Source organism: Hordeum vulgare, chromosome 6H, assembly GCF_904849725.1.
Source record: "Hordeum vulgare subsp. vulgare chromosome 6H, MorexV3_pseudomolecules_assembly, whole genome shotgun sequence".
NCBI lineage: Eukaryota > Viridiplantae > Streptophyta > Magnoliopsida > Poales > Poaceae > Hordeum > Hordeum vulgare.
The window spans coordinates 552,077,351-552,201,299 of record NC_058523.1 but is presented as its reverse complement, the minus strand read 5'-3'; the positions used below and the strand labels follow the sequence as shown (position 1 = coordinate 552,201,299).

General features: G+C 44.5%; 4 protein-coding genes across 4 annotated transcripts; 3 read left to right on the top strand and 1 right to left on the bottom strand.

Moving 5' to 3' along the window:
* The first annotated feature begins 5,318 nt into the window (after positions 1-5,318).
* Positions 5,319-9,729, top strand: LOC123404439 (disease resistance protein RGA5-like). The gene is made up of 3 exons (XM_045098367.1): positions 5,319-6,399; positions 7,323-9,375; positions 9,453-9,729. The coding sequence occupies exons 1-2, from the start codon at positions 5,573-5,575 to the stop codon at positions 9,310-9,312; spliced, it is 2,817 nt and encodes a 938-aa protein (XP_044954302.1). The 5' UTR covers positions 5,319-5,572; the 3' UTR covers positions 9,313-9,375; positions 9,453-9,729.
* Positions 9,730-16,420: 6,691 nt separating this feature from the next.
* LOC123403474 (disease resistance protein RGA5-like) lies at positions 16,421-20,310 on the top strand. The gene is made up of 3 exons (XM_045097412.1): positions 16,421-17,319; positions 18,026-20,070; positions 20,161-20,310. The coding sequence occupies exons 1-2, from the start codon at positions 16,499-16,501 to the stop codon at positions 20,055-20,057; spliced, it is 2,853 nt and encodes a 950-aa protein (XP_044953347.1). The 5' UTR covers positions 16,421-16,498; the 3' UTR covers positions 20,058-20,070; positions 20,161-20,310.
* An 11,440-nt stretch (positions 20,311-31,750) lies between these two features.
* On the top strand, positions 31,751-48,358 carry LOC123405857 (disease resistance protein RGA5-like). Its single transcript, XM_045099387.1, has 7 exons — positions 31,751-31,770; positions 32,312-32,419; positions 32,592-32,666; positions 32,898-33,051; positions 33,104-33,195; positions 47,071-48,165; positions 48,271-48,358. The coding sequence occupies exons 1-7, from the start codon at positions 31,751-31,753 to the stop codon at positions 48,356-48,358; spliced, it is 1,632 nt and encodes a 543-aa protein (XP_044955322.1).
* Positions 48,359-53,040: 4,682 nt separating this feature from the next.
* LOC123404672 (CLIP-associated protein-like) lies at positions 53,041-63,105 on the bottom strand. The gene is made up of 18 exons (XM_045098611.1): positions 62,795-63,105; positions 62,314-62,479; positions 61,030-61,191; positions 60,822-60,919; positions 60,496-60,570; positions 60,335-60,403; positions 60,176-60,261; positions 59,985-60,102; positions 57,152-57,250; positions 56,755-57,070; positions 55,110-56,665; positions 54,904-54,951; positions 54,690-54,794; positions 54,491-54,565; positions 54,337-54,405; positions 54,020-54,088; positions 53,452-53,553; positions 53,041-53,324 (listed from the first exon to the last, which is right to left on the bottom strand). The coding sequence occupies exons 1-18, from the start codon at positions 63,077-63,079 to the stop codon at positions 53,184-53,186; spliced, it is 3,639 nt and encodes a 1,212-aa protein (XP_044954546.1). The 5' UTR covers positions 63,080-63,105; the 3' UTR covers positions 53,041-53,183.
* Positions 63,106-123,949: the final 60,844 nt, after the last annotated feature.

Genomic DNA, 123,949 nt, shown 5'->3' with positions numbered 1-123,949 from the left:
CAGTTTCCATTAGCGCAATAAAATCTAACTTATATTCTACCGTAGCCTCCGCAAGAAATCTAATTTTAGCCAAGTCTCTAAGACCTCTGCTATTCCAAAAGATCCCTTTCATCTTTCATCATAGAATTTTTTAGCAGTCTTAAAACGTGCACTCCTACGCACGGCCAAAACCGGATACACCTTCCGCTTCCAAGCGCGTTTAGGCTTTTCATTACCAATCTCCAGGTCCATATAACCCGGTTGACAGTCTTCATTTTGTTTAGGAATGCAGTCGATAGCACAGTCATCTACGAGGTGATCCTCTCCCTCCTCAGAACCCTCTGCTGGAGCTAGATCCTCACATAGAGAATTCAACTCCCCTAACGCAGAAATTTCAGAATTGTTCAAAGGTTTTGTGGCCGCTAAATTTCTAACTATGTCCAAGGCCCTATCTACTTCTAAATCAAGTAGATCATTAATTGATTTGGCGACGTGTTTACCCGTGCTCCCGAGCGACACCCCAACCGACGTAGCATTATCGATAATCTCTTGAGGCGTAAAATGTAAAATAGAATGGGCCTTGTCAATGGACATACCTGTGGAAGCTTCGGCTTCTCTCATCTTTGCCACACGCTTAGCCCGCCCCATCTGCAAGTCATCCGCGTCCGGTTGCTCCTGAATCCTCTGACTAGACCTCATGTCCGACGTCATCGGATTAGCTATCCCGCCATACGCTATAACTTTTTCCGCAGAAAATGAGTCAATGGTGCCTCGTTCCGAAGAATGCCGAGCAGGTGTCTCCAACCCGAGTTCCGCTGGAGAAGGGCTGCGCTGCACTGGCTCGGCCTGCGCCTGCTGTCCTGGCTTGGCCTGCGCCTGCAGTCCCATGAGTGCCGCAGGGGAAGAGATGATGCCTTGCTGTACATGTCCCTGCGTACCGAACTCTGCTAGATTAGAGCTGTGCTGCCCCTGCGCCTGCACTCCCAATAGTTCCGCAGAAAACGAGAGACTGCCTTGATCTACAGAAAGCTGAACAGGACCCTCCAACCCGAGCTCCACTGGAGACGAGCTGCGGTGCGGCAGCTGTTCCTGCGCCTGTCCTCCCACAAGCAGCCTGGAAACCTCCTGGGAACGAACGCCGTCAGCAGCAGCAACGTTCTGCACCATCAGACCGTCAGGTCCATGCACAACCGGGGATTCATCAACCCACAAATTGTCGCCCAGCTCCAACCCAACGGACCCAACGTTGAGACCTGATAGATCCTCCCCAGCACTTTGTTGCATAACGCCAGTGTGCACCTCTTGCGCCTGTTCTACAACATCCATCTCCGTTTCCAGATGTTGTACCCCGAGCTGCCCCGAATTACCATCCTGCCTCTTGGCAGTATGAAGATATGCCGAAAGCGAGACGGCTGATAACATACCTATCGCTTCAGGTAGTGCACCCGGCGTGTGTTCTTTCCCTAAGTCCTGCACGACGTGATTGCAAGCCGGTGATGACCGAGACACACCCATCTTAGCCATAGCCGACGAAGGCTCAAAAGATCCAAACTTCAGTTGAGACGTCGGAGGTAGTGACGAAGGCGTACCCCCTACAGCCTTACTCGCCTTGTTGACAGACGACTGCTGCTTAGAAGAATCGAAAAGGTCATCCTTCTTCTCAGATTCCCTAGCTCCCATATCATCGTCTTTATCCGTCATATCGACATCTCCATTAGCCACCGAATCTTTAAAAAGGTCCGGGCTTTCTATCTCCAAAAACAAAGTGTATCTCGCCCCCTCAAAGGTCCACATAACCTCATCCGGCACTAGCTGAATATCGACGACGTTGACTAGCATCATCGGCACTCCTTTAGCTCTAGGGAAAATCATATCTACCTTCTCTGTCTTGCCAATAAGAGAACCGAGACTCCAAGTAATGAGATAATCATTTAAAACCTTCGATGGAACTCCCGCAAAACGGACCCAAATCTGAGGAAGCGGAATACCTTTTGGCTCCTCGGTCTTCCATGCGTCAAACTCCAGTACACAGCTTGTGCTTGGAACTTGACACATACCAAATTTGAGCAGACGAGCGAGGTCCTCCTTGGTAGGAAAAACCACTTTCAATACATTATCTGCTATCAACAAAGGTTCCCACCTAAAAGTTGCTGACACAAGCTCTCGAAGCTGTTGTACCATCTGATCAGTTGTCATAGATCCTCTCACAACAGTAACTGTCCCTACATATGTTGTATCTGCCATGTGCGCCTTAGACGCCTCCGTTGGAGACTCGAAAAACATAAGTTCTGGACAACACACTCCGTAAATCCTTACCACCGGCATCGGACCAACCGAAAGTGGGCAAGCAGTTGTCCCGTGTTTAGGCTTAAGACATAAATCACATAAATCTGCCTTACACTCTGACACAAAATGCCCTGCCTCACTGCATCTATAGCAGGTCATCTTCTCCTTCTTTCGCGCCCACTTTGTCGGACGCTCTCCCCCATTGGCCTTACCGACAGTTTCAGCTTCCTCCACCACAGGTTTCTCCGCCGTCAAGACTGGAGCAGCCCCCTGATCCTTAGCTTCCAGGGGAGCGCTGTCCGGTGCAGCCACAGTAGGAAGCAGAGGAGGTCTAGGGCGCCTCCCGCCCCCTCTCGCAGTCCAGTTGGGACGAAAAGCTCCCCTCCTAGTATTGGGTCCTGCCACCCCCTGGACAAAGTTTCCAGGAGGGCCGGAGTACCCACGCCCAGCAGCAGCATTGTCTGGCCAAAACTGACCACGACCACCCCCCGCCGACGAGGACCCCCTAAAATTGCCATCAGCATCCGCACCATCATCACCCCAGCGCCCTCGAGCCTGGCCTTTGTGCCCCTCAGGCTTGCCATGCGGTTGCGCCCCCGGCCCAGGCAGCGGCGCGGCGATGCCAGGTTGCGCCGGTCGAGTATTTGTCCGTGAGGACTTGGCCGGTTGCTGCAGAGGATTCGACGGCTGTCCTCTACCCGCCATGCAGTCGGAAGACTCCGGAAGAGGCGGGATTCTCATCGCCCGACCGGACCGTAACCGCGGGAACCCTGGCAGCGATGATCTCTTATAGCGTGGCGGCGGCTCGACAGCACCCACCGTCGCTATCAAGGTCTCCTCGACAGGGTGAATTACCAAAGGAACGTCTGGGCTTTCTGCCGTTCGGGCCTCATACCCGAACATCGGCAGGCCCAGGTCTATCGAAAGGTCTGCTGGCCCACTGGCCATCTTCAAACCAGATGCAGCCCTTCCCGAAGAACAATGCACTGACGACGGCGCCTGCTTATCCCGAACATCAAGCGACCGCGATTTCCTCATGTTCCTCGTTTTGACGAGAATCCAATCCGGAGCAAAGAAATCCGCTAGGTTAAACTGATGCGAAGGTACCTTTGGAACAGGACCAATCCATGGTCGCATCCCCTCCTTCGGCTTTGGAGCTTTCCTCGACGGGCGCATGTCAAGAACATGGCGTCTATAGCCAGGCAAGCAGCAATCCGCCAGCGCTTCTACCTCCCGCCTATCTACATGATGATCTGGTCGGACAGGGATTACGCTATCCTCTTCCTCGACGACCTCATCTTCATCCCCCTGGTCAGCCAGCGCCCAGAACCGGCCACCACAGCGCACCGGAGAAGCCGTTAAATCACAAACCTTGGGGTGTCCATTGTCCACGCGCTGCTCCTCCCAAACGTTCCCAACCAGCACCTGTATACCATCGATCTCCAAGATGTCTCCCACCTTAGGTACTTGATTAACCTGCAAGTAAGTGCCAGCTAAAAAATCATCATCTTCATCGCGAATCGTAACCCAGCGAGAAGGGAAATGCAATACTATTGATCCGAAATACTGCCGACGAGATTCAGAGGAGACATCCTCGAACGCCGCCGCCCACTTTCGATGCGCTGAGGTCCCGTCGAGATGCGACTTGGCATCGCAACAGGTAGATCGGATCCGGCTATTGGAGTGGTTGGCGTCCCCAACCCTCCTGATCGCCGGCCCGATCTCTCCTCCGCAGTCAGCAACGGCGAGATTGTGGGAATCTTGATCGGCCGGAAGCCAAGCCCCCGCGGGAGACGGGGTGGCCACTGGCGAGCGAACGCCCATCTTGGTCTCACATGTGGAATGCCGCGCCGCCAGTGAATTCCCGTCGACGGGGAGGTGGTGGCTGATCCCATCACCGCACCCATGAACGGCGTTAGACCCCCCGCCCTTCTCGCAGAGATCTGCATCCACCGGGGCGGAAGTCGCCTGCGGTGTCGCCGCAGCAGCCTCCCCCCGCATCCCACGGGCATCTGTTTCACAATCTGTTTGCTGAGAAGACGGGCATGGAAGATGCAGAGTCAGGTCAGGGTTCATGATATGCACAGGTGGTGCAGTACAGTCTTGAGCAGACACAAGTGTTGTCAAACTTTCCGTGACACAATTCAGAGTTTCGGGCAGGTTTAAATTCTTGCAGACCAGCAGAATGTATACATGATCTGATTCGTGCGAGCAAGGCCTGGACTGTTGCAAGACGACCTGCGTTATCGTGTTACTAAGTTTTCAGCTTCGGATGGTTCCACGAATTTCAGGGAAGATCAAAGCAAAGAGCGGTCATTGCCAGAAAAATACAGGTTGATCTAAACACGATCCACAAAAGTAAGTGTGAATGAGAGAACCTTCCAAACATGTGGGCTCTGATTTTCAAAGGCGTCTAAGACCACGGGAGACGAGTCATGAGGTCGTCGTGTGACAGTCGCATCACAAGCTGCAAAAATCAGCGTAAGAAAGGAAGAAGTGCACAGTAAGAAAAACAGAAGTTAATTGCATGGCTCACTTGACTAATGGAGAGATGAAAAAAAAGAAGTAACAAGTAAAAAAGTGTGCTGCTAGTGAAATTGGCTAGATTAAGCACGAGCTTATGCACAACATTGTCTCGGTCTGCGGACGCCCGAACCCTATAAATCTGCTTTTGCGGCTTAATGAAATATTCAGGTGGTCTGTAAAAGCACCCCGATGGCCTTCATAAAAACAAACATTGGGTTGGAAGCTCCCTTGGTCAATGTTCGTTTTTTTTTTCTTGGCCTCAAGTGATAGATCATCAGACAGTAGCCCAATTCACTTAATTACTCCACTTGCATTTCTCTGCTCCTAATAAAGTTATGATATGATAAGAGGTGAGATAATGTTTGAGTGGAGCATATTTATTTCTGAGAACATTTCCGTTCATTTTTTTTTTGAAAAGTCGCTTGCATGTTGGCCACGGTGCTCTAATCGTTTCCCTGTTTACCGGAGAAGGCTTCCAGAGCTGTGAAGCAGACATGACGCTGTCCATTGTCCGCAGCTACTACAGCCATGGATAGAGCGTGAGCACCGTGGCGATAGGCTAAGAAAATATCTACACTCGAGTCCGAGGAAATTAGATGTGCGCCGACTTGGGGCCTCAGTGCTCAGAATTTTCTTCCTCGTATCTCATCTCCTGGCCAGTGGATCCATATCTCATCACGCGTCCAAAAAATCCATATCTCATCATCTGCACTTCTTTTCACTCTGAGCACACCAAGCACAAACTAGAGGAATCGATTGAGAGCTAGAGGCCTAGAGCTCAATGGAGGGGGTAAGTGCTTCGCACGGTGTGTTGGGTCCCCTGTTGGTGAAGCTCACCGGTTTGCTTGCCGGTGAGTGTTCCCGGCTGAAAGGCGTCCGCCGAGAGATCCGCTCGCTCAAAGCTGAGCTGACAGGCATGCATGCCGCGGTCCACAAGTACACAATGCTGGAAGATCCCGATGTCCAGATGAAGGCGTGGATATCGCTGCTGAGGGAGCTGACCTATGATATCGAGGATGTCATCGACAAGTTCATCCACCAGCTCGGTAATGGCGGCCAGCACCAGGGTGGCTTCAAGGAGTTCTTCCGCAAGACCGCTCGCCGTCTCAAGACTCTGGGGTCTCGTCGCGGTGTCGCGAACAAAATCGATGATTTGAAGATTCGTCTCAAGCAGGTAAAAGATTTGAAGACTAGTTACAAGCTGGATGATATTAACTGCAGCAACTTTGAACATTCAGTTGTGGACCCCCGCTTGTCTGCTCTGTTTGTTGATGAAGCACAGCTTGTGGGAATTGATGGTCCAAGAGATGAGCTTGCCAAGTGGATGTTGCAAGATGAAAATGGCTCGACCAGGCATCGCAAGGTGTTGTCCATTGTTGGCTTTGGTGGGTTGGGAAAAACAACACTGGCCAAGGAGGTCTACCGTAAGATCCAGGGGCAATTTCATTGTCATGCTTTTGTCTCAGTCTCGCAAAAGCCAAACGTAAAGAAAATTATGAAGGATTTGATATCCCAGGTGCCTTGCAAGAAAGATTTTACAGAATGTATCAACACTTGGGATGAAACAAAGTGTATTGCAAAGCTCAAAGAACTCTTGCAGGATATGCGGTAATTTCACCCCCATCCCCTCCTCTTTAAAAAAAGAGGTGTGCTTCGGTACAACCCCCCTCCCCCACAAAACGTATAAAGGAGAATGTATACCCACCTCGTATTGTACACTATAGGCCGTCATACGTATACTATATGAGGTGGATATACGTATAACGGACTATAGTGTACAATACGAGGTGGGTATACATTCTCCTTTATACGTTTTGTGGGGGAGGGGGTTGTACCGAATCAAAAGTGTTAAAAAATATATCTAGGATTATTTCTTGCTACTAGTTTGACTATACTGTAATGAAAAAGAATCGAACTGTAAACGATATTTATAGGAGTTAAAGATTAGTGGTGTACTCAAAATATTTCTGGTGAACCTTTAAACTGTAAACAAGTTCATTGGTTGTCGAAACATGAGTACTTTGAGTCCTTTGACTTAAAATAGACTTCAAAGTATGCTCCGATCACACACGCTGGATATTCAAACAAGTGTTGTAGACGATTTATTTACTCACAAGTGTTGTGAAACGAACCTTCTATAACCATTTTTTTTTTGGAAAAGGAGGAACGAAGCCCCCGGCCGTGAAACAAACATTGTTAAAGTGAGATCTTTTTTGAACTTAAGTTGGTTAGCTTTGTGTTCCACTATGACTAATGTCTTTTTAAGTAAGAAAACTACAGGTGGGTAACATAAGCAATAAGCACATGGTAGACATTAATTAACTTGTCGAGTACTCACAGCTTATATGATGCTTAAGGTATCATGGTTTACTTCTTATTTCCTTTTTGAGTTTTTAGTACCATCCTCTTGGTTCCTAGTGTATTTTTGTGTGTATGGTTGAATAGCTTACTAATGGCATTTTCGTACCTTCAGGTTTTTTACATGAACTCTTTTTCATAGTTTGTTGACATTATCTACTTATATCTATCAGGTATCTCATTATCATTGATGATATATGGTCCATATCAACATGGAACACTATTAAGTATGCTTTCCCAGAGAATAATTTTTCTAGCAGAATTATTGCTACTACACGCATTGTTGATGTAGCAAGATCATGTTGTCTATACAGTAATGGCCTCATGTATGAAATGGAAGCCCTTAGTGATCTCCACTCCAAAAGATTGTTTTTCAAAAGAATATTTGGTTCCCAGGACTGCTGCCCTGATGTGCTAAAACAAGTTTCAAACAAAATACTGAAGAAATGTGGAGGCCTTCCATTGGCAATTATTAGCATATCAAGTTTATTGGCAACGAAACCGATGGTGAAAGATGAGTGGGAGAGGGTCAGAAGGTCTATTGGTTCCGCATTGGAGAAAGACCGAAGTTTAGATGGAATAAATAGCATACTATCACTTAGCTACAATGATCTTTCACCTAATCTTAAGACCTGTTTGTTATATTTAAGTCTATATCCTGAGGATTGTGTGATTGAAAGAGATATTTTAGTGAGGCGATGGATAGCAGAAGCCTTTATCTCTGAAGAGCGTGGGCAAAGCAAACATGAGGTTGCAGAGAACCACTTCTATGAGCTAATTAACAAAAACATGGTCCAACCTGTAGAAATTGGCTGTGATGGAAAAGCTCGTGCTTGTCAAGTTCACGATATGATGCTTGAGCTCATTATTTCAAAATCGGTAGAAGATAATTTCATTTCTTTGGCAGGCCACGGTCAAACTGATTTGGTAAATTCTCATGGTCTTATTCGGCGACTATCAGTCCAGCATATCGACCAAGAGCTTGCATCTATATTGGCGAATGAAGATCTGAGTCATGTGCGATCTCTAACAGTGACCGAATCAACTTGCATCAAACACTTGCCTATGCTTGTTCGGTTTGAAGCTTTGCGTGTACTAGAATTTCAAAATTGTGCGAGTGTGAACAAGTATGATATGGAAGGTATAGATAAACTATTCCAGCTGAAGTACCTGAGCTTTAGGGGCACTGACATGTCAAAGCTACCATCAGGAATTGTGAAGCTATATGGTCTGGAGACGCTAGATATTAGAAATACACAGATAGAAGAATTGCCCACTGGAATTATTCGGCTTGTTAAGCTACAACATCTACTCACTGCAAGATATCCCGGTCCTCATGGTGAAATAAAGTTACCAAATGGGATTGGAAATATGAGGAACTTACAGGCGATCTCGGGATTTAATATTATCAAGAGTCCATTACGTGCAGTCGAGGAATTAGGGAATCTGAATCATTTGAAAGAACTCCATCTACAGTTGGACGGTGGGGGATCGCAGGAATACAAGAGCCACGAAGAGATGTTACTCTCCTCACTCTGCAAGCTTGTCACTTGCAAACTCCAGTCTTTATGGATATACTCTCCGGATTCAACACCCATCCAGTTCTTAGATTCTTGGTCCCCTCTTCCATATAACCTCCAAACATTTTGGATGACCACGAGCTACTATTTACCAAAGATGCCAAAGTGGATTGTATCAGCACTCACCAGTCTTGCATACCTGAACATTAATTTGATTGAAGCAACAGAGGAGGATCTGCGGATGCTGGGAGAGATGCCGGCCTTACTTTGTCTGAGTATAACATTCAATACTTTCCAAAAAGAAAGGCTTGCGGTACAAGGCATTGCGTTTCCGTGTTTGAAGGAATTATACCTAATCTGCTGGGAAAATGCAATTTACTTGACGTTTGAAGAAGGGGCACTGCCAAAGTTGGAGAAGCTTGTGGTGCCGTTTTTTGTTTCAATGGCAGAAGAGTATGGGTTCTACTTGGGACTTGGCCACTTCCCGTGTCTGAGAGATGCCATATTTACTCTTTGCAATTATGTAGGCACATCTTCCGTAAGCTGCTCTGCTGCAGCTGATTGTATAAGGAGCGAGGCAAATAGCCATCCCAATCATCCCAGGTTATCTATCCGGGACCGAGTTGGAAGAAAGCTACACTGACGAGGAAGAGAGCTAGCTGTCAGGGAACTGTTATATCATGACATTTGACTACCAATGCAAGAGGTATTAATCATAATTATCAATTCCGTATAACACTTCCTGACGCCCATACGTGACATGTTCTTCATTCGTCTATTCAGGGAATCTTCTGTTAAACGCAAGGGCATCACAGAGGAAGTGGTGTTAGTTGCTCTGCTACATGGTACTATTTGCTTTACAGGGAATACTGTAATTTAAGAATTTGTTGCGTTGCTTACTATTTTTAAGAATTAGTGTGTGTGTACTTGTGTAACTTAATTTGATCTCAGGTCTCATAAGAGTTGAAACGATGTCTTGTCACTCCAATACTCTGAACTCTTCTACTGTTGCTTGAACTGTTGTGCTGTAAACTGCTTCACCTGGTTTCAGTCTCAGAGATGTAAGGGTGGCGTGGGAGATTTGGGATGTACAGTAGGTAAATGATTCAGTAGAAAGTACCTAGCATTGAACTTCTGGCTAACTGCATCAACTGGGCACTTGGCAACAGCAATCATTCACGTGCTCTGCTGCCGATTGCTCTGTTTCCTTACGGTATTAAGGAAACTGACTATTATTTATAATCAAGTTCGTTGCAGTTTGATTATAACAAAGTTGAGGGTGCAGAGGTATACAAGAAGATGCAGGCAGGGTCGGGTCAGGTGCAGAAGCTGTACGTATCGATGGCCGGGTACAGCGCTTTGGTGCCCTGTGGATCATGGAGTGACACCCCAAGTGTACGTATTGATGAAATGCTGCTGAACGTGTTTTTTTTTTTTTGCTGAAACGTGTTCTTGGACATGTCGAGTTGTGCTACTCGGAGATGCTCAACATATAAATCTTAAGCAAAAAATGTTCACATAGAGATCTTAGGCAGCATAGCACAACGGGAGCCTCACCCGCTATTTTTTTTTTTTGAAAGCGAGCCAAAAGATTTGCTTCATTCATTAATGAAAAATTCTATTTAGAAGCGCAGCATGGCGGACATCCCGTGCGCGGCGGCTTGCATGTTCTTTTTTCATGCATGCATTCAATGATGTCATCAGATTAGTTCTAAATGATCGAAATTCAAAAACTTTTATCTCTTAAACCGTTAATTCGATCGATTATTCGTTTTCGCCGTTGACTTTGTTTCGATGAAATCTTCAAAACTAGATCCCATGTCGACATGTTTCGATAACTTTTTTTTGCTCGTACTTACCACATTTGTTGCACTTACTTATCATATTAATAAGTACTTACTTGTCTGATAAAAAATAACTTAATCGTCAAATTTTTGGAAATTGCGTATAAATATGACATCTCGACATAATTAAAATGGCAAGCAGAAACAACTTTTTTTAGGCGATTATGCGCAAAAATATGACAACTCGAATATTTAAAACCGGTGACCACAAAAGATCTTTTTTGTCATCGTTTATAAATATGATAACTCGGCATAGTTAAACTAATAAGCACATAAAATAGTTTTTTTTGGCAAAGTTGTATGTAAATACGACAAGTTTGCATATTTAAATTGACAAACACAACCTATGACATGCTTTTATATCATGTATAATGAAAACTGCTACAAGGTTTTGTACGAAACAACATTAAAAAGTGTCAATTAAGTTATTTTTTCAGACAAATAAGTGGTTAATAATATGGCAAGTGGGGTAAAAAATATGGCAAATATGAATGAAAAAAAGTTGACAGAACATGTCGACATGAGATCTAGTTTCGAAGAACTCGTCACAAGAAAGTCAATGGTGAAAGCGGATCATCGATTGCATTAATGATTTTGTAGATAAAACTTTTTAAATTTCAAACATCAAAAGGAATCTTGATGACAACATTGCATGCATGTAGTAGTTTTCAATAGACATGATGATATCATTGCATGCATGCATGCATAAAAGAGATACGTAGTGGATGATTAATAGTGTGTTAATTTTTGCATTGAAAGGTGATTAACTGAGCCGCCGCACGGCAAGACGCAGGTGCGGCGCTGCTCCCTAGCGTTGTCCTTCATTAATTAAGAAAGAAGTGCATTACATCGGCTTCACAACATAGCCCGTTAGAAAAGATACAACACCATCAAATAAAAGTAGGAGGGAGGCGTTGACTCTCGCTGCATGATGACACTCAGATGCTCCCGACAGTGATCCATAGTTTGGCCTTGTCCTTTATGAGCTTGAGAATGTAGAAGCAAGGCGTTGACTTTATTTCACTCATTCCAAACAACCCAACAAACAAGCATAGTGAGGGAAGCCAGGGTCTTCGAGGGCGCGTTAGTGGGCTTCGACATATTGATCCATCAACTCTTTGTGCTCCAGTCCGCCCCCACCTATTGGTCTCGAGTGCTCATAATCCCACCCACTCCGTCATCATTCGTCAAACCCGCATCGTGTATCAACATTTGTAAAACAGGTGGGCAGATGTTTTGTTCGCACACTTGTAAATGGTGCAAAGGCCATAATTTTCCCAAGCTCTTCTCGCCAACCTGTCGGCCGTCCAAATCCTGTTTTGCATCGCCAACCAAGAGAAAAACTTGACCTTTGGGGGTGACCAAGCCTTTCAGGTGGTCTTATTCACGGAAGTCGTCATTGAGCCCAAGAATTAGACCTTGTACGCGGAAGCAGCTGAGTATTCTTCATTTGCCTCAAATTTGCAAGAGATGTTGTCATCAATGTCCTCAACAAGGAGGACCTGCTCGAGCTTGATCCAAAGATCCACAAACTCGATAATGTGGTTGACCATGAGGTTGATGGACGTGTTGACCTTGTGCACCCATGCATGGTCTCGCAATGCATCGCGCACCACCCATCTCTTCCACTTGGAGGCTGCAAAAATAAGTGGGGTCATATGCTTCGCCTTTTTCCCTTGCAACCATGGAGCATCGCGAACGACGTCTTGCCACCATTGCCAATGGAAATAACAGTCGAGGCATAAAAGAGGTCCATGTCAACATCATTGCACGTGTTCCCGAGGCCCACCCACAACTTGGTGGGATCCTTCCATTCCCACCATGACCATCTCAGTCGAAGAGCTCTCGCAAATTTTCCCAACTGAAAAATGCCAAGCCCACCAATGTGAGTGGGTCGGTAAACAGTTTCCCAATTAACTTTATATTTTGCACCGATGGATTTCTCACTAGCAGACAACAGGAAGGCGCTCTCAATACCGTTGACACTTTTTAGAACACTTTGAGGAATCACAAGCGGTGTGATGTAGTACACAACTTGTAAAGTGAGGACCGATTTGACTAGAGCCCATCGTAGTAATGTTCCTTCCTTGCCAAGGAGGCAGTCCTGCGGCAACCTTGTCCTCAAAATATTGAAAGTCCACCCTCTTCTGTTTCCACATGGATAGTGGGAGCCCAATATACTTAAGAGGAAAATCGACCTAACGCTTTTGATGATGGCAGACATGTCGGCGATGGACGAACAGGTGAACGTGTGGTACCTCGCGCATCGTGGCCTCATCGTAAACCATATGCCCATGTCGTCGGCGACCGCGGCGGCAACACCAATGACGACGCCCAGCCCGAGCGCAGAAACCACGGCGACAATGAGCCCGACTACGCTGACGCCGAGCCCGACCCCGGCAGCCAGTCCTGCGGCAGAGGAGCCGAACTACGCAGAGCCGTCGGCCGTTTGATTCGTTTCACGTCTACGATATCTTCCTTTTGATCGTCGAACTATTGGGTGTGGTTGATCGCCGAGCTATGACATGCTGATCGCCGACTTATGGCATGATGACCGCCGAACTAGTGACGTCTTTTGGCAGCGGAAAGTTATTATGTGGGGGCCAAAACCTAAGAGCGCAACTGAAAACTCACTTGCCCGAAGGCAAAAGGCATTCGCCGAATGCGTTTGGGGGGGGGGGGGGGGGGGGGGATGGCTGGAGTTGCTCTTACTCTTCACTATGAAGATAATAACACTTACTACTATGAGTAGTCTAATAAGGTGGCTTCACGTGCCTCCACATCGAGACCAACGTTTTTATGCTTGGACTGAACGTGCCCCAACAGATTCCATCTTGAAGGGATAGGTGAGACACGATAGATATTACAACAATTTGAAAATGCTTATAGCTACAGAATACACACGAATATAAAATGAAGCTGATGAGACGATACATGTGATACATTAGCGTCGTTTCAAACTTGTGGTTACATCGAGAACAGGGAAATAAAGAGGGACAAGTTGGCTCATCAATCCAAGTAATCCAAGTGCTCCGTCGCCTGCGTGCATGCTTTTGCTTCATAGGGCCGCGCACGCGCATGTGAGACCGTGTGTGGGGGTATAGGTAGTTTCTTTGTTAGTTCGTTCAAATGGGGTTGCTGGGACAATTACATATACGAGTAATCACCCTAGCTAATTCTTCTAGCAAGCTTGTCGTCGACCTGTGTGCATCAGCGTCCATCACTATAAGTCATGCGCGCAAGCGCATTACTATTTTGTTTTTCATATTATGTACTTTCTTCATTTCCTTATATAAAGCTACTATAAAAAATATATTTTGCATATATATAAGGTCTTCAACATTAATCGAGCGAAAAATTAATGATATTTATTCGTTTTATCAACTTATATGTAGTACTTGCATGCATATATTGATAATGACACGTAGCTACTTTTTTTATTCATATCTTACATGCATGTAGTGTATTAATGATTCCGGTTAATAAAAAGAAAATTCATCTTGCAAAGTAATCATTAAATTTTATCGTGATATCTGTAATTCGACTTTTGTGGAACCTTTCATTTTCCTTCCCTCGGTCCCCAATAGAAACCCATTTTTTAGCCCCTCAAGAAAAAAATGATTCGCTCGCGTCACCTCCAGGGGGGCGACTCGGGCGCCCTAGCCGCCGCCGCCCTCGACCTCCCTCCTCCCCTGCTTCCCCGCCACCGCCGGAGGAGGCCGGCGACCGAAGCTCGCCCGGCGGACGGCGGACGGCGGGCCTTCTTCCCTTCTTTATGAGGGGATCCTCTGGCTGAGATTCGACGGCGACTCTGGGCATACGGCATGGAGGCGGAGTTGGTGCGCTCGGGCGGCGGCCCTATGGGATCCCGGTGGCGCTGCGGGGCCTCGCGGCGGCGGATCTGGGGTTCCCCACCCCAGATCGGTTCTCCTCCGGGTAGCAGGCTCGGGCGCCGTCCGGTGGCTCTAAGCGGTGGTGGGCGCGTGTCTTGACCGTCCTCCTTCACGGATGGGATTGAGGGTGGCAGGAGGCGTTGGCGTGTTGTTGGATCTGAACAAGGTTGTGGCGCCATCCCCTTCGTCAGGGATGACGGCCAGGTGGTGGGTCCTTGTGGCGTCGCCGGTGGCGGCGGATCTTGGGATCCTGCTCGTGGGGACGTCGCAGGATGTGGTGGCCCGTGCAGCAGAGATGGGTTTTTCGAACAGATCTGGATGAAAACTTGCTTTCGGCTATTGCCAACGCCAGCGATGGCGGCACTATCTACGTCATTCCCTTCCTGAAGGCATCACCGAGGAGAAGTTCAAGGCCACTCTCTGCTACCTTCGGGGGAAACCGTAGATCAGTAGATCAGATGACGGTGACGCTCTGGTGTCGTTTCCCCCTTGGGGGCATCATTCATGGAGGTACACACGGGTTCGAGGGACCATTGGTCGGCATCTACGGTGGAGCGGCGTTCCCTGTGACACATCGACGTCGTGGAGTCTTGGCGGAGAGACGCAACAAAGTCTCGATGATGGATGCGTGATGATGAGCGTGTGTAGGGAGGAGGCGTTGTTTGTCGCCGTGGGGGCATCGACGACAGGCCTTGCAAGTTCGATGCGTCAGTAACTGTTCTGAAGATGGATTGATGGAAGGCGGCGGCGACGACCTATGGGCTTACGTCGGACCGGTTTGTGCCCCTGACCCGGTATGTGGCTCGATCGGGGCCTCCGACTTTAGATGTTAGGCTAGGTGAGAGGTCTGGGTATGTGGCTCACACTTTTTGCACCCCTTCATCATTGGATAGGAGTAGCGACATATGTTGCCAAGAGGGCGACTTCACACATATTGATGTATTGTTTTGTAAGATCTTTATAAATAATTAATAAAATGGCTGCATGCATCTTCCAGATGCAGGGGTCATCCTCCTTTTCTAAAAAAATCGAGTTTGTGGTCCTGTATAAGGAAATGGAGGGATAATGAGATAGATGTTAACCAAGTGTTCTTTTGGGGAAAAAAAAAGGAGGAACGAAGCCCCCGGCCTCTGCATCAATCGATGCATACAGCCATATCTTTCATACTCATAAAGATTGAAGTTGATGGTGACTTCACACGTGGAACCAACAACCTTCATCATCAATAAACAAATGCACCCCTATCCACATGTATGGACTAACAACCTTCAAGAGACATAAATAAATGGGTGTAATTTTACTAATATGTGAAATCTAACAAATACAAACAAGTACTCTACTAATTTCAGGTGGGACCAACACATATAGAAGATACAAATAAAAAATGGAGATATGTGAATCCAACTCAAAAATATGTTCTTATTTTGAGTCTCTCTTCCTAACCAAGTGCTTTCCAGTTCTATATCACAGAACAAGTGAGTGAACAAACTGTGATTCCAAAGCGACGATAGACCTTGTCTTCCAACCCGATCCATGATCTTGTGCAGACAACATACAAATGTCTATTCTCATATGTTTAAACATTCGAAACGTTATTATGTCTTGCAAAGGACCTCCTGTGACCACTTAAGATTATCCAATTCATGTCGCATGATCTTTCCTTGTATTTTCACTCTTTTTAACCATGAACCGCACACAAAGGCTTTTGAAGACTATCTAAGCCAGTGCCCTAACTTATATTTTTTCGTTTCGTAGCAATGCACGGACTGTACTAGTTATTAAAAAAACATATATCTAGATGTAGCTGACTAAAATGTTGTTTGGCTGGCATAGATATTAAAATGCGGTAGGACACTTCCGGTAAACGCGGGCTTGGCACGCTGTATGCGCACCACTTCCCTGGATGGCCTAGGGAGCTGTAAACCACACTTGTCCATTCTTTACACTCACATGCTCATGGTTCGGCCACTGAACTAAAACAAAACGCCATAAGAATCTTGCAGTTAGAGTCCTCTTTCTGCACCACTCTCCACTCTGAGCACACACCAATCACAAACCGAGAGATGGGTTCGAGAGAGGAATAGAGAGATCAATGGCGGTGGTGAGTTCTTCGCTGGGCGTGCTGGGTCCCCTGCTGGCGAAGCTCACTGGTTTGCTTGCCGATGAGTGTGCCCGCCTGAAAGGTGTTCGCCGCGAGATCCGCTCGCTCAGATCTGAGCTTACTTGCATGCATGCTGCAGTCCAAAAGTACACCATGCTGCAAGATCCCGATGTTCAGGTGAAGGCGTGGATATCGTTGCTGAGGGAGCTGGCCTATGACATCGAGGATGTCATCGACAAGTTCATCTACCAGCTCGGTAACAGTGGCGAGCACCAGGGTGGCTTCAAGGAGTTCTTCCGCAAGACTGCTCGTCGGCTCAAGACGCTGGGCTCTCGTCGTGGAATCGCCAAACAGATTGAAGATCTGAAAATTCGTCTCAACGAGGTAAAAGAGTTGAAATGTAGTTACAAGCTGGATGATATTGTTCCCTTTGAACATTCAGCAATCGATCCCCGCCTGTCTGCTCTTTTTGTTGAGGAAGCACACCTTGTGGGCATTGATGGTCCAAGGGATGATCTTGCCAATTGGATGCTGGATGATGAAAATAGCTCAACCAAGCACCGCAAGGTGCTCTCCATTGTTGGCTTCGGTGGGTTGGGAAAAACGACACTAGCGAAGGAGGTCCACCGCAAGATCCAAGGACATTTTGACTGCCATGCTTTTGTCTCAGTCTCACAAAAGCCTAATGTCAAAAAAACTATGAAGGATTTGATCTCTCAGCTGCCTTGCAAGAAAGATTTTAAAGAAGGTATCGACACTTGGGATGAAACGATATGTATTGCGAAGCTTAAAAAGCTCTTACAAGATAAGAGGTAATTTCAGCCCCCTTTTATTTAACAAATATATTTAGGATAACTTCTTAATACTAGCCTGACTATACTGCAATGAAAAAGAATCAAACTATAACAAATATGTATAGAGGCTAGAGATCAGTGTTGTACTCAAAGGACTCATAATATTTCTCATGATCCTTTAAAGCACGAATAACATGCGCATATGTCGTCGAAATATGAGTATATATATTGTATTAAAATATACTTCTAAGTATGCAAACAAGTGTTCTAGACAATTTTCTTTTACTCACAGAAGTATAGTAAAATGATGCTTGTATGATCATTTTTTTTAGAAAAGGAGGCGAAGCCCCGGCCTCTGCATCGATGGATGCATACGGCCATATTGCTTGTATGATCATGAGGCAAACATTGTGAAACTGAGATCAATTTTAAACATCGTTCCAACTATGGCTAAAGTTTTTGTTAAGTAAGCAAACTACAGACGGAACTTAAGCAATAGGCACACATCAGACCTTAACTTGTTGAGTACTTGAACCTTATATGATGCTTAGGTTATCATGGTTTACTTGCTGTTTCTTTTTGAGTATTTTTACTCTTGGAGTTCGTAGTTTTTTTTTTTTTTTTTGTATATGGTTGAATTCTTTTGACATGACATTGGTATCTTCAGGTTCTGTAGATGAACTCTTTTTCATAGTTGACTAACAGTATCTATCATATCTATTAGGTATCTCATTGTTATTGATGATATATGGTCGATATCAGCATGGAACGCCATTAAGAATGCTTTCCCAGAGAATGATTTTTCTAGCAGAATTATAGCTACTACACGCATTGTTGATGTAGCAAGATCATGTTGTCTAGATGGTAATGGCCGCATGTATGAAATGGAAGCCCTAAGTGATCTCCACTCCAAAAGATTGTTTTTCAAAAGAATATTCGGTTCCATGGACCGTTGCCCTGATGTGCTAAAACAAGTTTCGAACAAAATACTGAAGAAATGTGGAGGCCTCCCATTGGCAATTATCAGTATATCAAGTTTGTTGGCAACAAAACCGGTGGTCAAAGATGAGTGGGAGAGGGTCAGAAGGTCTATTGGTTCTGCACTGGACAAAGACCGAAGCTTGGATGGAATGAATAGCATACTATCCCTTAGCTACAATGATCTTTCACCTAACCTGAAGACATGCCTGTTATATTTATGTATATATCCTGAGGATTATGTGATTCAGAGAGATATTTTAGTGAGGCGATGGATAGCAGAAGGCTTTATCTCTGAAGAGCGTGGACAAAGCAAACAAGAGGTTGCCGAGAACCATTTCTATGAGCTAATAAACAAAAGTATGGTCCAACCAGTGGAAGTTAGCTATGATGGAAAAGCTCGTGCTTGTCAAGTCCATGACATGATGCTTGAGCTCATTATTTCAAAATCAGTCGAAGATAATTTCATCTCTTTGGCAGGCCACGGGCAAACTGATTTTGTAAATGGTCATGGTCTTATTCGGCGGCTATCTGTCCAGCATAGTTACCAAGAGCTTGCATCTAGATTGGAAAATGAAGATCTAAGCCATGTACGATCTCTGACAGTGATAGCATCAACTTGCATCAAACACTTGCCTAGACTTGTTGGGTTTGAAGCTTTGCGTGTACTAGAATTTGAAGATTGTGAGAATCTGCATGAGTATGATATGAGTGGTATAGATAATCTAGTCCAGCTGAAGTACCTGAGCTTTAGGGGCACTGGCATGTTGAAGCTACCATCAGGAGTAGTGAGGCTATATGGTCTAGAGACACTAGATATTAGCAATACATGTATAGAAGAATTGCCCACTGGAGTTATTCAGCTCGTTAAGCTACAACATCTACTCATGGCAAGATATTCCAGCAATGATTCATACGGTGAGATGAAAATACCAAGTGGGATTGGAAATATGAGTAGTTTGCAGGTGATCTTGGGCTTAAATATTATCAAGAGTTCATTATGTGCGGTCGAGGAACTAGGGAATCTGATTGGTTTAAAAGAACTCCATGTACAGTTGGACGGTGGAGGATCTCAGCAATATAAGAGGCATGAAGATATGTTCATCTCCTCACTATGCAAGCTTAGCACCTGCAAACTTCAGTCTTTACAGATACACTCTTCTTCTTCAACACCCCTCCAATTCTTAAATTCCTGGTACCCTCTTCCATATAACCTCCAAATATTTTGGATGACCACTAACTACTTCCTACCAATGATGCCAAACTGGATTGTACCGGTACTCACCAGTCTTGCAAACCTGAATATTAATTTAAATAAAGTAACCGAGGAGGATCTGCAGATACTTGGAGAGATGCCTGCCTTACTTTGTCTAAGTATAACATTCAACACTGTCCAAAAAGATAGGGTTACCGTACAGGGCGTTGCGTTCCCATGTTTGAAGGAATTCTCCCTTATTTGCAGTCCCTTGTGTGCAAGTGCAATTTACTTGACGTTTGGAGAAGGGGCACTGCCAACGCTGGAGAAGCTTGAGCTGCCGTTCTTTATTTTAGTGGCAGAAGCATATGGGTTCTACTTGGGTCTTGGCCACCTCCCATGTCTGAGAGATGCCCATGTTACTCTCCGCAATGATGATGACAGATATTACAAATACAACTCTGCTGCAGCTGCCGCTATAAGGAACGAGGCAAATAGCCATCCCAATCATCCCAGGCTATCTTTCCGGGGTGAAATGAAAAAGAGCTCCACCGACGATAAAGAGGGCTGTGTTATATCATGACCACTCACAAGAGGTATTAATCATAATCACTGTTTTGTACAACACTTTCTGTACGCAAGGTTTCGCACGCTTATATGTGTCATGTTCTTCCTTCATCTATCAGGGATTCTTCTGTTAAACGCAAGTGCGTGATTGGAATGTTGTGCTGATGCGTGAACCCTGAACCTGAAGACGTCCAAGAAGAAGTGGTGTTTAGTTGCTTTGCTACATGGTATTGTTCGGTTCTCAGGGAATCTTGTACTACCAAAATTTGTTGCATTGATTACTATTGCTGTTAAGAATTATTAATCTCACTACTAGGTGAAGTTTCCCTATTTTGTGTGTACTTGTGTGTACTTGTGTGTAACTTGGTCTGATGGACCGTTCATTAAGTTACCTTTATATGCACTTTCTATGACCTGCTTGCAGATAACGTTCCCATGCAGGTTTTCAGTCAGCATAGCTCAACAGGGGCCTCACCCGCTAGGCCGCCCTACTGAACTTGCCGCGAGCACATAGATGAGGTTTGAGACCAAATTCCGAGTTCCAGACTGCTTTAAATCATAACCTTTTTTAGACACTTTAATTAAATCATTACTTCGCACCAGCAGCAGAGGAACTAGGACCGGCGGCACGAAGCCATGAACGGGAGTCACGTAAGAAGGTGCTTGATACGTTTTAGTCTCATGACTAAAACTAGTGAAATTAAAACTTGCTAGCCTCATTCATGCTTGAATTCAAATACTAAAGAGACTAAAATCAAGTTAGTGAGCATTTATTATCCTTCAAATCCTTCAATCCAGAGCTCTCGCCTGTGTTAAAGGAGAAGAGTTAAATGAGGAGAGAGAGGACTAATCCACGTTTTAGTAGGGATACCCCTGACTAATTTTTTTTAATCTTAAGATTAGTTTTAACCCCTCTTTAGTAAGGGGTGCTTGGAACTTTAACCTTTTACAAAGACTATTTTTAATCAGACTAAAATAAGTCCGTTAGATCCAAGCATCTTTAAGTGAATGGGCTGGGCTCAAAATATGGCTGAACTGGAAAATTTGAGCGGTACAATAAACGCTCGGGGCGCACCAGAAATTTTGTCAAAACGGAAGGGGAAGCGCTGAACTAGTGCACCTAATACAGTAGCTGGTTTCAGTCTCAGGGATGAAAGCGGGGCGCGAGATTGACGGCGTACAGTAGGGAAAATGATTCAGCAGCAAGTATGAAGAACCAACACTGCATCTACTCGGCCACCGCTTGCCATTGGTGTATATATGCACTTACATACCCTGACGTCGCCTGATGGAAGTGGCTGATGAGAATGAGGAACCTTGCAACGGCCGGTCATTCGGGGCCAATAGCTCCTGTGCGACGTCTTTCCTGGGAATTGGATGGAATGAGACGTTGTTCGACAGAATGGCTCGACAGCGACACTTTTGAGCGAGTAAATAGCTCCTGTGCGACATGGTCTTTAAGCTGAACTGATATCCTCATTAGCTGTTATGGGTTGGACCCACAACGTATCCACGTAAGCGCGGGACCCACCACTTGTCCAGTAAGCGCGGGACCTACCTCGTCGCGGCTAGAAGCGATTCCGCCCGTGCCCGTCCGTCCGCCGCCGCCCATTGCTTTCCCCTTTCCCCATTCTTCTTCTTCCTCGGGTCTCCGGCGACCTAGTGCAGATGTCCACCTCCTCGGCCACGCAATCAAACTGGCGTCAATATGGTCCAGTGATGCTCACAAGGTGCCCTAACTGCCCACACCCACAGCCTCTCAAACGGTTGGTGACTAAGACGGATGAGAATGGCAATCTTGGGCGGGAGTTTGTGAAATGCTTGAGCAAACCAATGGCAGGAAGGGATGGCAAGGTTAGATCTCGGTTCTAAGCCCGTTCTTTCGCTGTTGTTTGCTTTGATTTCTCCATATTTTGTTTTTTCTCCTCGAATTTGAGATTTAGGGTTCATTTTGTGGTTTGCAGATCCTGAAGAAATGCACACATTTCGAGTGGATTGATGAATATGTTCACATGATTAAATCTGAGGGCTACATTGATTCTAGCGTGGCCGCAACCTGGGAGCTCAATTTGGGCGGGGTGCCGCAGATGGAGAATTGGGGGAGCTCGGACAGAGGGGCGGGCAGAGTTGTGCCAATGGCGAGGTACTTGGAGTCTGAACTAACCGATGAACTGAAGAAGATAAAGAAAAATCAAAGGGAGATGATCGATTTGCAGAAGCAAGCAAATATCATGGCAGTGTTTTTTTATTGCTGTGTCATTGCTCTGTTTATGTTTCACTTGCTATTCATCGTCATTAGAGGGGGCATTTAGGTCTGTCCAGTGTAGATGATGTGATCTGTGCGCCATGACAAGTTCATGTACCTTAAATGAATCAGCAGTTTGGAACACAAATTATTCAGTTTTCATGTTGTGTTTCCTCTGTTTTTTGTTCTTCAGTTAACAAAGTACACACCCAAATTCAGTTTGCAGTAAAAAAACAAAATTGGGCTGCCGAGTGCGAGACCAAAGAAAGTTCAGCTTCAGTACAAAAAAATTATTCGTGGGCTGGCGAATAGATGTTGGGCCCAAAATAAAAACGACGGATTATAACCAGGCCCAAAGGTGTAATTTACAAAAGGTGCTACTGATTTCAATAGGAATAACCAGGCCCAAAATTATTTGACTGGTCATGTATGATTTTCAATAGGAAATAAAAACGACGAGTTATATACAACAATCTAAGTTCATTTATCTTAACATGGTTGAACATCTAATCTGATTTGTATGATTTACAAACATGGCCTAAGCGGCCTGCAAGATACAAGTGTAAAATCTACAGAGCAAGTACTACACGGGGCAACTACACGTGAGGAACGTCGGGCACGTCTTCTGACTGCTCCTTTTGTGGGGCTTACTCGCTTGAGAATGCTTGTGATGCGTGGAACAGTGGTTGGAACAGGTTCTGGCTGCTTCTTTTCTGGCCCTTACTCGCTGTTCTTTTCTGCAGAATCGCCTGTTCTGGCTGGAACGGGCCCGGCTGGAACAGGTTCTGGCTGCCAAACCGGAGCCCCTTGGTCGCTGCGGCTGCGCTCCATTGTCCCCTCCTCCATTGCTGCCTTGCTGCTCCGGGCCCTGCTGCTCCTGGGTCAACCAAACGAGAGATTAGTTCCTGATGAATGGTGACAAGATAAACACAGAACCATGAATGGTGCCCTGAATGGTGAGAAGAAAGGATCAGCCCAATACCTGGTGCACTGCGTCATGGTCACTGATAAATATATAAACTGACAGATAGCCCCAGATAAACACATAGATGTGCACAACATAGATAAGATATAAACGGGCCCGATATAAACACGGGCATCACATAAACTGGCACAACAGTACGTAGGGCACAATAGTACGGGCGATTACAATGAACTTACAGATAAGATAGTGTTTAACATTACATATACGATAGATAAGAAAGATTAAACTACGATAAACCCGGCATGGAGGGGCGACGGGCTCGCGTCTTCACTCCTCGTCGTCGGCCGGCGGGAGGTTGTAGGGGAGGGTGTGCATGGCGTGCTCGTTGGGCCAGATGCTATCGAGGTCGGTGAAGATGTTGTAGGTGGTGAAGCAGATGAACTCGCACCCGCCAAACCAGACACGGCCGAGGAGGTGATACGCGTCGTAGGGGTTGCGGAAGCGCACGATCATGCCCGTTCATCCCATGCGAGACTCGTCGATGGTGAACATCTACGGAGTTCCCACATGGAGGTGGCGATAGAGGGCGCGAAGGAAGAGCCCCGTGAACTCCCGTCCACCCCGCCAGCGCGACATTGCCCAGACCCGGAGCTGGTTCTCCACGACGACCCCAGCGGGGTACATCCTTTCCGGCCTGGTGCCGGGCGCTTGGAACATCGGGCCGTGGAACTCCATGCCGGGGCTTGCGGTTGCTTGGATGTGAGGAGGGCAAGGAGGAAGATGAAGATGTGCACGGGGCAGAGGAGGGTTAAATAGCAGGTTTTGAGCTGCATCGGTTGCGGTTCGTCGATTTAGTTGCAGCAATTAATGGATGCCGCCCATTTGCGTTTGCCTATTGGATCAAAGGGTGCGTCGCCGATTCACACACTGCGTCGAGGACTGTGTCGAGCACGCCCGCCGTTCAGACTTTCGTCGGTGCACCGCGTCGAGCATGCCCCCCTCATATTCAGAGCCCATTCAGACAGCGGTCCTCGATGCGCTGCTAATGGCTCTGATGCGACACGTGCATGCATGCAGAAAAATCGACATATGTCATGCAACAAAGAAGCACACGAAGTCAGAGGCGCGTACGCCACATCCATGCACCGATTCATTTCCAATCGTCGGATCTTCACCGAACTAACTAGATCCAACGGACAGGCCCTCACTCGGGCCCTCGATCCAAACCCCCGCTCGCCAGCCAATCAGCACACGCGGATCACGGGCGGATCACAAACATGGCGGGGTCAGATCCAACCGCTGACTCAGCAATGATCGACGGCTATAAACATGGCGGGGTTTCGGATGGGGTTTCCGGGGTTATGGGGTTTAGGGTTGCAGTGAGCTAGGGTTGAGCACAAAAAATTCAAAAAAAATCAAAAAAATATGAAACTTTCTCCCACTGTCTACTGATGCAACTACGTTGCTATAAAAAATTGATTCATGTTATATCCATGTTTAAATGAAAAAGATTCACACAATTCATGTTATTGATGGAATGATCTAGGGTAGAGCATAAGTAATTAAAAAAATTCAAAGAATACAAAACCAGCGCACATTGTGTACTTATTCAACTGAGTTGCTATAAAAAAATGGAAACTTGTTATATGCAAAGTTTAAAACCAAAATTCACACGTTCACGATATCGACGAAATGAGATAGGGTTGAACATAATTAATTCAAAAAAAATCAAAAAAATATAAAACCAGCACACATTGTCATTTTACATCACATACTTAGCAAACAAAAATATAAACTTTGATTTTGAGTCGGTCAACGTTTTTTGAAAAAGTTGACTATTTTTCAAATGAGCACAAATAATTCAAAAAAATCAAAAAAATCAAAACTTGTGCCCATAGTCCTATTATGTTGCATAGTAATAAAAAAAATATAAACATGGTATATATACAATTGCAGGAAAATGCCTTCAAGAAGATGGGATTTTGTTACAATGTATAATGTACTATGGAGGGGTTTAGGATGGGGTTTTCGGGATTTAGGGTTGCAGTGGGCTAAGGTTGAGCACAAAAAATTCAAAAAAATATGAAACTTTGTCCCACTGTCTACTGATGCAACTACGTTGCTATAAAAAAATGATTCATGTTATATCCATGTTTAAATGAAAAAAGATTCACACAATTCATGTTATTGATGGAATGATCTAGGGTAGAGCATAAGTAATTCAAAAAAAATTCAAAAAATACAAAACCAGCGCACATTGTGTACTTATTCAACTGAGTTGCTATAAAAAATAGAAACTTGTTATATGCAAAGTTTAAAACCAAAATTCACATGTTTACGATATCGACGAAATGAGCTAGGGTTGAACATAATTAATTCAAAAAAAATTAAAAAATTATAAAACTAGCACACATTGTCATTTTACATCACATACTTAGCAAAAAAAATATAAACTTTGATTTTGAGTCGGTCAACGTTTTTGTGAAAAAGTTGACTATTTTTCAAATGAGCACAAATAATTCAAAAAAAATCAAAACTTGTGCCCATAGTCCTATTATGTTGCATAGCAACCAAAAATATATATAAACATGGTTTATATACATTTGCAGGAAAATGCCTTTAAAAAGATGACGTTTACCCTACCTTATGAGGTCATTTGTCACACATTTTTCATGACTATGGCTCTAACTTAACAAAAGAGCTCAGAATGATGACATAACAACCATATTTGAGTTGTTGTGGTAGCATTAAAACATCATACCCGAGTCAAAAGTTCAACTTACTCCAAATTTGAATTTAAACCGAAATTTTTATTTTTCATCAAATTTGAAATTCAGTTTGAAAACAATAATAATCAAACAAGTTTTGATGGAAACATGTGGGTACATGGGCACATAGTGCCCAACAAATTTTATTACATGCCATAAATTTCAAATGATCAACAGTTCTATCTCTTCCGACCACGCCGTGTACCCTTCTTCGCCTTGGCATTTCTTTTTTTGGTTGTACTGCACACACAAGTTCACTGATCATCTTGGTTTTCTTCACTGGACTCGATGCTATCGCCTCATGAAACTCGATATCAGCCTCGGTTTCGATAGTTTCGACAGTGTGCACAGCTTCAGTTTCAGTTTCGACAGTGTGCACAACTTCAGTTTCGACAGTGTGCACAGCTTCAGTTTCAGTTTCGACAGTGTGCACAACTTCAGTTTCGACAGTGTGCACAGCTTCAGTTTCGACAGTTTCGACAGTGTGCACAGCTTCAATTTCGTCACTTGCAGCACCAAACTGTTCCATCCACTGACTTGTTTGCCTTCTGCTGCCACTCACTCTTCCTCTTTTTGTTGGCCAACACTGTTCAACAACAATAGGCTGACTTGGAAGCTTCCTCCTGAAAACAACAAAGCATGCCACATATTTATAATTTAAACAAAATCAGAATATGAACAAACAAAATAAACAAGCACATACTTTCTCGGATTAGGAGGAGAGAAAATGCATAGTCTGGATCCCTCTCCGTGCCCAAGTATTTGGCATCTTTTGCATTTGTTTTTGTTACCCTTTTGAGCCCTTTTTGACTTTGCATCTTTCTTGTCCTTCTTGCCCTTCTTACTACTCCCACCTTTTTCAAACCATGCTTTGAATCTACTCTGTTTAGGTCTGCCTGCCTTTCTTTTTGTTAGAGGATGACACATGGAATATTCAAGAGGCACTTTTGGCCACTGTTCCTGATCTGTAAGAGGTGGAATTGGAGTTGCATATGCAGCTCTGAATTTTGCTACCGAATAATACTCATGCAGATATGGATGCATATTTATCTTTGGTTGGCCGGCTAAGAATAGAATAGCATGATCACATGGTTTACCAGTCGCCTGTCATTCGAGGCAACTGCAATCATGCAATTCAGTGTTAACAACATGCCTCCTTCCAGTCTTGTTATCTCTAACTTCAGCACCCCACAGTGATGATTTTTCAACAGACAAATGTGTAAGACCTCTGCTTCTGTTGACCACCTGTTGCACCACTGCTGGAAGTTTATCACCTTGCAGACAATCAGCAATCTTTTTTCTCAATTCTCACAGCCGCATGAGCATGATCCTGATTTGATCAACCATGTCATGCACAGGCAAATCTTTTAGCTGCTTCACCTTGTTGTTGAAACTTTCTGCCAAATTGTTGTTGATATGGTCACACTTGATGGCAGTGTTGTATCCTCACCTGCACCATAATAAGGAATGGTAGGTGTTCAACCATGTACCAAACTCCTCACATGTTGCCATTACCTTACTAAGATGATATGAATGTGTCTGTTTAGTGTAAGATCTTGTTGCTGGCCACATTCTCCCAAATTCATCTCCTCTGAATTTTTTAATCAAATTCATCCACAAATGGCCAAAGCACTCCCTTTTCTCAGCATGTGGGAACACATTTTTAACTGCATTTTCTAGACCTTTGCATGCATCTGTGTGTATTGCCAAAGGTGACACTGGCCCTAAGCATCTTTTCAACTGCATCATGAACCATGGCCATGAAGCCTCTGTCTCTGACTGAAACAAGCCAATAGCAACTGGAAACATCCAGTTATGTCCATCTAGAGCATTACATACTGCCAACTGACCATTCCACTTGCCTGTCAAAAATGATGAGTCTATGCTCAAATATGGACGACATCCTGCTTTGAAGCCATTGATGCAAGGCTTTAAAGCCATAAATTTTTTGGAGAAATAAACCTTGCCATCCTCTGATACCTCAGTATCTATCTCGACAACACTGCCAGGTGACCTTTTCTCCACCTCTGCTTTGAAATTGAAAAGCAGCCTAAATGTGTTTGCCCAATCACCATACAAATTCTTCATTGCCCTTTGTTTAGCCTTCCACACTGTGGTATAATGCAGTTTAATGGGGTACAACTTTTCCAAGTCTACTTGAAGTCTTTTTGCAGTAGTGTTGGGTGTTTTGGCCAAAATTGGAGTTATCTTTTCTACAACCCAAATCTGTGATGTCATGCTTGATTTTTTCTGTGAACTTGTGAGACAAGTATGTTTATTAGGGATTTGGTTAACCCTGACAGTACTTCCATCAGGCTGCAGTCTAGCAAATATGTACCACTTGCAAGCCCTCCTACCACTACCATCAAAACCTCTGCACTTAGCATAAAACTTCTTTCTATCAGTCCAAACTGTCTTGGCATCAAACTGATGTCTGACTGCATAAGTCTTGAAAGACAACCTGAACTCATCCATGTTTGGCCACAACTTCCCCACTCGAATGACAGGGTTTTCCTTGTCATACACATGCACTAGCTCTTCATCATGTGCATCATCTACATCATCTGTAGTATCTTTCATCAACTGTTCATCTACATCACTCAATTCTCTGTCATCATTATCACTTGTATTAGCTTCATCCCTCTCCTCCTCATCTTTGTCATCGACTGGAATGCCAAATAGTTTGGCCATCTCAGTGTCAGCAATTGGTGCAATGACCAAATCAGTAGGCTCCTCCAACTCAACTGCATTCCAATCAACAACATTAACATTTCCCTCTTCTGCATGTGCATTAGCCCCATCGGCTATTACTGTTAGATCCGTAATAATGGGAACGATATGCCTCTGCAAAGCCCAATCATCATCTGCCTTCTGCATAGCCAAGTGTGACGGCACATAACCTACCTTCGAGTCAATATTCAGATCAACGAGCTCAGCAAAAAATTCAGCCCTGAGGCTTGCCTAGCCCTCTTGCCTATCGATTTCAACAACAATATCTTCACCATCTTTAATTCTGACATACTCTCCTTTGAAATCATCATACCGCAATAGTGAAACCTCTTGCTCTGGACCCCAAAGCACAGTTTCCTCAATTTTCTCCACCAATTTCCTCACTGCCTTCTCTTCCATCGACTGTATCTCATTGGGATCAATTTCTGCACAATCAACCTCCCATTTCACAATTGTGTCTCTCTGGATGTTCTCAATGCTACCATCAACTAATTTTGCCGTCGATGGAAATAAATTGATTGCAAATTCAAATGTTTCAGCAGCATTCCCTCTGTTATAGGCGGGCGGGCAGCGTCAGACAGAGCAAAGATTGCCTTCAATCGCACTCACAAAATGGGCGGAAGGGAGGCACATTACCTGTTCGAAGCTGAATCTGGTGGCTCTTTCTCGACCTGACCACGTGCTCCTCTCACCGTGCCGCCCCCTCTCACCTTCTATCGATTTCACCAAGCAAAACAAAGAGCTCAGATCTACAAGGCGGAGGGGATTGGGACTAGAGTATCGAATTCACTCACCACCATGGCCGCCGCCGCCGCCGAAAGGGGGCTACGCCGAGAAAGAGGGCTCCTCCGCCGTAGCCGCCGCCGGAGCTGAAGATGTCGGGCAGTTTCGGACAGCTCTAGTCGGGCAGTTTTACGAGATGCGGTGCTAATTAATTTGGTCCCAAATTAGGTAAGACATGACTTAACGCAAATTGAACTAGTTGACTAAGGTTTTATCGCATGTGTGGTCGTGAGCTATTTTTTCCCTGCAAACCGTCGCACGAGAGCTATTTCATTGAAAGATGTCACACTGCTTCCAATTCCTAGAAAAGACGTCGCACAGTAGCTATTGGCCCGGTCATTCGCGTGTTCTGTTAGCTGCTGCTTCTGTTTTTTCTCTGTTTCCTAGAAAAGGGAAAACGAAGCAAACCCTGATACAAAATCAACCTCCTCTGTTAGAGCAAGACAACTGCACAAGCTGTTGAACAAGATAGACGCAACAGCTCACCCGGCTCTGTTAGAAAACACTAAAACCACAGCGTGTCCCAGTCTTGATTTTCGTGCAAAAAAGGAAAGAAACAAGACGATGCCAAGTCTTGTCCGGAAACCAAAGGGATAGAAAACGGAGTAAAAGATTGCTGGTGATCGGTTTAACTAGTATTGGGTCGGTTTGTCTTACTCTCTGTCGACCGCGTGCTGCTCTTCGACGGGGTATACAGTATGGCACATGTATCTACTCGGTCTACCCAGCGCGCGCGGATGGATGTGGACGTTTTTGAATTAGTATTGCATTGGAGGGAAATGCATTTCTCTATCTCCGCTCATTTTGTAATCATTCCGGTAGCCCTAGAGCATGTACACCGGATATGGCAAATCCGGTCCTTCAAACGTCCGTAAATGCGTCCGAATGTGTTCGCAAGCATTAACCGGTTAGTTCTCAAATCTCTTCGTCCACGTTCACGTATCTCTATTAGTTGTTGCTCAGTTTTCTAGAAAAAGGGAAAAAACAAGCTAACCCTGCTAACAAATCCACCTCCTCTGTTAGAGCGCGACAACTGTATATAGGGCGTGTTTGGTTCCTTTCATCTATTGCATTGCATAACCTTTTCAACTCAGCCTGGTTGAGCAAAAATAGACTCAAATGCATCATCTGCAAGTTGTTTGGTTACTTGCATGCCCTCTTGGCTGCATGGGCTGAACCACATTGTGTGGTGTTTGGTTGCCTGCATGTTAGTGGACAAACCCAAGGCATGGTAATACCGCGACCATGGATCTTAATCTGATCAGAGTTACTACCCTAGAATGACAGTTCACGAGCAATTACCACATCTCATTTATTCATGATGTTACAAGAACTACACGGAAGATAGTAGATCTAACCTAATATAGTTTTGGCTCCAACCTTACTTGGTTGGAGAAAAAATCATCTCATCTCATTTATTCATGATGTTGACAATCATGCTAAAAATTACATGACTCACAACATTTATCATGAATATTTGCCACTAGTGCACCAGTTGAGCCCTCATAACATCACTTCAGATAACTTTGTAAGATTTTTTATATCATTGCGTCACTAATCCATCTTTTTTATACATTGTTCTTAAGAAAAACTAGTTTGCTAACTGTATTATTATTACTAACAGGTACTTCTACGAGAGACCATGCCTAAATGGATGTTTACCACCGCTGATTTGGAAATGGTTAGCTTACGGCCAACCCCGATTAATTACCGTGGTAAATACAGGATATCTCAATGTGAAGAGACTCTAAAAATCAAAGGATTGAGAAGCGCAATACAAGCATCCATGATACCATTTGGAGAGGAATCTTTGCACATCCCACAAGTTGGAGATAGGTTGATCTGTGTTCTTCAATAGGGAGATGTCGGAGTTCGCCTTTATTTTGTTTTTTTTACCTAGGAGAGAGTAGTAGTTAGTGTTTCAACCTTGTGATAGCTTGGTCATTTGCTACTATGATAACAAATAGAATGATGAGGAGTTTATCTTTTTTATGCTATTTTACCTAGAATGATGAAGAGCTTTTTAACTAGTATGTACAATAATGAGGAGTAATATACGATGTCGTGTAATGCTTTATGTACGTACTCCAAATTGCGTCTAGTTGACACCCACCGAAAACACCAACAAGTATAATGAAACAAAGATGATGGACGCAAAAAATGAAAGGGGGAAACACAATATGAACCCCTAATAAAACCCTCCAAAACCCCTAACCCTCCCCCCCTTAAAAAACCGCGGCACCTGGAGCTACTGACGCATGGCTGCCTTTGGGTCCCGGTTGGTGTTACCAACCGGGACTAAAGGTCCTCCTACCTGGGCGCCCCACAACGGTCACGTGAAGCTCATTTGGGCCCGGTTCGTAAACCAACCGGGACTAAAGGTTTGGGCCTTTAGTTCCGATGGTTTTGTCCCTGTTGAAGAACCGGGACTAAAGGCCCTCTAGAACCGGGACTAATGACCCTTTTCCTACTAGTGCATCGAGTCCGAGCTCCAAAAGGTATTTTCTTGTATGAGTGCATTTAAAAATCCGAATCTTTTAGTTTTTGTAAAGGCTTTTTTGCAAATAGACAACTTTTAATTACAATCACATCATTTTTCTATCTAATTTGTTCTCTCCACCGGCACCTCGTTCTGTTGTGTTACCTCGTCGACGGCGGGTTTCGTCTTCGCCAAGTTGTAAGGCCGCCAGATTGCATTGCGGAGCACCGCATTGTCATCCTCGACAGGCGATGACGACTCCAACGCATAGCACTAGCACCCAGCGACTCCCAGCAGGGCCAACTCTTGGCTGTGATGGGAACCGTTGATGATGTTACAGCCTCGCCAAGGATGGCGGAGAGCAAGCAGGGTGGCGTCGGGCCACCGTGGAGGATAAGTTGCCGACCCCGAAGCTTGGGGAAACCGCCAAGGAGGAGCTCCCACCCAGGTCCATCTACGAGTGTCGCAGCTGATCTCGTTTGATCCGGAGCCCACCCTGGCAGAGGGAAAAACTAGGGAAGCGGAGATTGGATGGGAGGAAAGGGGGAGCAAAGAGGGCGAGAGGAGGAAAGAAGCGAAGTGGGGTTTGACCTAAGAATTCTTCCGAATGTGCTTTTTAGGGGCAGGGCGTGGGCCATAGCGGACCGGTGGGACGTGGCGACGGTGTCCGGGCGCATCCAGGCCCAGGGCCGATCGTGAGATTTTGGAGGCCCAAGGCGAAACAAGAAACTTATTTTTTTCTAATAATTTACTAGATGCAAAGTCGCTGCTAATGACATCAATACCAATCTTATTCAACAACTTTTTTTTCTCAATGTGAGAAACTTCCAAACCTAACCTCCTGTTGGCATATTTATAAACCTCACATTGTTTTCGTTAATACATACTAATAGCTATTTAAATGATGCACATACTTCTTACAATAGGACAAAAGTAATCACAACAACACTACTCCAGGAATGCCTAGCAGTGGTGGGTGAGAAAAGCCCGACAGTGGCGGGCAAGGCTGTCAGGGCCGGCTGCCACTGGCTTCACGACAATGCTATAAACCCATCAGTGGCGGACGCTGGCCTGCCACTGGTACGTAGCTTTCAGTGTTAGGCCCTAAGTCCGGCCCGCTATTGGTACGTAGTTTTCAGTGTCGGGCCTTCTCACCTGCCCGCCACAACTTGTTTCTATTGCCCGCCACAACTGCCACATTAGCTCTTGCAGTTCAGATGTTCTGTACGTCACTACATCCAAAGGGATGAGCACGGATGATTCTCAATAAAACAACATAATGAATTCATTTTCAAAACAAACCCTCAAATAATTCAACATCACTTGAAAGTTGTTCGACAAAAGAAACAAACATCAATGTATCACATTCATCTTAACATACTAATTAATTAACTAATAGTTCTCTGGCTGATATATTCATGACTTAGTGCTAAACATGGTCAACAACAACCATCAACCGACAGTCGTTGCGGTTGCTCTTTCTTATAGTGATTACCACAAGGGTGTCCATCCTTAGTTCTCTTTTCCCCTTGATGAACTCCTGCAAGCTGCACTAGTGGAATGATATGCGCCTATCGAATTCCGTCTTGTATTGTACGTTCGTGACGGGCCCTCTTAGTCCATGGATTACTGGCACGGGTGCCGACGACGAAGATGTCTACTCTGGAAAACATCTTCAAAGGTAACTTCTGAACTTCCCATCATTAAGAGAAATAGAGAGCACAAAATGTTAGACATCTCAGATACTTGGTTATGACCAAAAAGAGATGAAAGAATACAAAACATCTCACCTTAACTTTTTGACCATGTTGGTTTTTGTTAGATGTTGCATAAAGGGCTTCCCCAAGAAGGCCAAAGAGGATGGTCCTCTTCTTCATCTTGGTTGTCCTCATCTTCATCTTGGATGTCCTCATCTTCATATTGGATTTCGATGTCATCTTGGTCATCTTGGTTGTAGATGTCATCTTGATCATCGTCATCATCATCGTTGTTAACATATAATGTCCTTAACCTATTCACCTCTCCTTTTAAGGAAAAGGCTACGAGTTCTCCTCCTCTAAAATTGTTCACTGCAATGTATAGTTCCCATCCACAACCATATATAATGATTTTTTTCTTTCCTTTGCGCAGATCCAATTCGAATTCGCGCTCCTCATCATCCTCAAAGTACAACACGTTACCATATGAATTGTTGAAGTCCTCCCTTATGTTGCATGGAACACACTACGCAATAGTTAATAATCAACAATAAAGTCAGTACAATAATTAAACAAATGCTCAGAATTCAATACAAATTCAAATTAAAGATCATTACCACTGATTTTTGAAATCACTTTCTCAAAAAAAAAAACTAAACGACACTGCAGTTTCGAGACAGTCCGTACATGAATTTGGCAGACCCTACAGATCTTACGCCTCATGGTCCCTAATAAGCCCAAACAATTTTCAAACGTAAGAAAATGCAGTAAACACTTTATAAATTAGCTTACCGACACAATTAAGGTATTACATTTTGTTCTATTACATACAAAATATCACATTTTTGTTCTGTTATCCATGGGAGTTCCTACTTTTGATTTTTGGTCTATAAATTTCTCTATCAAATAAAGAAGGTAACACAGAAGAACACGAAGATTGCATGACCTTTGCTTAATATTCAATATATTGAGTACCAGAAATTTGATGAAACGGAATTTAATAAACGTTTCACCAAAACGTTGGCACCCGTTTTTATTTCTATAATAAGCCCAAGCAGTTATCAAATTTGACACTTGTCATATTTAGGGTCTAACCGATCCTAAGGCACTCTCATTATATATTTCATCTACCGACACAATTAAGGTACTACATTTTGTTCTATTACATACAAAATGTCGTATTTTGTTCTATTATCCATTGGGTTCCCACTTTTGATTCTAGGTCTATAAATTTCTCACCAAATAAAGAACGTAAAATTAAGGTATTATATTTTGTTCTTAAGGTATTATATTTTAAAGTCTAACCGATCCTTAATCACGTTGATTATAGTTTTCATCTTTACCTACACAATTAAGGTATTATATTTTGTTCTATTACATACAAAATATCGCATTTTTTGTTTTATTGTCCATTGGGTTCCCACTTTTGATCCCGGGTCTATAAATTTCTCTATGAAATAAATAAGATAAACGGAAGAACACGAAAATATTACACGGTCGACGGTGACGTCGGTCGGGGCGGATGACAACGGTGGTCGTCGAGGCGGTCAAAGCGGATGATGGTGGTGGTCGGTCGAGTCGGACGTCGGCAGCGGCGATCGAAGCGGATGATAGTGGTGGTCGGTCGAGTTGGACGTCGACAACGGCGGTCGAGGCGGATGACAACGAGCAAATCCTGTGGCGTCACGGGTCACAGGCGAATGAAGAACCGATCCAGCGGCGGCCGCAGAGAAGGACCAACTGGCTAGCAGATCTAGCAATGGTGTGGGCCAGAGGCACGACGGACGTGGCGTGCGAGGCGCACAACGACTCGGAAGAGGGAGAGGGGGAGAGAAACTGACTGAGTGAGTGAGGGGGAGAGGAACCGGAAATAGATGCGGACCTGACGATTCACCAGGCGCAAAGCATAACAAAAATGTGGCGGGCGAGCTACCACCGCAAATTTTAATAAATTTTGAATGTGTTGGCACGGTTTGCCAATCTATTATTATGGCGGGCGACTCTAGCCACCCGCCACGAGTAAGGGAGAACCAATGGCGGGCGGCACTCACCTGCCCGCCACTTCACTGTCGAGCGAGTGAGCTATTTTGGAAGAGCCTACCCGTGATGGGAACGTACTACCACCCGCCACCGGTATGACCTTGGTTGTGGCGAGTGGACTCTCGCACACGCCACAACTCTTTTTGAATAATAGAAGTGGCGGGTGCTCCATCGCCACTTACTAGAATTCACCTATAAGCCATTTTCTAGTAATGCGAGGTAGCATATACCTCAGCCATTATAATTACATCCTGTGGCTCCTTGTACATGTCATTTTTTATAAGATTTTTTGCTCTTTTTTAAAGCATTAGAACCATCTTCTAAGCCCTAGAAATAACATGGATAATGGGCAAAATGTTATAAGCAATATGATGAACCCCTTGACCCATAGATTTAGTGTATTACTTTATATAATGTGCAGATATAAAAACATCATTTTCTTTCGACTTTGATCTTGGAAATTAGAATTTTCTACAAGGAACGGACTACATTTTTAATTAGATTTTTTTGTTGCTTTCTTAATTATTTTTCTTTGATTAATATCTTTTTTGGGCTATGCTAAGAGCATCTCCAATAGATGGTGTAAATTTGAAGATGTAAAATTAGGTGACGTAAAATTTACATCATCAAAAAGTATAGTTTACATCTCCAAAGAATAGACAACTCCAACACATGACGTATATTGAAGATGTAAAATTGCAACTCTAATAGATGATGCAAAGTAGAGATGGAAAAACTAGAAATTACAACTACTAGTTTCATTTAAACCATAACTTAAGCATAATTCTAATTAAAACATAAATTAATTGACTACTGGAACTAATTCAAACTACTACATCCATCAAACTAGTCACCCTCCTTCGAGGGCATCTAGTACTCCTTGTCGTCCTCACCTGAGGGCCCCTAGAACTCCTCGTCGTCCTCTTCTAAGGACTCGATGGGGATCACCGTCGAGGGACCCACTTTGTCCTCCTTCTTTTTCTGCCCCGGCCTCGCTCTTTTAGAAGTACTCCTGCTCGGCCTAAACAGACTCTGGATGCTCCTACGTGAACCTCTCCATCGTCGCCTTGTCACTATCGCCGGGATCAAGGAGAATGGTCGGCCTCTTCTTCGTTATCTCCTCATCTGAATACCCTCCGGCGTGAGGAACTACACATCCTTCTTGGTCTCAATCTCCTGAAAGTTGAGGTTCGTCTTCGGCCTCCCGACATGCCAGACTGCCACGTCGTAGGCACGCGTGGCCTTGTCGGCGATGGTGTAGGGTGATGTCTACGACGCAACTTTATTCTTGTAGACTTTGTTGGGCCTCCAAGCGCAGTGTTTTGTAGTGTTGGAATTATGCCCTAGAGGCAATAATAAATGTATAGTTATTATTATAATTCCTGTATCAAGATAATAGTTTATTATCCATGCTATAATTGTATTGAATGAAGACTCATTTACATGTGTGGATACATAGACAAAGCACCATCCCTAGCATGCCTCTAGTTGGCTAGCCAGTTGATCAATGATAGTCAGTGTCTTCTGATTATGAACAAGGTGTTGTTGCTTGATAACTGGATCACGTCATTGGGAGAATCACGTGATGGACTAGACCCAAACTAATAGACGTAGCATGTTGATCGTGTCATTTTGTTGCTACTGTTTTCTGCGTGTCAAGTATTTATTCCTATGACCATGAGATCATATAACTCACTGACACCGGAGGAATGCTTTGTGTGTATCAGACGTCGCAACGTAACTGGGTGACTATAAAGATGCTCTACAGGTATCTCCGAAGGTGTTAGTTGAGTTAGTATGGATCAAGACTGGGATTTGTCACTCCGTGTGACGGAGAGGTATCTCGGGGCCCACTCGGTAATACAACATCACACATAAGCCTTGCAAGCAATGTAACTTAGTGTAAGTTGCGGGATCTTGTATTACGGAACGAGTAAAGAGACTTGCCGGTAAACGAGATTGAAATAGGTATGCGGATACTGACGATTGAATCTCGGGCAAGTAACATACCGAAGGACAAAGGGAATAACATACGGGATTATACGAATCCTTGGCACTGAGGTTCAAACGATAAGATCTTCGTAGAATATGTAGGATCCAATATGGGCATCCAGGTCCCGCTATTGGATATTGACCGAGGAGTCTCTCGGGTCATGTCTACATAGTTCTCGAACCCGCAGGGTCTGCACACTTAAGGTTCGACGTTGTTTTATGCGTATTTAAGTTATATGGTTGGTTACCGAATGTTGTTCGGAGTCCCGGATGAGATCACGGACGTCACGAGGGTTTCCGGAATAGTCCGGAAACGAAGATTGATATATAGGATGACCTCATTTGATTACCGGGAGGTTTTCGGAGTTACCGGGAATGTACCGGGAATGACGAATGGGTTCCGGGAGTTCACCGGAGGGGGGCAATCCACTCCGGGGAAGCCCATAGGCATTTGGGGGTTCACACCAGCCCTTAGTGGGCTGGTGGGACAGCCCACCAATCCCCTATGCGCCAAGAGAGAAAAAATCAAAGAAAAGAAAAAAAAAAGGGGGAAGTGGGAAAGGGGAAGGACTCCCTCCCACCAAACCAAGTAGGACTCGGTTTGGGGGGGGAGAGTCCTCCCCCCTGGCTCGGCCGACCCCTTGGGGATCCCTTGGACCCCAAGGCAAGGTCCCCCTCCCTCCTCCTATATATATGGGGCTTTTAGGGCAGATTTGAGACGACTTTCTCACGGCTGCCCGACCACATACCTCCATAGTTTTTCCTCTAGATCGTGTTTCTGCGGAGCTCGGGCGGAGCCCTGCTGAGACAAGATCATCACCAACCTCCGGAGCGCCGTCACGCTGCCGGAGAACTCTTCTACCTCTCCGTCTCTCTTGCTGGATCAAGAAGGCCGAGATCATCGTCGAGTTGTACGTGTGCTGAACGCGGAGGTGCCGTCCGTTCGGTACTAGATCGTGGGACTGATCGCGGGATTGTTCGCGGGGCGGATCGAGGGACGTGAGGACGTTCCACTACATCAACCGCGTTCTCTAACGCTTCTGCTGTACGATCTACAAGGGTACGTAGATCACTCATCCCCTCTCGTAGATGGACATCACCATGATAGGTCTTCGTGCGCGTAGGAAAATTTTTGTTTCCCATGCGACGTTCCCCAACAGTGGCATCATGAGCTAGGTTCATGCGTAGATGTCTTCTCGAGTAGAACACAAAAGGTTTTGTGGGCGGTGATGTGCGTTTTGCTGCCCTCCTTAGTCTTTTCTTGATTCCGCGGTATTGTTGGATCGAAGCGGCTTGGACCGACATTACTCGTACGCTTACGAGAGACTGGTTTCATCGTTACGAGTAACCCCCTTTGCTCAAAGATGACTGGCAAGTGACGGTTTCTCCAACTTTAGTTGAATCGGATTTGACCGAGGAGGTCCTTGGATGAGGTTAAATAGCAACTCATATATCTCCGTTGTGGTGTTTGCATAAGTAAGATGCGATCCTACTAGATACCCTTGGTCACCACGTAAAACATGCAACAACAAAATTAGAGGACGTCTAACTTGTTTTTGCAGGGTATGATTGTGATGTGATATGGCCAATGATGTGATGTGATATATTGGATGTATGAGATGATCATGTTGTAATAGAAATATCGACTTGCACGTCGATGGTACGGCAACCGGCAGGAGCCATAGGGTTGTCTTTATACTAACATATGTGCTTGCAGATGCGTTTACTATTTTGCTAGGATGTAGCTTTAGTAGTGATAGCATAAGTAGCACGACAACCCCGATGGCGACACGTTGATGGAGATCATGATGATGGAGATCATGGTGTGGCGCCGGTGACAAGAAGATCGTGCCGGTGTTTTGGTGATGGAGATCAAGAAGCACGTGATGATGGCCATATCATGTCACTTATGAATTGCATGTGATGTTAATCCTTTTATGCACCTTATTTTGCTTAGAACGACGGTAGCATTATGAGGTGATCTCTCACTAAAATTTCAAGACGAAATTGTGTTCTCCCCGACTGTGCATCGTTGCTACAGTTCGTCGTTTCGAGACACCACGTGATGATCGGGTGTGATAGACTCAACGTTCACATACAACGGGTGCAAAACAGTTGCGCACGCGGAACACTCGGGTTAAGCTTGACGAGCCTAGCATGTGCAGACATGGCCTCGGAACACATGAGACCGAAAGGTCGATCATGAATCATATAGATGATATGATTAGCATAGGGATGCTTACCACTGAAACTACTCCCGACTCACGTGATGATCGGACTTGGGATAGTGTAGGTGGATCATGAACCACTCAAATGACTAGAGAGATGTACTTTTTGAGTGGGAGTTTAGCATATAATTTGATTAAGTTGAACTCTAATTATCTTGAACATAGTCTAAAGTCCACTTTGAAAATATTTGTGTTGTAGATCATGGCTCACGCAAGTGTCATCCTGAATTTTAATACGTTCCTAGAGAAAGCTAAGTTGAAAGATGATGGAAGCAACTTTGTAGACTGGGCTCGTAATCTTAAGCTAATCTTACAAGCTGGAAAGAAGGATTATGTCCTTAATGCTGCGCTAGGAGATGAACCACCCGCTACGGCTGATCAGGATGTTAAGAACGCTTGGTTAGCACGTAAGGAGGACTACTCAATAGTTCAATGTGCAGTCTTGTATGGCTTAGAACCGGGACTTCAACGTCGCTTTGAGCGTCATGGAGCATTTGAGATGTTCCAGGAATTGAAGTTTATCTTGCAGAAGAACGCCGGATCGAGAGGTATGAGACCTCCGATAAATTCTATGCTTGCAAGATGGAGGAAAACTCGTCTGTCAGTGAACATGTGCTCAAAATGTCTGGGTACTCAAACCGTCTAGCTGAACTGGGGATTGAACTCCCGCAAGAAGCTATCACTGACAGAATCCTCCAATCACTGCCGCCAAGCTATAAAGGCTTTGTGTTGAACTACAACATGCAAGGGATGAACAAGTCTCCCGGCGAGTTGTTTGCGATGCTGAAAGTCGCAGAGTCTGAACTCCGAAAAGAGCATCAAGTGTTGATGGTGAGCAAGACCACTAGTTTCAAGAGAAACGGCAAAGGCAAGAAGGGCAATTCGAAGAAGAGCGGCAAGCCTGTTGCCAATCCGCCGAAGAAACCCAAGGCTGGACCTAAGCCTGAAACAGAGTGCTTCTATTGCAAGGGTATGGGTCACTGGAAGCGCAATTGCCCCAAGTATCTGGCAGATAAGAAGGCGGGCAAAGAAAAATCAGGTATATTTGATATACATGTTATTGATGTGTACTTAACCAGCTCTCGTAGTAGTGCCTGGGTATTCGATACCGGTTCTGTTGCTCACATTTGCAACTCGAAGCAGGAACTGCGGAATAGACGAAGGCTGGCGAAAGACGAAGTGACGATGCGCGTAGGAAACGGTTCCAAGGTTGATGCAATCGCCGTCGGCACAGTGTCACTTCAACTACCATCGGGATTAGTGATGAACTTAAATCATTGTTATTTAGTGCCTGCGTTGAGCATGAACATTATATCTGGATCTTGTTTATTGCGAGACGGTTACTCTTTTAAGTCTGAGAATAATGGTTGTTCTATTTCTATGAGTAACATCTTTTATGGTCATCCACCGAATGTGAGAGGATTGTTCATATTGAATCTTGATAGAGATACGCATATACATAACACTGAGACCAAAAGAGTTAGAGTAAACAATGATAGCGCCATATTTTTGTGGCACTGCCGCTTGGGTCATATTGGTGTAAAGCGCATGAAGAAACTCCATGCTGATGGACTTTTGGAGTCACTTGACTTTGATTCACTTGACACGTGCGAACCATGCCTCATGGGCAAGATGACTAAGACTTCGTTCTCCGGAACAATGGAGCGTGCAAGTGACTTGTTGGAAATCATACATACCGATGTGTGTGGTCCAATGAGCGTGGAGGCACGCGGCGGATATCGTTATTTTCTCACCTTCACTGACGATCTAAGTAGATATGGTTATGTCTACTTGATGAAGCACAAGTCTGAAACATTTGAAAAGTTCAAGCAATTTCAAAGTGAAGTGGAAAATCATCGTAACAAGAAGATCAAGTTCCTACGGTCTGATCGTGGGGGTGAGTATCTGAGTTTCGAGTTTGGTACTCACTTAAGACAATGTGGAATTGTTTCGCAGTTAACACCGCCTGGAACACCACAGCGTAATGGTGTGTCCGAACGTCGTAATCGTACTTTATTAGAAATGGTGCGATCTATGATGTCTCTTACTGATTTGCCATTATCGTTTTGGGGTTATGCATTAGAAACAGCTGCATTCACTTTAAATAGGGCACCATCAAAATCCGTTGAGACGACACCATACGAACTGTGGTATGGCAAAAGGCCAAAGTTGTCGTTTCTTAAAGTTTGGGGATGTGATGCTTATGTCAAAAGGCTTCAGCCTGAAAAGCTGGAACCCAAAGCGGAAAAGTGCGTCTTCATAGGTTACCCAAAAGAGACAGTTGGGTACACCTTCTATCTCAAATCCGAGGGCAAAGTGTTTGTTGCTAAAAACGGAACTTTTCTCGAGAAGGAGTTTCTCTCGAGGGAATTGAGTGGGAGGAAGATAGAACTTGACGAGGTTGTCGAACCTCTCATCCCTCTGGATGGTGGCGCAGGGCAAGGGGAAACCTCTGTGATTGCGACGCCGCTTGAGGAGGAAGTTAATGATGATGATCATGAAACTCCAGTTCAAGTTTCTGTTGAACCACGCAGGTCGACGAGATCACGCGCTGCTCCAGAGTGGTACGGTAATCCCGTCTTATCAATCATGTTGTTAGACAACAATGAACCTGCAAATTATGAAGAAGCAATGGTGGGCCCAGATACCAACAAATGGCTAGAAGCCGTGAAATCCGAGATAGGATCCATGTATGAGAACAAAGTGTGGACTTTGGAGATGCTGCCTGAGGGCCGCAAGGCTATTCAGAACAAATGGATCTTTAAGAAGAAGACGGACGCTGACGGTAATGTGACCGTTTATAAAGCTCGACTTGTGGCAAAGGGTTTTTCACAAGTTCCAGGAATTGACTACGATGAGACTTTCTCTCCCGTAGCGATGCTTAAGTCCGTCAGAATCATGTTGGCAATAGCTGCATTTTTCGATTATGAAATTTGGCAGATGGATGTCAAAACGGCGTTCCTTAACGGTTTCCTTAAGGAAGAGTTGTATATGATGCAACCCGAAGGTTTTGTCGATCCGAAAAATGCTGACAAGGTGTGCAAGCTCCAGCGATCCATTTATGGACTGGTGCAAGCATCTCGGAGTTGGAACAAACGCTTTGATGAGGTGATCAAAGCATTTGGGTTTATACAAGTGGTTGGAGAATCTTGTATTTACAAGAAAGTGAGTGGGAGCTCTGTGGCGTTTCTAATATTATATGTGGATGACATATTACTGATTGGAAACAACGTAGAGCTTTTGGAGAGCATAAAAGGTTACTTAAATAAAAGTTTCTCTATGAAGGACCTAGGAGAAGCTGCTTACATTCTAGGCATTAAGATCTATAGGGATAGATCAAAACGCCTGATAGGACTTTCACAAAGCACATACCTTGATAAAGTTTTGAAGAGGTTCAAAATGGAACAGTCCAAGAAAGGGTTCTTGCCAGTGTTACAAGGTACGAGATTGAGTAAGACTCAGTGCCCAGCAACTGATGAAGATAGAGAGCATATGCGCTCCGTCCCCTATGCTTCAGCCATAGGCTCTATCATGTATGCAATGCTGTGCACTAGACCGGATGTTAGCCTAGCCATAAGTATGGCAGGCAGGTTCCAGAGTAATCCAGGAGTGGATCACTGGACAGCGGTCAAGAATATCCTAAAGTACCTGAAAAGGACTAAGGAGATGTTTCTCGTGTATGGAGGTGACGAAGAGCTCGCCGTAAAAGGTTACGTCGATGCAAGCTTTGACACAGATCCGGACGACTCTAAGTCACAAACCGGATACGTATTTATTCTTAACGGGGGTGCAGTAAGCTGGTGCAGTTCCAAGCAAAGCGTCGTAGCAGATTCTACATGTGAAGCGGAATACATGGCTGCCTCAGAGGCGGCTAAGGAGGGTGTCTGGATGAAGCAGTTCATGACGGATCTTGGAGTGGTGCCAAGTGCACTGGATCCAATAACCTTGTTCTATGACAACACTGGTGCCATTGCCTTAGCAAAGGAACCAAGGTTTCACAAGAAGACCAGACACATCAAACGACGCTTCAACCTCATCCGCGACTACGTCGAGGAGGAGGACGTAAATATATGCAAAGTGCACACGGATCTGAATGTAGCAGACCCGCTGACTAAGCCTCTTCCACGGCCAAAACATGATCGACACCAGAACTGTATGGGTGTTAGATTTATTACAATGTAATTCACATGGTGATGTGAGGGCTAGATTATTGACTCTAGTGCAAGTGGGAGACTGTTGGAATTATGCCCTAGAGGCAATAATAAATGTATAGTTATTATTATAATTCCTGTATCAAGATAATAGTTTATTATCCATGCTATAATTGTATTGAATGAAGACTCATTTACATGTGTGGATACATAGACAAAGCACCATCCCTAGCATGCCTCTAGTTGGCTAGCCAGTTGATCAATGATAGTCAGTGTCTTCTGATTATGAACAAGGTGTTGTTGCTTGATAACTGGATCACGTCATTGGGAGAATCACGTGATGGACTAGACCCAAACTAATAGACGTAGCATGTTGATCGTGTCATTTTGTTGCTACTGTTTTCTGCGTGTCAAGTATTTATTCCTATGACCATGAGATCATATAACTCACTGACACCGGAGGAATGCTTTGTGTGTATCAAACGTCGCAACGTAACTGGGTGACTATAAAGATGCTCTACAGGTATCTCCGAAGGTGTTAGTTGAGTTAGTATGGATCAAGACTGGGATTTGTCACTCCGTGTGACGGAGAGGTATCTCGGGGCCCACTCGGTAATACAACATCACACATAAGCCTTGCAAGCAATGTAACTTAGTGTAAGTTGCGGGATCTTGTATTACGGAACGAGTAAAGAGACTTGCCGGTAAACGAGATTGAAATAGGTATGCGGATACTGACGATCGAATCTCGGGCAAGTAACATACCGAAGGACAAAGGGAATAACATACGGGATTATACGAATCCTTGGCACTGAGGTTCAAACGATAAGATCTTCGTAGAATATGTAGGATCCAATATGGGCATCCAGGTCCCGCTATTGGATATTGACCGAGGAGTCTCTCGGGTCATGTCTACATAGTTCTCGAACCCGCAGGGTCTGCACACTTAAGGTTCGACGTTGTTTTATGCGTATTTGAGTTATATGGTTGGTTACCGAATGTTGTTCGGAGTCCCGGATGAGATCACGGACGTCACGAGGGTTTCCGGAATAGTCCGGAAACGAAGATTGATATATAGGATGACCTCATTTGATTACCGGGAGGTTTTCGGAGTTACCGGGAATGTACCGGGAATGACGAATGGGTTCCGGGAGTTCACCGGAGGGGGGCAACCCACTCCGGGGAAGCCCATAGGCATTTGGGGGTTCACACCAGCCCTTAGTGGGCTGGTGGGACAGCCCACCAATCCCCTATGCGCCAAGAGAGAAAAAATCAAAGAAAAGAAAAAAAAAAGGGGGAAGTGGGAAAGGGGAAGGACTCCCTCCCACCAAACCAAGTAGGACTCGGTTTGGGGGGGAGAGTCCTCCCCCCTGGCTCGGCCGACCCCTTGGGGATCCCTTGGACCCCAAGGCAAGGTCCCCCTCCCTCCTCCTATATATATGGGGCTTTTAGGGCAGATTTGAGACGACTTTCTCACGGCTGCCCGACCACATACCTCCATAGTTTTTCCTCTAGATCGTGTTTCTGCGGAGCTCGGGCGGAGCCCTGCTGAGACAAGATCATCACCAACCTCCGGAGCGCCGTCACGCTGCCGGAGAACTCTTCTACCTCTCCGTCTCTCTTGCTGGATCAAGAAGGCCGAGATCATCGTCGAGCTGTACGTGTGCTGAACGCGGAGGTGCCGTCCGTTCGGTACTAGATCGTGGGACTGATCGCGGGATTGTTCGCGGGGCGGATCGAGGGACGTGAGGACGTTCCACTACATCAACCGCGTTCTCTAACGCTTCTGCTGTACGATCTACAAGGGTACGTAGATCACTCATCCCCTCTCGTAGATGGACATCACCATGATAGGTCTTCGTGCGCGTAGGAAAATTTTTGTTTCCCATGCGACGTTCCCCAACATGTAGGACAGTAGCTATTTTTCCTCAAGTGGATGACCTAAAGTTTATCAATCCATGTGAGTTGTAGGATGAAGATGGTCTCTCTCAAACAACACTGCAATCAAATACAAGAAATCTCTTGTGTCCCCAACACACCCAATACAATGGCAAATTCTATAGGTGCACTAGTTCGGCGAAGAGATGGTGATACAACTGTAGTATGGATAGTAGATATAGGTTTCTGTAATCTGAAAATATAAAAACAGCAAGGTAGCAAGTATAAATTGGGGAGCAAAACGGTGTATAAATGCTTGGTAATAAGGCCTAGGGTTCATACTTTTACTAGTGCAATCTCTCAGCAATGCTAACATACTAGAATCATATGATCATCCCTCAACGTGCAACAAAGAATCCCTCCAAAGTTTCTATCTAGCGGAGAACAATAAGATAAAATTGATGTAGGTAGTAGAACCACCTCAATGAGAGAGAGAGAGAGAGAGAGAGAGAGAGAGAGAGGGAGAGAGAGAGAGGGAGGGAGGGAGAGAGAGAGAGAGGGAGAGAGAGAGGGAGAGAGAGAGAGGGAGAGGGAGAGAGAGAGGGAGAGGGAGGGAGAGAGGGAGGGAGAGGGAGGGAGAGAGAGAGGGGGAGAGAGAGAGGGAGAGAGGGAGAGAGAGAGAGAGAGAGAGACTGAACACATAACTACTGCTACATACCCTCAGCCCCGAGGTGAACTAGTCCCTCCTCGTCATGGCTTCCGCCGGGATGATGAAGATGGCCACTGGAGATGATTTTCCCTCTCAGTCAGGGTACTGGAAAGGCTCCAGATGGGTTTTTCGTCGATATAGAGAGTTGCGGCGGCAGAGCGGAAGTTCTCTCTTTATTTCTGATATTTCTGTTATATATAAGATTTTTCATCGTTGGAATCACGCCAAAGGAAACCACGTGGGCCTCACAAGCCATCAGGTGGGTTTTCAATATATTTTGGATCTACATCATCTGTTCGAGGTGGGTTTTCAATAGATCATTTGCTCAAAGAAGATGCAAAAGTTAGTTATTTTGCATCTACATCATCTATTGAAAATGGTCTAGTACTATACCTGCATACCAGATCTACATCATCTATTGAAAATTGTGCGAGTGTGAACAAGTATGATATGGATGGTATAGATAAACTATTCCAGCTGAAGTACCTGAGCCTTAGGGGCACTTACATATCGAAGCTACCACCAGGAATTGTGAGGCTATATGGTCTAGAGACCCTAGATCTTAGAGATACATATATAAAAGAATTACCCATTGGAATTATTGAGCTCGTTAGGCTACATCATCTGCTCATTGAAAGATCTTATGGGAACTCTTACGGTCAAACAAGTATACCAAATGGGATTGGAAATATGAGAAATTTACAGGTGATCTCGGGCTTGAATATTATCAAGAGTTCGTTATGTGCAGTTAAGGAACTAGGGAATCTGACTGGTTTGGAAGAACTCCATCTACAATTGGACGGTCAAGGATCTCAGGAATACAAGAAGCATGAAGAGATGTTACTCTCCTCACTATGCAAGCTTGGCACCTGCAAACTTCAGTCTTTACGGATACGCTCAACTGGTTCAACACCCCTCCAGTTCTTAGATTCTTGGTCCCCTCTGCCATGCAACCTCCAACTATTTGAGATGATCACCGAGTATGATCTACCAGAGATGCCAAAGTGGATTTTACCAGCACTCACCAATCTTGCATACCTGCACATTAATTTTTTTGAAGCAACAGAGGAGCATCTGGAGATACTTGGAGAACTGCCTGCCTTACTTCGCCTTGGTATATCATTCAGAACTATCCAAAAAGAAAGGCTTACAGTAAATGGCGCTGGATTCCCGTGTTTGAAGGAATTGTATATTATTCGTGCTACTGCTAACCATTGGGAAAGTGCAATTTACTTGACATTTGAAGAAGGAGCACTGCCAAAGCTGGAGAAGCTTGAGTTGCCGTTCTCAGTTTCAGCGGCAGAAGCCTATGGATTCTACTTGGGTCTTGGCCACCTCCCATGTCTGAGAGAGGCCAAAGTTACTCTTTGCAATCATGTTGAAATATCATACAAAAGCAACTGTGATGCAGCTGTCGCTATAAGGAACGAGGCAAAAAGCCATCCCAATCATCCCAGGTTATCTATCATGGGCGAACAGAAGCGAGCTACACCGAAGAAGTATAAACCGACAAGGAAGAGAGCTACCAATGCAAGAGGTATTAATCATAATAAAAAAATTAACTTCATACAGCGCTTTTTGCACGCAACGTTTTTCACGCTCAGATGTGACATGCTCTCCCTTCATATATTTAGGGGTAGGGAATCTTCTACTGAATGCAAGCGCGTGATGGTGTGCTGCTGGCTTGTTTAGAATGCTATGGTGATGCCTGATGCGTATGCCTGGTCCCTGAGGCTGCCATTCCATTCGCCTTCCAGACGGGAACACTTGTGTGGAAGCTCAAAGAAAGGTATCCCAGAAGAAGTGGTGTTAGTTTCTCTGCTACATATTTGGTTTTCAGTGAATCTTGTATCAGAATTTGTTGGATCGATTACTATTGTTAAGAATTATTAAGTTCACCTCTAGTCGAAATTCTGCTGCTGTGTTTGTACTCAAATACTTGTGTGTATAACTTAATTTGATGAATCATGCATTGTTTAGTTGAGATATATGATGGCAGGTTTCAAAGTTGTAACGGTTTATCACTCCTATACTATGAACTATTGTACTCCTATTCTCTGAACTGCCGCACCTGCTTTCACTCTCAGAAATGTAAGCAGGGCGTGATATTTGAACTTCTGGCGAATAACCACCACTGTATATACTGGGCAGTTTCCAGTCATTCGCATGCTCTGCTACTGCCGGGGGCTCTGTTTCCTTCCTCTGCTGCATTTGTACTGGAAACGATCGACCGCCTAACATGGATCTCATCACTCAGATTAAGTACCTAGTGGGTAAGCTGATTATGTTAAATAAGGAGGAAATTTTGTAATCAAGTTCGTTGCAGTTTGATTATAACAAGTACAAAGTTGATGGTGCAGAGGCACAAAAGAAAATGCAGGGTCGGGTCAGGAGTTGGGGTGGAGTACAATATAGACAAGGCGTTTGTACTTACTAGCAAAAGGCCCGTGCGTTGCAACGGGAGAAAAAAAATTATAATCTTCAATGATGATGACCACATTACGTTCAGGCATCATCGCTTGATTTTGAAATTTTGTACACAAATGCAAGAAAATGTTTCTTCTTTTAAATTTATTCACAGGTTCAAGCAATCTTCACATTTTCAAAAAACAAATCATGGTTGTAAAAAATCTTGGTAATTCAAAGAATTATTCTGAATTTCAAGAATTTTTTTAAAAAAATTCCAATAATAATCTTATCCACCCGACAGTTAATTCTTCAAAATTCACACGGGTATATTGTCACAAAGACTTAGAAGCATTACTATTTAACTATATACTTTAGATCATTCGTGAACATTTTTACAAATATGAGAACAATTTTAAAATCAACAATGTTTTTTTATAATTTACAAACATTTATTAAAAATTGTGAACATTTTTTTATACAGAACGCGTTTTAAGTATTTTCTTTTGATTTGGCGAACAATTCTAGAATAGACGAGCATATTTTCTGAAGTTGGCGGATTTATTTAAAATTCACGAACAATTTTTGAAACGCATGAAAATTTTCTGAATAAACAAACAGTTTTATAAATAATTTATCTATTTTTTTAATTCAAGGACATTGTTTTGGAATATGCAAAAAAAATTACAAAAATCTCGAGCTTTTTTTGAATTCACAAACATTTTATGTTTTCGTCAACATTTTTGAATTCCTAGTTTTATTAAATTGCAGAAGTTTTTTGTAATTCTAAATTATTTAAAGTAGAAAAAATGTAACAGGAAAATTAAAATAAAAACTTAAACTATAAAAACATGCATTATTTCTTTTTAAAATCATAGGTCATTTTATAAATGCATTAAAATATTTTGAATTTGAAAACATTTTGTTAAATGTCTACAATAATTTTTAATACATGGAATTTGATTTTAAATCATGGACATTTTTATTTTACAAACATTGTTTAAAAATTGCAAAAAATTTGTTGTATACGTAAACATTTTTTTACAAAAAACCCGAGCAGTTTTTGAATTTACAATTTTTTTTTGTTTTTTTGAATATGTTGATTTAAAACTTTGATTTTTTTAAATTTGAAAATTTATTTGAAGTTCTAAATTATTTAAAATAGAAAAGTAAAACGGAATTGAAAATAAAAATAAAAATGGAACTAAAAAAACGGGTGCCTGCGCATGGGCAGGGCCAAATGGGTGTGCTGCATGTTCTTTCAGCGTGCAGAGCATAATATAGGAGGTTTTTACATGGGCCGGCCCAGTCCGAGATTTTTCGCTGTGAAACGTTTTTTATTACTTACCGGTGGCATGGTGGGTAATTTATGTCAACTTCAGGGGCAATTTTCATGACGTACGGTCAGAAACACTCCGTCCTTTAATAGTAGGTATAGATATAGATTGAACGGCCAGAGACGAGATGCGGAGGATGGATCACGCCATGGACACCCCCAAGTGTATGTATCAACGAAATACTTCTGAACGAGTTCCTGGACATGTCGAGTTGTGCTACTCAGAGATGCTCAACATAAATCCTAGCTATTCCCTCCGTTCCTGAATAAGATAAGTCATTTTAAAGATTCTAATATGGACTACATACGAAGCAAAATAAGTGAATCTACATTTTAAAATACGTCTATATTCATCTGTATGTAGTCCCTAATCAAATCTTCAAAAAGACTTATATTTAGAAACGGAGGGAGTAGTTTACATGCACTTTAAGCTACTGAACTTGCCATGAACAGATGATGTTTCGGACCAAACTTCGAGTTTCAGTCTGCTTTAGAATTCTACAAAGATGTTTTGATGTTATGTATATGGTTCATGCTTGCAAAGTCCTAGACGGTTGCAGGACCAACTAGGAGATATGATGGCTTTTCAGGAATCTTGTATCCGATTTTGTTGTGTCGATTACTATTTTTAAGACGAAGAATCAATTAAGTTCACCTCTAGGTGAAGTTTCGCTGTTGTGTGTGCAACTTCATTTGATGGACCATGCATTCACTTAAGTTGAACCAGCTGGGTTGTAATATATGTGATGTCAGGTTTCAGAGTTGTAATGTTTTGTCACTCCTATACTCTGAACTCTATTCAGCGTGACCTGCTATACTCTGAACCAGGGAAAATAATTCGTGATGCGGAAAATTTCATGACACACGAAATTTCAAACATTTCGTGACATATTTCGTTAATTCCACACCGAAACAGAATCCCCAAATTCAAAAGAATTTTCACCGAAATTTTGCTTGCAGCAGAGGATAGTGATTTCATTAATCTACTGAACATATCTCGCAATTCATTGCATAAAGCAGAGGACAGTTGTTACTGATGCTTCGGCTACTACAGAGGTTCAGACCAGCAATGTCATTCATCACCTCATGGACAACTTGCTGCAAGAAACTACTAGTACTAGCCCTGTAAATCTGTAACTATGCCAGTATTTGAATAGATTGTGTGCTAGTGGCGGCAAGGTTGCTCACCTTCTCCAGAAGGAGCAGGCGAAGACTTTGCACCTTTCCGACGGCGCTCAACCGACTGGCCTTAGCAGCGTCACCGCGCCCGGCAGCAGCTGCCGTCCCATAAGGCAACAAGTATCCACCGCTGGACTTCTGCCCAACAACCACTGTGGGATTCCATGCGAAATCTTAGCCAACATAGCGCATCAGGGGCCTCACCATCGACAGAAGCTTTTTTGTAACATGCGTCCGCTACTGAACCTGCAGTCAAAACGCGGGGTTCAGGCCAGATTCGGAGTTTCAGTCTAGAGTTCAAAATCCTACCACAAAATGTTTTGGATGCTATGGTTCTTTCATGCTTGCGAGTCCTGGGCGGTTGCAAGACAGAAGTGGAAGGAATATCTTGTGAGATTTTAAGGTTTTAGCTGGTTGTCCCATGAGCTATTGCTTTTGGGATTCAGGAATTCAATCTTAAATACTGGCATAAATTGAAAGATGGTTAGTTAGTCTTAAACATAATCTACCAAAGTAAGTGGGAATGAATGAAAGCTCCCAAACAAATCGACTGTGGTTTTCAAAGGCGTCCAAGGGCCCAAGAAAAAATGTCAGACATATGAGTCATCAGGTCGTGCGGTTACAGCTGATCGTATCTCGAGATGCAAGATCAAACAGAGAGAGAAAAAAATGAAAGTGAACTTTTGTTTTCTGAGAAACAGTAAATTTCTTCTTAATTTGTGGGGGAAGAAACGGTTTAATGTAGGACTGAGGCTGTGTTTGGTTGAGCTGCAGATTCTGAAAAACTGTTGTGCAAAAGCTGGAAATCTAGTAAAACTGTACAAGTGTCCGTAATGCCTCTGAGGTCTGAGTGAATATGCGTATGTGCTAATTGACCGTAAAGCCGTAATCTATACATTGTTAGACGATGAAACCATAATTTTGCAAAAGATATGGACCATACAAAATTCAAAGACGAATTGGCATAGGATTGTCTTCCCAGTGTTAGCAATAGCACATTTTGTTCATCTGAATCGAATCATTTTTGACTTGGGAGTAGCATTGGTGGTTAAATACCACCGAACTTCAAGGGGACAGCTAAAAGTGGTCGGTTTGAAAGCTGAAGAAGCTGGGATAGGCCTGCTGCGAGTTTTTACACTATGAAAAAGTTGTGGCTTCTATAATTTCAGCTTTCGGAAAACGCTCTTTGGTTGGCTTTTAGTTTTTTGGCAGCACAAGTTGGCCCAAACACAGCCTCTACCATGTACGGGCTGTACAAGAGAGGCAGGAAGTCCTGAGTCCTTCTCCCTTTCCTAAAAGAAAATTATGGCCCAAGTGGCCTCTGTTTGGTTTCGTTATGAAGAAGGAAACAGAGTTGCTCTCCTTCCATGGCAGTGAGAAACAGGGGATCCACTGATTAAAAAAAAAAAAACAGGGGATCCAACAAGTAACAAAGAACAGAGTGATCTCTTACTTTCTCGTGGACATTTCCGCTCATTTCTTTTTCTGAAACCGTTCAGGCAGCATTGCATTATTGATGTTACATTGAGTGAATCACAAGGGATGTAGCTGCACGTACATGCCTACGAGATGCCCCTTCCGTCATGCATTCAATATTCAGACTTTCGCCCTGGACAGTCTGCTCGCCGACGTGGCTACGACGAGCTGCAGCAGCTGCGAGCCGCCTAGCCGCTCCAGGTACGGGGCCACCGCCGGCCCCAGCTTCAGGTACGTGTCCACCAGACACAGCAAAATAGCCTGCAATATATGCAACACAGGTTTATTCAAGATTGATATGATTCAAGAAGAACAGGTTGTGTTTGCCAGAAAATAGAAGATGATCTAAACACAATCTGCAAAAGTAAGTGAGAATGAATGAATGAACCTTGCGAACATATGGGCTGTGGTTTTCGAAGGCGTCCAAGACCACGGGTAGAAATGTCGACAAATTGTCCATCAAGTCGTCGTGTGACAGCCGCATCACAAGCTGCAAAACCACAGAGGAAGGGAAAAGTCCGCAGTAAGGAAAAATCAGTAACAAGTCAGAAATATATATATGCTGCTGCTGCTAGTGAAATGGGCTAGATTAAGCACGAGATTAACCACAATGTAATGAATCTGATGGGGTAAGACGCTATAGCTATTGATGCTAACACTTGGCCGTGTACATCCTAACATTCAGAGTTTCAGAGGCTGGGAGATGTACTCACACCGAATACATCAACTGTTGATGCTGACCTGGAAAACCTGAATGCATCCTAACATTCAGACTTTGATTTTGCATTCAAAACTAAAAAATTGGACTTTCAACTGTATAACGTGTGATGCAAATTTTCAGTTGAATACATTAAGGTTTATCCAAATTTTCAGTTTTGATGCCAGCACCGAGATCAGACCACGTGACCACACACTATTACATAGTACATCAACTGTATAACAAGGGAGGGATTTACCTTGCTCAAACTGTTGATGCTGACAATAAGGATTTTCTCATCATGGGAGACCAACTGAGAAACAATTGCCTGTTTATTTAAATGAGAAAGATAAGATGCCAACAACCGTGAAAAAGGAACATCGACAGTTTCTCCAATTCATCTACATCAATTGAAATCCTAAGAGTATTCATAAACGCACAAACATAATATACTCCCTCTGTTCATTTTTATAAGGCGTTGTGGACATTTGCATTTCAGACAGAGTGCAAAACAGCTCAATTTCAGTTGTCTGAAACGACTTATAAAAGTGAACGGAGGGAGTAAAAGAAACTTACCAGAAGGCATCTCAGCGGATCAAATTGAGTAACCACTGTTGTCAGACAAATATGCGCCAGATTTACTACCTGTAATGACAATGACACAAAAGGCCTCAGAGAGCCACTTTATGGTTGAGACAAATCCTAGAAGAGCGCCTTGGTGTACTAGTACCTTCAAGGCAGAATCTTTGGTTGCATGCAACAATTTAACTACAAGAGTCTCGATACAGTTCTCCAATGCCTTTTCCTAGAACACATGGCCATAGCAGATGTCATTTCCATGGAAGTTACATCAATGGCACAAATACTCACTATTTAGTAGTTCAAGAAAAGTATGTTCCCACCAAAAAAAAAGAAAAAGAAACTCTTACTTGTTTTTCAAGAGTTCCAGCCAATAGAGAAAGGGCAAGCTCTCTGGTGGATTCAGTTGGGTCATCAAGCATCTCAAGGAGAGAGGAGGACATCTGATGTAAATTCTGAAAGAGGAAAAAGTATGAGGTGACATTAGAACCAACAAACCTAGGAGTGGAATACCCCTTATTACGATAAAAAATAAATAAGGCGATACAAATAGATCAGCCAAACCTTGATTGGCGCTGAATGACTGTTCGTCTCAGCAACACTCCTCATGTCCTGTTTATCGAAAAACCATATCTGTTACACAGGTAACTACCTAAAAGAATCCTTAGACGCCACCACATGTGTGCGCTATAACTGTAGTCGAAATGGAAAGATGCTTGAAAATAATGATAAGAAATAGCACCAAGCAGGTCAATCAAGTAGTTACAAACCTGATGATGCATCTTGGAAACGCTTGGCTCGTGACTCTGACTACCATTCATCATCATATCCTTGCTTCGCCTTGCAGGACTAAAAATTTTACCCATCGTTTCAGGTCTGTGACCATAAGATTCACCACCCAATTCAGATTCAACCTTCGCAGTACGACGCCCATATACTTCCAAGTGAGTGCTTGGGAGATACTGAAATGCGGAGCTAAATACTTCATTGACTCTAACATCACTAGATTGATATGCGTCATGCTGCTGGGATTTATGTTGCCTTCCAACATAACTTCTGGGATGAGGATCTGTAGCAGCAAAGCGCTCAAAAGATGGCACTTTCTGTTTATGTCTCCTTTGCTGCAAGAACTCTTCTAGGTCGCTCCCTATCATAGGGATTAACTGCTTTATTGCCCGCGTAAGTTGCTTCTGTTCTTCCATCGACAAGGTAACTATAAAGCTTAACATGGTTTCTGGATCATAATGACAATAGACTGAAGATAAACCAACCACTGCAGCCTCTTTTAGCTTCTTGTTTCTATCCTTAAACAGAAGAGTTAGCTTTCCAAGCCATGGCTTAAGAAAACTGCTACCAGAATAGATGTCAGAGCTAACTGTGCATTTTGCAAAAGAGGCCTTTGCAAACTCAAGAATTGCAAGCTTTGACTTTGGGGATTTTTGCTCGTCTAGTGAACGAAGCAGAGCAGGTAAGAGAGAATCAATGGAGTAACTTTCACCTGCAAGTTTCAAAATTGCGAAGCATTGCTGCTTGGTTGACTCCTTTGGATCATTTAATCGAGAGAAAACATGGGGCAGCATCTTGTCCAGATAATGTTCAAAGGGCTTCTTGAAAACCGGCATGATCTCAGCAAGTGATGAAAGAGCACCATGCGCCACTTTATGATGCGGATCACCCAAATACTGACTAACAAGCCTCATAACCTTCTCAAAATTCTGTGCAACTTCCTGAATGCCTTTTGGTCCTCGCTCGAGCAAGTGCTGCCGTAAGAAGTTGAATGCATATACCCTCATCATCCAATCTGACTTTGGGTTGAGGCCTAAAGAAAGTGCCCCTGGGAGAGATGAGGGCACATCCATGCTATTGGCCATTTCACCAATAATGAGTTGTTTACCATCTAAATCACCTCTTGTACTGGCATAGAACCAGTTTGTCATCAGCTTACTCAGGAGAGGTCGCCGGAAGTTAGGAGTGTGGTTATTCGATGAGTGCTTCGGAACTACACTCTTTCGAGGAGTTCTAACACAGGGCCTCTCTTCTTGTTGGGTCCTTAATCTTCCACCTGATATTCCATTAGAGCTTGATTTAGTGGGCCTTTGGTTTAGCAAGTTTTCCGACTCTTCTGAACTAGCAGGAGGAGTGCGGCTCAACATCTCAGAAGGATCCCCTGATGCTTGAACTTGACAAGAAGTTATATGTTCAACCTCCGGCTTGCACTCGGCCTTGTCCTGGAAAGTTGCTATGACAATTGCGTCTGACAATAGAATGTCTTGAGTTGGTTCAAATGGGGTGGCAGAGGGCAAATCACGGGATGGAGAACTGATACCTGCATTTTGGTCTGAATTCAACAACAAAGCAGAGTGGTCGAAACCGAGAAAAAGAAGAAATAGCAAGGTATTTTTCCATGACACATACCTGAAACACGTTCATCAGGGTCTCGAACAGGAATTCTTTCTTTTCCTAATGTGCTCATATCCTCGAATGTTCTTCCAGTAGCTAAATCATCTTTACTATCTTTGGCCGGAATTTTAAGGGTCATATCAGAATGACGAGGTATTTTCACCAGTGCTGACTGCAGGTCCCCAGAAGAAATTGATGTCTGAGAATCGACCATGACAACCTTGTCCATTGCAGTTGGAATGCAAGGAACAGACTGAGGTTGCCCGAGCTTAACTCCTTCTATTGGAGATAACTGCTTTTGATGGGTCTCAGCATCATCATCGATTATCATCTACAAAATTAATAATATCATAGAGTCAAACCGCATGACCAAATAGGCAAATATGCAAGGTAAATTTGAGGATGTATATACTTTCTGCCTGGATGGTTCAAATGACGAGAAGAGCTGATGAGAACGTTCAGGCCAAATTCTGGAGAATATCCTGTAGCATGCCCTAGCACCGGACCGAACCTTCAAATAAAGGAAGTTGCTTAAAACCTAGAACCAAATCACCATGAAGAATAGTTTCGAAAATGGCATCCACAAAAAGAATGCAGCTCAGAGTGCAATGCCATGTTGTAAAATAGAAGTCCTAGGCGAAATGTAGGAACCATTCCAGAAAGGTTAAAAGAAACTGTACTAATGAACGTAGAACCATCTTTTTTTCTGGAAGAGATTCAGAACCAACCATGTTTCACAATATCGAGCAGAGTAGCCAAAGGTGTTTGTAGCCTAGAAGATACATTGAGAAAAAGCATAGATAACCCCAAATAAAAACTAGGATCTTAATACCCTCAACCATCAAAAACCAAACAGATCGCCCCCTGAGTCCTTCTTAGCGGTTTCTCATGGCGGTTTCGCCTAGGCGGCGAGACGGAGAAGTCCCCGCCGGGCTGGTCATTCCGCCGAACACTCGGCATGCGCCCATGAAGAGGCTGACGTCTCGGACCCAGGACTGGGTGGTCTTAGCAGTCGGAGGGGGGCGATGACGAGGCCGTGGAGTCGCCTTAGTGTGGGAGCATGCCGTCGTACCAGGCTCCACCTGCCCTGCCGTCCATGCCGCGTCGCCCACGCTGGAAGCCACTATCCTTGTCAACAGAGACCGTCGAACTGGCTGCACAAAAGCTCAATGGAGTCCTCGCGGCCCACGGTGGCGTCACTCGTGGAGGTGTTGCGCGGCGTCCAGCGGCTCCGGCGCCGCCCTCGTCGTAGAGGGAGGGGCCGATGTGCCGCTCGACGGCGAGGTCATGCCTTGGCCGGGAGAGCGGAGCGCGCTGCGGCAGAGGGAGCGGAGAGATGGTCGACTCGATGGGGTATATTACACTAACACATGTGGGGCCCGGAGCGAGGTGGCTATCCAAGTCAAATATGGTCAGTGTGCCACGTGGGCAAAACCATCTCCAAGTAACAAAAGGCCTCTTTTGTGAAACAAAAGGGAAATGATTAGTATCTACCGACGGCCTAATCCTCTACCACGTGTCTACCTTCTTTTTTTAGAAACGTCTTCATCTTAACCAAAAACAGGACCACGGTTCGCGCGGACATTGATTATGGAAAGGATTCAAATTTCTGCAACAACATCTTACTTGCAGAATAATTCTGCAGCAAAACCTTTGTTGCAAAATGTTTCTGTAAATTTTTTGACTTCTGTAAAGTTTCTTCGACAAGATTGTTGTTGCAAGAAAAAAAATTATAGCAAGACCTTTGTTGCAATAAAAAAAATCTGCAACTTGATCTATGTCGTAAAATTTTCTATAACATGACCCGTGTTTCCGCAACTCAACCTATGTTACAGTAGTACATGATGACGCCCGGCCACTCCATTCGTAAGATCCAACGACTTAGGAGGTGGCGGATCTTTTCAAAGAATCCGCCGGCTGAAGCGTAGCAGCTCCCAAACAAAAATGCTAAATATAGAAAGATTTACAAAGGGTTACACGCTGACTATTTTTTTTTTCTTTTTAACTAACTTTTTTAAGGGGTGAGGCCCTCACCTCCCTGCCCGTAATGGAAGTATCATATGTAGTATCATGCATGCCAACTAGGCAATTTTGATGAGGTGGCATAGAATTAAATGAGAAAAGAGAGGGTTGAGTATCATATCATCATATACCGTATCATATTAAATGATGTGGTACTATGTGTCTTGCATGGCAATAAATGAACCACCCTATAATACTAACACATGATAGTATGCATTACGGTTGTGGTATCATACACTAGTATCATATGCTAGTATATGATACTACCCATTACAATCAGTCTTAAAATTCACCTGTCTGTAAAACTCCCGTAAACATATATATCATTACTGTTTGGGAAATGCACATTGAGCCAACATGCCATGCACAAGGCGGTGGAGGCTGGCTCCTCCCGCACGCTAGATCCGTGCTTGTCAACCCGGCCGAAGGAGCTAGCGGCTCATGTGCAATGTCCTCTGCCAGGCGTTAACCACGCTGAAGATGGACGGGAGGTGAGAAGGTGTTCTGGCTCAGCATTGAAGACTCGAAGCGCCTCGCGATGCAGAAGGAAACCGCCGAGGCGGCGGATAGCGGGTACGACGAGCAGAAAAGACGATGACATATCTCCCGCCGCGGACGCCTACCGCTGCTCGGTTGACTGCAAGGGAAGATCCCGGCAGAAATAGTGATGTCCGTCTCCTCGCTCTCTCGATATAGTTTATTCTATACCTACTTTAAGCCAACCGGCAATGAACCATGCTTGTCCGATGAACTCTTTTGGGTTAGATTGTGCTATCTATATGTAAGTTTGATCCACATTGCATTGCTCATTTACGTTATGTAGTTGCATGGATTGTATGAATTTGGGGGCGAACGTTTGTGGAGCACGACCATGGGCATGGTCAAATGGGGGGGGGGGGGGGGGGGGTGACCTGTCATTGTGCATGGATGCCGGGACGCGTCCATGAATGTATAGGGGGTACATTTGGCAATCTTGGTTGTAGATGCTTTAGCAACAGTTGCTTCAAAACAAATGATACCGTACTAAGGGTAACTAACTCAAAAGGTTATAGAACTAGATAACAAAAAATAATTGGCAAGAGAATTGTTTGTAGCCGAACTTGTCCTAGATACATTGAGATGAATCAATAAAAAGGCAAAGATAAGAAAGAAATTTAAATATTCATTTCACACTCCTCAAAAATGTAAATTGAATGGAGAGTTGGAGACATGCATGTAAATACCTCACTGGTTGCATCTGCTATGCAACACTTTATGAGTTCTTCATACAGATTAGCCGATCTCTGTAGTTCGGGAGTGTCAACCCAATACTCTAGCATCAGTATTGCATACTCACAACACCTACAACAGCAAGACATTTGTAAGTATTCATCCAAGATCAATGTATATCACCCTTCTTGGTGCCTTTCATTACCTGCCACGGAGAATTGCGCTTCTGTCATTTTTTGCGCATTCAATAATTCTTGGTAGGATGCGAGCTACTTTGCAGTTTCGTAGCATCTGTATAGACAATATTGTACATCAAACATGTTACAATCAAATGACAAAAACTAAAAAACACTTGTGTATGTACCTCTTTTATACAGTTATCAGCAGACTCGGCAATTACAAGAACGGTGATCACGACATTCTTTAGAAGGGCCTACAGATATGAGATGGCAAAGAGGTTTGTCTAAATGCAACCAGAATGGGTACAAATATAGGATGCAGAGATAAAGGAAATCAACAACATACCGGAATAAGCAACTCAGCACATAGTTCGAAGTCACGCAGTAGCTCCTTTGATAGAAAGACTAACAAATGGCATGCCTAGAAATATAGAAAAAGAAGTAGAAAGCCAGGCTTCAGTGGGTGTACAAACAAATGGTACAGAATATGATAATTTCCATATATAGGGCATATAAACGTAAATGATTACACATAATATATCTATATCCTTTTGGGTCACACTACTTTGCTCTGCTACTTTTGTGGCAACTATGTTAATTTGCAATACCTGTTTTTTACAAAATAATGAAACAAGTCTTATTACTACGGACGTGAAACGGAAAGAGCCAAACCTGTTTTACAACGCTAGATCTCCTGTCCAGAAGTTGAGCTATAAGAGGGGGCATGAGTTGCTTTAGAAGCGTGGGGAAGGCTGAATAATCTGCGGCACCTGCAATGGAGGAAAAAAGATATATCCTCAGAAGAACTCTTTCTCTTACCTATCTGATAAGTTTAACTGTCTAGAGTGCATAGTGAAGTAAATGTTATCCGAATTTGCACCTCCAAGAACTATGCCTTCCACTCTTTGCATTGAAGTTATCCGAATTGACCAGTCATTCTCTGGCTGTAAAGTAGACGTTATTTTTCCTATTTCCTTTATCAAATCTTTCTCAGAGAATACTTTTATAGGCTCAATTGATTTTCTTGTAATATCTTCTTCCCCTGCATAAAGTGCGACGGATAGATCAAATACCAATATTATCAGGGATATATATTAAAAGATTAACAATAGGAAAGACACTAATCATTGACAAACAGTAAGTCATCAAACATCATGTTCGTTGGCCTTAAAAATAACAATACTCCCTCAGTCACGGTTTACGTTTAGAAGGCGTTCTTAGAATTTTTTTGGAACCTATGTGGTTATTGATTGGTTGTCAGATGGGTTAAAAACAACATTCACACTACGCATGCATATAGAAATAGTACAACAGAGTACTAATCAGCTACTATGGGTAAATGCAATGCGTCCTAAACCTTGTCTATTATGGAAATGCACGTAATTTTAATCGTGCCTTCTAAACCGTGACGGAGGGAGTACCAACATTGCTTGTTCTTAGCTTGCTACCAATGGTCAACATGCCTTAACATTAAACTTCAATGTAGATATTCCATATTTTGTTGGAAGCTGAGTCATCTCTTTCGAAACAGTCAATACTCTGATTCAAATATATTACCATATCTATTTTTTACATGAATATCAATGATATTAAATTATGTAGTTCTTGAACATTTGTAGTGCCCCTTAAATTGTTACAAGAAGATGATAATTACATATAATGTTTAACACTGTAATCCTATTTTAGCAAGTATTATTGCTAAAACAGAGTAATCCTAGAAATTCATAATTCACGAACATAAGTCGTCACCATCATGTTTGTAGCCTTAAAATTAACAATACCAACATTGCTTGTTCTTAGCTTGCTACCAATGGTCAACAAGCCTTAACATTAAACTTCAATTGTAGATATTCCATATTTCATTGGAAGCTGAGGCATCTATTTCGAAACAGTCAATACTCTGATTCAAATATGTTATCATGACCATTTCTTTTACATCAATATAAATGGTATTAAATTATGTAGTTCTTATACATTTGTAGTGTCCCTTAAATTATTACAAGAAGATGATAAATTAGGTATAACGTTTAACACAGTAAGCCTGTTTTAGTAATGGGGTTTCCTATGAAAGATTATTGTTAAAAAAACAAAGTAATCCTAGATACATGCTATATATATACACAAATATGTATCTAATTAAGCGATTGCTTGGTGCGAAATATACCTGCTAGAAGTGACATATCTCTTGTGTTGCTCTTTTGTTTGGGATTTTTCCTTACTTGATTAGCACTGGAAGATTCAGCTTCGCTTGTCATAAAACTACTGTAGTGGACATCTGGTACACTAGAACCTGCTTGTGTATTTTCCGACCTTGCATTCATCTCCTTCATCTGCAATATCAAAAATACAAACTAATTTGACCTTTTGCTTCAGAAGGTATGTAGTCAAATATGGCACATTCATGTCCCATATGTACTGTTCATATTCTCGACGGCGGCTGTTGATGATAGTTTGGTAGTACGTCGCTGAAAATGCATGTACTTCTTTTGAGCCTACATTCCATCTCTCATTCGGATCTAATTTCAAATAATTATATGGAACTCAACTGCTACTGACGCTAAACACCCAGATAATAACGGTGCATGCAATAGCATGGCGACAGGATTAATGAAGCAGAATCGGAAGCCCGACAGACAGGCCAATACCTCCATGAGCAGCACGAGGAACCTCCTGGCCGCCTCCCGCACGGCAGCGTCGCCGTCGCCGAGCCGCCCGACGACCAGCGGCGTGAGCTCGTCGGCATGGCGCCGCATCGCGTCACCTCCTGCGGCGCACAGCGCGTCAAGCGCCGAGCACGCTGCCCCGGCGTCTCCGCAGCCGAGGAGGCCCGCGCAACACTCGGCGAGGGCTGCCGCTGCAGCGGCTGAGACACCCGCTCCCGGAACAGGCGCCAGCTCCCGCAGCCTCGCCGCCGCGGTGGAGGACGCCATCCCGCTGGCGCGAGGGTTTTGTGGGCGGGTGCGAGGTGGTGGTTGAAATGGAGGGAACGACGAGAGGAGAGGCAAAGGGAGAGCTAAACGAGATTGGTATGGGAGTGTGGGTTTATAGACGGTCTAGAGCTGATTTTGACCATCATTGCGTCTGTTGGTTGGAGGTTGGCACTTAGATGTTTTTTTTAGTTGGTTGATGAACACTTCCAAGTTGACATGCAGGGCAAAGCCTATGCCAATTTCATTCAGTATATTTCCAAGTTATGGAATAAAATTCCATAAAAATTCGTAGAGATTATTTTGCACTTATTTTCAACGAAAACAATTTACCCAAAACATCTTGAAGACGATTCTTCATTTATGTATCGTCCAATGAAACAAACATTAGTACAAACTCAATTGTCGTCCAACACATTTTCCATATATAAAAGCTAAAAGTCTTAATATTTAGTTTGTCCCTATTGAAGTACATCAGCGGCAATCAATACATGAGCTCTTTTAGGGTGATTGGCGAGTTACGAGTCGTAATTTCGTGTAACTCCTCCTCTGATTTTTTCTGACCGTCGGATCCAAAAAATGAGTTAATGCTTTATTTTTTGGTCAAAAGGGTAGAATGGTAAACATGTTTGTAGCAGTTCCACACAAGAGATAGGACATCTTAATACAACTGAACAAAAGAGAAACAACCTTCGCAGCAGCTTCTTCATAAGCAAACCAAACCGTAAGCACACCCACCGTTATTTGTATTTTCATGTAATTTTGTTGTTGTAACTCCTATTTCTTCACCATTAGATCGGAGTGGTTGAACGGTCCCTAAAATAGCCAATCATCATAACAATTGTATCAATACATTCATCGCACTACTCAATCACCCCTGGCCCTCCCTCCACCACCAAAGATCAACAAGTTATATCGCCACCTGTCGTAATGGCCAATCTTATGTTTGACGGCCTTCTACCTTGCTTCGCACTCTCGTCGACGATACTTCTTATGTTCAATCCTTCCTTTTTTTGTAGTGTGTCCGTGGTCAATGATTGGTTAGTGTGTCGCCGGAACCTCCGACATACATTCTTTATATCACAAAGTCGGACCAAACTTGTTATAGTGTTCACTCAACTATTTACGGTCTTGTTTTCTTTTACTATTCCCAAATTTTTCATATAAGCTAAGAGGACCATTAGTTTGTTCACCTTGATGGCATCTTTTACCTGTAACCTACATCATCCAGCAACCAACACGTTCCTCGTCACACCATATTACTCAATCACTCATGACCCTCTCTGCACCACCAAAGGTCGACAAGGTATATAACCGCTCATCATAGTCCAACACACTCGCGTGGACAATGACACCTGAACGGCCAACCTTGTGTTCAACGGCCTTCTCTTTTGTCCTACCTCGTTCCCGATGTTTCTGATGTCCGCTTCTTTAGTTTTTGCCATGTGTTCACGGTCAATTGTGTAGTCGGGAGCAGCACGGGGACTTCTAACATACTCTACATACATCGATCATGAACCATGGTACCAAACTTGATGCGTCGTCTACCCAGATAATTGAAGATCAATGTACACCATTTCTAGATTAGTATCGCACTGTACAACCTAACTTGCTGACTTGGGCAACAGTCGAGCAAATAAAGAACAAAACGTGTCCTTGAAAAGAATGGCAACCTAACTATACATCCAAAGAGAAGCGTGGGAAACCTATGGAACACTTGATTAGTACTACTAGCTCTCAGTAGTCCTACCTAGGAGTTGTATGCGCGCCAATCAATTGGACCAACACCTGGCTGTTGTAGCATCGTTGTTGTGATGACAGGAGCAATGTCCACGATATATTCTTAGTTAACCACAGACCAATTAGCATGTCAATTCAAGAACGCGTGTATGCTGGGTCTTCGGTCGACGTCTTGTCTTCTTGTGCTAGGTTTGTTTGTGATTGGAACGTGTGATTTAGCTACAACAAATTTCGCCAGGGAAAATAAGTTGCAACTCCTGGTTGCTACACTGTTTCTTTCGTAGCACGTACTGCATGGTGTTTTACATTTGTTCGCCCGTCACAAGCAGTGAGACTAACCATTGTTCCTTATTTTACTTGGACACGGACAGGTGTACTGTTAATATGTGAGTGCAGATCACTGGTGTGGTATTTTACCGGGGTAAAAAACAATATATTAATTCCACGAAGATAATGTGCTAGGTTAATCTGTTTTAGAAAAATATCCAAAGAGCATATTATATTTGATAATTATTTAGTATTTTCTCCGTTCTATAATTCTTTTCGTGATTTTAGTTCAATCCATCGAATCCATAAATCTTGTCATGGTTTTAGTTTGACAAGAATTATGAAACAGAATGCGTAATTATTAAGGCAAAAAGTAGCCACTAAAGATATTGATAGGTCTAGGCAAGATAGGAACAAAAGTCTACAAATCATTTTTCCAAGGTGACGGATGCTTTTTTCTAGGGCTAGGCAGTGATCAGGAAGCGACTGCACTTTCCACCGTCGACCGGCTTCGTCATGCGTTCCATTGCCCTCTATAGGCCCTACGTCTACTCGAGGGTGGGAACCTCGGATATGCATGTCTGGTTCATGTCCTATAGGGGTTTCAAGTTCTTCGTCGTTGGTGAAGTTGCGGCAACAACGGTGCTAAAAATAATGGTTCCTTGGCTTATCTTCTATTGATGGCCTTCCTCAAAGGGTGTTGACGAAGCAAAGGGTTCGAATGATGGACAATCAATTCAGCCAGATTAAGGTTTGTCCATGACGGCCTACGAGGGTATGGCATCGCCGGTTTGCCCCGGTATTGGAATTCTGGTTTGAACCTACTAGCTTGCCTTTGTGAAGAGGCGTCATATCCTGACTCCTCATGAATTGTTCATGAGGTAAAGGTACAACATCTCAAAGGCTTATTCCTTAAGTTAGATTTTTGAAGGCATACAACTGCTTGGACTGGTCCTTCCGCCGCCTTGTTCTTATGTGAAGGGGGTTCGATAACCGTTGATGTTATCGGACCATGTTGTTGATCAAGGGCATTAGCACCATGATTAATATTAATGGGAAGGTTAACCCCTATTTTAGATTGTCTCGCAGGGTGAGACAGGGGTCCTATCTCTTCCATCCTCTTTAATCTTGTGGTCGACGCCCCTGCGATTATCCTGGATATAAGGCTACGAGAGCCGACCACATCTCTTTTGTGGTTGGACATTTTATTTTTGGAGGAGGTGACCCACCTCCGGTATACGAATGACATCATGTTCACGGTAGAGAGGTCTAAACTTGATATTATCAACCTCAAGTTACTTCTCCACTTCTTTGAGGCCATGCCCGACCTTAAGATCAATTTTGATAAGAGTGAGGTTGTGTTGTTAGGGTATTCTGCCGACAATCAGAAGTGAATTGCAGGCAACCTTAATTTCAAGTTGCCCTCCTTCACCATGGCGTACGTTGGGATGCCGTTATCTGATTCAACGATCTCAGTCAAGGATTTTGATCCTCTTGTGGGACGAGTTACATCTTGGTCTGAACCATGGTGTGTAAGATTTACATTCAAAGGGAGTAAATATGTGCTTATCGAATCATGTCTTTGTAGCATTCCCATGATATGATGGGGTTGTATATTTTGCTAGAAGGTGTGCATAACTCCTTTGATAAGGACTTATTGTGCTTCTTTCTGCAGGCAATAGATGGATGCCAGAAGGACCTGGGATGGGGGGGTCTAGGTATTCTCGTGTCCCACTATATGAATGTGCCCTTATGTTGAGATGGGTTTGGAAGTTATTCAAAGAGGATGGGCCCTTCTGGCAGTAGATTATTAGAGCAAAGTATTTGTAGGGCTCTTCTTGCATGCGAACGTAAGGAGGGGTCTCAATTCTTGAGATCCATTCAATCGATCAAGAATGATATTTGATTAGGACTTTCAATGTCCATAGGAAATGGAGATGGGAGCCTCTTCTGATGGGATCCTTGGATGGGCAGATCTCCACTCTACGTTCACTTCCCGGGTTTGTTTGCGATCTTCTCGGACACATAATTGTTAGTTTTCTTGGCCACTCACAATGAGAATTTGATCGTTAGTTTCCTGAGGCCCAAACATTTCGGCCAAAGGAAATCATTGCTTGGGCTAGTCTTCGACGGCCCTCCCATCGATGCGTATTCAGATACCATATGTTGGCAATTGACCACTTCGGGGTTCTTCTCTGTTGGCTTGGCATACCAAGCACTATACCGCATGTTTTCTCTCTCATGGAACATACTTTTGTGGAAATTGCCCTGTCTTTGAAGATCCAGGTCTTTGTGTGGCGGATTCTATGTGTTGTCCTCCCATCAGAGAGGGAGGTGGTCAAGCAGAATGTGCTTGCGATGGATTATGCCCCCTTTGTGGTGTCACCAAGAGTGGGATCCACACTTTCTTCACCTGCCTCATTGTCCGTTTTCTTTGGTTCTTTCTTGTTGAGGTTCTGGGCCTGAATGTGAGGCCCTAGACCTGCCCGAGTTTCTTGAAATTCGGTAAACCAGGCCAGTAAGAGGAGATGCCTCTTCTGGTTAGTGTTTGCGGCAATGGCCTGAACCCTTTGGACTACGTGTAAATATCGAGCAAGTCTTTTTTACGGCGGGCCACTAATTTTATATTCAAATTTCCGACCTTTTCAGCACACGACCCATGTAGTGGGCACGGTCCTGGCTAGGCAACATGATGGATACTATTAGTGCGGGACCACATACATTGCAGGATGCCAGCGGAGCTCCGCGACAAGGCAACCATTGTGGGACATCACGGAGGCGAGCACACCCAGACGATGATGCATGCACAGCCGCACATAGCACAACTTTATGAAGTTCCTTGCCACTGGCAAGATTCTTGCACCGGCTAAGGTCACCGGAGTTTCAAGGGCGTTGAGGTTCCATTTTCCCGGTCACCAAGGTGGCCGACAACCGGCGGCCTGGGTTCAAGCAGCGGCGGACGGGAGAAAAGGAAAATAAATTTTCAAAAAGTGGCGTCGCGGAGAAGTAAAATAAGGAGCGTTGGGCCCCCGAATAAACCAAGGAGCAAAATTCTACTCCTCTAAAGGTTTGAGGGATATGGGTTATGTACGGTTAACTCCCTCATTTTTCTGTTGTGAAGCTTTTTAAAGGTTTTTAAGGGGTCGGTTAGAGATGCTTTAATCTATTTAGTTATTTTCAGAAGTTGCTAGTCCATTTTTAGAACAGTACAAAGGAAAAAAGTTGTACTCCTTACTACTCCCTCTGTTTCTAAATATAAGTAATTTACAAGATTTTACTAGGGACTACATGCAAAATAAAATAAATAAATCTAAAGTATGTCTATATATATATATCCCTATATAGTCTTTAGTCGAATCTTTAAAAATACTTATATTTAGAAACGAATGGAGTAGTGGCAGAACTTAATTCATGCATGAAACATCTCTAAAATCTACCGAAAAGTGGTGGCTGCGGGCTAGGGAGAAGGTGCACAAGAATGCTAGAAGGAACTTCGACACGATGGTTATTCTGGTGCACTGAAAACTTTGGAGCGGGCGCAACGTCCGGATTTTTGATAATAAAATTCCCTCGGCTGCCTAGGTCTTCCAGTCTATTCAGGAGGATATTCTCTTCTGGAAATCGGTCGGTTTGATAACCGATCTTGTTTAGCCGCTGGTTGTTCCATATCTAAAGTTTGCTCCTATAATATTCGGTCTAGATGGCAAAAACTGTAAAACCTTATGAAAATTCTGTTTCTTTCTAATAAAATATGGCTGCCCGCCTTTTGAGAAACATCTCCAAAAGAACCGGGCTCACAGCCACACACAGCTCTACATTCAGAGATTAGGAGTCAGACACACAAATACCGTGTGAGTCATCAAACCATGTTTGTTTGCTCCTATGATTAGAAGCCAACAAACGATCGGGCCAGTGATGGTCAGTCAGTAAGAAGCAAGCACAAAGAACGACAAAGACGACGACGACGACCGCTCCTCGTCGTTTAACATTGTTAAAATGCCAGCCAGCGGTGGCGTTGATCTTGACTTGTGCAGTTGTTAGAAGCCAACCAACAGCCGTGTCAGTGAAGGTAAATTAACAAAGAAAGGTACACAAAAATGTATGCCACCGGTGGCGTTGATTTTGACTAGCTGAACCCGTGCCTGAGATCTGAACATCTTCCGCCTTGTCTCGATGCAACCTAGACTGGGTATGCCTCTGAATAAAAATACACTGACTCGACGAAGAAGATGACCGGCCCCAACAGACAGAAACAGGCCGCGGTATTCGTACCGTACTCGGACGTGGCTATACGACCAAACGGACGGTACAGAACTTAGCAACGACGAGGAGTCCAAATCAAAATACAACCATTTGACTAAGAATACTATTACTACACGATGTTGTATTTTCCAGACGCGCTGCAAAAATTGTGGCATGAACGATCAGGACACTTGGACGAGCGACGTACCAACTGAATGAAACTGATCATGAACTGCCCTTTTTTGCGATTATATATGTTAGGTGGGTTACTATTATTATACACGTCTTGGCCATTTCAGACATGTATGTGTACATACATGTAGAATACTCATAGCATCGATCATATTCATACCACGTACGCGACGCAGCCATGTGTATATAGTTTCCTTCCACGCGTACATGTGGACATATGTGTTTCTTGCTAGCTAATTAAATAGCACTACACGATGATGGCTTACCAACCATCACATGTAGGCATGACTCCTGGGTAGTATCATAACTACTCCCTCCGTTCCTAAATATAAGTTTTTTTAAAAATTACAGTATTAGACTACATACGGATGTATATAGACATATTTTAGAGTGTAGATTCACTCATTTTGCTTCGTATCTGGTCCCTCATTGGAATGTCTAAAAAGACTTATATTTAGGAACAGAGGGAGTAACTTGGATTGACTATTCGTCATCTTGTGTAAGAAATAGCTATTCTTTTTTTATATAAACATAACGTAATGTTACGTTTCATAAATTTTATTTTATTTAATACGCAAAAAAATTAAGAAAAAATATAACGGCCGTAAAAAAATCTATGTTACGTAAAATTGCAAATGTAAAAACATAGTGTAAAATATGTACAAAATATATTTTTTTCGTCTTACGACCTATATTTTTATTTTTTCATGTTAAATTTACGTAGTGAATCAATATGAATATAACTATTTGTATCTTAAATATAATTTATTTATGAAACAATTGTAAAAATTACACTCTCGTCTTAAAAGTTCTATCACCTCATCCGGTCTCGAGCCTAGTCATACCATGGTGTGGCGCTGCACCCTATCAAAATTAGCCAAGACATGATTAAGTATTATAGAATTCCAACGAATATGAGCAATGCAAGAACCCCTTTCATCCATACTACTAATGATAAAAGTATATTTTGACTTATTACCAGTCCACCCCTTGATAATCATGTAGCCTCCAAACAGTCTGATTACACATCAATGGATATGTTACTCCATTGTAGCGCCAATGACACACCCTCCCTTATAGCAAGGAGTTCGACTTCCAGTACATCATTGCATGCAAAAAGATGTGGATGGGAACTAAAGATAATAGCCCCATCATGGTCTCTAAGTACCATACCCGAGCCTGCATTATCATCTGGAAAGTACAAATTTTCCTTTGATTGTAACTTCAGTAGGGATATATTGTATGTATTTTAATGAGCATAAATAACTGGCTAGGAATCAAACAGAGATGTCCGTTGGCGGTGGCAATTTTTCGTGCACAATTTAGTTTGTGATGTACCAAATTATCCAAAAAAGCATCATTATACAAATTGTTTCCTCGTCAGCTAATTCATCCATGAGCATATTATCACATATTAATATCATAGATAACCTTACTTATTGTCATGCATGCCATATAGTATCATACTCCCTCCGTTCCTAAATATAAGTCTTTTTAGAGATTTTATTATGGACTACATACGGATGTTTATAGACATATTTTAGAGTGTAGATTCACTCATTTTGCTCCGGATGTAGTTCATAGTGGAATATCTACAAAGACCTATATTTAGGAAAGGGGGAGTAGCATTTATTATGATACGTTATCCTAATATGATATTCAACCATCTCTTTGATCATTTAATTTTGTGCTACCTAAGCAAAATTGTTTAGGCATGCATGATATTACCTATGATACTTTCATTACGGCTGGTATTTGAGGCTAGTCATAGTGGAGAGTAACTTGGACTAGTAACATCCATATGTTACTATATGTTACTAGTCTATGTTACTATTTTCATAGTGGGTAGTGTCATAGATGTGATAATTAATATAGATGTCTTCATTTATTACTTTATAGAGTCATTTCACATTAAAAAATGTTTTGTGATGGTAACATATTATGTTAATCTTTTTGCCTCTCTCCTTATTAATTACTTATAACATCACATTTTTTACTTATGTGGCATTTATGTAACTAACTATGATACTCCCACTATCACCAGCCGAAGGCATGGGATTGCACCCTAGAGTTGAACCTTAATTACCTAGTTTGTGATGAAATCAAATGCTACTGCTATTGTGTGTTGTATTTTCCTTACCGAAATGCACTGTACATTTTCCCAGACCATTGCCATAGCCATTGTTAGGTAACTGACTGAAGCAGTGACACCAATGCATGAACTGGTGTTAGTCGACTTGTCCCTATGGAGATGCATGAACTGGTGTTCTCATTTCTCACCCTTGATTTTTATGTGTTTTCCCTCTCCGGTCCATGATTATGTGAATGTACAAGCAAAGCATAAAAGAAATAAGAAAAAAGACCACCAAATAACCATAATCTCAGCGGGCCTGCTGCAAGGGAAGTCTATGAGTGGCACCATACATTCCATACATAAAGCCGGTGCTAGTGCTGCAAAAATGCAAGTAATTACTTTGAAGATCGAGTCAAAGGCCCGCCGATCAAAAACTGCTCAATTACCATATTATTGTGTGTCGTCCACAAAGTCTGCCCTAACACCGTTGGCATGGGTTCGAAGGAACCCAGCCAGGCCCCAAAGCCTCACAGACAAAACTTCACACGACTCTTGGCGCCGTGTAAGAAAAGAGGATGTTCGTCCCGTCTCCGGGACACTACAAAGAGGTCACAACCCATTCCCCGGACCATGTCTCTTGATCACCTCCGTGCTAGATGGGAGGCGACCACGAAACAATTGTCGGACCATTTTTCTGATCTTTAGGGGTGAGAGCACTTTGCAGCGCAGAGAAAACAATGCAATAGTCGGCCGATGACACATGTCATGATATGCTCAGCCGACAAACAAGACACCAGGATACGATGCCCGAATAATCCACGAGCACCGACGAGTGAGCAACCTGTAAACTAGCCCACTCTATGGCCTCCACCTGCCCAAATGATATCGTCGGAACAAGATGTTCCAAAGGTCATTGTGGGCAGCCGCAGAGACTAACACCATCTGATTTGAGCAGATGGCAAACAAGTTTGGAAACCCCATACATAATGGGGCTCCATCTGTCCACGGGTCAAGTCAGAATAGGATCCCTTCTCCATTGCCAATGGAAAAGGACAGCCTGATGCAGATCTCATGCTTGATCCATTGGATGGACCTAAAAATTGGGATCCCTCAATACATGAACATGGAAGTAGTGGTTGGCACCTCAAGTACTTCTCTTGAATAAGCTGCAACCAACCCCCATCGCTAATGCAAAAAGGTCTAGTTATGACATGCCAAAAATTGCCTTACTGACATGGGCATCCGACGCCACCAATATGGTGTCATTGTTAAAATATAGTGACGGAGTTGGCGCGCACGCCAACACTATTCTACGTGTTGATGGCATGCCACATGGTCAACGCCGACACTATAATCCCTCGCCTAGCGGTGTGTAATGTACTTTGCACATCACACACACTTTTGCAGCCAAAAATGTATTTTACTCACCATATAATACATAGTATTACATATTGAAACTAAAGACATATAAAACATTACACAATTAATAGGACAATGCCAGTTAATAATAAGTGACAATCTTACAAACATGCTAGCTAATAAATGACAATCTCACAAAAGCTAACTAATAGTTAATATAAGCAATTTAGCACCATGGCCCAGCTGGACACACATTTTTAAAGGAGGTTGATGTTGATCACCATCCTCAAGTCAATGCGTGGGGTGTTCCCTATAGTTAATTATTAAGACGTCCTGTTCAACCCATTGCATGTGATGATCTGTGTAAGAAAAAACAAAAACACACGCAATGCATTAATGGAAATAGCAACAAAAACAAACTAAATAACTGTTAGAAGGTTTGTATAATTTGCTAACACTGCGGGAATAAAACTCGGCTAAAAGTAGATGCCGAAAAACATGCCAATTGCAATGTTGTTGGCACACCTTGACTTGCACACTTGACATGGTGGTGGTTGAGTCATTCTACATAAAACATATTTAACACTAAGTATAATCGAATTCTAGACTACTAAATCAACACCAAAAGTATAATCAGTTTCAACACTAATAAATCAATTTCTACTAAATATAATTGGATACTACACTACTAAATCTAATTCTACACTACTAATTGTATACATAATTAAAAATCAGCCACCGAGTTCACAATAGAAATCACGCTAGCAACGTCTATCCATTAGCAATAACACTCGCAATAAGAATTTAGCAAATAATCTACCTACAAAGTAGCATTGACCACTCAAAGTACTAGAATTCATCCATCCATCTATAAAAAAAACTAGCACCATTCATTCATCTATCAAGAAAATTATCTACTCCCTACCAAACAAACATGCATTCACAGTACCAAAATTCATCCATGCCATCAATTCATGAGTCCATCCACGTACACAAAACAAGCCTCATCGCTTCGGATTCACCAGTGGATGGATAAGCCAGGGGAGGGGAAGAAGATGCGTGAGGGGAAAGGGGAGATCTCACCTCCTGACCCGGAGGTGGCGACCGCCACGTTGGTCCGGCGACAATGAGCGGCATGGTCGAGAGGTGGTGGCGGTGGCGCTGGTCTAGAGGGAGGGACGAAGGTAAAAAAGATGTGGGCTGAGTCGGACTTGTTGTTTTCGTGACTGGGTAGAGTCGTAGTTACAAGATGGACTAGTGCTAGCGTGGGCCTAGTGTGCGATGCCATAACAAATTGTAGCAATCAGAAAAAACTTAGAAAATATCTATGGCGTGAAAGGAAACTTCCATGCTAGCAATAAGGTCGTAGCAATGTCGTACCAAATAGGCCCACACCAGCATTGGTGGGAAATGGTGTGCCATCAACAAAAGTTGTGGGTAGCCATTTCTCCACAAGTTCTTCCCCTCGAATGATCTGCCATACCCAGCGTAGCATAAGGGCGAAGTTCATGCATCGTGGCACAAGGATGTCAATCCCTCCAGGTCTTTTGGCATGCACATGTCTGCCCACTTTACCATATGGTATTTTGGTTGGCCATCCATCGCATGCCAGAAAATTGGGAGAGGTCTTTATCTAATGAGCTATGCACTTTGGTAGGATATACGATCCCATCATATACATGGGGAGACTAGAGAAGTTTGAATAAATAAGGAAGCTCTTAGTCTATTTAGATGTAAAACGGTCAGATCATTTCCCGCAAGATGTGAACCACCCAATAAACGGGTCAGACTCGCTCAGTGGAACTGACTTATACAATGACATCCCCAAGTATGCAATGGGGTGTTGGTTAACGTCGCATGGGAAACAAAAAATTTCCTACGCGCACGAAGACCTATCATGGTGATGTCCATCTACGAGAGGGGATGAGTGATCTACGTACCCTTGTAGATCGTACAGCAAAAGCGTTAGTGAACGCGGTTGATGTAGTGGAACGTCCTCACGTCCCTCGATCCGGCCCGCGAACAATCCCGCGATCAGTCCCACGATCTAGTACCGAACGGACGGCACCTCCGCGTTCAGCACACGTACAGCTCGACGATGATCTCGGCCTTCTTGATCCAGCAAGAGAGACGGAGAGGTAGAAGAGTTCTCCGGCAGCGTGACGGCGCTCCGGAGGTTGGTGATGACCTTGTCTCAGCAGGGCTTCGCCCGAGCTCCGCAGAAACGCGATCTAGAGGAAAAACCGTGGAGGTATGTGGTCGGGCTGCCGTGGAAAAGTCGTCTCAAATCAGCCCTAAAACCTCCGTATATATAGGTGGGAGGGAGGGGACCTTGCCTTGGGGCTCAAGGAGCCCCAAGGGGGTCGGCCGAGTCTAAGGGGGAAGGCTCCCCCCCCCCAAACCGAGTTGGACTTGGTTTGGTGGGTGGGAGTCCTTCCTTCCCTTCCCACCTTCTCTTTTTTTTCTCTTTGATTTTCTTTCCTAGGCGCATAGGGCCCTTTTGGGCTGTCCCACCAGCCCACTAAGGGCTGGTGTGCCACCCTCAAGGCCTATGGGCTTCCCCGGGGTGGGTTGCCCCCCCCCCGGTGAACTCCCGGAACCCATTCGTCATTCCCGGTAACTCCGAAAACCTTCCGGTAATCAAATGAGGTCATCCTATATATCAATCTTCGTTTCCGGACCGTTTCGGAAACCCTCGTGACGTCCGTGATCTCATCCGGGACTTCGAACAACATTCGGTAACCAACCATATAACTCAAATACGCATAAAACAACGTCGAACCTTAAGTGTGCACACCCTGTGGGTTCGAGAACTATGTAGACATGACCCGAGAGACTCCTCGGTCAATATCTAATAGCGGGACCTGGATGCCCATATTGGATCCTACATATTCTACGAAGATCTTATCGTTTGAACCTCAGTGCCAAGGATTCATATAATCCCGTATGTCATTCCCTTTGTCCTTCGGTATGTTACTTGCCCGAGATTCGATCGTCAGTATCCGCATACCTATTTCAATCTCGTTCACCGGCAAGTCTCTTTACTCGTTCCGTAATACAAGATCCCGCAACTTTCACTAAGTCACATTGCTTGCAAGGCTTGTGTGTGATGTCGTATTACCGAGTGGGCCCCGAGATACCTCTCCGTCACACGGAGTGACAAATCCCAGTCTTGATCCATACTAACTCAACTAACACCTTCGGAGATACCTGTAGAGCATCTTTATAGTCACCCAGTTACGTTGCGACGTTTGATACACACAAGGCATTCCTCCGGTGTCAGTGAGTTATATGATCTCATGGTCATAGGAATAAATACTTGACACGCAGAAAACAGTAGCAACAAAATGACACAATCAACATGCTACGTCTATTAGTTTGGGTCTAGTCCATCACGTGATTCTCCTAATGACGTGATCCAGTTATCAAGCAACAACACCTTGTTCATAATCGGAAGACACTGACTATCTTTGATCAACTGGCTAGCCAACTAGAGGCTTGCTAAGGACGGTGTTTTGTCTATGTATCCACACATGTAAATGAGTCTTCATTCAATACAATTATAGCATGGATAATAAACGATTATCTTGATACAGGAATTATAATAATAACTATATTTATTATTGCCTCTAGGGCATATTTCCAACAGTCTCCCACTTGCACTAGAGTCAATAATCTAGCCCTCACATCATCATGTGAATTACATTGTAATAAATCTAACACCCATACAGTTCTGGTGTTGATCATGCTTTGGCCGTGGAAGAGGTTTAGTCAGCGGGTCTGCTACATTCAGATCCGTGTGCACTTTGCATATATTTACGTCCTCTCCCTCGACGTAGTCGTGGATGAGGTTGAAGCGTCGTTTGATGTGTCTGGTGTTCTTGTGAAACCGTGGTTCCTTTGCTAAGGCAATGGCACCCGTGCTGTCACAGAACAAGGTTATTGGATTCTGTGCGCTTGGCACCACTCCAAGATCCGTCATGAACTGCTTCATCCAGACACCCTCTTTAGCCGCCTCCGAGGCAGCCATGTACTCCGCTTCACATGTAGAATCTGCTACGACGCTTTGCTTGGAACTGCACCAGCTTACCGCACCCCCATTAAGAATAAATATGTATCCGGTTTGCGACTTAGAGTCGTACGGATCTGTGTCAAAGCTTGCATCGGCGTAACCTTTTACGGCGAGCTCTTCCTCACCTCCATACACGAGAAACATCTCCTTAGTCCTTTTCAGGTACTTTAGGATATTCTTGACCGCTGTCCAGTGATCCACTCCTGGATTACTCCGGAACCTACCTGCCATACTTATGGCCAGGCTAACATCCGGTCGAGTGCACAGCATTGCATACATGATAGAACCTATGGCTGAAGCATAGGGGACGGAGCGCATATGCTCTCTATCTTCATCAGTTGCTAGGCACTGAGTCTTACTCAATCTCGTACCTTATAAAACTGGCAAGAACCCTTTCTTGGACTGTTCCATTTTGAACCTCTTCAAAACTTTATCAAGGTATGTGCTTTGTGAAAGTCCTATCAGGCGTTTTGATCTATCCCTATAGATCTTAATGCCTAGAATGTAAGCAGCTTCTCCTAGGTCCTTCATAGAGAAACTCTTATTCAAGTAATCCTTTATGCTCTCTAAAAACTCCACGTTGTTTTCAATCAGCAATATGTCATCCACATATAATATTAGAAACGCCACAGAGCTCCCACTCACTTTCTTGTAAATACAAGATTCTCCAACCACTTGTATAAACCCAAATGCTTTGATCACCTCATCAAAGTGTTTGTTCCAACTCCGAGATGCTTGCACCAGTCCGTAAATGGATCGCTGGAGCTTGCACACCTTGTGAGCATTCTTAGGATCGACAAAACCTTCGGGTTGTATCATATACAACTCTTCCTTAAGGAAACCGTTAAGGAACGCCGTTTTGACATCCATCTGCCAGATTTCATAATCGAAAAATGCAGCTATTGCTAACATGATTCTGACGGACTTAAGCATCGCTACGGGTGAGAATGTCTCATCGTAGTCAACTCCTTGAACTTGTGAAAAACCCTTTGCCACAAGTCGAGCTTTATAAACGGTCACATTGCCGTCAGCGTCCGTCTTCCTCTTAAAGATCCATTTGTTCTGAATAGCCTTGCGGCCCTCAGGTAGTACCTCCAAAGTCCACACTTTGTTCTCATACATGGATCCTATCTCGGACTTCATGGCTTCTAGCCATTTGTTGGAATCTGGGCCCACCATTGCTTCTTCATAATTTGCAGGTTCATTGTTGTCTAACAACATGATTGATAAGACGGGATTATCGTACCACTCTGGAGCAGCACGTGGTCTCGTCGACCTGCGTGGTTCGACAGAAACTTGAACTGGAGTTTCATGATCATCATCATTAACTTCCTCCTCAACCGGCGTTGCAACGACAGAGGTTTCCCCTTGCCCTGCGCCACCATCCAGAGGGATGAGAGGTGCGACAACCTCGTCAAGTTCTATCTTCCTCCCACTCAATTCTCTCGAGAGAAACTCCTTCTCGAGAAAAGCTCTGTTTTTAGCAACAAACACTTTGCCCTCGGATTTGAGATAGAAGGTGTACCCAACTGTCTCTTTTGGGTAACCTATGAAGACGCACTTTTCCGCTTTGGGTTCCAGCTTTTCAGGCTGAAGCTTTTTGACATAAGCATCACATCCCCAAACTTTAAGAAACGACAACTTTGGCCTTTTGCCATACCACAGTTCGTATGGTGTCGTCTCAACGGATTTTGATGGTGCCCTATTTAAAGTGAATGCTGCTGTTTCTAATGCATAACTCCAAAACGATAACGGCAAATCAGTAAGAGACATCATAGACCGCACCATCTCTAATAGAGTACGATTACGACGTTCGGACACACCATTACGCTGTGGTGTTCCAGGCGGTGCTAATTGTGAAACAATTCCACATTGTCTTAAGTGAGTACCAAACTTGAAACTCACATATTCACCCCCACGATCAGACCGTAGGAACTTGATCTTCTTGTTACGATGATTTTCCACTTCACTCTGAAATTGCTTGAACTTTTCAAATGTTTCAGACTTGTGTTTCATCAAGTAGACATAACCATATCTACTCAAATCGTCAGTGAAGGTGAGAAAATAACGATATCCTCCGCGTGCCTCCATGCTCATCGGACCACACACATCGGTATGTATGATTTCCAACAAGTCACTTGCACGCTCCATTGTTCCGGAGAACAGAGTCTTAGTCATCTTGCCCATGAGTCATGGTTCGCACGTGTCAAGTGAATCAAAGTCAAGTGACTCCAAAAGTCCATCAGCATGGAGTTTCTTCATGCGCTTTACACCAATATGACCTAAGCGGCAGTGCCACAAAAATATGGCGCTATCATTGTTAACTCTAACTCTTTTGGTCTCAATGTTATGTATATGCGTATCGCTATCAAGATTCAATATGAACAATCCTCTCACATTAGGTGCATGACCATAAAAGATGTTACTCATAGAAATAGAACAACCATTATTCTCTGACTTAAAAGAGTAACCGTCTCGCAATAAACAAGATCCAGATATAATGTTCATGCTCAACGCAGGCACTAAATAACAATGATTTAAGTTCATCACTAATCCTAATGGTAACTGAAGTGAAACTGTGCCGACGGCGATTGCATCAACCTTGGAACCATTTCCTACGCGCATCGTCACTTCATCTTGTGCCAGCCTTCGTCTATTACGCAGTTCCTGTTTCGAGTTGCAAATATGAGCAACAGAACCGGTATCGAATACCCAGGCACTACTACGAGAGCCGGTTAAGTACACATCAATAACATGTATATCAAATATACCTAATTTTTCTTTGGCCGCCTTCTTATCTGCCAGATACTTGGGGCAATTGCGCTTCCAATGACCCATACCCTTGCAATAGTAACACTCCGTTTCAGGCTTAGGTCCAGCTTTGGGTTTCTTCGTCGGATTGGCAACAGGCTTGCCTCTCTTCTTCGAATTACCCTTCTTGCCTTTGCCGTTTCTCTTGAAACTAGTGGTCTTATTCACCATCAACACTTGATGCTCTTTACGGAGTTCAGACTCTGCGACTTTCAGCATCGCAAACAACTCGCCGGGAGACTTGTTCATCCCTTGCATGTTGTAGTTCAACAAAGCCTTTATAGCTTGGCGGCAGTGATTGAAGGATTCTGTCAGTGATAGCTTCTTGCGGGAGTTCAATCCCCAGCTCAGCTAGACGGTTTGAGTACCCAGACATTTTGAGCACATGTTCACTGACAGACGAGTTTTCCTCCATCTTGCAAGCATAGAATTTATCGGAGGTCTCATACCTCTCGATCCGGGCGTTCTTCTGAAAGATAAACTACAACTCCTGGAACATCTCAAATGCTCCATTACGCTCAAAGCGACGTTGAAGTCCCGGTTCTAAGCCATACAAGACTGCACATTGAACTATTGAGTAGTCCTCCTTACGTGCTAACCAAGCGTTCTTAACATCCTGATCAGCCGTAGCGGGTGGTTCATCTCCTAGCGCAGCATTAAGGACATAATCCTTCTTCCCAGCTTGTAAGATTAGCTTAAGATTACGAGCCCAGTCTACAAAGTTGCTTCCATCATCTTTCAACTTAGCTTTCTTTAGGAACGTATTAAAATTCAGGATGACTGTAGCATGAGCCATGATCTACAACACAAATATATTCAAAGTGGACTTAGACTATGTTCAAGATAATTAGAGTTTAACTTAATCAAATTATTCGCTAAACTCCCACTCAAAAAGTACACTAGCTCAAGTCCGATCATCACGTGAGTTGAGTATAGTTTCAGTGGTAAGCATCCCTATGCTAATCATATCATCTATATGATTCATGATCGACCTTTCGGTCTCATGTGTTCTGAGGTCATGTCTGCACATGCTAGGCTCGTCAAGCTTAACACGAGTGTTCCGCGTGCGCAACTGTTTTGCACCCGTTGTATGTGAACGTTGAGTCTATCACACCCGATCATCACGTGGTGTCTCTAAACGACGAACTGTAGCAACGGTGCACAGTCGGGGAGAACACAATTTCGTCTTGAAATTTTAGTGAGAGATCACCTCATAATGCTACCGTCGTTCTAAGCAAAATAAGGTGCATAAAAGGATTAACATCACATGCAATTCATAAGTGACATGATATGGCCATCATCACGTGCTTCTTGATCTCCATCACCAAAGCACCGACACGATCTTCTTGTCACCGGCGCCACACCATGATCTCCATCAACGTGTTGCCATCGGGGTTGTCGTGCTACTCATGCTATTACTACTAAAGCTACATCCTAGCAAAATAGTAAACGCATCTGCAAGCACAAACGTTAGTATAAAGACAACCCCATGGCTCCTGCCGGTCGCCATACCATCGACGTGCAAGTCGATATTTACTATTACAACATGATCATCTCATACATCCAATATATCACATCACATCGTTGGCCATATCACATCACAAGCATACCCTGCAAAAACAAGTTAGACGTCCTCTAATTTTGTTGTTGCATGTTTTACGTGGTGACCATGGGTATCTAGTAGGATCGCATCTTACTTACGCAAACACCACAACGGAGATATATGAGTTGCTATTTAACCTCATCCAAGGACCTCCTTGGTCAAATCCGATTCAACTAAAGTTGGAGAAACCGACACTTGCGAGTCATCTTTGAGCAACGGGGTTACTCGTAACGATGAAACCAGTCTCTCGTAAGCGTACGAGTAATGTCGGTCCAAGCCGCTTCAATCCAACAATACCGCGGAATCAAGAAAAGACTAAGAAGGGCAGCAAAACGCACATCACCGCCCACAAAAAATTTTGTGTTCTACTCGAGAAGACATCTACGCATTAACCTAGCTCATGATGCCACTGTTGGTTAACGTCGCATGGGAAACAAAAATTTTCCTACGCGCACGAAGACCTATCATGGTGATTTCCATCTACGAGAGGGGATGAGTGATCTATGTACCCTTGTAGATCGTACAGCAGAAGCGTTAGTGAACGCGGTTGATGTAGTGGAACGTCCTCACGTCCCTCGATCTGCCCCGCGAACAATCCCGCGATCAGTCCCACGATCTAGTACCGAACGGACAGCACCTCCGCGTTCAGCAGACGTACAGCTCGACGATGATCTCGGCCTTCTTGATCCAGCAAGAGAGACGGAGAGTTAGAAGAGTTCTCCGGCAGCGTGACGGCGCTCCGGAGGTTGGTGATGACCTTGTCTCAGCAGGGCCCCGCCCGAGCTCCGCAGAAACGCGATCTAGAGGAAAAACCGTGGAGGTATGTGGTCGGGCTGCCGTGGAAAAGTAGTCTCAAATCAGCCCTAAAACCTCCGTATATATAGGTGGGAGGGAGGGGACCTTGCCTTGGGGCTCAAGGAGCCCCAAGGGGGTCGGCCGAGTCCAAGGGGGAAGGCTCCCCCCCCAAACCGAGTTGGACTTGGTTTGGTGGGTGGGAGTCCTTCCTTCCCTTCCCACCTCCTCTTTTTTTTTCTTTTCTCTTTGATTTTCTTTCCTAGGCGCATAGGGCCCTTTTGGGCTGTCCCACCAGCCCACTAAGGGCTGGTGTGCCACCCTCAAGGCCTATGGGCTTCCCCGGGGTGGGTTGCCCCCCCCGGTGAACTCCTGGAACCCATTCGTCATTCCCAGTACATTCCCGGTAACTCCGAAAACCTTACGGTAATCAAATGAGGTCATCCTATATATCAATCTTCGTTTCCGGACCATTCTGGAAACCCTCGTGACGTCCGTGATCTCATCCGGGACTCCGAACAACATTCGGTAACCAACCATATAACTCAAATACGCATAAAACAACGTCGAACCTTAAGTGTGCACACCATGCGGGTTCGAGAACTATGTAGACATGACCCGAGAGACTCCTCGTTCAATATCCAATAGCGGGACCTGGATGCCCATATTGGATCCTACATATTCTACGAAGATCTTATCGTTTGAACCTCAGTGCCAAGGATTCATATAATCTCGTATGTCATTCCCTTTGTCCTTCGGTATGTTACTTGCGCGAGATTCGATCGTCAGTATCCGCATACCTATTTCAATCTCGTTCACCGGCAAGTCTCTTTACTCGTTCCGTAATACAAGATCCCGCAACTTTCACTAAGTCACATTGCTTGCAAGGCTTGTGTGTGATGTTGTATTACCGAGTGGGCCCCGAGATACCTCTCCGTCACACGGAGTGACAAATCCCAGTCTTGATCCATACTAACTGAACGAACACCTTCGGAGATACCTGTAGAGCATCTTTATAGTCACCCAGTTACGTTGCGACGTTTGATACACACAAGGCATTCCTCCGGTGTCAGTGAGTTATGATCTCATGGTCATAGGAATAAATACTTGACACGCAGAAAACAATAGCAACAAAATGACACGATCAACATGCTACGTCTATTAGTTTGGGTTTAGTCCATCACGTGATTCTCCTAATGACGTGATCCAGTTATCAAGCAACAACACCTTGTTCATAATCAGAAGACACTGACTATCTTTGATCAACTGGCTAGCCAACTAGAGGCTTACTAGGGACGGTGTTTTGTCTATGTATCCACACATGTAAATGAGTCTTCATTCAATACAATTATAGCATGGATAGTAAACGATTATCTTGATACAGGAATTATAATAACAACTATATTTATTATTGCCTCTAGAAATCGTACTATGATAATACTACGATAATAACATATGATATGTATCTTTCAACCTTTATGCATAGATCACCCCAATGTCACAATAGTTATCTGTAAGTTAATTACTATACATGGTTTAAATGATATCAAATTCAAAGTATTCAATCCAACATAAATAAACATCAAAGGATAAGACTCAATTCATCACCAAAAGGATACAAGGAAAAAAAACATCGTATGATCCAACTTTATTAATAAAGCTCATAATACAATCAAGATCGGAACCCATCATTGCACCACCGCCGTTAAAATGGCCAGGCATAACCAACCAAAGAACCCTGCCTGGACCATTTTTTTTCTAGGAATGCTGATTTAAAAAGATTTTTTGGAGAACACCCACGTACAAAAAGATAGAAAAGTTGGCCATTCGAAAGATTAGAGCTACCAGGCCCAATTCTAACACAACAGAGGTGCCAGTTGCTACTTTCCTAGGCTTGCCACACGGGGACTATGTCTCGCACCAACTCGCCCCGTGACGCTCTGCTGCTAAACAGACCGGCCCAACTGATTGGTTTTGAGAATCTGGTTCACACTGAATTTAGAACTTTTCATGTGTATTTTTTTGTCTTTTTTTTGTTTCTATGTGTTTTTGTTGATTTTTTAATTTCTTATTCATCTTTGTATTTTTGTTCTACTTTTTTCAATACACGTAGTAAATTTCTTCTATACACACGTACAAATTTCATGGTACACGTTCAACATTTTCGAAATAAATGATCTGCGTTTTTCAAATAAACGTTTGAACATTTTCTCAATACATGTAAAATATTTTCTATTACACGTTGAAAACGTTCTTGAATAATCCCTCTGTCCCAAAATTATTGTTTTAGGTTTGTCTAGAAATGAATGTATCTAAATACTAAAACATGACTATATACATTCATATCTAAACAAATTAAGACAAGAATTTTGGGACGGAGGGAGTAGCAAAGAGTATATTTATAAAATAATGTGAATTGTTTTTTATATTTTATAAGCATTATTCAAAAAAGTTAGAAACAATTATTTGAACGTGTGGACATTTTCTAAGATGTGACGACTTTTGAATATATAAATCGTTTTATTAGATTACATGAATATTTTTATACATCGTATAATTATTTTTAAATTTTGTGAACATATTTTTTGGAAGAACATGGAATTGTTTTATAAATTTCACACACATTATTTTGTTCCTATGAACATATTTTCAAAGTTGCATGAAACTTTTGTACATTATATATTTTTTAATGTGGGGTGAACATTTTAAAAATATGAATATGTATTTATACTAAAAAATATATAAATACTGAAAGAAACCAAAGCTCGTACGTAACTCACTAATGGGCCAGCTCCCGGCTTGCCAGGTTGCAGGATTGAAAAACTAGAATCCAAAATGAGCACAAGGCAACAATATACATGTAAGGTTTTGTACCAATATAACCAAACATTGTATGATTAGGAATCAAAAACTATGCCGTAAACACCGTACCATACAAATCGCCATATTTGGTTTATTTTGCTATCGTTCAGCTCAGTACATTGGTTTGGTAAGCATACGCCCAGACAAATCCAACATATAAATTGCTTCAAGCATAAATCAAGATATGGAGCGTATACTAAAAAATTATATTACTTCTTCAAAATTATTTACTGAATTTTTTTTTTATTTCCTTTTTTTACTTTGCGTATTTTATTTTCATTTATAGATAATCATTATACATGAACAATTAATAAAATAAATCGGGGAATACTTTTTAATACAAGATTGACAATTTATTAATATATGATCAATATTTGTGGAATACATGATGAAAATTTTCTAAACATATGAAAAAATTCTTTTTTAAAACACTCAAACCCTTTTACAAATTAAATAAATATTTTTGAATGCTTAAACACTTTCGTTATATCACACACGTTATTTAGAATATTGAGTACTTTCCAAAACTATGTTAACACTTTTATTTATTTAAATGGAAATTTTAGAAAGTTGCCACATTTTCTATTATGTGAACTTTTTTCAATATACGTAATTTAAAAAACATGGTAGTATATTTGAATGAATATTTATTATTATGAAAACGAATATTTTTAACTATTATTCATAAACTAAATGGATTTTATATTAACATGCGTAAAGAAATGTTCATGTGTCCTAAGATCATACAATTGTATTGTAGTACGTAAGAAGAACACGATAATATTCGATGAAATGAGAATGAAGTAACAAAGAATAGAAATGAGACAGAAATTTATGCGTTTGGGCCACGAATGAGAGGTGCGCTTGAGCGGTTTCCAGCCTAGCAAGATGGCGTGGTGTAGAGTAAAATGCACGTATGGTCCTGGATGTTACGGGCGATGCTGAAATCAGTCCTGCATGTCAAGAAATGTTTCAATACAGTCCTGGATGTTGTCCTCGGTGATCACATACGGTCCTAGCTACGAATCCCACCATATAGCCCTGGCGTGGCAAGTGGGAGGGCCCACGACGGCGCGGAGCGAGGCCTTCCCCATGGGTTATTTCTGTTCTCATTGGCCCGTTGGAACCCTAAATCGAGAAATTCCCCATTTGTGCCGAGAGGGAGCGAGAAATTGGCTAGGGAGGGAGGTGGACGGCTAGGGAGGGAGCTCGACGACGAGGTCGGGGGCTCCATTTCTGCATCTGTTCGTCATGGGTGGCGACGGTAGCTCGTCCGATGAGGCGGGGTTGCTCCCTCGATTTCCTCTGGTGATTTGCAAGGACTGCAAAATCCGCAGAGTCCGGCACTACGTATCGAGGACGCCGGAGAACTATCTGCGACATTTCTACAAGTGCACAAATCATGGGGTATGTGCCTACGGTTGTTTTATTCTGAATTTTTCTTTCTCTTTTTGGTTCTGAATTTTGCTTCCTCTGTTTGATTCTGAAATCTATTCTAGTTCAGTCTTGGAAGGGTGCTTGTGACATGTGGAAATGGGAGGATGCATACGAGGAGTTTTTGCAGAATGGATGTCAAGATGTGCAAGATCACAGTGTTGGCAGTAGCTCGATGGGAAGATCATATGCAGTGAAAGAAAAGAAGGAAGGAATGATGAAGATGAAGATCATGTGGTGACAGGTGGAAGAAGTGATATTGAGAGGCACTTGGTGGAGATAATTTGGCTGTGGAAATGTGTGCTATGTTGTGTAGGGTTGTGAGTTTTTATGATGTTGGTTTATGTGATCAAGCATTGATTAGATGTGGAGTGCAGTCAATGATTTGGTAGTGTGTGAGATGTGCACTGAATGATTTGGTACTGTGTGATGTAATGAACTGTTACTTGCAATGAATGATTTACTATGAAATCATGTTAAATTCACTGTTGTTCATACATATATGAGAGAATTTCACACATAATTCAAACATAAAACATAACTCCAGGATAATTCATATGTTCAAAGTGCACTAAGCACTTAACATATCAAAATGACTCATGACTCTTTGTCCAAGTAGCAAATGCCAGCAAAATGGTAACTTCCAAAGTACTTAACATATAACAACATGTGCACTAAGCACCAGGAGGTGGGCCTCTAAGATAATCAAACATGGAGGCTTTCCTAGGTTTTTTGTAAGGTGGCATGTAGCTGGAGCTGCTTTGCTGCTGTGAAGTCCTTTTGTTTTGCACCTCCCTGGCCATTTCCCTTGCTTGTTCTTCTATTCTAAGCTTAGCAGCCTGTAGCTCTCTTGCCATTGCTTCTTGTTCTACTCTTCTCTTCTCTGTCTGTGCCAGCTTTGCTTGCTCTGCTTCTTTTCTCTTAGCTTCCTGGAACAATCTTCACTTCTCTACTAGTGCTTGCTTCTCCTCTTGCAGTTTCTTCTTCTTCTCTGCATGCCAACTGTTGACATAACTCTCTGGTGACCTATCATCATGTCTCATAGCTGACACTGCATGCCAACAAGGAATGCCAGATAGATCCCACCTTCTACAGCTGCAAGTCCTTTTCTCAAGGTTAACAGTGTATGCAGTGCCCTTTTCATCAATTTCAAAGACTGCCAGATCACATGGCTTAGCTTCACAATTATTGGACCATTTAACATGTTTCTGTAACTTCTTTATGATTTTTGGGCAAATGGTACCAGACATGGATTGTGCTTCAACCTGCTTGTTATAGATCCTAGTACTAAGTTGGCTCTTGATTTGTTGCATCATTGCTAGAATAGGCATTTCTCTAGCATCGAGGATGTATTTATTGAAAACCTCACAATTATTGTTCAACAATACATCACACTTAGGAAATTCACTTTGGAATGCCCTGACCCATGTTGTAGGTGGTAGCTCCTCCAACCAATCATGTGATGTCTTGCTTAAAACCAACATGGCATCCATGTTTTCCTGCCACTTAGCAGGTGTGCTGCTTCTAGCACATTTCCAGAGCTGATTCTTGAGCACTTCCCCTTTGAAATTCTTGTTGAAATTCTGCCAAAGATGCCTCACACAAAATCTATGACTTGAATCTGGAAACAACTCTGTAACTGCCTTTATTAGTCCCTGCAATCATAAATTTGGTGTTAGTAGATGCAAGGTGGTACTTGGGACTATGACTAGACTAGTGGACAACTAAAAAGTGCAAGGAACTTACTTTTTTGCTTGTCAGACATGATGGTCCATGAAACAGTACTTGTTATGCCAAGATCTTGCTTCAGAGCTGTCAGAAACCACTTCCAGGAACTTGTATTTTCAACTTCAACAACAGCAAAAGCCATAGGAAATATGCAATCATTTGGATCCATCCCAATTGAAGTCAACAATATTCCACCAAATTTTGTCTTCAAATGACAACCATCTAGAACTATTATAGGCCTACAGCCAGCTAGGAAACCCCTCTTGCATGCATCCAAGGAGAAATAACACCTTTGAAAGTGCCCTGCATCATCCAACAACATGAAAAAAGAACTCCCTGGATTAGATCTTCTAAGTTCCTGCCCAAAATCCCAGAGTTGCTTGTACTGTGCAGTCTCATCTCCATATATGATGTCAAATGCATGTTTCCTTGCTCTTCATAGCTTACCCCTCTTTGGTCTCATTTTCCAATCTTTCTGCACTAACTGACTAAGACCCCTGATAGTGATTTTCTCATTTGCTCTAATCTGATCAACATAGTAATTACCTATGTATTTAGCTGTAAATGCACACACTTGCCATTTTCTTTCACAAGTATGCACATCTTGAAGCCTTTTAACCATAATTGCCTTTGTTCTACTAGCTGTGGAAGCATACAATTCCCATGGGCACCCTTTCTCACATTTAGCTAGAACTCTGATCTTGTCATTCTTGGGAAGTTTAATGTTCTTTCTGTGCCTGCAACTATCCTCTCTTATGGCCTTCCTCAGCTGATCAATTGACTGGAATATTTGTCCCACATGGAACTTGGGATCATGCATATCTTCAGGAACAAAGGACTTGAAATTGAACCTACTGGATTCATCATCTGATTCTGCAGGCTCAAAGAAATCTTCTTCAGACATTTCTCCTTCTAGAATAACCTTCTTATCCTTTGGTTCCTGATCTGCAAATTGTTGGAACAAGTCATCATCACCATCTTGTACATCATTGTCACTGTCATTGATTTCTGGAGTATAATCTGAATCAGAATCACTTCCATTTCCATCATCACTCACACCATCTTCTACAGCACCAACCACTCTGCAAGATCTCCTCCTTCCACCTCCTCTACTGCTTTCTAGGGCATTCACATCATGCACCTGCACAATTGCATTGCTGGAACGAGTGCATTGCTTGTTTGGACTAATGACAGGAGGTAGATTAACAACAGGATTAACAACCACATCATCATAAGAACTGGATATACAAACTAGATTGTGATCAAGATACACCATCAGAAACTTGTGCCCCTCCCTCACCTTTTCACACATGCTCACTTCATCTTTGTCTCCAGATATAAGCCTAAGCCCATCTTCATTGATCTGCATTCCAGGCAACAACCAGTACACATTGATCCTCCGTGCTGCCTCATAACCAATTTATTCTATTACATGTTCAATCCATAGTCCAGACCAAGTATCACTATCGCAGTCATCGAAGCAAACCTTCGTTCCATCCACATATGCTCTATTGCATCCAGAACCAACGAAAAATCCCCCGTGAATCACTTCCAGAGTAAAAGAATCACTTCCTTCTTCTGCAAATTCAACGAAATTTCGTGAAAAATTCAGACTTTTGCCCGCCAAAAAACCATAAACCCTAAAGAACTGTACTCAATCCAACCGAAATCTACCATACACACGAACATCGGAGCATCTATCTATGAAATAACGAACAAAATTGCATCTATCCATAATCCAACTCTCCAACTCACCGTACACAGGACATGGGTCCCCTTCCTGCCGACGGGCCGGCGCCTTCTCCACCATCTCCGCCCGACCAAAATGAACGGCCTGCTGCACGGCCACGGTCACCGCCGTTAGTGACCTCACTCCACGCGCCGTCAACCACCTTCAACGCGCGACGATCATCTTTCACCGCCGCCGCCGCCGTTGCCTATCCGCCGCCGAAAGCAGAGGAAAACAGGGGATTGGGGCTCGATTGTACTCCTCCTATCACTTCCAATGGGCTATTTGCATTTTTTACCTGGGATGCAAGGAGACGCACGCCTCGCTCCCTGTCAGCGTGGGCCCTCCCACTTGCCACGTCAGCGCTATACGGTGGGATTCGTAGCCGGGACCGTATGTGATCACCGAGGACAACATCCAGGATTGTATTGAAACATTTCTTGACATGCAGGACTGATTTCAGCATCGCCCGTAACATCCAAGACCATACGTGCATTTTACTCCGTGGTGTATGACTCGCCTAGACGAGTAACATGGAGATGGTAATTCGAGCAACGCCGCTCATTAGTTTGTTTGCGTCAAGAAAGTCTTGAGGAAAGCAAGGCCGATACTCAGACAAATGGAATGATGGCTCATGACAGGGTAAGTTAGCTTGCGCACCATCAATCAAATTATGAAACCATTAGTTGAGGGAACCTCTTGCAAAGGATACTTCGAAACTCCTCTTACACCACCTGTTACAACCAAGGGGGTATTGATGGGTTTTCTCTCGGGTGGGAGATGATGAGGAGGTTGGTTTGTGCCTATCCTTGATCAACAGGCTAGTCAATTAGAGGTTTACTATGGACATAATTTTGTCTATATATCCATACATGCATTTATGTTTTCATTTAATACAATTATAGCATGGATAATAAACGATTATCTTGAAACAGGAAATATAATAATAACTATTTTATTATTGCCTCTAGTGCATATTTCCAACACGGGGTTCCCGAAACGTTCGGATCTCAGCGGGACCCAAAATCAGTGACTAATAGCATACAAAACCGGCCGGAATAGGCTAAAACTGCGAGTTTTGATAGGTTCCACGTAACCGGACTCCGGGGTTCCCGAAACGTTCGGATCGCGGCGGGCCCAAAAACAGTGAGTAATAGCGTACAAAACTGGCGAGAATAGACAAAAACTGCGAGTTTTGACGAGTTCCACGTAACCGGACCCCGGGGTTCCCGAAACATTTAGAACGCAGCGGGACCCAAAATTAGTGACTAATAGCATACAAAACTGACCGGAATAGACAAAAACTGCAAGTTTTGACGAGTTCACCGTAACCGGTCCACGGGGTTCCCGAAACGTTCACATCACATCGTGAACCAAAATCAGTGACAAGTAGCATACAAAACTGGTGGGAACATGCCAAAACTACGAGTTTTGACGAGTTCCCGTAACCGGACTGCGTGGTTCCCGAAACATTCAGATCGCAGCGGGACCCGAAATTAGTGAGTAATAGCATACAATACTCGTCGGAATAGCCAAAACTGCGAGTTTTGATGAGGTCCCGATAACCAGACCCCGGGGTTCCCGAAACATTCGGATCGCATCGGGACCCAAAATCAATGACTAATAGGATAGAAAACTGGCCGGAATTGGGCAAAACTACAAGTTTTGATGAGTTCCCCGTAACCAGACCCCGAAGTTCCAAAAACGTTTGGATCATAGCTGGACCAAAAATCAGTGACTAATAGCATACAAAAATGGTCGGAATAGGCCAAAACTGTAAGTTTTGACGAGTTCCCCGTAACCGGACCCCGTGGTTCCCAAAACATTCAGATCGTTCCAGGACCCAAAATGAGTGACTAATAGCATACAAACCTAGCCAGAATAGGCCAAAACTGTGAGTTTTGACGAGTTCCACGTAATTGGACCTAGGGGTTCCCGAAACGTTCGCATCGCAGCGGGATCAAAAATCAGTGAGTAATAGCATACAAAACAAGCGAGAATAGGCCAAAACTACGAGTTTTGGCGAGTTCCACGTAACCGGACCCCGGGGTTCCCGAAACGTTCGGATCGCAGGGGGACCCAAAATCAGTGAGTAATAGCATACAAAACTGGCGAAAATAGACAAAAACTGCGAGTTTTGAAGAGTTCCCCATAACTGGACCCCGGGGTTCACGAAACATTCAGAATGCAGTGGGACCCAAAATCAGTGACTAATAACATACAAAACTGGCCGGAACAGGCCAAACCTGCGAGTTTTGACGAGTTTCCCGTAACCGGACATCGTGGTTCCCGAAACGTTCGGATCGCAGCGGGACCCAAAATCAATGACCAATAGCATACAAAATTGGTCGGAACAGGCCAAAACTGTGAGTTTCGACGAGTTCCCCGTAACCGGACATCGTGGTTCCCAAAACGTTCGGATCGCAGCGGGACCCAAAATCAGTGAGTAATAGCATATAAAACTCGCCGGAATAGGCCAAAACTTCGAGTTTTGATGAGTTCCGTGTAACCAGACCCCGGGGTTCCCGAAACATTCAGATCGCATCAGGACCCAAAATAAATGACTAATAGGATAGAAAACTGGCCGGAATAGGGCAAAACTGCGAGTCTTGACGAGTTCCCCATAACCGGACCACGAGGTTCCGAAAACTTTTGGAACACAGCGGGACCCAAAATCAGTGACTAATAGTATACAAAACTGGACGGAATAGACCAAAATTCCTAGTTTTGACGAGTTCCCCGTAACCGGACCCCGGGGTTCCCAAAATGTTTGGATCGCTGCAGGAACCAAAATGAGTGACTAATAGCATATAAAACTACCAGAATAGGCCAAAACTACGATTTTTAACGAGTTCTCCATAACCGGACCCCAGGGTTCTGAAATATTTGGATCGCATCGGGACCCAAAATCAATGACTAATAGGATAGAAATCTAGCCGGAATAGGCCAAAACTGCGAGTTTTGATGATTTCCCCGTAACCGGACCACGAGGTTCCGGAAACGTTCGGATCACATCGAGGCCCAAAATTAGTGACTAATAGCATACAAACCTAGCCATAATAGGCCAAAACTGCGAGTTTTGACGATTTCCCCGTAACTGGACCCAGAGGATCCAGAAACGTTCAGATCACATCGGGACACAAAATTAGTGACTAATAGCATACAAACCTTGCCACAATGGGCCAAAACTGCGAGTTTTGACGTGTTCCCCATAACTGGACCTTGGGGTTCCCGAAACGTTCGCATCGCAGCGGGATCTAAAATCAGTGAGTAATAGCATACAAAACAAGCAAGAATAGGCCAAAACTACGAGTTTGGACGACTTCCACGTAACCGGACCCCGGGGTTCCCGAACGTTCGGATCGTAGCGGGGCCCAAAAATCGGTGAGTAATAGCATACAAAACTAGCCATAATAGGCCAAAAATGCGATTTTTGACGAGTTCCCCGTAACCGGACCACGGGGTTCCCGAAATGTTCGAATCACACCAGGACCCAAAATCAGTGACTAATAGCATACAAAACCGACCAGAATAGGCCAAAACAGCGAGTTTTGACGAGTTCCACGTAACCAGACCTCGAGATTCCCGAAACGTTCGGATTACAGTGGGACCCCAAATCAGTGAGTAATAGCATACAATACTAGCCGTAATAGGCCAAAACTGTGATTTTTGACGAGTTCCACGTAATCGGACCATGGGGTTCCCGAAACGTTCGGATCACAGCGGGACCCAAAATCTATGACTAATAGCATACAAAACAGGCAGGAATAGGCCAAAACTGCGAGTTTTGACGAGTTCCCCGTAACCGGTCCATGGGTTTCCCGAAACGTTCGCATCACAGCGGGACCCAAAATCAGTGACTAATAGCATATACAAAACCGGTCGGAATAGGCCAAAACTGCGAGTTTTGACGAGTTCCACGTAACCGGACCCCAGGGTTCCCGAAACGTTCGGATCGCGGGGGGCCCAAAATCAGTAAGTAATGTTGGGGAACGTCGCATGGGAAACAAAAAATTTCGTACGCGCACGAAGACCTATCATGGTGATGTCCATCTACGAGAGGGGATGAGTGATCTACGTACCCTTGTAGACCGTACAGCAGAAGCGTTAGTGAACGCGGTTGATGTAGTGGAACGTCCTCACGTCCCTCGATCCGCCCCGCGAACCGTCCCGCGATCAGTCCCACGATCTAGTGCCGAACGGACGACACCTCCGCGTTCAGCACATGTACAGCTCGACGATGATCTCGGCCTTCTTGATCCAGCAAGAGAGACGGAGAGGTAGAAGAGTTCTCCGGCAGCGTGACGGTGCTCCGGAGGTTGGTGATGATCTCGTCTCAGCAGGGCTCCGCCCGAGCTCCACAGAAATGTGATCTAGAGGAAAAACCGTGGAGGTATGTGGTCGGGCTGCCGTGGAAAAGTCGTCTCAAATCAGCCCTAAAACCTCCGTATATATAGGGGGAAGAGGGGGAGCCGGGTCCAAGGACCCCTAAGGGTTTCGGCCGAGCCAAGGGGGGAAGGTCTCCCCTTCCAAACCGAATCCAACTTGGTTTGGAAGGTGGAGTCCTTCTTCCCTTTCCCACCTCCTCCTTTTTTTTTTCTTTGATTTTCTTCCTATGGCGCATAGGGCCTTCTTGGGCTGTCCCACCAGCCCACTAAGGGCTGGTGTGCCACCCCAAAGGCCTATGGGCTTCCCCGGGGTGGGTTGCCCCCCGGTGAACTCCCGGAACCCATTCGTCATTCCCGGTACATTCCCGGTAACTCCGAAAACCTTCCGGTAATCAAATGAGGTCATCCTATATATCAATCTTCGTTTCCGGACCATTCCGGAAACCCTCGTGACGTCCGTGATCTCATTTTGGGACTCCGAACAACATTCGGTAACCAACCATATAACTCAAATACACATAAAACAACGTCGAACCTTAAGTGTGCAGACCCTGCGGGTTCGAGAACTATGTAGACATGACCCGAGAGACTCCTCGGTCAATATCCAATAGCGGGACCTGGATGCCCATATTGGATCCTACATATTCTACGAAGATCTTATCGTTTGAACCTCAGTGCCAAGGATTCATATAATCCCGTATGTTATTCCCTTTGTCCTTCGGTATGTTACTTGCCCGAGATTCGATCGTCAGTATCCGCATACCTATTTCAATCTTGTTTACCGGCAAGTCTCTTTACTCGTTCCGTAATACAAGATCCCGCAAATTACACTAAGTTACATTGCTTGCAAGGCTTGTGTGTGATGTTGTATTACTGAGTGGGCCCCGAGATACCTCTTCGTCACACGGAGTGACAAATCCCAGTCTTGATCCATACTAACTCAACGAACACCTTCGGAGATACCTGTAGAGCATCTTTATAGTCACCCAGTTACGTTGCGACGTTTGATACACACAAAGTATTCCTCCGGTGTTAGTGAGTTATATGATCTCATGGTCATAGGAACAAATACTTGACACGCAGAAAACAGTAGCAACAAAATGACACGATCAACATGCTACGTCTATTAGTTTGGGTCTAGTCCATCACGTGATTCTCCTAATGACGTGATCCAGTTATCAAGCAACAACACCTTGTTCATAATCAGAAGACACTGACGATCTTTGATCAACTGGCTAGCCAACTAGAGGCTTGCTAGGGACAGTGTTTTGTCTATGTATCCACACATGTAAATGAGTCTTCATTCAATACAATTATAGCATGGATAATAAACGATTATCTTGATACAGGAATTATAATAACAACTATATTTATTATTGCCTCTAGGGCATAATTCCAGCAGTCTCCCACTTGCACTAGAGTCAATAATCTAGTCCTCACATCATCATGCGAATTACATTGTAATAAATCTAACACCCATACAATTCTGGTGTTGATCATGCTTAGCCCGTGGAAGAGGTTTAGTCAGCGGGTCTGCTACATTCAGATCCGTGTCCACTTTGCATATATTCACGTCCTCCCCTTCGACGTAGTCGCGGATGAGGTTGAAGCGTCGTTTGATGTGTCTGGACTTCTTGTGAAACCGTGGTTCCTTTGCTAAGGCAATGGCACCCGTGTTGTCACACAAAAGGATATTGGATTCAGTGCGCTTGGCACCACTCCAAGATCCGTCATGAATTGCTTCATCCAGACACCCTCCTTAGCCGCCTCCGAGGCAGCCATGTACTCCGCTTCACATGTAGAATTTGTTGGAATTATGCCCTAGAGGCAATAATAAATGTATAGTTATTATTATAATTCCTGTATCAAGATAATATTTATTATCCATGCTATAATTGTATTGAATGAAGACTCATTTACATGTGTGGATACATAGACAAAACACCGTCCCTAGCATGCCTCTAGTTGGCTAGCCAGTTGATCAATGATAGTCAGTGTCTTCTGATTATGAACAAGGTGTTGTTGCTTGATAACTGGATCACGTCATTGGGAGAATCACGTGATGGACTAGACCCAAACTAATAGACGTAGCATGTTGATCGTGTCATTTTGTTGCTACTGTTTTCTGCGTGTTAAGTATTTATTCCTATGACCATGAGATCATATAACTTACTGACACTGGAGGAATGCTTTGTGTGTATCAAACGTCGCAACGTAACTGGGTGACTATAAAGATGCTCTACAAGTATCTCCGAAGGTGTTAGTTGAGTTAGTATGGATCAAGACTGGGATTTGTCACTCCGTGTGACGGAGAGGTATCTCGGGGCCCACTCGGTAATGCAACATCACACACAAGCCTTGCAAGCAATGTAACTTAGTGTAAGTTGCGGGATCTTGTATTACGGAACGAGTAAAGAGACTTGCCGGTAAACGAGATTGAAATAGGTATGCGGATACTGACGATCGAATCTCGGGCAAGTAATATACCGAAGGACAAAGGGAATGACATACGGGATTATACGAATCCTTGGCACTGAGGTTCAAACGATAAGATCTTCGTAGAATATGTAGGATCCAATATGGGCATCCAGGTCCCGCTATTGGATATTGACCGAGGAGTCTCTCGGGTCATGTCTACATAGTTCTCGAACCCGCAGGGTCTGCACACTTAAGGTTCGATGTTGTTTTATGCGTATTTGAGTTATATGGTTGGTTACCGAATGTTGTTCGGAGTCCCGGATGAGATCACGGACGTCACGAGGGTTTCCGGAATGGTCCGAAAACGAAGATTGATATATAGGATGACCTCATTTGATTACCGGAAGATTTTCGGAGTTACCGGGAATGTACCGGGAATGACGAATGGGTTCCGGGAGTTCACCGGGGGGGGCAACCCACCCCGGGGAAGCCCATAGGCATTGGGGGAGTCACACCAGCCCTTAGTGGGCTGGTGGGATAGCCCACAAGTGCCCAATGCGCCAAGAGAAGAAAAATCAAGAGGAAAGAAAAAAAAGGGAAGGAGGTGGGAAGGAAGGGGGACTCCTCCCACCAAACCAAGTCCAACTCGGTTTGGGGGGGGGAGTCCTCCCCACCTTGGCTCGGCCGACTCCTTGGGGGTCCTTGGACCCCAAGGCAAGGTCCCCCCTCCCTCCTCCTATATATATGGAGCAATTAGGGCTGATTTGAGACGACTTTCTCACGGCTGCCCGACCACATACCTCCACGGTTTTTCCTCTAGATCGCGTTTCTGCGGAGCTCGGGCGGAGCCCTGCTGAGACAAGGTCATCACCAACCTCCGGAGCGCCGTCACACTTCCGGAGAACTCTTCTACCTCTCCGTCTCTCTTGATGGATCAAGAAGGCCGAGATCATCGTCGAGCTGTACGTGTGCTGAACGCGGAGGTGCCGTCCGTTCGGTACTAGATCGTGGGACTGATCGCGGGATTGTTCGCGGGGCGGATCGAGGGACGTGAGGACGTTCCACTACATCAACCGCGTTCTCTAACGCTTCTGCTGTACGATCTACAAGGGTACGTAGATCACTCATCCCCTCTCGTAGATGGACATCACCATGATAGGTTTTCGTGCGCGTAGGAAAATTTTGTTTCCCATGCGACGTTCCCCAACAGTGGCATCATGAGCTAGGTTCATGCGTAGATGTCTTCTCGAGTAGAACACAAAAGTTTTTGTGGGCGGTGATGTGCGTTTTGCTGCCCTCCTTAGTCTTTTCTTGATTCCGCGGTATTGTTGGATTGAAGCGGCTTGGACCGACATTACTCGTACGCTTACGAGAGACTGGTTTCATCGTTACGAGTAACCCCCTTTGCTCAAAGATGACTGGCAAGTGACGGTTTCTCCAACTTTAGTTGAATCGGATTTGACCGAGGAGGTCCTTGGATGAGGTTAAATAGCAACTCATATATCTCCGTTGTGGTGTTTGCGTAAGTAAGATGCGATCCTACTAGATACCCTTGGTCACCACGTAAAACATGCAACAACAAAATTAGAGGACGTCTAACTTGTTTTTGCAGGGTGATTGTGATGTGATATGGCCAATGATGTGATGTGATATATTGGATGTATGAGATGATCATGTTGTAATAGAAATACCGACTTGCACGTCGATGGTACGGCAACCGGCAGGAGCCATAGGGTTGTCTTTATACTAACGTTTGTGCTTGCAGATGCGTTTACTATTTTGCTAGGATGTAGCTTTAGTAGTAATAGCATAAGGAGCACGACAACCCCGATGGCAACACGTTGATGGATGATCATGGTGTGGCGCCGGTGACAAGAAGATCGTGCCGGTGCTTTGGTGATGGAGATCAAGAAGCACGTGATGATGGCCATATCATGTCACTTATGAATTGCATGTGATGTTAATCCTTTTATGCACCTTATTTTGCTTAAAACGACGGTAGCATTATGAGGTGATCTCTCGCTAAAATTTCAAGACGAAATTGTGTTCTCCCCGACTGTGCACCGTTGCTACAGTTCGTCGTTTCGAGACACCACGTGATGATCGGGTGTGATAGACTCAACGTTCACATACAACGGGTGCAAAACAGTTGCGCACGCGGAACACTCGGGTTAAGCTTGACGAGCCTAGCATGTGCAGACATGGCCTCGGAACACATGAGAGCGAAAGGTCAATCATGAATCATATAGTTGATATGATTAGCATAGGGATGCTTACCACCGAAACTATACTCAACTCACGTGATGATCGGACTTGGGATAGTGTAAGTGGATCATGAACCACTCAAATGACTAGAGAGATGTACTTTTTTGAGTGGGAGTTTAGCATATAATTTGATTAAGTTAAACTCTAATTATCTTGAACATAGTCTAAGTCCACTTTGAATATATTTGTATTGTAGATCATGGCTCACGTGAGTGTCATCCTGAATTTTAATATGTTCCTAGAGAAAGCTAAGTTGAAAGATGATGGAAGAAACTTTGTAGACTCGGCTCGTAATCTTAAGCTAATCTTACAAGCTAGGAAGAAGGATTTTGTCCTTAATGCTGCGCTAGGAGATGAACCACCCGCTACGGCTGATCAGGATGTTAAGAACGCTTGGTTAGCGCGTAAGGAGGACTACTCAATAGTTCAATGTGCAGTCTTGTATGGCTTAGAACCGGGACTTCAACGTCGCTTTGAGCGTCATGGAGCATTTGAGATGTTCCAGGAGTTGAAGTTTATCTTTCAGAAGAACGCCCGGATCGAGAGGTATGAGACCTCCGATAAATTCTATGCTTGCAAGATGGAGGAAAACTCGTCTGTCAGTGAACAGGTGCTCAAAATGTCTGGGTACTCAAACCGTCTGGCTGAGCTGGGGATTGAACTCCCGCAAGAGGCTATCACTGACAGAATCCTTCAATCACTGCCGCCAAGCTATAAAGGCTTTGTGTTGAACTACAACATGCAAGGGATGAACAAGTCTCCCGGCGAGTTGTTTGCGATGCTGAAAGTCGCAGAGTCTGAACTCCGTAAAGAGCATCAAGTGTTGATGGTGAGCAAGACCACTAGTTTCAAGAGAAACGGCAAAGGCAAGAAGGGCAATTCAAGAAGAGCGGCAAGCCTGTTGCCAATCCGCCGAAGAAACCCAAGGCTGGACCTAAGCCTGAAACAGAGTGCTTCTATTGCAAGGGTATGGGTCACTGGAAGCGCAATTGCCCCAAGTATCTGGCAGATAAGAAGGCGGGCAAAGAAAAATCAGGTATATTTGATATACATGTTATTGATGTGTACTTAACCGGCTCTCGTAGTAGTGCCTGGGTATTCGATACCGGTTCTGTTGTTCGCATTTGCAACTCGAAACAGGAACTGCGGAATAGACGAAGGCTGGCGAAAGACGAAGTGACGATGCGCGTAGGAAATGGTTCCAAGGTTGATGCAATCGCCGTCGGCACAGTGTCACTTCAGCTACCATCGGGATTAGTGATGAACTTAAATCATTGTTATTTAGTGCCTGCGTTGAGCATGAACATTATATCTGGATCTTGTTTATTGCGAGACGGTTACTCTTTTAAGTCTGAGAATAATGGTTGTTCTATTTCTATGAGTAACATCTTTTATGGTCATGCACCGAATGTGAGAGGATTGTTCATATTGAATCTTGATAGCGATACACATATACATAACATTGAGACCAAAAGAGTTAGAGTAAACAATGATAGCGCCATATTTTTGTGGCACTGCCGCTTGGGTCATATTGGTGTAAAGCGCATGAAGAAACTCCATGCTGATGGACTTTTGGAGTCACTTGACACGTGCGAACCATGCCTCATGGGCAAGATGACTAAGACTCCGTTCTCTCGAACAATGGAGCATGCAAGTGACTTGTTGGAAATCATACATACCGATGTGTGTGGTCCAATGAGCGTAGAGGCACGCGGCGGATATCGTTATTTCCTCACCTTCACTGACGATTTAAGTAGATATGGTTATGTCTACTTGATGAAGCACAAGTCTGAAACATTTGAAAAGTTCAAGCAATTTCAGAGTGAAGTGGAAAATCATCGTAACAAGAAGATCAAGTTCCTACGGTCTGATCGTGGGGGTGAATATCTGAGTTTCGAGTTTGGTGCTGACTTAAGACAATGTGGAATTGTTTCGCAGTTAACACCGCCTGGAACACCACAGCGTAATGGTGTGTCCGAACGTCGTAGTCGTACTTTGTTAGAGATGGTGCGATCTATGATGTCTCTTACTGATTTGCCGTTATCATTTTGGGGTTATGCATTAGAAAAAGCTGCATTCACTTTAAATAGGGCACCATCAAAATCCGTTGAGACGACACCATACGAACTGTGGTATGGCAAAAGGCCAAAGTTGTCGTTTCTTAAAGTTTGGGGATGTGATGCTTATGTCAAAAAGCTTCAGCGTGAAAAGCTGGAACCCAAAGCGGAAAAATGCATCTTCATAGATTACCCAAAAGAGACAGTTGGGTACACCTTCTATCTCAAATCCGAGGGCAAAGTGTTTGTTGCTAAGAACGGAACTTTTCTCGAGAAGGAGTTTCTCTCGAGAGAATTGAGTGGGAGGAAGATAGAACTTGATGAGGTTGTCGAACCTCTCATCCCTCTGGATGGTGGCGCAGGGCAAGGGGAAACCTCTGTCATTGCCACGCCGGTTGAGGAGGAAGTTAATGATGATGATCATGAAACTCCAGTTCAAGTTTCTATTGAACCACGCAGGTCGACGAGATCACGCGCTGCTCCAGAGTGGTACGGTAATCCCGTCTTATCAATCATGTTGTTAGACAACAATGAACCTGCAAATTATGAAGAAGCGATGGTGGGCCCAGATTCCAACAAATGGCTAGAAGCCATGAAATCCGAGATAGGATCCATGTATGAGAACAAAGTGTGGACTTTGGAGATACTACCTGAGGGCCGCAAGGCTATTGAGAACAAATGGATCTTTAAGAAGAAGATGGACGCTGACGGTAATGTGACCGTTTATAAAGCTCGACTTGTGGCAAAGGGTTTTTCACAAGTTCCAGGAATTGACTACGATGAGACTTTCTCTCCCGTGGCAATGCTTAAGTCCGTCAGAATCATGTTAGCAATAGCTGCATTTTTCAATTATGAAATCTGGCACATGGATGTCAAAACGGCGTTCCTTAACGGTTTCCTTAAGGAAGAGTTGTATATGATGCAACCCGAAGGTTTTGTCGATCCTAAAAATGCTAACAAGATGTGCAAGCTCCAGCGATCCATTTATGGACTGGTGCAAGCATCTCGGAGTTGGAACAAACGCTTTGATGAGGTGATCAAAGCATTTGGGTTTATACAAGTGGTTGGAGAATCTTGTATTTACAAGAAAGTGAGTGGGAGCTCTGTGGCGTTTCTAATATTATATGTGGATGACATATTACTGACTGGAAACAACGTAGAGCTTTTGGAGAGCATAAAAGGTTACTTGAATAAAAGTTTCTCTATGAAGGACCTAGGAGAAGCTGCTTACATTCTAGGCATTAAGATCTATAGGGATAGATCAAAACGCCTGATAGGACTTTCACAAAGCACATACCTTGATAAAGTTTTGAAGAGGTTCAAAATGGAACAGTCCAAGAAAGGGTTCTTGCTAGTGTTACAAGGTACGAGATTGAGTAAGACTCAGTGCCCAGCAACTGATGAAGATAGAGAGCATATGCGCTCCGTCCCCTATGCTTCAGCCATAGGTTCTATCATGTATGCGATGCTGTGCACTAGACAAGATGTTAGCCTAGCCATAAGTATGGCAGGTAGGTTCCAGAGTAATCCAGGAGTGGATCACTGGACAGCGGTCAAGAATATCCTGAAGTACCTGAAAAGGACTAAGGAGATGTTTCTCGTGTATGGAGGTGACGAAGAGCTCGCCGTAAAAGGTTACGTCGATGCAAGCTTTGACACAGATCCGGACGACTGTAAGTCGCAAACCGGATACGTATTTATTCTTAATGGGGGTGCAGTAAGCTGGTGCAGTTCCAAGCAAAGCGTCGTAGCAGATTCTACATGTGAAGCGGAGTACATGGCTGCCTCGGAGGCGGCTAAGGAGGGTGTCTGGATGAAGCAGTTCATGACGGATCTTGGAGTGGTGCCAAGTGCACTGGATCCAATAACCTTGTTCTGTGACAACACTGGTGCCATTGCCTTAGCAAAGGAGCCAAGGTTTCACAAGAAGACCAGACACATCAAACGACGCTTCAACCTCATCCGCGACTACGTCGAGGAGGAGGACGTAAATATATGCAAAGTGCACACAGATCTGAATGTAGCAGACCCGCTGACTAAACCTCTTCCACGGCCAAAACATGATCGACACCAGAACTGTATGGGTGTTAGATTTATTACAATGTAATTCACATGGTGATGTGAGGGCTAGATTATTGACTCTAGTGCAAGTGGGAGACTGTTGGAATTATGCCCTAGAGGCAATAATAAATGTATAGTTATTATTATAATTCCTGTGTCAAGATAATAGTTTATTATCCATGCTATAATTGTATTGAATGAAGACTCATTTACATGTGTGGATACATAGACAAAACACCGTCCCTAGCATGCCTCTAGTTGGCTAGCCAGTTGATCAATGATAGTCAGTGTCTTCTGATTATGAACAAGGTGTTGTTGCTTGATAACTGGATCACGTCATTGGGAGAATCACGTGATGGACTAGACCCAAACTAATAGACGTAGCATGTTGATCGTGTCATTTTGTTGCTACTGTTTTCTGCGTGTCAAGTATTTATTCCTATGACCATGAGATCATATAACTTACTGACACCTGAGGAATGCTTTGTGTGTATCAAACGTCGCAACGTAACTGGGTGACTATAAAGATGCTCTACAGGTATCTCCGAAGGTGTTAGTTGAGTTAGTATGGATCAAGACTGGGATTTGTCACTCCGTGTGACGGAGAGGTATCTCGGGGCCCACTTGGTAATGCAACATCACACACAAGCCTTGCAAGCAATGTAACTTAGTGTAAGTTGCGGGATCTTGTATTACGGAACCAGTAAAGAGAATTGCCGGTAAACGAGATTGAAATAGGTATGCGGATACTGACGATCGAATCTCGGGCAAGTAATATACCGAAGGACAAAGGGAATGACATACGGGATTATACGAATCCCTGGCACTGAGGTTCAAACGATAAGATCTTCGTAGAATATGTAGGATCCAATATGGGCATCCACGTCCCGCTATTGGATATTGACCGAGGAGTCTCTCGGGTCATGTCTACATAGTTCTCGAACCCGCAGGGTCTGCACACTTAAGGTTCGACGTTGTTTTATGCGTATTTGAGTTATATGGTTGGTTACCGAATGTTGTTCGGAGTCCCGGATGAGATCACGGACGTCACGAGGGTTTCCAGAATGGTCCGGAAACGAAGATTGATATATAGGATGACCTCATTTGATTACCGGAAGATTTTCGGAGTTACCGGGAATGTACCGGGAATGACGAATGGGTTCCGGGAGTTCACCGGGGGGGGGGGCAACCCACCCCGGGGAAGCCCATAGGAATTGGGGGAGTCACACCAGCCCTTAGTGGGCTGGTGGGACAGCCCACAAGTGCCCAATGCGCCAAGAGAAGAAAAATCAAGAGGAAAGAAAAAAAAGGGAAGGAGGTGGGAAGGAAGGGGGACTCCTCCCACCAAACCAAGTCCAACAAGGTTTGGGGGGGAGTCCTCCCCCCCTTGGCTCGGCCGACTCCTTGGGGGTCCTTGGACCCCAAGGCAAGGTCCCCCCTCCATCCTCCTATATATATGGAGCAATTAGGGCTGATTTGAGACGACTTTCTCACGGCTGCTCGACCACATACCTCCACGGTTTTTCCTCTAGATCGCGTTTCTGCGGAGCTCGGGCGGAGCCCTGCTGAGACAAGGTCATCACCAACCTCCGGAGCGTCGTCACATTGCCGGAGAACTCTTCTACCTATCCGTCTCTCTTGCTGGATCAAGAAGGCCGAGATCATCGTCGAGCTGTACGTGTGCTGAACGCGGAGGTGCCGTCCGTTCGGTACTAGATCGTGGGACTGATCGCGGGATTGTTCGCGGGGCGGATCGAGGGACGTGAGGACGTTCCACTACATCAACCGCGTTCTCTAACGCTTCTGCTGTACGATCTACAAGGGTACGTAGATCACTCATCCCCTCTCGTAGATGGACATCACCATGATAGGTTTTCATGCGCGTACGAAATTTTTTGTTTCCCATGCGACGTTCCCCAACAGAATCTGCTACGACGCTTTGCTTGGAACTGCACCAGCTTACCGCACCCCCATTAAGAATAAATACGTATCCGGTTTGCGACTTAGAGTCGTCCGGATCTGTGTCAAAGCTTGCATCGACGTAACCTTTTACGTCGAGCTCTTCGTCACCTCCATATACGAGAAACATCTCCTTAGTCCTTTTCAGGTACTTCAGGATATTCTTGACCGCCGTCCAGTGATCCACTCCTGGATTACTCTGGAACCTACCTGCCATACTTATGGCCAGGCTAACGTCCGGTCTAGTGCACAGCATTGCATACATGATAGAACCTATGGCTGAAGCATAGGGGACGGAGCGCATATGCTCTCTATCTTCATCAGTTGCTGGGCACTGAGTCTTACTCAATCTCGTACCTTGTAAAACTCGCAAGAACCCTTTCTTGGACTGTTCCGTTTTGAACCTCTTCAAAACTTTATCAAGGTATGTGCTTTGTGAAAGTCCTATCAGGCGTTTTGATCTATCCCTATAGATCTTAATGCCTAGAGTGTAAGCAGCTTCTCCTAGGTCCTTCATAGAGAAACTTTTATTCAAGTAATCCTTTATGCTCTCCAAAAACTGCACGTTGTTTCCAATCAGCAATATGTCATCCATATATAATATTAGAAACGCCACACAGCTCCCACTCACTTTCTTGTAAATACAAGATTCTCCAACCACTTGTATAAACCCAAATGCTTTGATCACCTCATCAAAGCGTTTGTTCCAACTCCGAGATGCTTGCACCAGTCCATAAATGGATCGCTGGAGCTTGCACACCTTGTTAGCATTCTTAGGATCGACAAAACCTTCGGGTTGCATCATATACAATTCTTCCTTAAGGAAACCGTTAAGGAACGCTGTTTTGACATCCATCTGCCAGATTTCATAATCGAAAAATGCAGCTATTGATAACATGATTCTGACGGACTTAAGCATCGCTACGGGTGAGAATCTCTCATCGTAGTCAACTCCTTGAACTTGTGAAAAACCCTTTGCCACAAGTCGAGCTTTATAAACGGTCACATTGCCGTCAGCGTCCGTCTTCCTCTTAAAGATCCATTTGTTCTGAATAGCCTTGCGGCCCTCAGGCAGTACCTCCAAAGTCCACACTTTGTTCTCATACATGGATCCTATCTCGGACTTCATGGCTTCTAGCCATTTGTTGGAATCTGGGCCCACCATTGCTTCTTCATAATTTGCAGGTTCATTGTTGTCCAACAACATGATTGATAAGATGGGATTACCGTACCACTCTCGAGCAGCACGTGGTCTCGTCGACCTGCGTGGTTCGACAGAAACTTGAACTGGAGTTCCATGATCATCATTATTAACTTCCTCCTCAACCGGCGTTCCGGTCAGTTTTGTATGCTATTTGTCACTGATTTTGGGGCCCGCTGTGATCCGAACGTTTGGGGAACCCTGTGGTCCAGTTACGGGTAACTCGTCAAAAATCGCAGTTTTGCCCTATTATGGCTAGTTTTGTATGCTATTACTCACTCATTTTGGGTCCCGCTACGATCCGAACGTTACGGAACCCCGGTATCCGGTTACGTGGACCTCGACAAAACTCGTAGTTTTGGTCTATTCTCGCTTGTTTTGTATGCTGTTACTCACTGATTTTGGATCCCGTTGCGATCCGAACGTTTCAGGAACCCCGAGGTCCAGTTACGGGGAACTCGTCAAAAACCGCAGTTTTGGCCTATTATGGCCAGTTTTGTATGTTATTACTCACTGATTTTGGGTCCCACTATGATCCGAACGTTTCGGGAACTCCGGGGTCTGGTTACGTGGAACTCGTCAAAACTCACAGTTTTGGCCTATTCCGGACGGTTTTGTATGCTATTAGTCACTGATTTTGGGTCCCGCTATGATTCGAACATTTCGGGAACCCCGTGGACCGGTTACGGGGAACTCGTCAAAAATCGCAGTATTGTATGCTATTACTCACTGATTTTGGTTCCCGCTGCGATTTGAACGTTTCGGGAAACCCGAGGTCCGGTTACGTGGAACTCTGAACCCTAACATTCCGGCCGGTTTTTCATGCTATAAGTCATTGATTTTGGGTCCCGGTGTAATCCGAACGTTTCGGGAACCCCGTGGTCCGGTTACGGCGAATTCGTCAAAAATCGCAGTTTTGGCCTATTACGACCAGTTTTGTATGCTATTACTCACTGATTTTGGGTCGAGCTGCGATCCGAACATTTCGGGAAACCCAAGGTCCGGTTATGTGGAACTCTAAACCCTAACATTCCGGCCGGTTTTGTATGCTATTAGTCACTGATTTTGGGGCCCGCTGTGATCCAAACTTTTCGGGAACCCCGTGGTCCGGTTACGGGGAACTCGTCAAAAATCACAGTTTTGGCCTATTATCGCGAGTTTTTTATGCTATTACTCACTGACTTTGGGTCCCCCTGCGATCCAAACATTTCGGGAACCCCGGGGTCAGGTTACGTGGAACTCGTCAAAACTCGTAGTTTTGGCCAATTCTCGCTTGTTTTATATGCTATTACTCATTGATCTTGGATCCTGCTACGATCTGAACGTTTCGGGAACCCCGAGGTTCAATTACACAGAACTCATCAAAACTCGCAATTTTGGGCTATTCTGGCTAGTTTAGTATGTTATTAGTCTCTGATTTTGGGTCCTGCAGCGATCCAAACGTTTTGGGAACCCCGGGGTCCGGTTATGGGGAACTAGTCAAAAATCGTAGTTTCGGCCTATTACGACCTGTTTTGTATGCTCTTAGTCACTGATTTTGGGTCCCGGTGTGATCCGAACGTTTCCGGAACCTCGTAGTCCGGTTACGGGGAACTCATCAATAATCGCAGTTTTGGCCTATTACAGCTAGTTTTGTATACTATTACTCACTGATTTTGGGTCCCGCTGCGATCCGAACATTTCGGGAAACCCGAGGTCCGGTTTCGTGGAACTCTAAACCCTAACATTCGGGTTCTGGTTATGGGGAACTCCACAAAACTCGCAGTTTTGCCCTATTCCGGTCAGTTTTCTATCCTATTAGTCATTGATTTTAGGTCCCGATGCTTTCCGAACGTTTCGGGAACCCCGTGGTCTGGTTACGGGGAACTCGTCAAAACTCGCAGTTTTGGCCTATTCCGGCTAGTTTTGTATTCTGTTAGTCACTGATTTTGGGTCCCGCTGGGATCCGAACGTTTCAGGAACCCCGTGGACCGGTTACGGGGAACTCATCAAAACTCGCAGTTTTTGCCTCTTCCGGCCAGTTTTGTATGCTATTAGTCCTTGAGTTTGGGTCCCGTTGCATTCTTAATGTTTCGGGAACCCCGCGGTCCTGTTACGGGGAACTCGTCAAATATCACAGTTTTGGCCTATTATGGCCAGTTTTCTATGTTGTTACTCACTGATTTTGGGTCCCGCTGTGACCCGAACGATTTGGGAACCCCGGGGTCCGGTTACGTGGAATTCGTGAAAACTCGCAGTTTTGGCCTATTCCGGCCGGTTTTGTATGCTATTAGTCACTGATTTTGGGTCCCGCTGCGATCCGAACGTTTCGGGAACCCCGTAGTCCGGTTACGGGGAACTCATCAATAATCGCAGTTTTGGCCTATTACAGCTAGTTTTGTATACTATTACTCACTGATTTTGGGTCCCGCTGCGCTTCGAACATTTTGGGAAACCCGAGGTCCGGTTTTGTGGAACTCTAAACCCTAACATTCCGGTCGGTTTTGTTTGCTATTAGTCACTGATTATGGCCCGTGTTGTATGCTATTACTCACTGATTTTGGGTCCCGCTGCGATCCGAAAGCTTCGGGAACCCCGGGGTCCGGTTACGTTGAACTCGTCAAAACTCGCAGTTTTGGCATATTCCGGCCAGTTTTGTATGCTATTACTCACTTATTTTGGGTCCCGCAGTGATCCGAACATTTCGGGAACCCCGTGCACCGGTTACGGGGAACTCGTCAAAACTCACAGTTTTTTCCTATTCCGGCCTGTTTTGTATGCTATTAGTCACTGATTTTGGGTCCCGTTGTGATCCGAACATTTCGGGAACCCCGTGGTCTGGTTACGACCAGTTTTGTATGCTATTACTCACTGATTTTGGGTCCCGCTGCGATCCGAACGTTTCGGGAAACCCAAGGTCCGGTTACGTGGAACTCTAAACCCTAACATTCCGGCCGGTTTTGTATGCCATTAGTCACTGATTTTGGGGCCCGGTGTGATCCGAAGGTTTCGGGAACCCCGTGGTCCAGTTACGGGAATTCATAAAAAATCACAGGTTCGGCCTATTATGGCGAGATTTCTATCCTATTAGTCAATGATTTTGGGTCCCGCTACGATCCGAATGTTTCGGGAACAACGTTGTCCAGTTACCGGGTACTCGTCAAAACTCACAGTTTTGGCCTGTTCCGACCAGTTTTGTATGCTATTGGTCACTGACTTTGGGTCCGGCTCTGATCGGAACGTTTCGGGAACCCCGTGGACCGTTACGGGGAACTCATCAAAACTCACAGTTTTGCCTATTCCAACCAGTTTTGTATGCTATTATTCATTTATTTTGGGTCCCGATGCGATCCGAATGTTTTGGGAACCCCTAGGTCCGGTTACGTGGAACTCGTCAAAACTCGCGGTTTTTGCCTCTTTCGGCCGGTTTTGTATGCTATTAATCACTGATTTTTGGTCCCGCTGCATTTTGAATGTTTCGGCAACCCCGGGGTCCGGTTATGGGGAACTCGTCAAACCTCGCAATTTTGGCCTATTTCCGTTAGTTTGGTATGTTGTTAGTCACTGATTTTGGGTCCCGTTGTGATCCGAACGTTTCAGGAACCCCGTGGACCGGTTACGGGGAAGTCGTCAAAACTCGCAAATTTTGCCTATTCCGGCCGGTTTTGTATGCTATTAGTCATTGATTTTGGGTCCCGCTGTGATCCGTACGTTTCGGGAACCGCGTGGACCGGTTACGGGGAAGTTGTCAGAACTCACAGTTTTGGCCTATGATGGCCATTTTTGTATGCTATTACTCACTAATTTTGGGTCCCGCTGCGATCCGAAAGGTTCGGGAACCCCGGGGTCCGGTTACGTTGAACTCGTCAAAACTCGCAGTTTCGGCCTATTCCGGTCGGTTTTGTATGCTATTAGTCACTGATTTTGGGTCCCGCTGTGTTCCGTACGTTTCGGGAACCCCGTGGACCGGTTACGGGGAACACCTCAAAACTCGTAGTTTTGCCCTCTTCCAGCTAGTTTTCTATCCTATTAGTCATTGATTTTGGGTCATGATGCAATCAGAACTTTTCGGGAACCCCGGGGTCTGGTTACGTGAACTCGTCAAAAATTGCAGTTTTGGCCTATTACGGCCAGTTTTGTATGCTATTACTCACTGATTGTGGCGCCCGCTGTGATCCAAACGTTTCGGGAAACCCGAGTTCCGGTTACGTGGAACTCTAAACCCTAACGTTCCGGCCGGTTTTGTATGCTATTAGTCACTGATTTTGGGGCCCGCTGTGATCCGAACGTTTCGGGAACCCCGTGGTCTGGTTACAGGGAACTCGTCAAGATTCGCAGTTTTGGCCTATTCTCGCTTGTTTTGTATGCTATAACTCACTGATTTTGGATCCCGCTGCGATCCAAACGTTTCGGGAACCTTGAGGTCCAGTTACAGGGAACTCGTCAAAAATCGCGGTTTTGGCCTATTCTGGCTAGTTTTTTATGCTAGTAGTCATTGATTTTGGGTCATGCAGCGCTCCGAAGGTTTCGGGAACCCCGGGTCCGGTTACGAGGAATTCGTCAAAACTCGCAGTTTTGGCCTGTTCCGGCCAGTTTTGTATGTTTTAGTCACTGATTTTGGGTCCCGCTGTGATCCGAACGTTCGGGAACCCTGTGGTCCGCTTACGGGGAACTCGTCAAAACTCGCAGTTTTGCCTCTTCCGGCCAGTTTTGTATGCTATTAGTCCTTGAGTTTGGGTCCCGCCGCGATCCGAACTTTTCGGGAAACCCGAGGTCTGGTTACGTGGAACTCTAAACCCTAACATTCCGGCCGGTTTTGTATGTTATTAGTCACTAATTTTGGGGCCCGCTGTGATTCGAACGTTTCGGGAACCCCGTGGTCCGGTTACGGGGAATTCGTCAATAATCGCAGTTTTGGCCTATTATGGCCAGTTTTGTATGCTATTACTCACTGATTTTGGGTCCCGCTGCAATCCGAACGTTTCGGGAACCGCGGGGTCCGGTTACGTGGAACTCGTCAAAACTCGCAGTTTTGGCCTATTCTCGCTTGTTTTGAATGCTATTACTCACTGATTTTGGATCCCGCTGCGATCCGAATGTTTCGGGAACCCCGATGTCCTGTTACAGGGAACTCGTCAAAACTTGCAGTTTTGGCCTATTCTGGCAAGTTTTGTATGCTTTCAGTCACTGATTTTGGGTCCTGCAGCGATCCAAACCTTTTGCGAACCCTGGGGTCCGGTTATGGGGAACTCGTCAAAACTCGCAGTTTTGTCTTATTCCGGCCAGTTTTGTATGCTATTAGTCACTGATTTTGGGTCCCGCTGTGATCCGAACGTTTCCGGAACCACGGGGTCCGGTTACTGCGAACTCGTCAAAACTCGAAGTTTTTCCCTATTCAGTCGAGTTTTCTATCGTATTAGTCAATGATTTTGGGTCCCGCTACGATCCGAATGTTTGGGAAACAACGCTGTCCAGTGGTAACCCTGAAGTATAGGGGATCGCAACAGTTTTCGAGGTTAGAGTATTCAACCCAAATTTGTTGATTCGCCAAAGGGGAAGCGAAAGAATATTCTCAAGTATTAGCAGCTGAGTTTGTCAGATTCAGCCACACCTGAAAGATTAGTGTCTGCAAGCAAAGTATAAGTAGCAAAGTAGTATGATAGCAACGATGTTAGAAACAGAACTATTGACGGCAGAGTATTCCTAACTGTTGTATCAATGGCGCCAGTAAGTTGCACGTGGACGGGGAACTATTCTTCCCCGGCAACGGTGTCGGAAAACGGTCTTGCAAAAAGTAACAGCAAAGTAGCAAGGAACAACAGTAGCAGCAGAGTAACAGCAGTAACAACAGTAGTAACAACAGTAGCAAAGTGGCCCAATCCCTTTTGTAGCAAGGGACAAGCCTAGACAAAGTAACGTAGCAAGGACTAGTAGTAAAAGACTCGTAGGCAGTGGATCGGTGATGGATGAGTATGACGGATGTGATTCATCATGTAACAGCTATAACACGGAGAGATATGTAACTAGCTCCCGTTCGTCGATCTAATGTAGGCATGTATTCCGTATGTAGTCATACGTGCTTAGGGAAAAGAACGTGCATGACATATATTGTCCATCCCTCCCGTGGCAGCGGGGTCCTAATGGAAACTACGGGATATTAAGGTTCTCCTTTTAATAAAGAACCGGACCAACGCATTAACACGCGGTGAATACATGAACTCCTCATACTATGGTCATCTCCGGGAGTGGTTCTGGCTATTGTCACTACAGTGTTGCCGGGTCATAACACATAGTAGGTGACTACAACTTGCAAGATAGGATCTAAAACACACATATATTGGCGACAACATAATAGGTTCAGATCTGAAATCATGGCACTCGGGCCCTAGTGACAAGCATTAAGCATAGACAAGTAGTAGCAACATCAATCTAGAACATAGTGGATACTATGATCAATCCCCGTCAAAACTAACTCGATTACATGATAGATCTCATCCAACTCATCACCGTCCAGCAAACCTACGATGAGATTACTCACGAACGATGAAGAGCATCATGGAATTGTCGATGGAAGAAGGTTGATGATGACGATGGCGACGATTTCCCTTCTCTAGAGCCCAAAACGGACTCCAGATCTGCCCTCCAGATGAAGAACGGGAGGTGGCGGCGCCTCCGTATCATAAAACGCGATGAAACCTTCTCTCTGATTTCTTTCCGGGCGAGACGGAAGATATAGAGCTAAGTTTGGGGCGATGGTGCCACGTGGGCCCCACAAGCCCTCACGGCGCGGCCTAGGGGGGTGGCCGCGGCCTGTGGGCTTGTGGCCCACTCGCACGTCCCTTCTTGTGGATCTTTTAGTAGTTATTTTTCTTTTATTCCAGAAAAATTCTCCGTAAATTTTCAGGACATTCCGAGAACTTTTATTTCTGCACAGAAACAGCACCATGGCAATTCTGCTGAAAACAGTGTTAGTCTGGGTTAGTTCCATTCAAATCATGCAGTCCAAAACAAGGGAAAAAGAGTTCGGAAAAGTAGATACGACGAAGACGTATCAACTCCCCAAAGCTTAAAGCTTTGCTTCTCCTCAAGCAACTCAGTTGACAAACTGAGAGAGACAAAAGAAAAACTTTGACGAACTCTGTTCGATCCTGTGGTTGCAACTATGTCTAACTCATAACCAGAATTTCAACAACATCACAAGCAAACCACATAAGCAAATGACATCTAGGTCTCACGGTAAACTCATATCAATGGCATAATCAACTAGCGAGGAAATAATAATAAGTCTCAAACGTCAACACTTCAATCAAAACAACATGAAGCAACACAAATAGATGGTATCTCGCTAGCTCTTTCTGAGACCACAAAACATAAATGCAGAGCACCTTCGAAGACCAAGGGCTGACTAAACATTGTAATTCAAGGCAATGAAGATCCGGTCATAGTCATACTCAACGAAGTTAAAAGCAAAGCATAAAAATGACAGAGGTGCTCTCTAATTGGTGCTTTTATAAGAGGAGGATGACTCAACAGGAACATAAATAGACAGGCCCTTCGCAGAGGGAAGCATTGATTTGCAGAGGTGCCAGAGCTCAAGCTTTTAAAATAGAGATAATAATTTTGGGTGGCATGCTTTCATTGTCAACGCAATGACTAAGAGTTCTCAACATCTTCCATGCTACACATGCTATAGGCGGTTCCCAAACAGAAAAGTAAAGTTTTGACTCCCCCACCACCAATCAATCACACTCCATGGCTAGCCGAATCCTCGGGTACCGTCCATACCAACATCAATCCTGGGGGAGTTTTGTTTGCAATTATATTTTCGATTTGAGCATGGAATTCCAATTACCAACCCCTTTATCGTGAATGATAGTGAATAAACACATATCGAGGATAACACGCCTAGCATGGAAGATACTGATAGCCCCGTGTCACCACATGAGCGGTTCCGGCATGCAAAACAAATTATTTCTAGAAGGTTTAGAGAGTGGCACATGCAAATTTACTTGAAACGGCAGGTAGATACCGTACATAGGTAGGTATGGTGGACTCATATGGAACAACTTTGGGTTTATGGAGGTGGATGCACAAGCAGTATTCCCGCTTAGTACAAGTGAAGGCTAGCAAAAGACTGGGAAGCGACCAACTAGAGAGCGACAACAGTCATAAAAATGCATTGATATTAACTAACATTGAGTGCAAGCATGAGTAGGACATAAATCACCATGAACATGAACATCATAGAGGCTATGTTGATTTTGTTTCAACTACATGTGTAAACATGCGCCAAGTCAAGCCACTTGAATCATTCAAAGGAGGATACCATCCTATCATACTACAACACAGTCATCTCAACATTCATGTGGGCATCCAAGACAAACCATTATAAGCTCCTAGCTAAGTAAGCATGGCATAAGCAACTATGATCTTTAAGTCGTCATTGCAAACATGTTTCTCTCACAACAAAGCTGAATCACGCATGATGAGCTAGTCATATTTACAAAAACAAAATAGATTGAGTTCATACCAGCTTTTCCAGGCTCAGTCACTTCATCATATATCGTCATTATTGCCTTTCACTTGCACGACCGAATGATGTGAACAATAATAAGCGTGCTCGTGCATTGGACTAAAGCTGGAATCTGCAGGCAAACACAAAGGAGAAGACAAAGTAATATGGCTCTTTGAAAGCTAAACAGGTATGCATGCAAGAGCCACTAAACATTGTAACCAATATCTTCTACCTTGAACCAAAGAAAAAGAAAACTATTTACATGGGAAAGAACCCAACAAGCAAAAGAAGTAAAAGAAAATATTTTTGGTTTTTCTCAAACTAGACAGACACATGAAAAGAAAACGAGAAAAAGAAAATAAACTAACATGGATGATACAGTGGCAAAGTGTGAACACCGGCTAACAAAGTGAAAGCATAAGCAGGAATGTAAAGTCGGTGAGAACACGTACTCCCCCAAGCTTAGGCTTTTGGCCTAAGTTGGTCTACTCCCAAGGAGGGGAATAACCAGCTCCGGGGTACTCCGGAGTGGACTGTGGATGCCACTGCTGTGTGAGCTCCTCTGGCTCCTACTGATAAACCGGCGTGTGGTACTCGACTGATGGCTCGGGCACGAGCACCTGTGGTTGGGCTAAGCCCCAATATGCGTAGATGTCCAAGGGCATAATAATGTACCTGCCTGCATGAAGATTGAACAAAGAAGGAGCAGGCAAAGTAATAGTCTCACGAGTACCCTGACTAAACACCAGGTTATAAATCATCCTTCTACTTATATCTCTATCAAGAAAGTCATGGCGAACCATGCTATCGTAATCTAGATATCTCTCGGGAAGAAGTACCTCTTCTTCCTCCTCAAGTATAATGGGTATCTCAAAGTGTCTAGCAAGACGGGTAGCATAGATACCTCCATAGACAACACCTTTAGAACGGCTCAGGTTCAACTGTTGAGCTACTATAGCGCCCAAGCTATAAGTTTTATCATTATAAAGGGCTTCGAGCAAGACCACAAGATCTGGGGAACTAAGTGACCCAGCTTTCCCACGGCCAATCAAACATTTTCCTACAAATAGTGAGAAGTACCGAAGCACGGGAAAATGAATGCTAGCAGCTCTAGCGCAAGACACTCCTCTCTCCTCTCCTACATCAATTGTACCGATGAAAGCTTCCAAGTCCCGTGGACGAGCTTCATGAATATCCCCAACATAAGGTAATTTGCAAACATTGCAAAAATCCTGGAGTGACATGCGCTGGGGGATATCATAAAGTTTGAACTCAACCATAGGAGTATTCTTCCTCGGATAGAAGTTAAAGCTTTGTACGAAGATATTAGTGAGGAGGAGGAATTGCGGACACTTATCTTCAATGAAGGCGGTAAGGCCCGCGTTCTCCACCAAGTGATAAAAGTCCTCATAAATTCCAGCGGCGCGTAAGAACACATCGCTTGGCCACTCGCACACTCGAACTTTCGCGACTGGAGGGACCAAATCCTTGGGCTTCTTCTCACTCCCATCATCCTTGGGGTCACGGCTTGAAGAGCCTCTCAAGAACCTCCTCATCTTTTCCCTTTTTATCTCTGAAAATTTCTGAATTTTTTAGTGATTCCAAGGAAAAGTGAAGAAGGCTCAACCAAACTTGTAGCAACTACTCCCACAAGTGCCTAGAGACCATATTACGCATCAAAACTACTTGGGACCAACTAAAATCAGCATTCAAAGCTCAAGAACATGGTCACCAAGGCAGCAAAATATGTGGAGTATAAGGCACTAGAGCAAAAACTAATTGGACTAATGGAGGAGTCACTTACCAAGGAGTAATTTCCCCAAAACAGTTCGGAGAACGGTGATTTGAGCAAAGAGATTCAAAATCCTAGCAAGAGGAGCAAGAACACGGGTTTGAGCTGCGAAACGATTTTTGTGGAGGTAGGAGAAGGAGATAAGAGTAAGAAGGAGTGGTGGGGGAGCCTGTGGGCCCCACAAGCCTGGGTGGCGCGGCCAGGGGGTGCCCGCGCCCCAAGGGCTTGTGGCCCACTGGTGTGGCCCCCACACAAGCTCTTTGTCTCAGAATTTTTAAAAAATTCCAGAAAAAATCATACTTGATTTTCAGGACGTTCGGAGAACTTTTATTTTCGGGGTACTTTTCTACCGGAAGCTAAAACAGAAAACAGGGAAAACTAAACTAAATCTATCATTTTTCTTCTAAGCAACCAAAAGTGAAAGCTTGGAACAAAGGTTTGTGACTCCTCGATTCATCTATCTCATGGTCATCGAAAGAAAATCCGTCAATGTGGTTGATGAAGCCTCCTCGACAAACCTTTTCGAATCGCAAAAGAGAACGAAGAATTATCGAATAGCCACTAGGTCACCTCAATGGGGATGTGTATCTCCCCAATAAGCAAATCATACTTCATCTTCACACGAGGAATAGGGCATTCAAAGCTCCCAATAAGAATGGATGAAGTTTTTTCGATAGCATTGATGCAATGTACTCGATATTGTTTCTTCGGAAAGTGCACCGTATGCTCATTACCGTTGACATGGAAAGTGACATTGCCTTTGTTGCAATCTATAACAGCCCCTGCAGTGTTTAGAAAGGGTCTTCCCAGGATGACCGCCATGGCATCATCCTCGGGAATATCCAAGATAACAAAGTCTGTTAAGATGGTGACGTTAGCAACCACAACAGGCACATCCTCGCAAATGCCGATAGGGAAAGCAGTTGATTTGTCGGCCATTTGCAGAGAGATTTCAGTGGGTGTCAACTTATCCAGTTCAAGTCTACGATAAAGAGAAAGAGGCATAACACTAACACCGGCTCCAAGGTCGCATAAAGCAGTTCTCATGTAGTTGCCTTTAATGGAGCAAGGTATAGTGGGCACACCGGGATCACCTAGTTTCTTAGGAGTTCGACCCTTGAAGGTATAGTTAGCAAGCATGGTGGAAATCTCAACCTCGGGTATCCTCCTCTTATTAGTCACAATACTTTCATGTACTTAGCATACGGAGACATTTTGAGCATATCTGTCAAACACATCTGCAGAAAGACAGGTCTGGTCATTTCAACGAAGCGCTCAAAATCCTCATCATCCTTTTTGTTGGATGGTTTGGGAGGAAAGGGCATGGGTTTCTGAACCCATGGTTCCCTTTCTTTACCGTGCTTCCTAGCAGTGAAGTCGTTCTTATCGTATCTCTTGTTCTTAGGTTGTGGGTTATCAAGATCAACAGGTTCAATCTCCACATCCTTATCATTGCTAGGTTGAGCATCAACATGAACATTACTGTCGTGGGTATAAGCCTGAGAGTAGATGTGTAGGGTACGAATGAGATGGGCAGAGTCCTAGCTGCGGCGAGGTTGTATGAGTTCAGGCCCCTCTGCGGTGGAGGTAACAGCTCTACGTCTCAGTGCTCTCGGAGCTTGTTGTCGAGTGGAATATGGAATACAATGATTTGCTAACCCCCCTACCAGTGGGGGAGGGCGGCTTATATAGAGTGTGTTGCCCTCCACAACGGTTCCGGTACAGGGGTGGAGTAGTGGGGATTGAATGCGTACGAAACAGGTAATGTATGCTCTAAATGCCAATAAATGCACCCGAAAACGTACGGCCGTTTCCCTCCAGAGAGGTTACGATGTACCGAGTGTAGCCAGTCGGTTAGCTTGGTATCCTCCGAATGCTAGTCTCCGACTGGATGGTTGAGGACCTGTTACCGACTGGATGATGGGGGCTCCTTAATTCAGTCGGGACTGACTAAGGGCCTTGTCCTTTGTGAGGGGTAGTCCTTGGGTAGGACCTACATGGCAGGCCTATGACCCTACCCTAGGACCATGACCCCATCATTAGTCCCCAAATGGATTGGGGTTGAAACGACGAAGCGGTGCTTGAAGTTTGGATCCGACTGGAACAGATTTGGCTTGGGTGTTGCTTGCCTCGATCCATTTTATCTTTTCTGACCAACGATCCGAGTGGAAGTACTCGCGAAACCGACTATCAGAAGCCGAGTGCTTCTGCGACATCTTTTGACGTGACCGGTCAACTGACAGCGGCGGATTTTCTGGGATCTTCAAATTTCGGTTTCCGCGCGTCCAGCGGGGATGACGCCGGCGTGCTCGAGTAGCGCCTGACGCCTCGATTCTCGCGCCTTCAACTCCTCCACTGATATCGCCGCGGCCGGTCGGGCGGATAAGGTTTCGGGGCCACCCGCCAGTGACCCAGTCGGAACCCTATTTAAATCTCGGCGGCGAGGCTTCTTCGTTACGCTCGCCGAATCTTTCGCTCTCGCCTGCTCCGTCTTCCTCGCCACCTCCAGTGCTCCTACACTCCTTCCTTCTTCTTCCTCCCGAGGGTTCACCGTCGCCTCCATGACCAAGGGTCAGACCAGCAAGATGGAGTCGAGGAAGAAGAAGGGCAAGGCGGCGGCGCCTGCTTAGCGGCGGCAGCGGCCGCTGCCGGCGGGGTGGATTTAGGGCGACTTCCTCCCCTCCATGGTGACGGAGGGGGATCTGCTGTAGCTGGTGGAGCACAGAATGATCGTGCATAAGTCCTGGAGGCTGCCGGCGGAGGACGAGGTCGAGCCAGCGCCTCGGGAGGGGGAGCGCGTCCTGCTCCTCAGCCACGTCCATCGAGGTTTTTCTTTGCCCCCGCATCCTTTCTTTTTCTGAGACCTCGTGTCATTCGGCCTGTCAGGGGCGATTTTCCTGGACGAGGGGGACCAGAGGAGAGCCGACCCAGCTGTGGAGCCTGTTCTTGAGGCTTCTCCTCCCGCTGCCGCTCTCGCTGCCGACGTGCTGCCGACTGAGGCGCTGCCGCCGACTGAACCGGCGCTGGTGGTTGAGGTGCCGACTGGAGCGGACCTCGGGATGCCTCAGGAGCTTCCGACGATGCCAGGCTCGTTGAATGCCGAGTTCAACATCCGGCGTCTCCCGGAGGAGCAGGTGGGAGCGGCCAAGGGAGCCATGGTGCAGGCGGAGCTGATGGCTGGGGAGGCCAAGAGGGCCTACGACTCCGTCGCGTCCTTGTACCAGCGGAGCCTGGAGCTGCGGGATGATATCCGAGTAAGTGGGCTAGTAAGTATTTACTTTTCTCTTGTAACCCAGTGGGTGTTTTTGGATAGCATCTGTTGTTCGCAATGGGTTCACTCTGGGTGAACCCAATGGGTGTAGTCCCCGAGACTTCTGTCGAGTGCTTGCACCTGCAGTTGTCTTTATACATATTGTCTTTGCTTTGGTCATGTCTGTAAATAACATGACCGAGTGCGCGTAGTTGTGGCACTCGGAGTGCACTTACTGTAAGAGTCCCCGAGAGTAATTTGTACTCAGGTCAGGTAGTATTGGCCTCGTAGGCGTAGGTGATAACATGCATCTCAATAGGGCAGGCCTGCTTGAGCTGCATGCCAGTGGGGTCACTCTCAGTGAACCCACTAGGTGTAGTCCTCGAGACCGCTGTCGACTGCTTGCGTCGGCAGAGGTCTGAAGAACTTAGACTTTTAACTGTTGAACTTTCGGATTGTCCCTTGGTGCTTGGTGGCAGAAAACTTGTGAAATGGGGGCGGCCTATGAGGCTCTCAGAGCGGAGAGGAACCAGTTCGCTGGTGAGCTTGATGCGGCTATGCTCGCAATGGCCGGCATGAAGGATGCTCTAGAGGGACGACAGAAGTCCTTGGAGGAGGCGCGTGAAGCGAACAAGGTGTTGACTGAGGAAGTGGAAAAAATGAAGAAACAGAGGACTGCTCTCACGAATCAGATGGTCGTCCTGAACAAGCGATGCACAGCTCAGGAGAAGTATGTCAGCGACTGGGCTGGGTAGATGATGACGCGTCTGGCTGGTAAGTCTTATGTTTTGCCGAGTGCTTGTACTGTGTGCGTGACACTCGGCGTTTATTGTATGCTTGCCCTTTCGTTGCAGATTTTTGCGTTGATGCTGAAGCTGAAGCAGCGGACGTAGTTGTCTTCACATCCACATGAGCCTCAATGAGGGTCTGCTAAGCCTCCGAGTGTATCTCGAGTGCCCACTCGGAGGAAGCTTTTTTACTTAGGCGACTCTGAGTCATAGCTAAGTCCCCGAGTGTGACTTTTCGTGCACACTCGGAGTGAGTTTGTACTTAGGCGACTCTGGGTCGCAGCTAAGTCTCTGAGTGTGACTTTTGGTGCACACTCGGAGCGAGTTTTTACTTAGGCGACTCTGGGTCGCAGCTAAGTTCCCGAGTGTGACTGTTAGTGCGCACTCGGAGTGAGTTGTTACTCATGTAGTTGTCAGTTGTCTTCACATCCACATGAGCCTCAATGAGGGTCTGCTAAGCCTCCGAGTGTATCTCGAGTATACACTCGGAGGAAGCTTTTTACTTAGGCGACTCTGAGTCGCGGCTAAGTCCCCGAGTGTGACTTTTCGAGCACACTCGGAGTGAGTTGTTTACTTAGGCGACTCTGGGTCGCAGCTAAGTCTCCGAGTGTGACTTTTAGTGCACACTCGGAGCGAGTTTGTACTTAGGCGACTCTGGGTCGCAGCTAAGTCTCCGAGTGTGACTTTTAGTGCACACTCGGAGCGAGTTTGTACTTAGGCGACTCTGGATCGCAGCTAAGTCCCCGAGTGTGACTTTTAGTGCACACTCGGAGCGAGTTTGTACTTAGGCGACTCTGGGTCGCAGCTAAGTCCCCGAGTGTGACTTTTAGTGCACACTCGGAGCGAGTTTGTACTTAGGTGACTCTGGGTCGCAGCTAAGTCTCCGAGTGTGACTTTTAGTGCATACTCGGAGCGAGTTTGAACTTAGGCGACTTTGGGTCGCAGCTAACTCCCCGAGTGTGACTTTTAGTGCACACTCGGAGTTAGTTTTTTAGACCGGAGTCTGCAAACGCGGAAGAATTTTGAATCGGCAAGAAATCAATCTGCTTTGTATTACTTCAATGATACTTGTTCTTTACATTGTCTCTGTCGGCGGCTATGTGTAGAAGCGCTTCAGTAGATCTCCATTCCATGCTCGCGGCTCGTCCGTTTCCCTGTCGAGGTTGTAGAGTCGATGTGCTCCGTTGTTCAGCACCTTAGAGATGATGAATGGTCCTTCCCAAGCGGGAGCCAACTTGTGTGGTCTCTGTTGATCCACTTAGAGCACCAGGTCGCCTGCTTGGAGCGTGCGGCTCCTGACGTGTCGCGCATGAAATCGGCGCAGATTTTGTTGATAAATTGTTGAACGGATTAGTGCCATCTCGCGCTCCTCTTCTAAAAGGTCAACTCCGTCTTGCCTGGCTTGCTCTGCTTCGGCTTCGAAGAAGAGTTCGACTTGTGGAGAGTTGTGAAGCAAGTCACTCGGAAGGACTGCCTCTGCTCCATAAACGAGGAAAAACGGGGATCGCCCTGTCGATCTATTCGGAGTTGTGCGGAGGCCCCACAGCACCGAAGGCAGCTCGGTGACCCATGCGCCGGCGGCATGTCCAACTTCTGGCAAGAGCCGAGGCTTCAACCCTTGAAGAATAAGTGCATTCGCCTGCTCTGCTTGCTCGTTTGTTTGGGGGTGCGCCACGGATGCAAAATCCACTCGAATACCTTGGCATGTGCAAAAACCTTTGAGCCTGTCCGAGTCAAAGTTTGTGCTATTGTCGGTGATTATGCTGTGCGGAACCCCGTATCTGGCAATGATGTCTCTGATAAATTTGATGGCCGTAAGGGCATCAAGCTTCTTGATGGGCTTGGCTTCAATCCACTTGGTAAACTTGTCGACTACTACCAGCAGATGAGTGAATCCTCCTTGGCCTGTTCTGAATGGTCCGACTGTATCTGACCCCCACAAGGCAAATGGCCAAGCAAGAGGAATTGTCTTCAGCGCAGACGTTGGCTTGTGGGACTTGTTTGAATAGAACTGACAACCTTCGCAACGGTCGACCATATCTTTTGCCATTTCATTGGCCTGCAACCAGAAGAAACCAGCTCTGAATGCTTTGGCGACGATTTCCCTTGAGGAGACCTGATGGCCGCAGGTTCCCAAGTGGATTTCTTCCAAGATTAACTATCCCTCCTTAAGAGAGATACACCACTGAAGGACGCCTGACACACTTTCTCTGTACAACCGGTCATCAATGACGGTGAAGGACTTTGACCTGCGAACGATCTGCCTAGCTTGGACTTCGTCTTCTGGTAACTCTTGCCTCATGATGTACGCAATGAACGGCACAGTCCATTCGGGAATGACAGCTAGAATCTCCATGATCAAATCAACCACAGCGGGGACCTCGACTTCAGTCTGATCTGTTGAGCTCTTCGGTTGTACTGGTTCCTCTGTAAAAGGATCTTCTTTTACCGAGGGGAGGTGTAGGTGCTCGAGGCAGACATCACTCGGGACCGGTCTCCGAGTGGATCCAAGTTTTGCCAATTCATCTGCCGCTTGGTTTTTCAGTCGGGGAACATGGTGGAGTTCTAGACCTTCGAACTTCTTCTGGAGCTTCCTTACTGCGTTGCAGTATGCAGTCATGGTGGGGTTCCTTACATCACATTCCTTCATTACTTGATTAACCACCAGATCTGAGTCGCCATAGACCATCAGGCGACGGACGCCGAGTGTGATGGCCAAGCGCAACCCGTAAAGGAGAGCTTCATACTCTGCTTCGTTGTTGGAAGAATCAAAATGTATTTGCAACACATACTTGAGTTTATCACCTTTTGGGGATATGAGCACTACGCCATCGGCGGAGCCATTCAACATCTTGGACCCATCAAAGAACATGGTCCAATGAGCCGAGTAGATGTGAGTCGGTTGATATTGTTCTACCCATTCCGCTATGAAATCAGCATGAGCTTGAGACTTTATAGCTTTCTTGGCTTCGAACTTGATGTCACAATATAGCATCTCCATTGCCCACTTTGCCACTCGGCCTGATGCGTCCCGATTGTGGAGAATTTCCGACAACGGAGCATCAGATATGACAGACACCGAGTGGTCTTGGAAATAATGAGCCACCTTCTTTGCAGTCATGTAGATCCCATAAATAAGCTTCTGATAATGGGGATACCTCTGCTTGGAAGGAGTCAGGACTTCAGAAACATAATATACTGGCCGCTGAACCTTGTACGCCTTGCCTTCTTCTTCGCGTTCGACTGTCAGAACGGTGCTGACAACTTGATTTGTAGCCGCGATGTACAGAAGAAG

Excerpts from the sequence above, each read along its gene's own strand:
- LOC123404439 (XM_045098367.1), top strand. The coding sequence starts at position 5,573 with ATGGAGGGGGTAAGTGCTTCGCACGGTGTGTTGGGTCCCCTGTTGGTG. Across the intron at positions 6,400-7,322 it reads GAACTCTTGCAGGATATGCG|GTATCTCATTATCATTGATG; the intron begins GTAATTTCACCC and ends TATATCTATCAG.
- LOC123403474 (XM_045097412.1), top strand. The coding sequence starts at position 16,499 with ATGGCGGTGGTGAGTTCTTCGCTGGGCGTGCTGGGTCCCCTGCTGGCG. Across the intron at positions 17,320-18,025 it reads AAGCTCTTACAAGATAAGAG|GTATCTCATTGTTATTGATG; the intron begins GTAATTTCAGCC and ends CATATCTATTAG.
- LOC123405857 (XM_045099387.1), top strand. The coding sequence starts at position 31,751 with ATGGCTGCCTTTGGGTCCCG. Across the intron at positions 31,771-32,311 it reads ATGGCTGCCTTTGGGTCCCG|CCTCGCCAAGGATGGCGGAG; the intron begins GTTGGTGTTACC and ends ATGATGTTACAG. Across the intron at positions 48,166-48,270 it reads AAGCGAGCTACACCGAAGAA|ATGTGACATGCTCTCCCTTC; the intron begins GTATAAACCGAC and ends TTTCACGCTCAG.
- LOC123404672 (XM_045098611.1), bottom strand. The coding sequence starts at position 63,079 with ATGGCGTCCTCCACCGCGGCGGCGAGGCTGCGGGAGCTGGCGCCTGTT. Across the intron at positions 54,952-55,109 it reads TTTCCAAGATGCATCATCAG|GACATGAGGAGTGTTGCTGA; the intron begins GTTTGTAACTAC and ends TTCGATAAACAG. Across the intron at positions 54,795-54,903 it reads GTCATTCAGCGCCAATCAAG|AATTTACATCAGATGTCCTC; the intron begins GTTTGGCTGATC and ends TTCCTCTTTCAG.